Below are 144,179 nucleotides of genomic sequence, written 5' to 3'. Positions count from 1 at the left end.
GACTCCATAATGTTTCATCATTAGATGCTACAGTCCTCCTTTCAGACTCCATAATGTTTCATCATTAGATGCTACAGTCCTCCTTTAAGACTCCATAATGTTTCATCATTAGGTGCTACAGTCCTCCTTTAAGTCTCCATGTTTAGAATGTGTCTGGAAGCGCTACTCTATTCTACTCTCATCCTTTCAGTTTTAATAATATTTAATAATAATAATGTTATAATAGGTAATAACTAACTTTAATAACTAGTTAATACCTGCCTGGTGCTCCAACAAAATATTTCTTTACCCCCCCTAACAATACCGCTACAGAATTAGCATAGTAGGCCATGTAATTTAAGGTAATCTGAAATATCTAGGACTAACTTATTCCTTGCAACCCATTCTGAAACTCACTGCAGCTCTTTGTAAGTGTTAGGGGGGTTGACTGGGACAGGCAATGTAACATCCATCATATTTTGAGAAAATGTTTTTGTAAAACATGCACCTTACATCAGATCATCTTGAAACTTTCTCTCTGAAGCGAACTTTCATCAAGGTTTTATATGGTCTATTGGTTTCTCTCTAAAGCTAACTTTCATCAAGGTTTTATATGGTCTATTGGTTTCTCTCTAAAGCTAACTTTCATTAAGGTTTTATATGGTCTATTGGTTTCTCTCTTTTCATTGGCAGAATCCTTTTTCAGTGTTTTGATATTCATAACATCCATATCCACCAGTCTATCTTCCTGTCAACTAACAGAACTCTGCTGGTTGTCCTGGTAACAGATACCAGTGGGCAGATCTATTATATTTGTTCAAACTAAACTACAGCACTTACTTTGATGAGTCAAATCTGATCCTTTCTTCTCTTCTCCTCCTCTCACAGTTCCACTCAGCCCCGTTGTTTTCCTGCAGTCCACCAGCAGCACACACAACCTCTTCATACCCAGCAGTAACGTGATACCAGGAGAGGCACGACACATGGACTCCGGGAGGGTGGAAGGGCTAGCGTTGTCCTGGTAACCATAAAGAGGGGACACAGACACGTATCATTATGGATGCTGATGTCACTGTTGTCATAAAGTGCTCTACAGAAACCCAGCCCAAGCCGATAAAGCAAGCTGTATGCTAGACCAGACCAAGCTGTACCATCTGGTGTTCTGATCTGGAGAGACTCTTCTCTGCCTCGTCAGCATCAGGATGTTGTTGAGGCTCCGCAGAGGATCCACGATAGTCATGTGTCTCTCCTGTGTGAATGAGAACATCAAACAGATGGTAAACTTATGATCTTCTATTGCAATCACAGAGACTTACAAGAGGCATGAATATGTCTAAAAAGAGCCTAAAATGGCCACTTTCATCTTGATTTCCTAAAAAAATATTTGTGATGCAAATGTAAAAGGGTTGTTCCACAAAATGGGTGCCTTTTTTATATTTTAAGTAGAACATATGCACCAATATTGAATTTTAAAAGCCTGTTATATTAGATGAGGAGAACTTTAATGTAGACCACACGGAGAATTCAATACATCTAATTGAAATGTCCCAAAAATATATGAACCAATGGCAGATCGACCCTTTAACAATTCCTACAGTACTGAACAACATATTCAAGTGTAGAACTTCAGTAGAATGCCCCTTAAAAACCCCACATTAGTTCAACAACGGCATAGTCCCTGTTTTTAAGACAGTACTCACTGGTGTTAATCGGATCTTCTGTCTCCTCCTCTTTCACTCCCAAAACGTCTTCCTTCTTCACCTTTATTGAGACAGCATCCTCTTCCTCTCTAAAAGGTTCGTTCTCTTCTTTCACTATAACAACCTCCTCTTCCTCCTTTTTCATTCTGAAAGATTCTTTCTCCAAACAGCAGACCCCCTCTTCATTAGCAAGGGAGGAGTAGTTCAGTGAGCTCATGGTCAGGGATGTTAGCTAGCCTGCATTAGCGACTAGCCTAGTGCTAACCTCAGTATCAATCTTTAACAAGTTTGCAAATTGAACAAGCACATTAGGTTAAAGTTAACCAGTAGATACGTCAACCGAAATTTGTTTAAAACACTGAGATTAGCTAATGTACATTAACATGGTCTAAAGAATCAATCTTTCAGTTTTATGTTGTCTAGCAAGCTATCGAGGTGGTTGTAAGAGTTGGCGCCTTGTTGTTCCTGAAGAAGCGTCCCGTCCAGTCCATTATACGTCACGCAAGAAGCATCACCTGAAAGACGCACATCGCCATCTGCTGGCTGGAGTCGGTAACGCAGTTTGGAAACAATAGTTTTGTATTGGAAAGAACGTCATAACAATTTAACAATAAGCTGATATATTTTCTCTTACGTCTTACAAATAATATGTTCCTGTACACAGACGTAGAAGCTTAATATGAATATGTAGATTATGAATAAATACATCTATGAATAGGTAGTGTGTTAATATACATTTTCTCTGTTCATTTTCACAATCGTTTTTATCTACATGTGACCATACTATTCCCTTAAAGCCACGCTCTATAAGATACAAATCATCCTGTAAACAACAGAACAAATGCATCACATGCAAATAGCACTTGATTATCTGTAGTGCTTTACACTGGGTAGACAAAACATTAAGAACACCTGCTCCTTCCATGACTTAGAAAGACTAGCTGAATCCAGGCTAAAGCTATGATCCCTTATTGATGTCACTAGTTAAATCCACCTCAGTCAGTGTAGATGAAGGGGCGAGACAGGTTAAATAAGGAATTTTAATCAGTGAGACATGAGACATGGATTGTGCATGTGTGCCATTCAGAGGGTAAATGGGGAAGACAAAATATTTAAGTTACTTTGAACGGGGTATGGTAGTAGGTGAAAGGCGCATCGGTTTGTGTCAAGAACTGCAACGCTGCTGGGTTTTTCAGCTCAACAGTTCCCATGTGTACCAAGAATGGTCCACCATCCAAACAGTGGCGGTCAGTGCCGTTTAAGATGAGGCAGGACGATTTGTTTTTTCATGAGCATGGCCTTATTTCTATTACAGCATATTGGATGACTGTCATTCATATTCCATTCACCTTGTTCAATGTAACAGTGGTAGGTTTAGGCTACAACATGATACTACCTAGCCTATGCCTACACCTAGCAACCTAGCCTATGAATGAAAGTTTAGAATGTTGGTTCACACAGGTCGAGAGAAAATGTTGAGGTCACTGACAGTGACACATTCAATATCGCCTTGCACACTCTCGCCTGCATCTAGCTGAAATAGAGGTTCTATTGGACAAATTCACATATGTTTATCCTGGTTGTGTTCTGTTTAAGAAACGTTTGTCAACAGAATCGGCTGAATGAATACGCCCCTGATCATGCATAAACACAGTTCACTTTCATTACAGACACGTTGAATTCCTTCTTGCACCTATGTGCTCTCCTCTTATCACCTTCTCCCTTTGTTTCTGTACTTCAATTGCACAACACAACACAACACATTCCCTCAGAAGAGACTAATTGAGTCTCTTCTGAGGGAAAAGGAGGAGGTTCCTAGTCCATATTAGGACGCTTTTTCTCTCCAAATGTTTGGTATGATCAGTGTACATATGTAAAGAAAATATTGCACGACCAAAAGCACAATTCTATTTTTGTACAAATGAGACAAGAGTACGAACATATATGTGTTCTCTCAAGAACTTTAAGTAGCCTATATTTGATGTGATAGATTCCTTTCGAGACAGGTTTGTGTCACGGATCTGGGGAAGTGGACCAAAGCATTTCTGCAGCATTGAAGGTCCCCATCATTCTTAAAAGGAAGAAGTTGAAACCACCAAGACTCTTCCTACTGCTGGTTGGCCGACCAAACTGAACAATCGCAGGAGAAGGGCCTTGGTCAGGGAGGTGACCAAGAACCCAATGGTCACTCTGACAGAGCTCCTCTGTGGAGATGGGAGAACCTTCCAGAAGGACAACTATCTCTGCATCACTCCACCAAGCAGGACTTTATGGTAGAATTGCAAGATGAAAGCTACTCCTCAGTAAAAGGCACATGAAAGCCAGCTTGGAGTTTACCCAAAGGCACCCAAAGGACTCTCAGACCATGAGTAACAAAATTATCTGGTCTGATGAAACCAAGATTTAACTCTTTGGCCTGAATGCCAAGGGTCACGTCTGGAGGAAACCTGGCACCATTCCTACGGTGAAGCATGGTGGTGGCAGCAACATGCTGTGGGGATATTTTTCAGTGGCATGGACTGGACTGGGAGACTCATCAGGATCAAGGGAAAGATGAACGGAGCAAAATACAGAGAGACCATTTTGAAAACTTGCTCCAGAGCAATCAGGACCTCAGACTGGGGCAAAGGTTCACCTTCCAATAGGACAACGACCCTAAGTACACAGCCAAGACAACGCAGAAGTGGCTTTGGGAGATGTCTCTGAATGTTCTTGAGTGGCCCAACCAGAGCCCGGATTTGAACCCGATCTAACATCTCTGGAGAGACCTGAAAATAGCTTTGTAGCGATGCTCCCCATCCAACCTGACAGAGCTTGAGAGGATCTGCAGAGAAGAATGGGAGAAACATGAGGCTCCTGCTGCCCTCAAGGGCACATTGACAGATTTTTCACCTAGTCGTCTCTGGGATTCAAACCAGGGATCTTTCAGTTACTGGCCCAACACCATTAACCGCTAGGCTACCTGCAGCAGGAGTCCCATGTTGACAGGAGAGCCCACCTTTATTTCTCCCTCATTATGAACATTCATATTGGTCAACAGTCCTACTGTGTGTATTGAACATTGATATTGGACTGTAGCAGCGAGCTAACTGGTTACTGATCAACCTATTGTGTGTATTGAACATTCATATTGGACAGCCTTACCTATAGAGTAGCACCACCACCCATCAGCCCATTCTCTTCTTGATGTCAAAGCTGCAGTGTATTGTTGCTATAGGAGTTTTTGATGAATAATAATTCAAATTGTGAAAATAGAAGTGTACAATTTATATATATATTTTTAATCAACTTTAAAATACTGTTTGAGTCTATGCAGATGTATAATCTGAATAGGAAAATACATTATCAATAACTAGTTTACATCAACATACCGAGCCACAATCTGTAAAATGTGACCATACTATTCATTTAAAGCCCCTCTGTCAGATATAAATCATAAGAGTGGGAAACCAACTGACATGGAAACAATGGAGCAAATGTATCAATGTATCAAATGTATTATGACATCATATAGAACTACTCAGACATTCCAAATCAGGCTTCATCCATATCATGAAGGTGGATATTGATCCAACCATTTCCAAAGTAATGACCAGGCTGATGGAAACAGGATATGCTTTTACAATTTTATAAATGAAGACAGAGAATTTGTTGGTTTGTTTTACATGGTGGGTCTTTTTGTGTCAGTAAACATGAATGAGTGAGAAAAGGCAGTGGAAACTCCTTTATTTATATAATAACCATCATATCGAAGTTAACGTGGAGTCATGAGATGATATGTTGATTGGTCCTCCCACTATGACTTGGGAAACCATGCAGTTTATTAGGCTACAGATGAAATAAGTTATGAACTTCACAGGGTGGTGAAACTACATGTGATGAGCTTGATGCTCCTTTCCAATACATTTTGATGGTCTTATTCTGGTGACATGATGATCGATGCTTGGTTGTCATTTGACAAATAAAATAATATCTCTCTTATCCATAATAATCTCATCATGTAGGTAGCCTACCAACACTGTACAGTTGTGGCCAAAAGTTTGGAGAATGACACAAATATACATTTTCACAAAGTCTGCTGCCTCAGTTTGTATGATGGCTATTTGCATATACTCCAGAATGTTATGAAGAGTGATCAGATGAATTGCAAATAATTGCAAAGTCCCTCTTTGCCATGCAATGAACTGAATCCCCAAAAAACATTTCCACTGCATTTCAGCCCTGCCACAAAAGGACCAGCTGACATCATGTCAGTGATTCTCTCGTTAACACAGGTGTGAGTGAGTTGACGAGGACAAGGCTGGAGATCACTCTGTCATGCTGATTGAGTTCGAATAACAGACTGGAAGCTTCAAAAGGAGGGTGGTGCTTGGAATCATTGTTCTTCCTCTGTCAACCATGGTTACCTGCAAGGAAACACGTGCTGTCATCATTACTTTGCACAAAAAGGGCTTCACAGGCAAGGATTTTGCTGCCAGTAAGATTGCAACTAAATCAACTGTTGTGTCTTTGGCTATGCCAGATTAAGTGATATGACATGCTATTCTATACTGTAGAGTTTATGTCATCTTATCATTGATGAGAATGTCTCAGATAACAACCGAACTGACATCATATTCATTAAGTACCACCACATATGTTCAACTGGTCGGATTACCAGAATATGGTTAATTTCCCCCCACCTTCTGATGTTCCCAGAATCTCTATGTTAACCAAGGGATTTACAAATGTCACATCAGTAGGGTAGAGAGAGGAAAAGGGGGGGGGGGGTATTTATGACTGTCATAAACCTACCCCCAGGCCAGCGTCGTGACACAACCATATATCGGATCATCAAGAACTTCAAGGAGAGTGGTTCAATTGTTGTGAAGAAGGCTTCAGGGCGCCCAAGAAAGTCCAGCAAGCGCCAGGACCGTCTCCTAAAGTTGATTCAGCTGCGGGATCGGGGCACCACCAGTACAGAGCTTGCTCAGGAATGGTAGCAGGCAGGTGTGAGGGCATCTGCTCGTACAGTGATGCAAAGACTTTTGGAGGATGGCCTGGTGTCAAGAAGGGCAGCAAAGAAGCAACTTCTCTCCAGGAAAAACATCAGGGACAGACTGATATTCTGCAAAAGGTACAGGGATTGGACTACTGAGAACTGGGATAAAGTCATTTTCTCTGATGAATCCTCTTTCCGATTGTTTGGGGCATCCGGAAAAAAGCTTGTCCGGAGAAGACAAGGTGAGTGCTACCATCAGTCTTGTGTCATGCCAACAGTAAAGCATCCTGAGACCATTCATGTGTGAGTTGCTTCTCAGCCAAGGGAGTGGGCTCACTCACAGTTTTGCCTAAGAACACAGCCATGAATAAAGAATGGTACCAACACATCCTCCAAGAGCAACATCTCCCAACCATCCAGGAACAGTTTGGTGACGAACAATGCCTTTTCTAGCATGATGGAGCACCTTGCCATAAGGCAAAAGTGATAACTAAGTGGCTCGGGGAACAAAACATTGATATTTTGGGTCCATGGCCAGGAAACTGAGAGAGGGGCCCAAGCCCACCCAAGCTATTTTATTAAAATATAAAAAACAGAAATACCTTATTTACATAACAGTAATTATTCAGACCCCTTGCTATGAGACTGTCAGAGCAAAAACCAAGCCATGAGGTCGAAGGAATTGTCCGTAGAACTTCGAGACAGGATTACGTTGAGGCACAAATCTTGGGAAGGGTACCAAAACACTTCTGCAGCATTAAAGGACCCCAAGAACACACTGTGGTGAAGAAGGTGCAACAGAGCCTCTTCAACATCAGGAGGCACCTAAAACCCTCACACAGTTTTACAGATGCACAATGAAATGACCCCAAGAACACACTGTGGTGAAGAAGGTGCAACAGAGCCTCTTCAACATCAGGCTTGTCACCTAAAACCCTCACACAGTTTTACAGATGCACAATGAAAGCCATAGGAAGTTGGTTGCAATTTCAGTTTAATCCACCAGAAAAGACAGAACATTCTGGTTACTAATTGATAAAAATAATAATAATAATAAAACCCCCATTATTTATATTTCTACTTTGCACATTATTCCACTGCAAATCTACCATTCCAATGGTTTACTTGCTATATTGTATTTACTTCGCCACCAAGGCCTTTTTTGCCTTTACCTTCCTTACCTCACCTCATTTGCTCACATTGTATATAGACTTATTATTCTCCTGTATTATTGACTGTATGTTTGTTTTACTCCATGTGTAACTCTGTGTTGTTGTATGTGTGGAACTGCTTTGCTTTATCTTGGACAGGTCGCAATTGTAAATGAGAACTTGCCTACCTTGTTAAATAAAGGTGAAAAAATTTTATAATAATTAAAGACCAAAATTGGTTAAAGAAAATTATGAACCTCTGCAGATCTAGCTACGAAGAGACAGAATCATTTGATCATTTTAGATAATTTGTTTTGGTACTGTCCATATGTAGCTTGTTTTTGGTCGCAGGTGAAGGAATGGCAACATTTACCTGGAGCTAACTCTGCAGACAGCACTACTGGGGGATTTGAAAAGTCATAGTCAATTGAACAATAATATAATAATACTTTCAGCAAACATGTTTATTTTTAATTTACTATCTGCAGCAACTATGAGAATATAAAGGTCAAGAACTTTTGTGAAACAGCACAGTTAAAAATATATGGCAAATAGAAATCAAATGGGGTGGTCTTCAGAGATAGATGGGAGAGGTTTAGGGTAACTGAAGGATAGGACTGGATGGTCTTCAGAGATAGATGGGAGAGGTTTAGGGTAACTGAAGGATAGGACTGGATGGTCTTCAGAGATAGATGGGAGAGGTTTAGGGTAACTGAAGGATAGGACTGGATGGTCTTCAGAGATAGATGGGAGAGGTTTAGGGTAACTGAAGGATATGACTGGATGGTCTTCAGAGATAGATGGGAGAGGTTTAGGGTAACTGAAGGATAGGACTGGATGGTCTTCAGAGATAGATGGGAGAGGTTTAGGGTAACTGAAGGATATGACTGGATGGTCTTCAGAGATAGATGGGAGAGGTTTAAGGTAACTGAAGGATAGGACTGGATGGTCTTCAGAGATAGATGGGAGAGGTTTAGGGTAACTGAAGGATAGGACTGGATGGTCTTCAGAGATAGATGGGAGAGGTTTAGGGTAACTGAAGGATAGGATTAAAAACAAACTAAATATAACTATTGTATAACACATTGTCTGTAAAATGTACATGGTACGTATAAGCTGGACATAGAAGCCTGAAAGTTGTTGTGCTATCGTTTCCTCCAATTAGGGAAGGGGTGATAGGGTTAGTGGAAAACAAAGGAAAATATATGTTTATACATACAGTGCCTTTAGAAAGTATTACAAATGTATATGTATTTTTAAACAGAAATAACTTATTTACATAAGTATTCAGACCCTTTGCTATGAGAATCGAAATTGAGCTCAGGTGCATCTTGATTCCATTGATCATCCTTGAGATGTTTCTAGAACTTCATTGGAGTCCACCTGTGGTAAATTCAGTTGATTGGACATGATTTGGAAAGGCACACACCTGTCTATATAAGGTCCCATAATTTACAGCGCAAGTCAGAGCAAAAACCAAGCCATGAAGTGGAAGGAATTGTCCGTAGAGCGCCGGCACAGATATGGGGAAGGGAGACAACAACAAAAAATATGCCGCATTGAAGTTCCCAAAGAACACAGTGGCTACCATCGTTCTTAAAAGGAAAAGTTTGGAACCACCAAGGCTCTTCCTAGAGCTGGCCGCCTGGCCAAACTGCGCAATCAGGGGAGAAGGGCCTTGGTCTGGGAGGTTACCAAGAACTTGATGGTCACTCTGACAGAGATCTAGGGTTCCTCTGTGGAGATGGGAGACACCAACACTCGCCTAAATAGCCCATATGCCACCATAGGAAGTGTTATGTGTTGTTCGCGAATGAGCCTTTGTCAATTTAGCTCAGAGTATGCCACACTATTCTATCTGTCACCTTTTTTAAATGGATTTTTTTCACCTTTATTTAACCAGGTAGGCTAGTTGAGAACAAGTTCTCATTTACAACTGCGACCTGGCCAAGATAAAGCATAGCAGTGTGAACAGACAACACAGAGTTACACATGGAGTAAACAATTAACAAGTCAATAACACAGTAGAAAAAAAAGAGAGTCTATATACATACCTAATCCTGCCTAATAGGCAGGCCAATCCTGGAGGAAAGTATTGGCTGTAAGAAGTAAGAACATAACATCTGGTTATTTTTAAATGACTTCTTATGACATTGCTTGCCAGACTGAACATTGTAGTTCATATTTTCCAGTCTGCGTTACCCACTCCAGTCAGCAGATGGCGATATGAATTTTTCAGGTGATGCTTCTTACGTGACGTATAATCTAGTGGACGGGACAGGAGGCTTCTTCAACCGCGACAAAAGGCTTCTGATTTAACCACGCTGTGCTTTGCTAGCAAACCTAAAACCGAAACATTGGAGCTCTTTAGACCAATCTTCTGTATATTACTCTTAGTGTTTTCAACATAATTCTGTTTACATATCTACTGGTTCATTTAAACGTAATTTGCTTGTTAAATTAGCAAATGTGTTACATTGATACTGCACTAGGCTAATCTCCCGGAGCATAAACTCACTCATCTAGACGGAGAAAGAAACTGGTGAAAGGAGGCAAAGAAGCTTGAAGAATGAATAAGGAGGCTATCACATTGAAACAAGAGGATGATATTACAGTGAAAGAGGAATATGGGAACGAGGTTGTCAAAGTGGAAAAAGAGGTAGAAGCTTTCAGAATCAAAAAGGAGGAAGATGCCGTAAAATTGAAAGAGGAGGAAGACCCTTTTGGAGTAAAAGAGGAGGATATCTCAATAAAAGAGGAAGACGTTTTGGGAGTGAAAAATGAGACTGAAGATCCGATTACCACCAGTGAGTACTGTCTTAAAAACGGGCACAAACTATGCAGTTGTTTTTAAAGGGGCATTATACTGAAGTTCTACACTTGAATATGTTGTTCAGTACTGTAGGAGTTGTTTATTAAGGGGCAATCTGCCATTGCTACATGTATTTGGAACTTAAAAAATGGATTTATTGAATTCTCTATGTGGTCTATATTAAAGTGCACTTATTCTAGTATAGCCGGGTTTTAAAATATAGTATACACTGCATTTCTACTTAAAATATCAAGTGGATGCAAAATGCACCCATTTTGTGGAACGGCCCTTTTACATTTGCATCACAGTGGTGGGAAAAGTAGCCAAGTAAAAGTGAGCCACACAGTAAAATACTACTTGAGTAAAAGTTAAAATATACTGAAGTATCAAAAGTATATAAATCATTTCAAATTCCTTATATTAAGCAAACCAGATGGTGCCATTTTCTTGTTTGTTTTTATTTTATTGACGGATAGCCAGGGACACACTCCAACTCTCTGACAATCTACAATTGAAACGTGTGTTTAGTGAGTCCGCCAGATCAGAGCCAGTAATGATTACCAGGGATGTTCTCTTGATTAGTGAGTGAATTGGACCATTTTCCTGTCCTGCTAAGCCTTCGAAATGTAATGAGTACTTTTTGGTGTCAGGGAAATGTATGGAGTAAAAAGTACATTTTTTTTACATATGTAGTGAAGTAAAAGTACAATTAGTCAAAAATAGTAAAGTACAGATTCCCCGGAAAGCTACTTAAATAGTACTTTAAAGTATTTTTTACTGAAGTACTTTACACCACTGATCACAAATATATAAAAAACACAATTAAAGTGGATATGTATTCATTCCTCCTGTAAGACTCTATTGTGATTGCAATAGAAGTTGATAAGTTTACCATATTTTTGATGTTCTCATTCACACAGGAGACAGACATGACTATTGTGGATCCTCTGGGGAGCCTCAACAACATCCTGATGCTGACGAAGTAGAGAAGAGTCTCCCCAGATCAGAACACCAGATGGTACAGCTTGGTTTGGTCTTGCGTACAGCTTGCTCTCAGGGTCTGGTCTGGGCTTCTGTAAAGCACTTTTTCAACAGTGACATCAGCTTCCATAATTATATGTGTCTGTGTCCCCTCTTTATGATTACCAGGACAACTCTAGCCCTTCCTCCCTCCCGGAGCCCCTATGTCATGCCTCTCCCGGTAGCACCTTACTGCTGGGTAGGAAGAGGTTGTCTGTGCTGCTGGTGGACTGCAGGAAAACAACGGGGCTGAGTGGAACTGTGAGAGGAGGAGAAGAGATGAAAGGATCAGATTTGACTCATCAAAGTAAGTGCTGTAGTTTAGTTTGAACAAATATAATAGATCTTCCCACTGGTATCTGTTACCAGGACAACCAGCAGAGTTCTGTTAGTTGACATGAAGATGGACTAGTATCTTTTACCAGTGGGGCTGTCCCCAACTAATAAAAATCTTGTTTGACTAAGCCACCTGTTCTTTTCACCAATCAATTGGTGCAAATTTTAAACCTGTATTTCTATATATACACTACCGTTGAAAAGTTTGGGGTCACTTAGAAATGTCCTTGTTTTTGAAAGAAAATCATTTTTTTGGTCCATTAAAATAACATTGACAATCAAAGCCACAAGTGCTGATGCTCCAGATACTCAACTGGTCTACAGGAGGCCAGTTTTATTGCTTCTTTAATCAGAACAACAGTTTTCAGCTGTGCTAAAATAATTGCAAAAACGTTTTCTAATGTTCGATTCGCATTTTAAAATGATAAACTTGGATTAGCTAACACAACGTGCCATTGGAACACAGGACTGATGGTTGCTGATAATGGGCCTCTGTAGATAATAATGGGCTTCTATGTAGATAATAATGGGCCTCTGTGTAGATAATAATGGGCCTCTGTAGATAATAATGGGCCTCTATGTAGATAATAATGGGCCTCTATGTAGATAATAATGGGCCTCTGTAGATAATAATGGGCTTCTATGTAGATAATAATGGGCCTCTGTGTAGATAATAATGGGCCTCTGTAGATAATAATGGGCCTCTATGTAGATAATAATGGGCCTCTATGTAGATAATAATGGGCCTCTATATAGATCATAATGGGCCTCTGTAGATAATAATGGGCCTCTATATAGATCATAATGGGCCTCTGTAGATAATAATGGGCCTCTATGTAGATATTAATGGGCCTCTATGTAGATAATCAGCCATTTTCCGCTACAACATTAGCAATGTCTACACTGTATTTATGATAAATTTAATGTTATTTTAATTGACAAAAGGACATGTATATCCTAACACGATCCGTGTTGTAAACAGTATTCTGCATGAATTCCGACTCTTTCAACTTGCAACAAAACAATTTTTTGAAATCAAATTTTTTTAGCAATCAAACATAGCTTAACACGGTCAAGTTCAGTTTCTGTGCAATCCTCAGACACTCTAGAAGGCAACCAAACATGTTTCATGATTCTACATTACGTATTGGCTATACAAGACCTGAATTAGCCCATGAAGGTTCTTGAACCAATGACCACCTATCGTTTTGAAACCTAGCTAGATAGCCAATGAGCTGGGATTTCCAGCAGTATGTGAACGCCGTTTGTAGGACAAACAGCCATCATGCTAGAGCTGTGCACAACAGAGTTCATTCTCTGGTGAAAGGAAACCAGATGCACGGTAGTTTACGTTTCACAGCAGTTCGTTCTCTTCTATAGACTTCTCAAGTCTGAAAAAGTTAAACATGGTTACTAAGAGTGGAAAAGTTAAATCTCAGTCCAAGTATAATCATTTTGATGATATTATTGCAGAAATTGACCAACAGAGTGACACAGAAGGAATGGATGAGGACTCTGCGAGTGACCAGAGTTTTGAGTAAGTAAAACAAGTTTTTACTTCTCATGCTAATGCAGTTGTTTAAATGGTTGCATATTTATTTATATATACATACACACACACACACACACACACACACACACACATACAGTCAAAGTTTACACACACTTAGTTTGGAGTCCTTAAAACTCGTTTTTCAACCACTCCACAAATTTCTTGTTAACCTCTCTGGTACAAGTGCGTCCCACCTCGACAACAGCCAGTGTAATTGCAGGGCGCCAGATTAAAAACAACAGAAATCCCATAATTAAAGTTCCTCAAACATACAAGTATTATACACCACTTTAAATCCAGCCATATTGTCCTGTTTCAAATAGGCTTTACGGCGAAAGCACGCCAAACAATTGTTAGGTCAGCCCCTAGCCACAGAACCATACAGCCATTTTCCAACCAAGGAGAGGTGTCACAAAAGTCAGAAATAGCGATTAAAATTAATCACTTACCTCTGATCATCTGGTGTCACTCCCAGGTCTCCATGTTAAACAATAAATGTTTGTTTTGTTCGATAATGTCCCTCTTTATGACCAAAAAAAACCCTTTTTGTTCGCACGTTTAGTCCAGTAATCCGAATGCACAAGGTGCTGGCACAAAGTCCAGACCAATTTTTTTTTAAAGTAAAAATAAAGTTTGTAGAAACATGTCAAACTGTAGTATGATCTAAAATAAGGACGCGCGACAACGAGGTTCTAGCTCCAGCCTGTTTATTAACCTAACCCTCGCATGTCCTACATAGGTACGGCTACCCCCAAGGGACATCCTACTACATCTTCCCCTCTCCCATGAACAAGAACTCAACATGCATAATCACTGAAGCATAACTGAAATGCAATTTGGAAACCAGTATTATTCTCTAACATGCTAATTCCCATCCTGAAACCGTATGAAAGCATTCAATCACACAGTATGAACATTAACTTAGGTACAGTCTCTTTTTGCTGGGTATGTTCCCCAGCAGTATGTTTTCTCCACGTAACATAGTCTTTCAGCCACTGGTGGCTTCACATCCCTTTCTGGGTGCGCTTTTGGCTCTGAGCATTCTCTCTCCTTCACCCTCTTTTTGTGCATTTTCTGTGGCCTCAGTCTGTGTGGCTGGTAGATCTGGAAGAGCTCTGAGGTGTGCTTTGTTCCTTCGTACCTCTTCTGAGCCTGTGTCCACCACATAGGAGCGTGGGGCATCCGCTTTCCTTAGCACTATTGCTGGTGTCTTTGAGTTTGTAATCCACACACGTTGACCTTCGGTCAGCTCTGGCCTCTCCTTAGCACGGTGTCTCCGATTTAAAGTCTCCAGTTTGCGTTTGTTTCAGCCGTTTGTCCCTCTCAGCGAAGGCCTTCCTGTTAGGCCATCGGGGTTTAAGCTGAGCCAGCGAGAAAGGCCAATGACCACTGATCGTCTTGAAATCTAGCTGGGTAGATAGCCAATGAGCTCAGGTAAACGACAACATGTGATGGTTCTATCCAGGAAGACTATCGTTTGTGGGAAACTCAAGCGTATAGACACAACCATTCGCCATTGAAAACTCTACGAGGCCACGCTGGTTACGTGCAGCATTTCAGAGAAGAATTATGGCAAGTAAATCTTTAAAATCAAAGACAAAGTATACAGATCTACACGATATCATTGACGAGATTGATAGAGATAGTGAGAGTGAATTACTACAAGATGAGTCAGACCAGACAGTGACTATTCTTTTCACTCTAAATGGAGAAGATTCTGTGTTGGATTGGTGAGTAACGTTGTTTGAAATGAATAATATTAAATATTATTCATTTGAGTTGTTTGAGATATATATATATATATATATATTTTTTTTTTGCCATATATAAAAATATGACTAGGACATGAAATATAAAGTACACATATGTATAAAGTAAACATTGCTCTACATTGTGGGTGTATCTGTGTGTCTGTATATATTACATATATTTTTACATGTCCATTCCATGTTTAGATAAAATACAACACCTCACCTTAGTGGATGTTTACTTACTCTATATATAATCTGTGTCTTTATTTCACAGTCCCAGCGATTCTGATTGGGAGCCCATACTGCCAAGGTGCAAATCCCCCACTGAAGCTGGTCCATCCGCCCGGCCATCAAGAGGTGTGGAGCCGGTGACAAAGAAGCGGAGGAAGGGAAGTGTGGAACCTGCTGGCAGTGCGGAGGAGGGTCGTTGGCACTCTGTGCTGGAGGAGGATGTGGCCCCACCGCCTCCAATTTTCAGACCAAAGAGGCCACCAGGTCCTCAGCTGGCCATGACCTCTAAGTACAGCCCCATGCAACTTTTTCAGCTGTTTTTCACCTCGGCAGTTGTTGATTCCCTGGTGTTGAACACTAATAAGTACGGAGCTAAGAAGCAGGAAGGCAAGAAAGAGACATGGAAGCCCATTTCCAGGTCAGATCTTTTTTGTTTCATGTCTATGGTCATGTACATGGGTGTTGTGAAGCTAAAAACCCTGAAGGACTACTGGAAAACTGCTCCCCTCTATCAACTGCCTTTCCCATCCACTGTCATATCATGCAAAAGGTTTCTGACAATCTCAGGGGCGCTTCATATCAGTGACCCAGAAGTTGATAAGGACAACGAGACGAAACGAGGCACGGCAAGGTTTGATAAGCTCTGCAAAATTAAACCTCTCTACCTCGACATCATTGAGGCCTGCAAAACCTATTTTCAGCCTGCCCAGAACCTTTCCATAGATGAGAGGATGGTAGCCTCAAAGGCCAGAAATGGCCTAAAACACTACATGCATAACAAACCGACTAAATGGGGTTACAAACTGTTTGTTTTGGCCGATTCTGCGTGTGCATACACATGCAATTTTTTTATCTATGAGGGGAAGAACAGTTGTGCGACCGGTAAGAGACTTAGCTATGACTCCGTTATGCAGTTATTAGATTTTCAGCTGCTAGGGAAGGGCTACAAACTGTTTGTGAATAACTTTTACACAAGCCCTACCCTGTTCACAGACCTGAGGAAGCTGGAGATGTGGGCCTGTGGCACCATTCAGACCAACAGAGTGGGCTTTCCGAAAACCAGGGTGAACGACATGCCTAAGCAGGCTGAGCGGGGTACCATGAGATGGATCCGTGAAGATGGCCTGCTGTTTGTGAAGTGGATGGACACCAGAGAGGTGGCACTGTGCTCCACTATCCACAAGTCCTTCAGTGGTGATCACGTCGTCAGGCGTGTGAAGGACGCTACAGGGGCATGGACCACCAAAAATGTCCCCATTCCTGCAGCCATCAAGGACTACAACAAGAGCATGGGAGGTGTGGACCTGTCAGATGCGCTGATAGGATACTACAATGTTCTCCACAAGACAATGAAATGGTACAAGACATTTTTCTATCATTTCATTGACATTGCTGTGGTGAATGCCTTCATCCTCCAGAAGGAAATGGCTAAGAGCTGTGGACAGCCCCCCATCTCACAGCTAGCCTTCAGAGAGCTGCTCATCCAGGAGCTTGCTAGCTACAGCAAGTCCACTGTAGCACCTTCTGTCCCCTCTACGTCTGTCCCCTCTGCTCCAACTAGTTGTGTTCACCTGCCCAGATTCATCTCTGCAGACATGAATATGCCTCGGGGCAAAAAGGGGACAGTCGGGAGACGTTATTGTTTTCTGTGTCACATGAAATGCCCCATTATCTGCACCAGCTGTTCAGTAACCCTCTGCTTTACAGCAGAAAGAGACTGCTATTGGGCATGGCATCAGAAGAACAATATTGTGTAGAGGACTGAGGGTCTTCACAATATTGTACATTATACATTGAATGTGCGTAAATAGTTACCCTTGTTATTTGACATTTTTTCAAATGTTCATATTTTTTGGGGAGGGGGGGGGAAATATGTTAGAATGGCATTCAAGTGTTTTGTATATAGTAATTTACTTCAAAATGTATCACTGTACCAATTCGGCCCCTTGGGTACATTTGGGCAACATGTGTGGGACACCTAGGTGACTATATACTCAATGTCATGTAGCTCACTCATTCCTGAAGATATCTTTCTGAAACTTTTTTCAAATACTGTTGCCATCTTATGTTCTCCATTCAAACCACCCCCAGCATCCTATCTGTGTGTTTGGATGTTCTTGTTTCAGTTGAAAGATGATGCAGCAACAATAAAAACAGAAAACGTATGTTTATTTCCTTGTATTTTCTTCTACCAGATCTATGGTGTTATATTCTCCTGCATTCAATTCACATTTACACAAACTTCAGAGTGTTTTCTTTCAAATGGTACCAAGAATATGCATATCCTTGCTTCTGGGCCAGAGCTACAGGCAGTTAGATTAGGGTATGTCTTCAGGTGGAAATTGCACAAAGTAACCCGAAGAGGTTTTTAATAAGGTAAGGTAGGTTGAAAGGTTGGTCAGTTGGTTGGTAGGGTCTGTCAGTTGGTTGGTAGGGTCGGTCAGTTGGTTGGTAGGGTCGGTCAGTTGGTTGGTAGGGTCTGTCAGTTGGTTGGTAGGGTCGGTCAGTTGGTTGGTAGGGTCGGTCAGTTGGTTGGTAGGGTCTGTCAGTTGGTTGGTAGGGTCTGTCAGTTGGTTGGTAGGGTCTGTCAGTTGGTTGGTAGGGTCTGTCAGTTGGTTGGTAGGGTCTGTCAGTTGGTTGGTTGGTAGGGTCTGTCAGCTGGTTGGTTGGTAGGGTCTGTCAGTTGGTTGGTAGGGTCTGTCAGCTGGTTGGTTGGTAGGGTCTGTCAGCTGGTTGGTTGGTAGGGTCTGTCAGCTGGTTGGTTGGTAGGGTCTGTCAGTTGGTTGGTAGGGTCTGTCAGCTGGTTGGTAGGGTCTGTCTGTCTGTCAGTTGGTTGGTAGGGTCTGTCTGTCAGTTGGTTGGTAGGGTCGGTCAGTTGGTTGGTAGGGTCGGTCAGTTGGTTGGTAGGGTCTGTCAGCTGGTTGGTAGGGTCTGTCAGCTGACAGACAGAGAATATACATAATAATGTGTGGTAAAGGAAAGACTGAGTAAGAAAGTGATCAGAGTAACCATAGCAACAGAGGACATGGTGTCAGCAGCAGCTCTCTAGAAAACCTCAAATGTTGCATCACTTCCGGTGGGCCTCAGAGAGACACATCTAGATGGCCTCAAATCTTCTCTTGGACAGATGTAAATGAGCTGTTGGCTAAATCTGGTGCTACGCATCACTTCTGAGACTTCTGACACCATTGAAATCAGTAGACATGAAAATTACCAGCACTCGGACTCTGTCCTGCACCAGGAGAGTCTAATGGAGGACAATCTAGAGAGAGAAAGATTTGTCCATTGCATAAATAGTTGCAATTGATTTTCTCCAGCATTACAGCATTTAATTTCACAGCACATTAGTTGTAATGTCTGAGATGAGAGATTCATCATACCTGCTCTTGATGAAGAGTGACCACTGATATCTCCAGATGTCAGGATGTTGTAGAGACGTTTGTGAGGGTTGTGGAGGTGTTTGGGGATGTTGTGAGGTTTGTGAGGGTTGTGGAGGTGTTTGGGGATGTTGTGAGGTTTGTGAGGGTTGTGGAGGTGTTTGGGGATGTTGTAGAGAGGTTTGGGAGGGTTGTGAAGGTGTTTGTTGGGGATGTTGTAGAGAGGTTTGGGAGGGTTGTGAAGGTGTTTGTGGATGTTGTAGAGAGGTTTGGGAGGGTTGTGAAGGTGTTTGTTGGGGATGTTGTAGAGAGGTTTGGGAGGGTTGTGAAGGTGTTTGTTGGGGATGTTGTAGAGAGGTTTGGGAGGGTTGTGAAAGTGTGTTCTCTATGTTGATCATCGGAGCTCATTTGAAGGTAACCTATACACACACATGGAAGTACGGAGGTAGTTTTGTGCCCCCAAAATAAGGGGTTAAATATATGTAAAACAATATAAAATATTACCTGAGCTTTCTTATATTGCCTAGATATAGGACAGACACTTCAAAACCGTATTACTTAAAACAAATATATGTATTTTTTTCCAGTTATTAAATGTGTTTTTCAATGCATTTCTATGGGCAATATTAGTAAAGCCCAAATTCAATATTTGATTTAAATATATCTATATAAATATATATTCAGTACCAGTCAGAAGTTTGGACACACCAACTCATTGTAGGGTTTTTCTTTATTTTAACTTTTCTCTACATTACCAAGAGTGCAAAGCTGTCATCAAGGCAAAGGGTGGCTACTTTGAAGACTCAAACATACAATATATTTAGATTTGTTTAACACTTTTTTGTTTTCTACATGATTCTATATATGTTATTTCATAGTTTTGATGTCTTCACTATTATTCTACAAAGCAGAAAAAAGTAAAAAAATAATGAAAATCTCTGGAATGAGTAGGTGTGTCCAAACTTTTGACTGGTACTGTATATACATATAAATAAATAAATTAAATATTGAATTTGGGCTTTACTAATATTGCCCATAGAAATGCATTGAAAACACGTTTATAACTGGATTTTTCTTTTTTTTAAGGACTAAGGTTTTGAAGTGTCCAAACTTTTGACTGGTATTACATATATATATATATATATATATATATATATATATATATATATATATATATATATATATATATATATATGTAATACCAGTCAAAAGTTTGGACACTTCAAAACCTTAGTCCTTAAAAAAAAGAAAAATCCAGTTATAAACCAGTTATATATATATATATCCAGTTATATATATATATATTTATACCTAAAGGGGTCCTAGAATTAAACATCAAACAGCTAAATAATCCACAGTATGGCCCTCTTAAAACAATTCCAACCAATAAAATACAGCTACATTTGGAGAGGACAGCATTCGGAAATCCAGATTTTGTTACGTTACAGCCTTATTCTAAAATGGATTCAATTAAGTTTTTCCGTCATCACAATAACCCATAATGACATCACTATACCCCATAATGACATCACAATAACCCATAATGACATCACTATACCCCATAATGACATCACAATAACCCATAATGACATCACAATAACCCATAATGACATCACTATACCCCATAATGACATCACAATAACCCATAATGACATCACAATAACCCATAATGACAAAGCAAAAACATGTTTTTAGGAATTTGAACTGAAATACTACATTTACATAAGTATTCAGAACCTTTACTCTGTACTTTGTTGAAGCACCTTTGGCAGTGATTACAGCCTCAAGTCTTCTTGGGTATGACAACACAAGCTTGGCACACCTGTATTTGGGTAGCTTCTCCCATTCTTCTCTGCAGATCCTCTCAAACTCTGTCAGGTTGGATTGGGAATGTTGCTGCACAGCTATTTTCAGGTCTCTCCAGAGATGTTCGGTCAGGTTTAAGTCCGGGCTCTGGCTGGGCCACTCAAGGACATTCAGAGACTTGTTCTGAAGTCACTCCTGTGTTATCTTGGCTGTGTGCTTAGGGTCGTTGTCCTGTTGGAAGGTGAACCTTTGCCCCAGTTTGAGGTCCTGAGATCTCTGAAGCAGGTTTTCATCAAGGATCTCTCTGTACTTTTCTCTGTTCATCTTTGCCTGCGTTGTGATCTGAGGACCCATGCCAAACCTTTTCAGTCTCCTGAGGGGGAATAGGGTTTGTCGTGCCCTCTTTATATAGCCAAATTATTTTTCACTCAGGAAGCTCCGGTAAACAGTGGTTGTTGTGCACTGTTGCCACCACCAGGCCTGGAGTCCATTTTGACTTTGTTGATAGCGAGCCGTGTTAGCTAGCTGTCCGGCTAAAGACGTAGCAGCTAGCTGGCTACTGATCAACCTATTGTGTGTATTGAACATTTGTATTAGACTGGACAGCTAGCTAACTAGCTACCGATCAACCTATTGTGTGTATTGAACATTCATATTGAACAGCCTTACCTATAGAGTAGCACCACCACCCATCAGCCCATTCTCTTCTTGAAGTCAAAGCCACAGTGTATTGTTGCTATAGGAGTTTATGATTAATAATCCTATTCATTTCAAGCCACACTAAGATGTCACCATACTTTTCATTTAAGATATACATCATCAGAGTGGGCCTCCAATTTAAATGTAAACAATGGAGCAAATGCATCACATGTGAACATCACTTGATTATCAGAGGGGTGTATTATGACATCATATAGAACTACTCAGACATTCCAAATCAGGCTTCATCCATATCATGAAGGTGGATATTGATCCAACCATTTCCAAAGTAATGACCGGGCTGATGGAAACAGGATATGCCTGTATACTTTTCTAAATACCGACAGACGATTTGTTACTTCGTTTGACATGGTGGGGTCTTTTTGTGTCAGTAAAAATGTATAAACGAGAAATGGCGCAAATATTGATTTAATAACGATCATATCTTAGTTAACTTGGAGTCACGCGATGATATATTGTGTGGTCCTCCCACTACGATTTGGGAACCCATGCATTTATTAGGCTACAGATTAAATAAATGATGAACTTCACAGGGTGGTGAAAGTGCATGTGTTGAGCTTGATGCTCCTTTCCAATACATTTTGAGGGTCTTCTTCTGGTGACATGATGATGATTGATGCTTGGTTGCCATTTGACAAATAAAATAATGTCGCTCTCATCCATAATAATCTCATCGTGTCGGTAGCCTACCAACACTGTATCTTTGAGCTGTTGGCTACAGTGCACGGGACAAGAGGACTTTTGCTATATAACTCAACGGTTTTTCAAAACCCTCAGTAGAGTTGAAAATGCGATGGAAACCCATTTAACTTGCATTTTTCATTCAGTACATGGGAATTCAGCAGGAAAACATTTTTTCCGTGCATTACGTCATCACGCAAATACTTTTTTGATGCAAACATTTCCGGTGGGAAAATGCGTATATTGTTTCATGCAGATTTGAGAATATTCACATGAAAATCTGTCTACATGGAAATTTAGCTACGAAGGTGGATATTGATCCAACACCTGCCGCTTATTCAAACCGTCCCACTGGGCACAGACATCAGTTCAACATCTAGTTTCTATTTACATTTCTTTGAGTCCTCAACTAAAGTGAATTCAACATGAAATCAACACAAAATGTCCACCGTCATTGGATTTAGGTTGCAAGTTGTGTGAAACACAAAATATCACCAGTCACTGGATTTAGGTTGCCAGTTGGGTGAAACACAAAATATCACCAGTCACTGGATTTAGGTTGCCAGTTGGGTGAAACACTAAATGTCACCAGTAACTGGTTACCAGTTGTTTGAAAATTAATAAAAAAATACCTTATGTAGATGGATTTTTACAAATCCGTTTTCCACATTGATCAAACATCACATGGATTTGTTTTGTTCAAATCAAATCAAATGTTATTGGTCACATACACATGGTTAGCAGATGTTATTGGTCACATACACATGGTTAGCAGATGTTATTGGTCACATACACATGGTTAGCAGATGTTATTGGTCACATGCACATGGTTAGCAGATGTTATTGGTCACATACACATGGTTAGCAGATGTTATTGGTCACATACACATGGTTAGCAGATGTTATTGGTCACATACACATGGTTAGCAGATGTTATTGGTCACATACACATGGTTAGCAGATGTTATTGGTCACATACACATGGTTAGCAGATGTTATTGGTCACATACACATGGTTAGCAGATGTTATTGGTCACATACACATGGTTAGCAGATGTTATTGGTCACATACACATGGTTAGCAGATGTTATTGTGAGTGTAGTGAAATGCTTATGTTTCTAAGTCCAACAGTACAGCAGTATCAAACAGATAATATCTAACAAATACCACAACTAAACCTAATACACATAATCCAGTAAAGGAATGGGAAATATAGAAGTATAAAACATGGATGAGCAGAAACACAGCAGCTAAGATGCAATATATAGTGAAGAATAGATAGTGAAGGATACATTATTTACAGTTGAAGCTAAAGATTACATACACTTAGGTTGGAGTCATTAAAACTCATTTTCAACCACTCCACACATTTCTTGTTAACAAACTATAGTTTTGGCAAGTCGGTTAGGACATCTGTGTTAATTACACAAGTCATTTTTCCAACAATTGTTTACAGACAGATTATTACACAATCCCAGTGGGTCAGAAGTTTACATACACTAAATTGACTGTGCCTTTAAACAGCCTTGGAAAATTCCAGAAAATTATGTCATAGCTTTCGTAGCTTCTGATAGGCTAATTGACATCATTTGAGTCAATTGGAAGAGCACCTGTGTATGTATTTCAAGACCTACCTTGAAACTCAGTGCCTCTTTACTTGATATCATGGGAAAATAAATACAAATCTGCCAAGATCTCAGAAAAAAATGGTAGACCTCCACAAGTCTGGTTCATCCTTGGGAGTGATTTCCAAACGCCTGAAGGCGTCCTCTGGTCTGATGAAACAAAAATAGAACTGTTTGGACATAATGACCATCGTTATGTTTGGAGGAAAAAGGGGGATGCTTGCAAGCCGAAGAACACCATCCCCACCGTGAAGCACACAGGTGGCAGCATCACGTTGTGGGGGTGCTTCGCTGCAGGAAGGATTGGGGCACTTCACAAAATAAATGGCATCATGGGAGAGGAAAAGTACGTGAATATATTGAAGCAACATCTCAAGACATCAGTCAGGAAGTTGAAGCTTGGTCGAAAATGGGTCTTCTTAATGGACAATGACGCCAAGCATACTTCCAAAGTTGTGGCAAAATGGCTTAAGGACAACAAAGTCCAGGTATTGGAGTGGGCATCACCACGCCCTGACCTTAATGCTATAGAAAACAGATCATTTTACCCTTTTAAAAATAGTTATAGGGGGAGGTCTGTCTTTGAAAGGGTCATTGTAATATTTAAGATGTCCCCTTTACTGATGACCTAAACCTACAAGTCAGGGGGTCTGAATACTTTCCAAAGAAACTGTAAGTGATTGAGGAGAGAGCATAATTGCTATATTCTAATTAAAATCATTGACCCATAAGGGACCACATGACCAAAGCAATGCGTGACCCATGCAGAATTAAAACTATATTCATCTTAATGAGAAATATAATGTAATAAACAAATGTTTGCATAACCAAAGACATGAAAACGGGTGGGAACATTGTATTTAGCTAGGATTTCATAAGGCCAGGAAGGTCATTGAGAATAACTATAGACAATAGTTAATGTTGCTAGTTTAGGGATGAAGATAGTGAAGGTTCATCAATATTAAGGATGTTTTTTAATTTGACGTGGAAACAACGTTTATTCAACCAGTGGGAGGCTTGTAAAAGCCCACAGGAAAGTGGAATGAGGAACTCTTTATTGAGACAATCATGAAACAGCAATCTGTGGGTGAGTTGTAGTGGATATTATAATATAAGGATCTGCTGGAGTCCAAGTCAAACCAAGATTCTTTATTTCTGAGCTCAGAGAGAACAACAGAGTTTGGTATTTGGTATTTTACTAGGATCCCCATTAGCTGTTGCAAAAGCAGCAGCTACCCCTCCTGCGGTCAACACAAAACATGACACAATTGTCATGTCTCTCGTCGGTGGGCATGGACCAAAGCGCAGCGTGGGAAGTAAAAAAAAAAGGGAAGGAAAAAGGCTGCCTAAGTATGATTCACAATTAGAGACAACGATAGACAGCTGTCCCTGATTGAGAACCATACCCGGCCAAAACAAAGAAATACAAAAACACAGAAAAAGGAACATAGAATGCCCACCCGAGTCACACCCTGGCCTAACCAAAATAGAGAATAAAAGCTTCTCTATGGCCAAGGCGTGACAGACGCTCTGTTCTGGGCCAGCTGCAGCTTTACTAGGTCTTTCCGTGCAGCACTGGACCACACGACTGGACAATAATCAAGATTAGACAAAACTAGAGCCTGCAGAACTTGCTTTGTGGAGAGTAGTGTCAAAAAAGCAGAGCATCTCTTTATTATGGCTAGACCTCTCCCCAGCTTTACAACCATTGAATCTATATGTTTTGACCATGACAGTTTACAATCTAAGGTAATGCCAAGTAATTTAGTATCCTCAACTTGTTCAACAGCCACACAATTCATTACCAGATTCAGCTGAGGTCTAGAACTTGAGGAATGATTTGTACCAAATACAATGCTCTTAGTTTTAGAGATGTTCAGGGCCAGTTTATTACTGGCCACGCATTCCAAAACAGACTGCAACTCTTTGTTCAGGTTTTCAGTGACTTCATTAGCTGTGGTTGCTGGTGCTTATATAGTTGAATCATCAGCATACATGGACACACATGCTTTTTTTAATGCCAGTGGCAGGCCATTGGTAAAAATAGAAAAGAGTAGAGGGCCTAGAGAGCTGCCCTGTGGTACATCACACTTCATATGTTTGACATTAGAGAAGCTTCCATTAAAAACCCTCTGAGTTCTATTAGATAGATAGCTCTGAATCCACATTATGGCAGAGGTTGAAAAGCCATAGCACAAATATTCTTAAACAACAGGTTATGGTCAATAATATCAAAGGCTGCACTGACATCTAACAATAGAGCTCCCACAATCTTCTCGTTATCAATTTCTCTCAACCAATCATCAGTCATTTGTGTCAGTGCAGTACATGTTGAGTGCCCTTCTCTATAAGCATGCTGAAAGTCTGTTGTTCATTTGTTTAAAGAAATATAGCATTGTATTTAAACTAAACTTGCTCTGCTTTCATTTCATGATGTTTTTTTTACCCCATCATTCTTTATATCATTGATTTGGCTTCATAATAAAGTTGATTATTTTTGTTGAGTTTGGTCACATCATTTCTCAATTTGCAGTATGTAAGCCAGCCAGACTTATTAGCCGCTCCTTTAGCCCCAACTCTTTCAAACATACAGTTTTTAAATTCCTCATCAATCCATGGAGCCTTAACAGTTCTAACAGTCAGTTTCTTAACAGGTACAACATGTTAATCAATAATTGGAAGAAGCAATTTCATCTGGTAAAAACGGATCAACACATTATAAGGCAACAATATAAGACAACGGGAGCACTGTGTATGTTATCTGATGAATTGTAAGAAAAATGAGATGTGAAAAAAAAGTGAAATATCAATATACATGCAAAGAGAAGTAATTTCTCTCTCCTGTGTAGATTCTCTAATGATGTTTAAGTGATTGTTATGAGTAATATGTTTTCCTAAAATCTAACCTTCTGTAAAGCCTTCTCCTCTGTGTCATGCTCTTTCAGGCTTCCTAAATGGGCAAAAGCTTTGCATCCTGGGAGGAGTGGTAATGCATCTCCCCTGTGTGTATTATCTTGTGTTGTTTCAGGGTCCCTAACTGGTTAAAACACTTGCCACACTGGGAGCAGGCTTCTCCCCTGTGTGTATTCTCTCGTGCTGTTTCACAGCCCCTAACTGGTTAAAACACTTGCCACAGTGGGAGCAGTGGTAAGGCTTCTCTCCTGTATGTATTCTTTCGTGTTTTTTAAGATCCCCTGCCCCGTTGAAACACTTGCCACACTGGGAGCAGTGGTAAGGCTTCTCCCCTGTGTGTATTCTCTCGTGCTGTTTCAGATACCTTGCCGAGACGAAAAACTTTCCACACTGGGAGCATTGGTAAGGCTTTTCCCCTGTGTGTATTCTCTCGTGCTGTTTCAGATTCCATGCCCAGGTGAAACACTTTCCACACTGGGAGCAGTGGTAAGGCTTCTCCCCTGTGTGCATTCTCTCGTGTCTTTTCAGATTCCCCAAATCATTAAAACCCTTTCCACACTGGGAGCAGTGGTAAGGCTTCTCCCCTGTGTGTATGCTCACGTGTCGTTTCAGCTTCCCCAAATCTTTACAACCCTTTCCACACTGGGAGCAGTGGTAAGGCTTCTGCCCTTTGTGTATTCTCTCATGTCGTTTCAGATTCCCCAAATCATTAAAACCCTTTCCACACTGGGAGCAGTGGTAAGGCTTCTCCCCTGTGTGTATTCTCTCGTGTCGTTTCAGCTTCCCCAAATCGTTAACACCCTTTCCACACTGGGAACAGTGGTAAGGCTTCTCCCCTGTGTGTATTCTCTCATGTCGTTTAAGCTCACTTAACTTGTTCCAACCCTTTCCACAGTGGGAACACTGGTGTCTTCTTGCTGGTTTGGAAGTCCATGGCTTTGGTTCCTCTGAGTCTGGTTTTTCTCCTGCCAAAGAAAGTGTTTTTTAAAATAGAGACCCGAATGAAACCTCCACATGATAAAACAGCCTTGCTACGAGGGTAAATCCTAATCAGATCCCTCAATAACCTAAGGCCAGTTTTAACAATCTTAAGTGTGATTTTAAAACAAATGTTGTAGAGTTTCCTGGTAATTACTGACAATGTTTACACTACTTATTTATTCATTCTGTTTTCGTCAGAACACAAAAAACTAAACAGTTCTAGGACACTCAAGACACAGACGTCACTGGATTCCAATCGAGCAGGTAGTTCTAAATATATAACTTTAATAGCTGTATGATACAGAATGCAACCTACAGTCGTGGCCAAAAGTTTTGTGAATGAAAAATATTAATTTGCACAAAGTTTGCTGCTTCAGTGTCTTAAGATATTTTTGTCAGATGTTACTATGGAATGCTGAAGTGTAATTACAAGCATTTCAAGTGTCAAAAGCTTTTATTTACAATGACATGATGTTGATGAGGTATCAATATTTAGTAACTACAATAAACAAATGATAAAACGCAACATGTGAAGTGTTGGATGTTTAATGAGCTGAGAAAAAAAAGATTGCAGAATTGTTTACACCCCTGTTAGTTAACATTTATTCTCTGCCAAGATAATCCATCAACCTGACAGGTGTGGCATGTCAAGCTGATTAAACAGCATGATCATTACACAGGTGCACCTTGTGCTGGGGAGAATAAAAGGCCACACTAAAATGTGCAGTTTTGTCACACAACACAATGCCACAGGTGTCTCAAGTTGAGGGAGTATGCAATTGGCATGCTGACTGCAGGAATATCCACTAGAGCGGTTACCAGATAATTGAATGTTCAATTCTCTACCAAAAGCCACCTCACAACTTCATTTTAGAGAATTTGGCAGTACATCAAACTGGCCTCACAACTACAGACCACATATAACGACGCCAGCCCAGGATCTCCACAGCATCTGAGACCAGCCACCCGAGTAGTATTTATATTTGTAATGAAACCCTTTTGTGGGGAAAAACGAATTCTGATTGGCTGGGCCTGGCTCCGCAATGGGTGGGCTTATGCCCTCCAGGGCCCACCAATGGCTGCACCCCTCAGTCATGTAAAGTCCATAGATTAGGGCCTAATTTATTTATTTACAATGACTGACTTATATGAACTGTAAATCGTTGAAATTGCTGTTTATATTTTGGTTCAGTATACATACAGACACAGTGCATTCGTTAAGTATTCAGACCCCTTCACCTTTTCCATATTTTGTTACATTTCAGCATTATTCTAAAATTGATTAAATTGTTTCCCCCCTCGCCAATCTAAACTCAGCAAAAAAAAGAAATGTCCTCTCACTGTCAACTGCGTTTACTTTCAGCAAACTTAAGATGTGTAAATATTTGTTGGAACATAAGATTCAACAACATACATAAACTGAACAAGTTCTACAGAAATGTGACTAACTGAAATGGAATAATGTGTCAAAATAATAATGTGTCAAAATCAAAAGTAACAGTCAGTATCTACCTGAGTGAACTGGGGCGGCAGGGTAGCCTAGTGGTTAGAGAGTTGGACTAGTAACCGAAAGGTTGCAAGTTCATATCCCCGAGCTCACAAGGTACAAATCTGTCGTTCTGCCCCTGAACAGGCAGTTAACCCACTGGCCGTCATTGAAAATAAGAATTTGTTCTTAACTGACTTGCCTAGTTAAATAAAGGTAAAATTAAAATAAATAAAAAATCTGGTGTGGCCACCAGCTGCATTAAGTACTGCAGTGCATCTCCTCCTCATGGACTGCACCAGATTTGGCAGAACTTGCAGTGAGATGCAACCTTCCGGTCTTGCAGGAAATCACACACAGAACGAGCAGTATGGCTGGTGGCATTGTCATGAGCCTGCAGGAAGGGTACCCTGTAACGCACAGCGTTGAGAGTGCCTGCAATGACAACAACCTCTGATGATGATGCTGTGACACCGCCCCAGACCATGACTGCCCCTCCAAATCGATCCCGCTCCAGAGTACAGGCCTCCGTGTAATGCTCATTTCTTTGACGATAAACACGAATCCGACCATCACCCCTGGAGACAAAACCGTGACTTTTTGTGACGGTGGGTTTGTGCCCAGAGGCGATGTTGTTGCCAGTGATGTCTGGTGAGGACCTGCCTTACAACAGGCCTGCAAGCCCTCAGTCCAGCCTCTCTCAGCCTATTGAGGACAGTCTGAGCACTGATGGAGGGATAGTGCGTTCCTGGTGTAACTTGGGCAGTTGTTGTTGCCATCCTGTACCTGTTCCGCAGGTGTGATGGTCGGATGTCCCGATCCTGTGCAGGTGTTGTTACACGTGGTCTGCCACTGCGAGGACGATAAGCTGTCCGTCCTGTCTCACTGTAGCGCTGTCTTAGGCGTCTCACAGTACAGACATTGCAATTTATTTCCCTGGCCACATCTGCAGTCCTCATGCCTCCTTGCAGCATGCCTAAGGCACATTCACACGGTTGAGCAGGGACCCTGGGCATCTTTCTTTTGGTGTTTCCAGATTCAATAGAAAGGCCTCTTTAGTGTCCTAAGTTTTCATAACTGGGGGTGTAAAGCCATACATTTTTTTTCAGCAGCAGACTATGATCGATAATGTCAAAAGCCGCACTGAAGTCTAACAAAACAGCCCAAACAATATTTTTATCATCATCAATTTCTCTCAGCCATCATCAGTCATTTTTAAGTGCTGTGTTTATTGAATGCCCTTCCCTATAAGCCTGATCACAGCTTTCCTCAGTATTAGTTAATTAATTAACAGTGTCTAGAGTTTAGTTTGCCTGTTCAACAGTCTTGTAAAGATAGGGGGGTTGACTGGGACAGGCAATGTAACGTCCATAATGTTTTAAGGATAAGTTTTTGTAAAACAAGCACCTTACATTGGATCATCTTGAAATTTTCTCTCTAAAGCTAACTTTCATCAAGGTTTTATATGGTCTATTGGTTTCTCTCTTTTCATTGGCAGAATCCTTTTTCAGTGTTATGATATTCATAACATCCATATCCATCAGCCTATCTTCCTGTCAACTAACAGAACTCTGCTGGTTGTCCTGGTAACAGATACCAGTGGGCAGATCTATTGTATTTGTTCAAACTAAACTACAGCACTTACTTTGATGAGTCAAATCTGATCCTTTCATCTCTTCTCCTCCTCTCACAGTTCCACTCAGCCCTGTTGTTTTCCTGCAGTCCACCAGCAGCACAGACAACCTCTTCATACCCAGCAGTAAGGTGCTACCCAGAGAGGCACGACACAGGGTGGAAGGGCTAGCGTTGTCCTAGTAACCATAAAGAGGGTACACAGATGCAGATCATTATGGATGCTGATGTCACTGTTGTCATAAAGTGTTTTACAGAAACCCAGCCCAAGCCGATAAAGCAAGCTGTATGCTAGACCAGACCAAGCTGTACCATCTGGTGTTCTGATCTGGAGAGTCTCTTCTCTGCCTCGTCAGCATCAGGATGTTGTTGAGGCTCCGCAGAGGATCCACCATAGTCATGTCTCTCTCCTGTGTGAATGAGAACATCAAACAGATGGTAAACTTATGATCTTCTATTGCAATCACAGAGTCTTACAAGAGGCATGAATATGTCTAAAAAGAGCCTAAAATGGCCACTTTCATCTTGATTTCCTAAAAAAATATTTGTGATGCAAATGTAAAAGGGTTGTTCCACAAAATGGGTGCCTTTTTTATATTTTAAGTAGAACATACGCAGCAATATTGAATTTTAAGACTGTTATACTAGATGAGGGGAACTTTAATGTCAACCACGTGGAGAATTCAATACATCTAATTGAAAAGTCCCAAAAGTATATGAACCAATGGCAGATCGACCATTTAACAATTCCTACAGTAAGAATGCCCATTAAAAACCCCACATTAGTTCAACAACTGCATAGTTTGTGTCCCTGTTTTTAAGACAGTACTCACTGGTGTCAATCGGATCTTCTGTCTCCTCCTTTTTCACTCTCAAAACGTCTTCCTCCTTCACGTTTATTAAGATAGCATCCTCTTCCTCTCTAAAAGGTTCTTTCTCTTCTTTCACTATAACAGCCTCCTCTTCCTCCTTTTTCATTCTGAAAGATTCTTTCTCCGTACAGCAGACCTCTTCATTAGCAAGGGAGGAGTAGTTCAGTGAGCTCATGGTCAGGGATGTTAGCTAGCTAGCATTAGCGACTAGCCTAGTGCTAACCTCAGTATCAATCTTTAACAAGTTTGCAAATTGAACAAGCACATTAGGTTAAAGTTAACCAGTAGATACGTCAACCGAAATTTGTTTAAAACACTGAGATTAGCTAATGTACAATAACATGGTCTAAAGAATCAATCTTTTAGTTTTATGTTGTCTAGCAAGCTACCGAGGTGGTTGAAAGAGTTGGCGCCTTGTTGTTCCTGAAGAAGCGTCCCGTCCAGTCCATTATACGTCATCAAGAAGCATCACCTGAAAGACGCACATCGCCATCTACTGGCTGGAGTGGGTAACGCAGTTTGGAAACAATAGGTACTACACTTTTTGTGATGGAAAGAACGTCATAATAATTTAACAATAAGCAGATATATTTTCTCTTATGTCTTACAAATAATACTTTCCTGTACACAGACGTAGAAGCTTAAAATGAATATGTGGATGATGAATAAATACTTCTACGAATAGGTAGTGTTTTAAAAAACATTTGAATTAATACTCTGTTCATTTTTCACATTCGTTTTTATTAGATGTGACCATACTTTTCCCTTAAAGCCACGCTCTATACGATACAAATCATACTGTAAACAATAGACCAAATGCATCACATGCAACAGAATCGTCTGAATGAATTCACCCCTGATGATGCGTAAACACAGTTCACTTTCACAACTGCCACGTTGTATTTCCTCTCACATCAATTTGCTCACCTTTTCCCTTCGCTTGTGGACGTCAATGCACAACACATCAGCTGTAGGTGACCAGGAGTTAAAACCTTTCCAAACCAAACCATTTCATATCTGCTACAAACAGCCTACATCGTTGTCACCATATTAGCTAAAGTCAACACAGCTAATATAAGTAACTTGTTAGTAAACCTGCTACAATCATGACAGAGCTCCTCTGTGGAGATGCTACATGTTTCATCGTTAGATGCTACAGTCCTTCAACAATGGATGTCATATGAATCTTTACCACTTGGATCTGTAATAGGAGTAGTATTTTTCCTCGACTTACCTGTGTCCCCGCACATTGACTCCGGTTCCGGTACCTCCTGTATATAGCCTCCACACTGACTCTGTTCCGGTACCTCCTGTATATACCCTCCACATTGACTATTTTCCGGTACCTCCTGTATATACCCTCCACATTGACTCTGTTCCGGTACCTCCTGTATATAGCCTCCACATTGACTCTGTACTGGTACCTCCTGTATTTAGCCTCCACATTGACTCTGTACCGGTAATACCTGTATATAGCCTCCACATTGACTCTGTACCGGTAATACCTGTATATGGCCTCCACATTGACTCTGTACCGGTAATACCTGTATATGGCCTCCACATTGACTCTGTACTGGTAATACCTTGTATACAGCCTCCACATTGACTCTGTACCGGTAATACCTGTATATGGCCTCCACATTGACTCTGTACCGGTAATACCTGTATATATCCTCCACATTGACTCTGTACTGGTAATACCTGTCTACAGCCTCCACATTGACTCTGTACTGGTAATACCTGTATACAGCCTCCACATTGACTCTGTACCAGTAATACCTGTATATGGCCTCCACATTGACTCTGTACTGGTAATACCTGTCTACAGCCTCCACATTGACTCTGTACTGGTACCTCCTGTATATAGCCTCCACATTGACTCTGTACTGGTAATACCTGTCTACAGCCTCCACATTGACTCTGTACTGGTACCTCCTGTATATAGCCTCCACATTGACTCTGTACCGGTAATACCTGTCTACAGCCTCCACATTGACTCTGTACCGGTAATACCTGTCTACAGCCTCCACATTGACTCTGTACTGGTAATACCTGTCTACAGCCTCGCTACTGTTATTTTCCTGCTGCTCTTTAATATTAATTATTTGTATTTTTATACATAACACTTATTTTTCTTAAAACTGCATTGTTGGTTAATTAAGGGCTTGTAAGTAAGTATTTCACTGTAAGCATTTCACTTGTATTTTGATTTCATTCATACATTTCTTACATTCATTTATTAATATGGAAAATATAAATATTGAAAATATAAATGTTTAGTTTTTTATATATATTGTTGAATATAATATACTTTAAGGGTATATTAGTTCCAGGATCTCTGCTAGTGTTAAAGTTATGGGCCATTTAATACAGATACATTAGCATAGTAGGACACGAAACTTAAGGTTACCTAACATAACCCCTGTTCTATGATATTATAAGCCTCGTTAGGGGCGGAGTCTAGGGAGATCCAATCAAACAATATCTGTCAAGCAACAGCTAATAGCAGACGACTCCACTTCCTATATAAGGGACATAGTCGCTCCCATCTTCACATCTAAGTACATGTTTGTCTTCCATGTGTGAAAGGTAACCTGGTGAATATCATAGAACCAGGGTTCTGTTAGGTAACCTGTTGAATATCATAGAACCAGGGTTCTGTTAGGTAACCTGGTGAATATCATAGAACCAGGGTTGTGTTAGGTAACCTGGTGAATATCATAGAACCAGGGTTATGTAAGGTAACCTGGTGAATATCATAGAACCAGGGTTCTGTTAGGTAACCTGGTGAATATCATAGAATCAGGGTTCTGTTAGGTAACCTGGTGAATATCATAGAATCAGGGTTCTGTTAGGTAACCTGGTGAATATCATAGAATCAGGGTTCTGTTAGGTAACCTGGTGAATATTATAGAACCAGGGTTCTGTTAGGTAACCTGGTGAATATCATAGAATCAGGGTTCTGTTAGGTAACCTGGTGAATATCATAGAATCAGGGTTCTGTTAGGTAACCTGGTGAATATCATAGAATCAGGGTTCTGTTAGGTACCCTGGTGAATATCATAGAATCAGGGTTCTGTTAGGTAACCTGGTGAAAATCATAGAATCAGGGTTCTGTTAGGTAACCTGGTGAATATCATAGAATCAGGGTTCTGTTAGGTAACCTGGTGAATATTATAGAACCAGGGTTCTGTTAGGTAACCTGGTGAATATCATAGAATCAGGGTTCTGTTAGGTAACCTGGTGAATATTATAGAACCAGGGTTCTGTTAGGTAACCTGGTGAATATCATAGAACCAGGGTTCTGTTAGGTAACCTGGTGAATATCATAGAATCAGGGTTCTGTTGGGAAACCTGGTGAATATCATAGAATCAGGGTTCTGTTAGGTAACCTGGTGAATATCATAGAACCAGGATTCTGTTAGGTAACCTGGTGAATATTATAGAACCAGGGTTCTGTTAGGTAACCTGGTGAATATCATAGAATCAGGGTTCTGTTAGGTAACCTGGTAAATATCATAGAATCAGGGTTATGTTAGGTAACCTGGTGAATATCATAGAACCAGGATTCTGTTAGGTAACCTGGTGAATATCATAGAATCAGGGTTCTGTTAGGTAACCTGGTGAATATCATAGAATCAGGGTTATGTTAGGTAACCTGGTGAATATCATAGAATCAGGGTTCTGTTAGGTAACCTGGTGAATATCATAGAATCAGGGTTCTGTTAGGTAACCTGGTGAATATCATAGAATCAGGGTTCTGTTAGGTAACCTGGTGAATATTATAGAACCAGGGTTCTGTTAGGTAACCTGGTGAATATTATAGAACCAGGGTTCTGTTAGGTAACCTGGTGAATATCATAGAATCAGGGTTCTGTTAGGTAACCTGGTGAATATTATAGAACCAGGGTTCTGTTAGGTAACCTGGTGAATATCATAGAATCAGGGTTATGTTAGGTAACCTGGTGAATATCATAGAACCAGGGTTCTGTTAGGTAACCTGGTGAATATTATAGAACCAGGGTTCTGTTAGGTAACCTGGTGAATATCATAGAATCAGGGTTCTGTTAGGTAACCTGGTGAATATCATAGAATCAGGGTTATGTTAGGTAACCTGGTGAATATCATAGAATCAGGGTTATGTTAGGTAACCTGGTGAATATCATAGAACCAGGGTTCTGTTAGGTAACCTGGTGAATATTATAGAACCAGGGTTATGTTAGGTAACCTGGTGAATATCATAGAACCAGGGTTCTGTTAGGTAACCTGGTGAATATTATAGAAACAGGGTTCTGTTAGGTAACCTGGTGAATATCATAGAATCAGGGTTCTGTTAGGTAACCTGGTGAATATCATAGAACCAGGGTTCTGTTAGGTAACCTGGTGAATATCATAGAATCAGGGTTCTGTTAGGTAACCTGGTGAATATCACAGAATCAGGGTTATGTTAGGTAACCTGGTGAATATCATAGAACCAGGGTTCTGTTAGGTAACCTGGTGAATATCATAGAATCAGGGTTATGTTAGGTAACCTGGTGAATATCATAGAACCAGGGTTCTGTTAGGTAACCTGGTGAATATCATAGAACCAGGGTTCTGTTAGGTAACCTGGTGAATATCATAGAATCAGGGTTCTGTTAGGTAACCTGGTGAATATCATAGAATCAGGGTTCTGTTAGGTAACCTGGTGAATATCATAGAATCAGGGTTCTGTTAGGTAACCTGGTGAATATTATAGAACCAGGGTTCTGTTAGGTAACCTGGTGAATATCATAGAATCAGGGTTCTGTTAGGTAACCTGGTGAATATCATAGAACCAGGTTCTGTTAGGTAACCTGGTGAATATCATAGAATCAGGGTTATGTTAGGTAACCTGGTGAATATCATAGAACCAGGGTTCTGTTAGGTAACCTGGTGAATATCATAGAATCAGGGTTCTGTTAGGTAACCTGGTGAATATCATAGAATCAGGGTTCTGTTAGGTAACCTGGTAAATATCATAGAATCAGGGTTCTGTTAGGTAACCTGGTAAAAATCATAGAATCAGGGTTCTGTTAGGTAACCTGGTGAATATCATAGAATCAGGGTTCTGTTAGGTAACCTGGTGAATATCACAGAATCAGGGTTATGTTAGGTAACCTGGTGAATATCATAGAACCAGGGTTCTGTTAGGTAACCTGGTAAAAATCATAGAATCAGGGTTCTGTTAGGTAACCTGGTAAAAATCATAGAATCAGGGTTCTGTTAGGTAACCTGGTGAATATCATAGAATCAGGGTTCTGTTAGGTAACCTGGTAAATATCATAGAATCAGGGTTCTGTTAGGTAACCTGGTAAAAATCATAGAATCAGGGTTCTGTTAGGTAACCTGGTGAATATCATAGAATCAGGGTTCTGTTAGGTAACCTGGTGAATATCACAGAATCAGGGTTATGTTAGGTAACCTGGTGAATATCATAGAACCAGGGTTCTGTTAGGTAACCTGGTGAATATCATAGAATCAGGGTTATGTTAGGTAACCTGGTGAATATCATAGAACCAGGGTTCTGTTAGGTAACCTGGTGAATATCATAGAACCAGGGTTCTGTTAGGTAACCTGGTGAATATCATAGAATCAGGGTTCTGTTAGGTAACCTGGTGAATATCATAGAATCAGGGTTCTGTTAGGTAACCTGGTGAATATCATAGAATCAGGGTTCTGTTAGGTAACCTGGTGAATATTATAGAACCAGGGTTCTGTTAGGTAACCTGGTGAATATCATAGAATCAGGGTTCTGTTAGGTAACCTGGTGAATATCATAGAACCAGGTTCTGTTAGGTAACCTGGTGAATATCATAGAATCAGGGTTATGTTAGGTAACCTGGTGAATATCATAGAACCAGGGTTCTGTTAGGTAACCTGGTGAATATCATAGAATCAGGGTTCTGTTAGGTAACCTGGTGAATATCATAGAATCAGGGTTCTGTTAGGTAACCTGGTAAATATCATAGAATCAGGGTTCTGTTAGGTAACCTGGTAAAAATCATAGAATCAGGGTTCTGTTAGGTAACCTGGTGAATATCATAGAATCAGGGTTCTGTTAGGTAACCTGGTAAATATCATAGAATCAGGGTTCTGTTAGGTAACCTGGTGAATATCATAGAATCAGGGTTCTGTTAGGTAACCTGGTAAATATCATAGAATCAGGGTTCTGTTAGGTAACCTGGTGAATATCATAGAATCAGGGTTCTGTTAGGTAACCTGGTAAATATCATAGAACCAGGGTTCTGTTAGGTAACCTGGTAAATATCATAGAATCAGGGTTCTGTTAGGTAACCTGGTGAATATCATAGAATCAGGGTTATGTTAGGTAACCTGGTAAATATCATAGAATCAGGGTTCTGTTAGGTAACCTGGCGAATATCATAGAACCTTTCCCAAGTAAAAATGAATTGAAACGCCTGGGGGACATATACAAAAATATATGATTTTGTAATTAATAAAGTTTAAATTAATTCTATATTTATTTCAATTCATTATACTGGACATTTCAATTTATATACAAAATCAGTCAGTGGGACTGAAATATTACCAGAGCTCAAGAATGACCCAAATACTGTTAGAATAGAAATGGTTTTCTCTGTCTGTTATTTTTTCACATCTAAATGTGGCCATACAACTCCCTTAAAGTGAAGGTAACTAAATGTAACCACATGTAACATATGGATCTGCATTAGTATAGCATCACAAGTCCCAATGCAAAGTTACACCTCTCTTTTCTATTTTTCCAGTACATAAAACCGATCAGAATTCCAAAGAATGCCGAAGTCATGTCAGAATAGTTTTTTTTACAGGCTGTGAAGTAATATGGAGGACCCGGCTAGCCAGCCTATCCCCTACAATGTCAACTCTGACAGAAATATCTTCAAATAGATCACTTCAACTGAAACCAAATCGTGTGCACTCATGACTAGTGGTTGTCTGTCATAGTTGAAGTGTACCTATGATGACGCAATTTTGTTCGAGCTGTATGTCGCAATTTTGTTTCTGGTGTCCTTTGACAGCTCTTTGGTCTTGGCCATAGTGGAGTTTGGAGTGTGACTGTTTGAGGTTGTGGACAGGTGTCTTTAATACTGATAACAAGTTCAAACAGGTGCCATTAATACAGGTAACGAGTGGAGGACAGAGGAGCCTCTTAAAGACGAAGTTACAGGTCTGTGAGAGACAGAAATCTTGCTTGTTTGTAGGTGACCAAATACTTATTTTCCACCATAATTTGCAAATAAATTCATAAAAAATCCTACAATGTAATTTTCTGGATTTTTTCCCTCATTTTGTCTGTAATAGTTGAAGTGTACCTATGATGTAAATTACAGGCCTCTCTCATCTTTTTAAGTGGGAGAACTTGTACAATTGTACAAATGTACAATACACTCCGTTTGACTCTCCTGCGCCTGACTTCCCTGCCACCTATACACATATTTCTGACAGAATCTCTGACCACTATATATGAAGTCAGCAGGAGAGGACACTACGCTCATGGAGGTGGAGGAACGCGTTCGGGAACAAGCGGAGGAGATTGACTGTTTAAGCTCTGTCATGGATCGCATTGTCCAGAATATGGATCGCTGGGAGTGACAGGGAGTTTCTCCAGCGCCACCACCACCACAACCGGAATCTCCCTTGAACGATTTTTCCTCTCCGGAACCGAAGATCCATTTAGCCCTACCCACGGGATACAACGGAGATACTGCCGGCTGCCAGGGTTTCCTCCTTAAGCTGAACTTGTATCTGGCCACGGCCTCCCCAGTACCATCTGACCGTGAGAAGAGTTACGCCCTCGTCTCATGCCTCACCGGGAAAGCCCTGGAATGGGCCAGCGCTGTGTGTAGAAGGGAGGATGCGGCGTTGGACCATTTTGAGGAGTTCACCCGCCAATTCCGGATAGTATTCGACCATCCACCTGAAGGCAAAGCAGCGGGTGAGCTCCTCTATCATCTGAGGCAGGAGACGAGGAGTGCACAGGAGTTTGCTTTGGAGTTTAGGACCTTGGCTGCCGGCGCTGGATGGAGCGACAGGGCCCTGATCGACCATTACCGTTGTAGTCTACGCGAGGACGTCCGTCGGGAGCTGGCCTGTAGAGACACCACCCTCACCTTCGACCAGCTGGTGGACATGTCCATCAAGCTGGACAACATGCTGGCTACTCGTGGACGTCTAGATCGGGGTCTGGTTGTTCCATCCTCCCGCACCCTCTCTCCCGAACCTATGGAATTGGGAGGGATGGTGCGCAGGGAGACCGGAGGGGGTTCCCGCTGGAGCACCATTCATGGTCGCAGAGGGCACACTGCTGGCCGGTGCCGGGTTGCTTCCTCTGGGAATAGAGAAGGCAGGCAGGGCATTCTGGCATCACCCCAGGTGAGTAGGAACCATTCTCATCCAGAGCCCTCTGTTACACTAATGTTAGTCTCGGTCTCTTTTCCTGATTTTTCCCTGCATTCCCAGTATAAGGCGCTAGTAGATTCAGGTGCGGCTGGGAATTGTATTAATAAAAGTTTAGCTCATAGTTTAGGGATCCCTATTGTTCCTGTGGATATGCCTTTCCCTATTCATGCCTTAGATAGTCGACCATTAGGGTCAGGGTTTATCAGGGAGGTAACCACACCTTTGTGTATGATAACGCAGGAGGGTCACAAGGAGAAGATTAGTCTTTTCCTTATTGATTCTCCTGCGTATTCTGTGGTGCTAGGCCTACCCTGGTTAGCTTGCCATAACCCCACTGTTTCTTGGCCACAGAGGGCTCTCACGGGGTGGTCGCGAGAGTGCTCAGGTAGGTGTTTAGGGGTTTCCGTTGGTGCTACTACGGTGGAAAGTCCAGACCAGGTCTCCACCGTGCGCATTCCCCCCGAATATGCCGATTTGGCTCTCGCCTTCTGTAAAAAGAAGGCGACTCAATTACCACCCCATCGACGGGGGGATTGTGCGATAGATCTCCTGGTAGACGCTGCATATCCCAAGAGTCACGTGTATCCCCTGTCGCAAGCGGAAACGGAGGCTATGGAGACATGTGTCTCTGAATCCCTGCATCACCTAGGGCATCGGATTTCCACTTCAGGAGTGGAGATGGAGAGCGACCGCATTACAGCCGTGCGTAATTGGCCGACTCCAACCACGGTAAAGGAGGTGCAGCGTTTTTTGGAGTTTGCCAATTACTACCGGAGGTTTATCCGGGGTTTTGGTCAGGTGGCTGCTCCCATTACCTCACTGCTAAAGGGGGGCCCGGTGCGCTTGCAGTGGTCGGCTGAGGCGAACAGGGCTTTTGGGCACCTGAAGACTCTGTTTACCTCGGTGCCTGTGTTGGCTCATCCGGATCCCTCTTTGCCATTCATAGTGGAGGTGGACGCATCCGAAGCTGGGATAGGAGCAGTGCTCTCTCAGCGTTCGGGTACGCCACTGAAGCTTCGCCCCTGTGCTTTCTTTTCGAAGAAGCTCAGCCCGGCGGAGCGAAACTAAGATGTGGGGAACCGAGAGCTGTTAGCTGTCGTAGAAGCCTTGAAGGTGTGGAGGCATTGGCTTGAGGGGGCTAAACACCCTTTTCTCATCTGGACTGACCACCGCAATCTGGAGTACATCCGGCAGGCAAAGAGATTGAATCCTCGCCAGGCAAGGTGGGCCATGTTTTTCACTCGTTTTGTGTTTACTCTTTCTTAGAGACCAGGCTCCCAGAACGTTAAGGCAGACGCATTGTCTCGGCTGTATGACACAGAGGAGCGATCCATGGATCCCACTCCCATAATCCCAGCTTCGTGTCTGGTGGCGCCTGTAGTGTGGGAGCTGGACGCGGACATTGAGCGGGCGTCACGTGCAGAGCCCTCTCACCCTGAGTGTTCAGCTGGTCGTCTGTACGTTCCGTCTGCTGTCCGCGACCAATTGATCTATTGGGCTCACACGTCACCCTCCTCTGGTCATCCTGGGATATGTCGGACGATGCGCTGTCTTGATGGGAGGTACTGGTGGCCCACTTTAGCTAAGGACGTGAGGATTTATGTTTCTTCCTGCTCGGTGTGCGCCCAGTGCAAGGCTCCTAGACACCTGCCCAGAGGTAAGCTACAACCTCGACCAGTTCCTCAACGGCCGTGGTTGCACCTGTCGGTGGATTTTTTGACTGATCTTCCACCTTCACAGGGTTACACCACGATCCTGGTCGTTGTGGATCGGTTTTGCCCGGTCTCCCTACGGCCTTACAAACTGCAGAGGCCCTGTTTACACACGTTTTCCGGCACTATGGGGTGCCTGAGGATATAGTGTCTGATCGGGGTCCTCAGTTCACATCAAGGGTCTGGAAGGCGTTCATGAAGCGTCTGGGGATCTCGGTTAGTCTTACCTCAGGTTTTCACCCCGAGAGTAATGGGCAGGTGGAGAGAGTTAACCAGGATGTGGGTAGGTTTCTGCGGTCTTAATGCCAGGATCGGCCGGGGGAGAGGGCGAAGTTCGGCAAGTTGGGCAGAGATGGCTCAGAACTCGCTACGTCACTCCTCCACTAACCTTACTCCTTTTCAATGTGTATTAGGGTATCAGCCGGTTCTGGCTCCTTGGCATCAGAGCCAGACCGAGGCCCCTGCGGTGGACAATTGGTTTCGGCGCGCTGAGGAAACCTGGGAGGCAGCCCACATCCACCTTCAGCGTGCCATAAGGCGCCAGAAAATTGGCGCAGACCGTCGCCGCAGTGAGGCCCCAGTGTTCGCACCAGGGGACAGGGTCTGGCTCTCGACCCGAAACCTACCCCCCCGCCTGCTCTGCCGGAAGCTGGGAAACCTGCCCCTCCGCCTGCTCTGCCGGAAGCTGGGTCCGCGGTTTGTGGGGCCGTTTAAAGTCCTGAGGAGAGTGAACGAGGTATGTTATAGGTTACAACTGCCCACTAATTACCGTATTAACCCCTCGTTCCATGTGTCTCTCCTCAGGCCGGTGGTGGCTGGCCCGCTCCAGGAGGCTGAAGTGCGTGATGTTCCTCCGCCTCCTCTAGACATCGAGGAGGTCCCGGCGTACTCTGTTCGATCCATTTTGGATTCGAGACGTCGGGCGAGGGGCCTTCAGTACCTCGTGGACTGGGAGGGTTACGGGCCGGAGGAGAGATGCTGGGTTCCGGTGGAGGACGTGTTAGATTCTTCCATGTTATCAGAATTCCACCGTCTCCATCCGGATCGCCCTGCACCTCGCCCTCCGGGTCGTTCCCGAGGCCGGTGTCGACACGCTGCTAGAGCCGCGCGTCGGGGGGGGGGGGGGGGTACTGTCACGACTTCTACCGAAGTCGTTGCCTCTCCTTGTTCGGGCGGTGCTCGGCGTTCGACGTCACCGGTCTTCTAGCCATCATTGATCAATTTTTCATTTTCCATTTTTCAGTTGTCTTGTCTTCCCACACACCTGTTTTCAATCCCATTCATTACCTGTTGTGTATTTAACCCTCTGTTTCCCCTCATGTCTTTGTCAGATTGTTTATTGTCAGTGTAGTGTTTTTTTTTTGTATAGGTGCGCGACGGGTCTTCGTACCCATATTTGTTTATATTCATGTTTCTATTTAGTGTTATGGAGCATGTTACTTGGACATTATTAAAAGACTCCATTTTACACTCCGTTTGACTCTCCTGCGCCTGACTTCCCTGCCACCTATACACATATTTCTGACAGCAATTTCCAAACGCCTGAAGGTGTCCTCTGGTCTGATGAAACAAAAATAGAACTGTTTGGCCATAATGACCATCGTTATGATCGGAGGAAAAAGGGGGATGCTTGCAAGCCGAAGAACACCATCCCCACCGTGAAGCACACAGGTGGCAGCATCACGTTGTGGGGGTGCTTCGCTGCAGGAAGGACTGGGGCACTTCACAAAATAGATGGCATCATGGGTGAGGAAAATTATGTGAATATATTGAAGCAACATCTCAAGACATCAGTCAGTTAAAGCTTGGTCGCAAATGGGTCTTTCAAATGGACAATGATGCCAAGCATACTTCCAAAGTTGTGGCAAAATGGCTTAAGGACAACAAAGTCAAGGTATTGGAGTGGGCATCACAACGCCCTGACCTTAATGCTATAGAAAACAGATCATTTTTACCCTTTTAAAAATAGTTATAGGGGGAGGTCCGGGGGATGTCTGTCTTTGAAAGGGTCATTGTAATATTTAAGATGTCCCCTTTACTGATGACCTAAACCTAAAAGTCAAGGGGTCTGAATACTTTCCAAAGAAACTGTAAGTGATTGAGGAGAGAGCATAATTGCTATATTCTAATTAAAATCATTGACCCATAAGGGACCACACGACCAAAGCAAAGCGTGACCCATGCAGAATTAAAACTATATTCATCTTAATGAGAAATATAATCTAATAAACAAATGTTTGCATAACCAAAGACATGAAAACTGGTGGGAACATTGTATTTAGCTAGGATTTCATAAGGCCAGGAATGTCATTGAGAATAACAATAGACAATAGTTAATGTTGCTAGTTTAGGGATGAAGATAGTGAAGGTTCATCAATGTTAAGCATGTTTTTTTTAATTTGACGTGGAAACAATGTTTATTCAACCAGTGGGAGGCTTGTAAAAGCCCACAGGAAAGTGGAATGAGGAACTCTTCATTGAGACAATCATGAAACAGCAATCTGTGGGTGAGTTGTAGTGGATATTATAATATAAGGATCTGCTGGAGTCCAAGTCAAACCAAGATTCTTTATTTCTGAGCTCAGAGAGAACAACAGAGTTTGGTATTTGGTATTTTACTAGGATCCCCATTAGCTGTTGCAAAAGCAGCAGCTACCCCTCCTGCGGTCAACACAAAACATGACACATAATTGTCACGTCTCTCGTTGGAAGGCATGGACCAAAGCGCAGAGTGGTAAGTGTTCATGGTTTTTATTTAATCAAAAAACATTAGAACAAAATAACAAAGAGAAGAATGAACAGTTCTGTAAGACAAATCAACTATACAGAAAACAACTACCCAAAAAACACAGGTGGAAAAAGGCTGCCTAAGTATGATTCACAATTAGAGACAACGATAGACAGCTGCCTCCGATTGGGAACCACACTCCGCCAAAAACAAAGAAATAGAAAACATAGAAATAAAGAAACTGGAATTCCCACCTGAGTCACACCCCGGCCTAACCCAAATAGAGAATAAAAACCTCTATGGCGTGACAATAATATAGAACATCAATAGACAAGAACAGCTCAAGGACAGAACTACATACATTTTGTAAAAGGCGCACGTAGCCTACATATCAATGCATATACACAAACTACCTAGGTCAAATAGGGGAGAGGTGTTGCTTTATCTGTTTTTTTTAAACCAGGTTTGCTATTTATTTGAGCAACATGAGATGGAAGGAAGTTCCATGCAATAAGGGCCCTATATAATACTGTACGCTTTCTTGAATTTGTTCTGGAATCTTGTGAACTGTGAAAAGACCCCCGGTGGCATGTCTGGTGGGATAAGTGTGTCAGAGATGTGTGTCATTTGACTTGTAAGAACTTTGATGATATCTGTACATTACAGGAACACCTGTGATGACAAAAGTACAATGATTCATGTTTTGCTTTAGCTTGAGATAAAGAATCAGTGGTAGACACCTTGCAAGTGCATGAAAAGGTCAACTGTACAAAGTCAGATGTCTGTGTGTTGAAATTATATTTTAGGTAACAGATGGATAAAGGGAACTAAGAGTTCCTGTTGATACTATGTTCCAGTCTTACTTACAGTCTTACATGACTAGGTAGTGGATTAATTTGGCTTCCCTCCAGGCCTGAAAACAAAGACTTTCCTCTAGGCTCATGTTAAAAATATGACAGATAGGAGTGGCTATAGAGTCAGCTACTGTCCTCAGTAGCTTTCCATCTAAGTTGTCAATGCCAGGAGGTTTGTCATTATTGATCGATACCAATTGTTCCACCTCTCCCACACTAACTTCACAACATTCAATACTTGGACTGCTTTTCTTTCATGATGTTTTATTACATCATTCTTTATATCATTGATCTTGGCTTCTTAATAAAGTAGGTTATTTTTGTTGAGTTTGGTCACATAATTTCTCAATTTGCAGTATGTAAGCCAGCCAGACTTATTAGCCACTCCTTTTGCCCCAACTCTTTCAAACATACAGTTTTTAAATTCTTCATCAATCCATGGAGCCTTAACAGTTCTAACAGTCAGTTTCTTAACAGGTACATGTTTATCAATAATTGGAAGAAGCAATTTCATATGGTAAAAACAGGTAAACACATTATAAGGCAATAATATAAGACAGCGGGAACACTGTGTATGTTCTCTGATGAATTGTAAGAAAAATGAAATGTGAAATATCAATATACACGCTAAGAGAAGTAATTTCTCTCTCCTGTGTGGATTCTCTAATGACGTTTAAGTGATTGTTATGAGTAATATGTTTTCCCAAAGTCTAACCTTCTGTAAAGCCTTCTCCTCTGTGTCTCATGTTCTTTCAGGCTTCCTAAATGGGCAAAAGCTTTGCACCCTGGGAGGAGTGGTAATGCATCTCACCTCTGTGTATTCTCTCGTGTTGTTTCAGGCTCCCTGACCGGTTAAAACACTTGCCACACTGGGAGCAGTGGTAAGGCTTCTCCCCTGTGTGTATTCTTTCATGTTTTTTCAGATCCCCTGACTGGCTGAAACACTTGCCACACTGGGAGCAGTAGAAAGGCTTCTCCCCTGTGTGTATTCTTTCATGTTTTTTCAGATCCCCTGACTGGGTGAAACACTTGCCACACTGGGAGCAGTGGTAAGGCTTCTCCCCTGTGTGTCTTCTCTCATGGTTTTTCAGATCCCCTGACTGGCTGAAACGCTTGCCACACTGGGAGCAGTAGAAAGGCTTCTCCCCTGTGTGTATTCTATCATGTTTTTTCAGATCCCTTGACTGGCTGAAACGCTTGCCACACTGGGAGCAGTAGAAAGGCTTCTCCCCTGTGTGTATTCTTTCATGTTTTTTCAGATCCCTTGACTGGCTGAAACGCTTGCCACACTGGGAGCAGTAGAAAGGCTTCTCCCCTGTGTGTATTCTTTCGTGGTCTTTCAGATGCCCTGACTGGTTAAAACACTTGCCACACTGGGAGCAGTGGTATGGCTTCTCCCCCGTGTGTACTAGCCCGTGTTGTTTCAGGGTCCCTAACCGCTTAAAACGCTTGCCACAGTCGGAGCAGTGGTAAGGCTTCTCCCCTGTGTGTACTAGCCCATGTTTTTTCAGGGTCCCTAACTGGTTAAAACACTTGCCACAGTGGGAGCAGTAGAAAGGCTTCTCCCCTGTGTGTATTCTATCATGTTTTTTCAGATCCCTTGACTGGCTGAAATGCTTGCCACATTGGGAGCAGTGGTATGGCTTCTCCCCTGTGTGTACTAGCCCGTGCCGTTTCAGGTTCCCTAACCGCTTAAAACACTTGCCACAGTAAGAGCACTGGTGTCTTCTTGCTGGTTTGGACATCCCTGGCTCTGGTTCCTCTGAGTCTGGTCTTTCTCCTGCCAAAGACAGTGTTTAAAAGAAAAATAGAGACCGAAAGAAACCTCCACATGATAAAACGGCCTTGCTCCGAGAGTAAATCCTAATCAGATCCCTCAATAACCTAAGGCCAGTTTTAACAATCTTAGTGTGATTTTAAAACAAATGTTGTAAAGTTTCCTGGTAATTACTGATAATGTTTACACTACTTATTTATTCATTCTGTTTTCGTCAGAACACAAAAAACGAAACAGTTCTAGAACACTCAAGACACAGACGTCACTGGATTCCAAATCGAGCAGGTAGTTCTAAATATATAACTTTAATAGCTGTATGATACAGAATGCGACCTACAGTCGTGGCCAAAAGTTTTGAGAATGAAAAATATTAATTTCCACAAAGTTTGCTGCTTCAGTGTCTTTAGACATTTTTTGTCAGATGTTACTATGGAATGCTGAAGTATAAATTACAAGCATTTCATAAGTGTCAAAGGCTTTTATTTACAATGACATGAAGTTGATGAGGTGTCAATATTTGCAGTGTTGACCCTTCTTTTTCAAGACCTCTGCAATCCGCCCTGGCATGCTGTCAATTAACTTCTGGGCCACATCCTGACTGATGGCAGCCCATTCTTGCATAATCAATGCTTGGATTTTGTCAGAATTTGTGGGTTTTTGTTTGTCCACCCGCCTCTTGATGATTGACCACAAGTTCTCAATTGGATTAAGGTCTGGGGAGTTTCCTGGCCATGGACCCAAAATATTTATGTTTTGTTACCCAAGCCACTTAATTATCACTTTTGCCTTATGGCAAGGTGCTCCATCATGCTGGAAAAGGCATTGTTCGTCACCAAACTGTACCTGGATGGTTGGGAGAAGTTGCTCTTCGAGGATGTGTTGGTACCATTCTTTATTCATGGCTGTGTTCTTAGGCAACATTGTGAGTGAGCCCACACCCTTGGCTGAGAAGCAACCCCACACATGAATGGTCTCAGCACAGGACTGACGGTTGCGCTCACCTTGTCTTCTCCGGACAAGCTTTTTTCCGGATGCCCCAAACAATCGGAAAGGGGATTCATCAGGGGAAATTACTTTACCCCAGTCCTCAGCAGTCCAATCCCTGTAACTTTTGCAGAATATCAGTCTGTCCCTGATGTTTTTCCTGGAGGGAAGTGGCTTCTTTGCTGTCCTTCTTGACACCAAAAGTCTTCGCTTCACTGTGCGTGCAGATGCACTCACACCTGCCTGCTGCCATTACTGAGCAAGCTCTGTACTGTTGGTGCCCCGATCCCGCAGCTGAATCAACTTTAGGAGACGGTCCTGGCACTTGCTAGAGTTTCTTGGGTGCCCTGAAGCCTTCTTCACAACAATTGAACCGCTCTCCTTGAAGTTCTTGATGATCCGATAAATGGTTGATTTAGGTGCAATCTTACTGGCAGCTATATCCTTGCCTGTGAAGCCCTTTTTATCCGTGGGTGACATATGAAGAACAATGATTCCAAGCACCACCCTCCTTTTGAAGCTTCCAGTTTTGGGGGGGGGGGGGGTTCAGTTCAATTGCATGGAAAAGAGGGACTTTGCAATTAATTGCAATTCATCTGAACACTCTTCATAACATTCTGGAGTATATGCAAATTGCCATCATACAAACTGAGGCAGCAGATTTGGTGAAATTAACATTTGTGTCATTCTCAAAACTTTTGGCCACGACTATACACACTTCCTTAAACATAACAGTAAATAAGTCATTTTAAGTGGAAGTCCAAAACTTGTTTTTACGTCTAAACCACCTGACAGGTGTGGCATATCAAGGAGCTGATTGAACAGCTTGATTATTACACAGGTGCACCTTGTGCCGGGGAAAATAAAAGGCCACTCTAAAATGTGCAGTTTTGTCACAATGCCACAGATGTCTCAGAGGGAGCGTGCAATTGGCTGACTGCAGGAATGTGCATTTTTATATTTTTGTTGGAGACAGACACAAAGCGTCGATAGGGTGGACACAGAGAAATTACAAGATTGTATTAATACTGTTTAGCCATCGAATAGCTTTGATGGGTACTCTCTCATCTGTGTCTATGGGACTGAGTTGGGCCTCTGGAGCTTGAGCTGACAATTGAATCATGACTTACTGATAAAAACCTACAGCCGGGTTGGGGGGTTAAAACAACATCAGGTGCAGATGACCACAGGATGAACCCAGGATGGCTTGTGATGCCCTCCAATCAGCATGGGAGGGGTGGAACCAGCCCTGACTAAGCATTTATAAGAGCTCTGTTTTTTATTCAAGGTTAATGTTCTCGGCAACACACTCAAGAGTGTGGGGTCAACAGCTTAATTATTGCAATAATTAATCAATATTAAATAAAAAATGATTGTTTGAAGAAATTAAAGTCTCTCTCAGTATACATGAATTTCCATGACAACGCCCGCTGCGTCAATTTCTTTTATTTAGACAGTCAAAATGTACAAAATTTGTGAACATCACAAGTGTCATGATATTTTGTGCAAAGATTTTGTACATTTTGACTATCACGAATGTCCTTGAAAGTTTGTGTAAAGTAAAAATAATTTGAGTAGATGTTGCTAAAAAATATAAAACAACATGTGAAGTGTTGGTCCCATGTTTCATGAAATAAAAGACCCCAGAATTTTTCCATAAGCAAAGAAGCTTATTTCTCAAAAATTTTGTGCACAAATTTGTTTACATTCCTGTTAGTGAACATTTCTCCTTTGCCAAGATAATTAATCCACCTGACAGGTGTGGCATGTAAATGTAAAGTCCATAGATTAGGGCCTAATTTATTCCTTTACAATGACTGACTAAAATTAACTGTAAATCGTTGAAATTGTTGTTTATATTTTGGTTCAGTATACACACACAGTGCATTCATTAAGGATCCAGACCCCTTCAACTTTTCCAAATTTTGTTACATTTCAGCATTATTCTAAAAATCTTAGTTTTTTCCCCCTCGTCAATCTAAACTCAGCAAAAAAAAGAAACATCCTCTCACTGTCAACTGCGTTTATTTTCAGCAAACTTAAGATCGATCCAACGGGTCCCAGACGTGCTCAATTGGATTGAGATCCTGGCTCTTTGCTGGCCATGGCAGAACACTGACATTCCGGTCTTGCAGGAAATCACACACAGAATGAGCAGTTTGGCTGGTGGCATTGTCATGCTGGAGGGTCATGTCAGGATGAGCCTGCAGGAAGGGTACCACGTGAGGGAGGAGGATGTCTTCCCTGTAACACACAGCGTTGAAATTGCCTGCAATGACAACAAGTTCAGTCTGATGATGCTGTGACACACCACCCCAGACCATGACTGCCCCTTCACCTCCAAATCGATCCCGCTCCAGAGTACAGGCCTCGTGTAATGCTCATTCCTTAGACGATAAACGCGAATCCGACCACCACCCCTGGAGACAAAACCGTGACTTGTCAGTGACTTGTCAGTGAAGAGCACTTTTTGCCAGTCTTGTCTGGTCCAGTGACGGTGGGTTTGTGCCCAGAGGCGACGTTGTTGCCGGTGATGTCTGGTGATGACCTGCCTTTACAAGCCCTCAGTCCAGCCTCTCTCAGCCTATTGCAGACAGTCTGAGAACTGATGGAGTGATTGTGCGTTCCTGGTGTAACTTGGGCAGTTGTTGCCATCCTGTACCTGTCCCGCAGGTGTGATGTTCGGTTGTACCGATCCGGGGCAGGTGTTATTACACTTGGTCTGGCACTGCGAGGACGATAAGCTGTCCATTCTGTCTCCCTGTAGCGCTGTCTTAGGCGTCTCACAGTACGGACATTGTAATTTATTGCCCTGGCCACATCTGCAGTCCTCATGCCTTCTTGCAGCATGCCTAAGGCACATTCATGCAGATGAGCAGGGACCCTGAGCATCTTTCTTTTGGTGTTTCCAGATTCAGTAGAAAGGCCACTTTAGAGTCCTAAGTTTTCATAACTGTAACCTTAATTGCCTACCGTCTGCAAGCTGTTTGTGTCTTAACGACCGTTCCACAGGTGCATGTTCATTAATTGTTTATGGTTCATTGAACAAGCACGGGAAACAGCGTTTAAACCTGTTAGGGATAGGGGACAGCATTTAAACCTGTTAGGGATAGGGGACAGCATTTTCACTTTGGATGAATTGCGTGCCCATAGTGAACTGCATCCTACTCTGTCCTAGATGCTAATATATGCATATTTTTATTACTATTGGATAGAAAACACTCTGACGTTCCTAAAACTGTTTGAATTATGTCTGTGAATATAACAGAACTCATAGGGCAGACAAACTTCCAAACAGGAAGTTGAAATTCTGGGGCTGGTCGAAATTCAAGTCATCGCCTATTCACATCCAAACAAGATATGGATCTGTTCGCACTTCCTACGCCTTCCACTAGATGTCAACAGTCAGTAGAACATGGAATGAAGCCTCTCGTGTGATGTGGGACTTGATGGAAGGGGAATGAGTCAGTGGTCTGTCAGAATGCCCGTTCCTGGTTGCGCACATGACTGTTGATATCGACAGCGTTCCATTACTCTGCAGACAAAAACGAATGCTCCGGTTGGAACGTTATTGGATATATATGAAAATAACATCCTGAAGATTGATTCTCTACATAGTTTGACCTGTTCATTGGACCAGCACCAGCTTTTGGATATGTGAACTAACCGTGCTAGCAAAAGTAGCTAATTGGACACTAGTAATGGACATTATGGAACAAAACAATGATTCATTGTGGAACTCGGACTCCTTGCACTGCATTCTGATGAAAGATCATCAAAGGTAAGGGAATATTTATGATGTAATTTCGTATTTCTGTTGACTCCAACATGGCGGAGAAATATATTTACTTCTGAGCATCGTCTCAGATTATTGAATGGTATGCTTTTTTCGTAACGTTTAAAAGAAATCTGACACAGCGGTTGCATTAAGAACCAGTGTATCTTTAATTATATGTAAAACATGCATCTTTCGTCAAAGTTTATGATGAGTATTTCTGTTATCTGGCGTAGCTCTCTGTAATTACGCTGGATATTTTGGAGGCATTTCTGAACATGGCGTCAATGTAAACCGAGATTTGTGGATATAAATATGCACATTATCGAACAAAACATTAATGTATTGAGTGTCATCTGATGAAGATTATCAAAGGTTAGTGATTAAACCCTTTACAATGAAGATCAGTGATGTTATTTGGAATTTTACGAATAATCTTCGAAAGACAAGGTTCTGAAAAAGATCCGTAATATTTTTTTGCTGAGTTTATTTTGTATATGTTTTATGAGTTGAAAGATGTTTTTTTTCTCAGACATAAATAAACAACTCCAGGTGAAAAGACAAAGGCCATAGCTGTAATAAAATAACAAATTAACTGGCAAAGCAGCAGAGCGAGGCCCGCATCCAGCAACGCCACGAGACACGTTTTGCAGCTGTTTCAGTACAGCACTACAAGGAGAGAGAGGGGGAGAGCAGCTGTTTCAGTACAGCACTACAGGGAGAGAGAGGGAGAGAGAGGGAGAGCAGCTGTTTCAGTACAGCACTACAGGGAGAGAGAATCCACGGGAAAAAATCATTTTTGAATTTTTCATCTGAACTTTCGCCTGGACTTGCCCGCGCCTCGTGAGTTTGGATTTCTTTACCAAACACATTAACAAAAGGAGGTATTTGGACATAAATGATGGCCTTCATCAAACAAACAAAAATGTTTTTATTGTTTAACTGGGATTCCTGGGAGTGCATTCTGATGAAGATCAAAGGTAAGTGAATATTTATAACGCTATTTCTGTCTCCACAACATGGCGGGTATCTGCATGGCTTGTTGTTGTGTCTGAGCGCCATACTCAGATTATTGCATGGTTTGCTTTTTCCGTAAAGCTTTTTTGAAATCTGACACAGCGGTTGCATTAAGGAGAAGTATATCTATAATTCTGTGCATAATACTTGTATATTTTATTAAAGTTAATATGAGTATTTCTGTAAATTGATGTGGCTCTCTGAAAATTTGCCGGATGTTTTCTAGGCACAACATAACTGACCATAAAGCTCCAATGTAAACTGAGATTTTTGGATATAAATATGAACTTTTTTGAACAAAACATACATGTATTGTGTAACATGAAGTCCTATGAGTGCCATCTGATGAAGATCATCAAAGGTTAGTGATTAATTTTATCTCTATTTTTGCTTTTTGTGACTCCTCTCTTTGGCTGGAAAATGGCTGTGTGTGTTTTTGTGAAGAGGCTCTGACCTAACATAATTATATGGTGTGGTTTCGCTGTAAAGCTTTTTTGAAATCGGACATGATGGGGAGACTAACAACAGGCTAAGCTTTAATTTGGTGTATTGCACTTGTGAATGCATGAAAGTTACATATTTCTAAAAAATATTTTTGCATTTCGCCCTCTGCCGTTTCAGCGGAATGTTAGCCATAAGAAGTTAAGACTGCATAATGTTTCATCATTAGATGCTACAGTCCTCCTTTAAGACTCCATAATGTTTCATCATTAGATGCTACAGTTCTCCTTTAAGACTCCATAATGTTTAGAATGTGTCTGGAAGCGCTACTCTATTCTACTCTCATCCTTTCAGTTTTAATAATATTTAATAATAATTTCGTTATAATAGGTAATAACTAACTTTAATAACTAGGGTCAATACCTGCCTGGCGCTCCAACAAAATATTGATTTACCCCTCTCTAACAATACGCTACAGAATTAGCATAGTAGGCCATGTAATTTAAGGTAATTTGAAATATTTAGGACTAACTTATTCCTTGACACCCATTCTGAAACTCACTGCAGCTCTTTGTAAGTGTTGCTGTCATTTCAGTTTCCGTGGTAGCTGACGTGTACTGTGTTGAGTCATCCGCATACAGACACACACTGGCTTTACTCAAATGTCGTTGGCATGTCGTTGGTAAAGATGGAAAAAAGTCAGGTCATCATTTTTAAGGAAAGGTTTTTGTAAAACAAGCAGCTTACATTGGATCATCTTGAAACTCTCTCTCTAAAGCTAACTTTCATCAAGGTTTTATATGGTCTATTGGTTCCTCTCTAAGGCAAAATTTCATCAAGGTTTTATATGGTCTATTGGTGTCTCTCTAAATCTAACTTTTATCAAGGTTTTATATGGTCTATTGGTTTCTCTCTAAATCTAACTTTTATCAAGGTTTTATATGGTCTATTGGTTCCTCTCTAAATCTAACTTTCATCAAGGTTTTATATGGTCTATTGGTTCCTCTCTTTTCATTGGTAGAATCCTTTTCAGTGTTATGATATTCATAACATCCATATCCACCAGTCTATCTTCCTGTCAACTAACAGTACTCTGCTGGTTGTGCTGGTAACAGATACCAGGCCATCTTCCTGTCAACTAACAGAACTCTGCTGGTTGTCCTGGCAACAGATACCAGCCTATCTTCTTGTCAACTAACAGAACTCTGCTGGTTGTCCTGGTAACAGATACCAGTGGGCAGATCTATTAAATTTGTTCAAACTGAACTACAGCACTTACTTTGATGAGTCAAATCTGATCCTTTCTTCTCTTCTCCTCCTCTCACAGTTCCACTCAGCCCCGTTGTTTTCTTGCAGTCCACCAGCAGCACAGACAACCTCTTCATACCCAGCAGTAAGGCGCTACTGGGAGAGGCACGACATGGGGACTCCAGGAGGGAGGAAGGGCTAGCGTTTTCCTGGTAACCATAAAGAGGGGACACAGACACATATCATTATGGATGCTGATGCCAGTGTTGTCATGTAGTGCTTTACAGAAATCCAGCCTAGACCCAGAGAGAGCAAGCTGTATGCTAGACCAGACCAAGCTGTATGCTAGACCAGACCAAGCTGTACCATCTGGTGTTCTGATCTGGAGAGACTCTTCTCTGCCTCGTCAGCAGGATCAGGATGTTGTTGATGCTCCCCAGAGGATCCACGATAGTCACGTCTCTCTCCTGTGTGAACGAGAACAGCAAACAGACGGTAAACTTATGACCGTCTATTACAATCAAGAGGCATGAATATGTCAAAAATGGCCACTTCCATCATGATTTTGTAAAATATTGTTTGTGTTGCAAATGTAAAGGGTCATTTCCACAAAATGGGTGCCTTTACATCCCTTTGATATTTTAAGTAGATTTTAAAAGCCTGTTATATTAGATGAGGTGAACTTTAATGTAGACCACATGGAGAATGAGAATTCAATACATCGAAGTCCCAAAAACATATGACCAATGGCAGATTGTCCCTTAAACAATTCCCACAGTACTGAACAACATATTCAAGTGTTGAACTGAAGTAGAATGCCCCTTTAAAACAATACATTATTTCAAGAACTACATAGTGTCCCTGTTTTTAAGACAGTACTCACTGGTGGTAGTCTGATCTTCAGCCTCCTCCGCTTTCACTCCCAAAACGTCTTCCTCCTTTTTTATTGAGATAGCCTCCTCTTCCTCCTTTACTCTAAAAGGTTCTTCCTCTTCTTTCACTAAATTCTCTTCTTTCAATGTTATGGCATCTTCCTCGTTTTTGATTCTGAAAGCTTCTACCTTCTCCACTTCCACTTTGACAACCTCTTTCCCATCTTCCTCTTTCACTGTAATATCATCCTCTTCTTCTTTCAATGCGATAGCGTCCTCTTCCTCCCTTTTCATCCTGAAAGCTTCTTCCTCTCCTTTCACCAGAGCTTCTTTCTCGGTCGAGCTTTGTGAGCTCATGCTCCGGTCGATTAGCCTAATGCAGTATCAATTTAGTAACACATTTGCTAATTTAACGAGCAAATTACGTTAACATGAACTAGTAGATGGGTAAACATAATTATATTCAAAACACTAAGAGTAATATACACACGATTGGCCTAAAGAGCTTCAAAGACTCAACTTTATGTTCGCTAGCAAAGCAACACGTTGGTTGAATCAGAAGCCTTTTGTCGCTGTTGAAGAAGCCTCCAGTTCCGTCCACTAGATTATACGTCACGCAAGCAGCATCACCTGAAAGACTCATATCGCTCTCTGCTGACTGGAGTGGATAACGCAGATTAGAAAACAATGTCAAAACAAGTAATTTTAAAACAACCTGATGTTATGGAATTAGGTTCAATAAAACGGATTAGATAGAGATGTTATATATAGATAGAGATGTTATAGAGCCATAAATATTCTATACATTTTCTCTCATTACTGGATTATCTAGGGATAGTGTAGAGTAACAGCTGTTTCTTGAAGTGACCTTTAACCTCCCTGCTCCTCAATACTTCTTCCACTGGATCAAAGCTTCAGCCAAGTAGGAAACATGATAGTGGCAACACATGGAGTTGGGTTGATATAGTCATGGTAGGATACATGATAGAGACAACACATGGAGTAGGGTTGATATAGTCATGGTAGGATACATGATAGAGACAACACATGGAGTAGGGTTGATATAGTCATGGTAGGATACATGATAGAGACAACACATGGAGTAGGGTTGGATATAGTCAGGGTAGGATACAATGAGCGGCAAGATGTTCTTTGTCCGGGGGATGTCTCAGTCTTTGAAAGGGTCATTGTACTCTTTAACTATGCTTCCTTTACTGATGACCTAAACAGATCACTTTTGACCTTTAAAAAATAGTTGTCAGCTATCCAGATATAATGGTCAAGAGGTCGTGAACCTAGAGGGGCCCTTGAACACATGTTATGTTTAGGTACATATGTTTTCGGTTTATGAAGGAATAAATGATTGAGAGGATATAGAGCACAAAATAAAAGATAACTGTATTCTTGAATGATGTGCCCTTCACTAATGACTTAAACAGATAATTTTACCCCATGAATAACCTTTTACTGCAGGGGGCTAATTCAGGGGCCTTCAATGCTGCAGAAATGTTTTGGTACCCTTCCCCAGATCTGTGCCTCAACACAATCCTGTCTCGGAGCTCTATGGACAATTCCTTCCACCTCATGGCTTGGTTCTTGCTCTGACATGCTCTGTCAACTGTGGGACCTTATATAGACAGGTGTGTGCCTTTCCAAATCATGTCCAATCAATTGAATTTACAACAGGTGGACTCCAATTAAATTGTAGAAACATCTCAAGGATGATCAATAGAAACAGGATGCACCTGAGCTCAATTTCGAGTCTCATTCAGCAAAGGGTCTGAATACTTATGTAAATCATTTTGTGTTTAATACATTTGCAAAACATTTATAAAAAAGCTTGTTTCCGCTTTGTCATTATGGGGTATTGTGATGTCATTATGGGGTATTGTGATGTCATTATGGGGTATTGTGATGTCATTATGGGGTATTGTGATGTCATTATGGGGTATTTTGTGTAGATTGTTGAGGAAATTGTTTTATTTAAACCATTTTAGAATAACACTGTAACGTAACAAAATTTGAAAAAAGTCAAGGGTTCTGAATACTTTCCAAAGAAACTGTAAGTGATTGAAAAGAGAGCATCATTGCTATATTCTAATTAAAATCATTGACCCATCGTAACGGCATTCATAGGAGGAAGGTGAGGACCAAGGTGCAGCGTGGTACATGTTCATATTATTTATTTGAAACTGAACGCTAAAATGCAAAACAACAAAGAGAACAACTGAAACAGTTCTGTCAGGTGCAGATACACAAAAACAGAAAGCAACAACCCACAACTAACAGTGGGAAAACAGGCTACCTAAGTATGGTTCTCAATCAGAGACAACGAAACAGAGACAGCTGTCCCTGATTGAGAACCATACCCGGCCAAAACATAGAAATACAAAACCTAGACATGCAAACATAGAATGCCCACCCACATCACACCCTGAACAAACAAAACAAAACAATCTACGGTCAGAGCGTGACACCCATAAGAGAACACATGACCAAAGCAAGGCATGACCCATATAGAATTAAATCAACATTATTCTTAATGAGAAATATAATCTAGTAAACAAATGTTTGCATAACCAAAGAAATGAAAACTGGTGCGAACATTGTATTTAGCTAGGATTTCATAAGGCCAGGAATGTAATTGAGAATAACTATAGACAATAGTTAATGTTGCTAGTTTAGGGATGAAGATAGTGAAGGTTCATCAATGTTAAAGATGTTTTTTAATTTGACGTGGAAACAACATTTATTCAACCAGCGGGAGGCTTGTAAATGACCCCAGGAAAGTAAAACAAAGAAGTCTTCATTGAGACAATGATGAAACAGCAATCCGTGGAAGAGTTGATGTGGATATTATAAAATAAGGATCTGCTGGAGTCCAAGTCAAACCAAGATTCTTTATTTCTGAGCTCAGAGAGAATAACAGAGTTTGGTATTTTATTAGGATCCCCATTAGATGTTGTAAAAGCAGCAGCTACTCTTCCTGGGGTCCACACAGAACATGACACATAATACAGCACATCAATAGACAAGAACAGCTCAAGGACAGAACTACATACATTTTGTAAAAGGCACACGTAGCCTACATATCAATGCATACACACAAACTTATATGGTATTAAAGTTAAGGGACATCAGCCTGGGCGGGGTGATCCTCAGTAGGGGATAAAAAGGGAAAACATCATCTTTTGAACTGAGTGTCTTGCTTGCAAATTGCTGTAAGTGTAAACTCCGGGTTGCAATCCTTATTAAACAAACTAACCTCTGATTAAAGAAGTTTTCCTGTGGTCTCTTCTGTGCACATAGGGCAGAATTCCCTTACAGACTATGCAAACAATTTGGGATATTCAACACATTCATGTTTCTTATAAAAAGAAGTGATACAGTCAGTCTCTCCTCAACTCTTAGCTCTTATAAAAAATAGAGAATAAAAGCTTCTCTATGGCCAGGGCGTGACAGCCGCTCTGTTCTGGGCCAGCTGCAGCTTAACTAGGTCTTTCCTTGCAGCACTGGACCACACGACTGGACAATAATTAAGATTAGACAAAACTAGAGCCTGCAGAACTTGCTTTTTGGAGTGTGGTGTCAAAATAGAAGAGCATCTCTTTATTACAGATAGACCTCTCCCCATCTTTACAACCATTGAATCTATATGTTTTGACCATGACAGTTACAATCTAAGGTTATGCCAAGTAATTTAGTCTCCTCAACTTGTTCAACAGCCACACAATTCATTACCAGATTCAGCTGAGGTCTAGAACTTGAGGAATGATTTGTACTAAATACAATGCTCTTAGTTTTAGAGATGTTCAGGACCAGTTTATTACTGGCCACGCATTCCAAAACAGACTGCAACTCTTTGTTAAGGGTTTCAGTGACTTCATTAGCTGTGGTTGCTGGTGCTTATATAGTTGAATCATCAGCATACATGGACACACATGCTTTGTTTAATGCCAGTGGCAGGCCATTGGTAAAAATAGAAAAGAGTAGAGGGCCTAGAGAGCTGCCCTGCGGTACATCACACTTCATATGTTTGACATTAGAGAAGCTTCCATTAAAAACCCTCTGAGTTCTAGTAGATAGATTGCCATAATGTGGATTCAGAGCTGAGGCTGAAAAGCCATAGCACAGACATTCTTAAACAACAGGTTATGATCAATAATATCAAAGGCTGCACTGAAATCTAACAATAGAGCTCCCACAATCTTCTTCTTATCAATTTCTCTCAACCAGTCATCAGTCATTTGTGTCAGTGCAGTACATGTTGAGTGCCCTTCTCTATAAGCATGCTGAAAGTCTGTTGTTCATTTGTTTACAGTTAAATAGCATTGTACACTGCTCAAAAAAATAAAGGGAACACTTAAACAACACAATGTAACTCCAAGTCAATCACACTTCTGTCAAACTGTCCACTTAGGAAGCAACACTGATTGACAATAAATTTCACATGCTGTTGTGCAAATGCAATAGACAACAGGTGGAAATTATAGGCATTTAGCAAGACACCCCCAATAAAGGAGTGGTTCTGCAGGTGGGGACCACAGACCACTTCTCAGTTCCTATGCTTCCTGGCTGATGTTTTGGTCACTTTTGAATGCTGGCGGTGCTTTCACTCTAGTGGTAGCATGAGACGGAGTCTACAACTCACACAAGTTTTCAGATAGTGCAGCTCATCCAGGATGGCACATCAATGCGAGCTGTGGCAAGAAGGTTTGCTGTGTCTGTCAGCGTAGTGTCCAGAGCATGGAGGCGCTACCAGAAGACAGGCAGGTACATCAGGAGACGTGAAGGAGACCGTAGGAGGGCAACGACCCACCAGCAGGACCGCTACCTCCGCCTTTGTGCAAGGAGGAGCAGGAGGAGCGCTGACAGAGTCCTGCAAAATGACCTCCAGCAGGCCACAAATGTGCATGTGTCTGCTCAAATGGTCAGAAACAGACTCCATGAGGATGGTATGAGGGCCCGACGTCCACAGGTGGGGGTTGTGCTTACAGCCCAACACCGTGCAGGACGTTTGGCATTTGCCAGAGAACACCAAGATTGGCAAATTCGCCACTGGCGCCCTGTGCTCTTCACGGATGAAAGCAGGTTCACACTGAGCACATGTGACAGACGTGACAGTCTGGAGACGCCGTGGAGAACTATCTGCTGCCTGCAACATCCTCCAGCATGACCGGTTTTGCGGGGGGTCAGTCATGGTGTGGGGTGGCATTTCTTTGGGGGGCCGCACAGCCCTCCATGTGCTCGCCAGAGGTAGCCTGACTGCCATTAGGTACCGAGATAAGATCCTCAGACCCCTTGTGAGACCATATGCTGGTGTGGTTGGCCCTGGGTTTCTCCTAATGCAAGACAATGTGGCTGGAGTGTGTCAGCAGGTCCTGCAAGAGGAAGGCATTGATGCTATGGACTGGCACGCCCGTTCCCCAGACCTGAATCCAATTGAGCACATCTGGGACATCATGTCTCGCTCCCATCCACCAACGCCACGCTGCACCACAGACTGTCCAGAAGTTGGCGGATGCTTTAGTCCAGGTCTGGGAGGAGATCCCTCAGGAGACCATCCGCCACCTCATCAGGAGCATTCCCAGGTGTTGTAGGGAGGTCATACAGGCACGTGGAGGCCACACACACTACTGAGCTTCATTTTGACTTGTTTTAAGGATATTACATCAAAGTTGGACAGCCTGTAGTGTGGTTTTCCACTTTAATTTTGAGTGTGACTCCAAATCCAGACCTCCATGGGTTGATAAATTTGATTTCCATTGATAATGTAAAGAAAAAATTATTTAATAAGAATATTTCATTGATTCTGATCTAGGATGTGTTATTTTAGTGTTCCCTTTATATTTTTGAGCAGTGTATTTGGTAAAAAAACATTTTTCCCAACAGTTTGTTAAGAGCTGGCTTAGAACCTGTAAAGGCCGCTTTACCACTCTTGGGTAGTGGATTAATTTGGCTTCCCTCCAGGCAAGAGAACAAAGACTTTCCTCTCGGCTCATATTAAAAATATGTCAGATAGGAGTGGTTATAGTCAGCTACTGTCCTCAGTAGTTTCCATCTAAGTTGTCAATGCCAGGAGGTTTGTCATTATTGATCGATAACAATTGTTCCACCTCTCCCACACTAACTTTACAACATTCAATACTTGCACTGCTTTTCCTTCATGATGTTTTTTTCCATCATTCTTTATATCATTGATCTTGGCTTCATATTAAAGTTTATTATTTTTGTTGAGTTTGGTCACATAATTTCTCAATTTGCAGTACATAAAACAGCCAGCCAGATGTGCAGCCAGACTTATTAGCCACTCCTTTTGCCCCAACTCTTTCAAACATACAGTTTTTAAATTCCTCATCAATCCATGGAGCCTTAACAGTTCTAACAGTCAGTTTCTTAACAGGTACATGTTTATCAATAATTGGAAGAAGCAATTTCATCTGGTAAAAACAGGGAAATACATTATGAGGCAACAATATAAGACAATGGGAGCACTGTGTATGTTCTCTGATGAATTGTAAGAAAAATTAGATGTGAAATATCAATATACATGCTAAGAGAAGTAATTTCTCTCTCCTGTGTGGATTCTCTAATGATGTTTAAGTGATTGTTATGAGTAATATCTTTTCCCAAAATCTAACCTTTTGTAAGCATTCCCCTCTGTCTCATGTTCTTTCAGGCTTCCTAAATGGGCAAAAGCATGGCACCCTGGGAGCAGGGGTAAGGCCTTTCTCCTGTATGTATTCTTTCGTGTATTTTCAGATCCCCTGCCCCGTTGAAACACTTGCCACAGTGGGAGCAGTGGTAAGGCCTCTCTCCTGTATGTATTCTTTCGTGTATTTTCAGATCCCCTGCCCCGTTGAAACACTTGCCACACTGGGAGCAGCGGTAAGGCTTCTCCCCTGTGTGTATTCTTTCGTGTTTTTTCAGATCCCCTGACCAGGTGAACAACTTGCCACACTGGGAGCAGTGGTAAGGCTTCTCCCCTGTGTGTATTCTCTCGTGCGGTTTCAGGGCCCCTAACTGGGTAAAACACTTTCCACAGTGGGAGCAGTGGTAAGGCCTCTCTCCTGTATGTATTCTTTCGTGTTTTTTCAAATCCCCTGCCCAGTTGAAACACTTCCCACACTGGGAGCAGTGGTAAGGCTTCTCCCCTGTGTGAATGTTCTCGTGAGCTTTCAGGTGTCCTTTCCGGTTAAACGTCTTTCCACACTGGGAGCAGTGGTAAGGCTTCTCCCCTGTGTGCATTCTCTCATGTCGTTTAAGCTCACTTAAGTGGTTACAACCCTTTCCACAGTGGGAACACTGGTGTCTTCTTGCTGGTTTGGACGTCCCTGGCTCTGGTTCCTCTGAGTCTGTTTTTTCTCCTGCCAAAGACAGTGTTTTTTAAAATAGAGACCCAAATGAAACCTCCACATGATAAAACGGCCTTGCTACGAGGATAAATCCAAATCAGATCCCTCAATAACCTAAGGCCAGTTTTAACAATCTTAGTGTGATTTTAAAACAAATGTAGAGTTTCCTGGTAATTACTGATAATGTTTACACTACTTATTTATTCATTCTGTTTTCGTCAGAACACAAAAAACTAAACAGTTCTAGGACACTCAAGACACAGACGTCACTGGATTCAAATCGAGCAGGTAGTTCTAAATATATAACTTTCATAGCTGTATGATACAGAATGCGACCTACAGTCGTGGCCAAAAGTTTTGAGAATGAAAAATATTAATTTCCACAAAGTTTGCTGCTTCAGTGTCGTTAGATATTTTAGTCAGATGTTACTATGGAATACTGAAGTATAATTACAAGCATTTCATAAGTGTCAAAGGCTTTTATTTACAATTACATGAAGTTGATGAGGTGTCAATATTTACAGTGTTGACCCTTCTTTTTCAAGACCTCTGCAATCTGCCCTGGCATGCTGTCAATTAACTTCTGGGCCACATCCTGACTGACGGCAGCCCATTCTTGCATAATCAATGCTTGGATTTTGTCAGAATTTGTGGGTTTTTGTTTGTCCACCCGCCTCTTGATGATTGACCACAAGTTCTCAATGGGATTAAGGTCTGGGGAGTTTCCTGGCCATGGACCCAAAATATAGATGTTTTGTTACCCAAGCCACCATTCTTTATTCATGGCTGTGTTCTTAGGCAACATTGTGAGTGAGCCCACACCCTTGGCTGAGAAGCAACCCCACACATGAATGGTTTCAGGATGCTTTACTGTTGGCATGACACAGGACTGATGGTTGCGCTCTCCTTGTCTTCTCCGGGCAAGCTTTTTTCCGGATGCCCCAAACAATCGGAAAGGGAAAATGGGGGGGGGGGGGGGGGGGGGGGATCAGTTCAAAGAGGGACTTCATCTGAACACTCTTCATAACATTCTGGAGTATATGCAAATTGCCATCATACAAACTGAGGCAGCAGATTTGGTGAAAATTAACATTCGTGTTATTCTCAAAACTTTTGGCCACGACTGTACACACTTCCTTAAACATATAATAAGTAAATAAGTAATTAAGTGGAAGTCCAAAACTTGATTTTAAGTTGAAGACACAAAGCACATCAGTAAAATCTCCCCGTTGTTGAAAGGGTTCAACACCTGCTGTTTAAATGGCCCAATTTCTTTTTTAGAAGGTCACAGATTTTCAACATTTTGACTATCACTGATGTCATATTTTGTGTAAAGTAAAAAATAAGGTGAAATATTTGGAAAGATGTTCCTAAAACTGATAGTAACTACAATAAACAAATTATAAATGCAACATGTAAAGTGTTGGATGTTTCATGAGCTGAAACAAAAGACTGCAGAATGTTTTACATCCCTGTTAGTTAACACATATTTTCTGCCAAGATAATCCATCCTCCTGACAGGTGCGGCATATCAAGAAGCTGATTGAACAGCTTGATTATTACACAGGTGCACCTTGTGCCGGGGAAAATAAAAGGACACTAAAATGTGCAGTTTTGTCACACAACAATGCCACAGATGTCTCAGAGGGAGCGCGCAACTGGCTGACTGCAGGAATGTCCATTTTCATATTTTTGTTACATTGGAGAAAGACACAAAGCACATCAGTAACATTTCCCCGTTGTCGATAGGGTGGACACTGAGAAAAATTACAAGATTGTATTAATACTGTTTAGCCATCGAATAGCTTTTATGGGTACTCTCTCATCTGTGTCTATGGGACTGAGTTGGGCCTCTGGAGCTTGAGCTGACAATTGATTCATTACTTACTGATAAAAACCTAAAGCCGGGTTGGGGGGTTAAAACAACACCAGGTGCAGATGACCACAGGATGAACCCAGGATGGCTTGTGATGCCCCCCAATCAGCATGGGAGGGGTGGAACCAGCCCTGACTAAGCATTTATAAGAGCTCTGGTTTTCATTCAAGGTTATGTTCTCGGCAACACACTCAAGAGTGTGGGGTCAACAGCTTAATTATTGCAATAATTAATCAATATTAAATAAAAATGATTGTTTGAAGAAATTACAAAGTCTCTCTCAGTATCCACAACAACGCTGCGTCAATTTATTTTATTTAGACAGTCAAAATGTACAAAATTTGTGAACATCACAAGTGTCATGATATTTTGTGCAAAGATTTTGTACATTTTGACTATCACGAATGTCCTTGATATTTTGTGTAAAGTAAAAATAATTTTGGGGTAGATGTTGCCAAAAAATATAAAACAACATGTGAAGTGTTGGTCCCATGTTTCATGAAATAAAAGACCCCAGAATTTTTCCATAAGCTCAGCTTATTTCTCAAAAATATTGTGCACAAATTTGTTTACATTCCTGTTAGTGAACATTTCTCCTTTGCCAAGATAATTAATCCACCTGACAGGTGTGGCATGTAAATGTAAAGTCCATAGATTAGGGCCTAATTTATTCCTTTACAATGACTGACTAAAATTAACTGTAAATCGTTGAAATTGTTGTTTATATTTTGGTTCAGTATACACACAGACACAGTGCATTCGTTAAGGATCCAGACCCCTTCAACTTTTCCATATTTTGTTACATTTCAGCATTATTCTAAAAATCGTAGTTTTTTCCCCCTCGTCAATCTAAACTCATAAAAAAAAAGAAACATCCTCTCACTGTCAACTGCGTTTATTTTCAGCAAACTTAAGATCGATCCAACAGGTCCCAGACGTGCTCAATTGGATTGAGATCCGGGCTCTTCGCTGGCCATGGCAGAACACTGACATTCCACTCTTGCAGGAAATCACACACAGAATGAGCAGTTTGGCTGGTGGCATTGTCATGCTGGAGGGTCATGTCAGGATGAGCCTGCAGGAAGGGTCCCACGTGAGGGAGGAGGATGTCTTCCCTGTAACACACAGCGTTGAGATTGCCTGCAATGACAACAAGTTCAGTCTGATGATGCTGTGACACACCACCCCAAACCATGACTGCCCCTTCACCTCCAAATCGATCCCGCTCCAGAGTACAGGCCTCGGTGTAATGCTCATTCCTTAGACGATAAACGCGAATCCGACCATCACCCCTGGAGACAAAACCGTGACTTGTCAGTGACTTGTCGGTGAAGAGCACTTTTTGCCAGTCTTGTCTGGTCCAGTGACGGTGGGTTTGTGCCCAGAGGCGACGTTGTTGCCGGTGATGTCTGGTGATGACCTGCCTTTACAAGCCCTCAGTCCAGCCTCTCTCAGCCTATTGCAGACAGTCTGAGAACTGATGGAGTGATTGTGCGTTCCTGGTGTAACTTGGGCAGTTGTTGCCATCCTGTACCTGTCCCGCAGGTGTGATGTTCGGTTGTACCGATCCGGGGCAGGTGTTATTACACTTGGTCTGGCACTGCGAGGACGATAAGCTGTCCATTCTGTATCCCTGTAGCGCTGTCTTAGGCGTCTCACAGTACGGACATTGTAATTTATTGCCCTGGCCACATCTGCAGTCCTCATGCCTTCTTGCAGCATGCCTAAGGCACGTTCATGCAGATGAGCAGGTACCCTGAGCATCTTTCTTTTGGTGTTTCCAGATTCAGTAGAAAGGCCTCTTTAGAGTCCTAAGTTTTCATAACTGTAACCTTAATTGCCTACCGTCTGCAAGCTGTTTGTGTCTTAACGACCGTTCCACAGGTGCATGTTCATTAATTGTTTATGGTTCATTGAACAAGCACGGGAAACAGCGTTTAAACCTGTTAGGGATAGGGGACAGCATTTAAACCTGTTAGGGATAGGGGACAGCATTTTCACTTTGGATGAATTGCGTGCCCATAGTGAACTGCATCCTACTCTGTCCTAGATGCTAATATATGCATATTATTATTACTATTGGATAGAAAACACTCTGACGTTCCTAAAACTGTTTGAATTATGTCTGTGAATATAACAGAACTCATAGGGCAGACAAACTTCCAAACAGGAAGTTGAAATTCTGGGGCTGGTCGAAATTCAAGTCATCGCCTATTCACATCCAAACAAGATATGGATCTGTTCGCACTTCCTACGCCTTCCACTAGATGTCAACAGTCAGTAGAACATGGAATGAAGCCTCTCGTGTGATATGGGACTTGATGGAAGGGGAATGAGTCAGTGGTCTGTCAGAATGCCCGTTCCTGGTTGCGCACATGACTGTTGATATCGACAGCGTTCCATTACTCTGCAGACAAAAACGAATGCTCCGGTTGGAACGTTATTGGATATATATGATAATAACATCCTGAAGATTGATTCTCTACATAGTTTGACCTGTTCATTGGACCAGCACCAGCTTTTGGATATGTGAACTAACCGTGCTAGCAAAAGTAGCTAATTGGACACTAGTAATGGACATTATGGAACAAAACAATGATTTATTGTGGAACTAGGATTCCTTGCACTGCATTCTGATGAAAGATCATCAAAGGTAAGGGAATATTTATGATGTAATTTCGTATTTCTGTTGACTCCAACATGGCGGAGAAATATATTTACTTCTGAGCGCCGTCTCAGATTATTGAATGGTATGCTTTTTTCGTAACGTTTAAAATCTGACACAGCGGTTGCATTAAGAACCAGTGTATCTTTAATTATATGTAAAACATGCATCTTTCGTCAAAGTTTATGATGAGTATTTATGTTATCTGGCGTAGCTCTCTGTATTTACTCTGGATATTTTGGAGGCATTTCTGAACATGGCGTCAATGTAAACCGAGATTTGTGGATATAAATATGCATATTATTGAACAAAACATTAATGTATTGAGTGTCATCTGATGAAGATTATCAAAGGTTAGTGATTAAACCCTTTACAATGAAGATCAGTGATGTTATTTGGAATTTTACGAATAATCTTTGAAAGACAAGGTCCTGAAAAAGATCCGTACATTTTTTTGCTGAGTTTATTTTGTATATGTTGAAAAGTGTTTTTTTTCTCAAACATAAATAAACAACTCCAGGTGAAAGACAATAAAATAACAAATTAACTGGCAAAGCAGCAGAGCGAGGCCCGCATCCAGCAACGTCACGAGTCACGTTTTTGCAGCCGTTTCAGTACAGCACTACAGGGAGAGAGGGGGAGAGCAGCCGTTTCAGTACAGCACTACAGGGAGAGAGAGGGGGAGCAGATGTTTCAGTACAGCACTACAGGGAGAGAGAGGGAAAAATCCACGGGACTAGTTTCAATGTATGGAATCACCTAGGAGTTTCTGGATTTTGGGTAAACTTCTCCTTTAAAGCATCAGACTCCATAGTAATTCATCATTAGATGCTACAGTCCTCCTTTAAGACTCCATAATGTTTCATCATTAGATGCTACAGTCCTACTTTAACCTGTTTGGGATAGGGGGCAGCATTTTCACGTTCAGATGAAAAGCGTGCCCAGAGTAAACTTCCTGCTACTCAGGCCAAGAAGCTAATATATGCATATTACTATGCATATTGGAAAGAAATACTCGGAAGTTTCTAAAACTGTTTGAATGATGTCTGTGAGTATAACAGAACTCTTATGGCAAAAACCTGAGAAAAATCCAACCAGGAAGTGGGAAATCTGAGGTTTTTCAACTCATTGCCTATTGAATATACATTGTCTTTGGGGTCATATTGCACGTCCTACGGCGTCCACTAGATGTCAACAGTCTTTAGAATGTTGTTTGAGGCTTCTACTGAGAAGGAGGGGGGAATGAGAGCTGTTTCAACCAGAGGTCTGCCAGAGTAGCATGAGCTGATCACTCGCTTACACGTGAGAGCGACCTGCATTGCAATTCTAAAGACAAAGGATTCTCTGGTTGGAACATTGTTGAAGATTTATGTTCACAACATCCTAAAGATAGATTCTACACATCGTTTGACATTTTTCTACGAATTGTAATATATCTTTTTGAATTTTTCATCTGAACTTTCGCCTGGACTTGCCCGCGCCTCGTGAGTTTGGATTTTTTTACCAAACACATTAACAAAAGGAGGTATTTGGACATAAATGATGGCCTTCATCAAACAAACAAAAATGTTTTATTGTGGAACTGGGATTCCTGGGAGTGCATTCTGATGAAGATCAAAGGTAAGTGAATATTTATAACGCTATTTCTGTCTCCACAACATGGCGGGTATCTGCATGGCTTGTTGTTGTGTCTGAGCGCCATACTCAGATTATTGCATGGTTTGCTTTTTCCGTAAAGCTTTTTTGAAATCTGACACAGCGGTTGCATTAAGGAGAAGTATATCTATAATTCTGTGCATAATACTTGTATATTTTATTAAAGTTAATATGAGTATTTCTGTAAATTGATGTGGCTCTGAAAATTTGCCGGATGTTTTCTAGGCACAACATAACTGACCATAAAGCTCCAATGTAAACTGAGATTTTTGGATATAAATATGAACTTTTTTGAACAAAACATACATGTATTGTGTAACATGAAGTCCTATGAGTGCCATCTGATGAAGATCATCAAAGGTTAGTGATTAATTTTATCTCTATTTTTGCTTTTTGTGACTCCTCTCTTTGGCTGGAAAATGGCTGTGTGTGTTTTTGTGACGAGGCTCTGACCTAACATAATTATATGGTGTGGTTTCGCTGTAAAGCATATCGGACATGATGGGGAGATTAACAACAGGCTAAGCTTTAATTTGGTGTATGGCACTTGTGAATGCATGAAAGTTACATATTTCTAAAAAATATTTTTGAATTTCGCCCTCTGCCGTTTCAGCGGAATGTTAGCCATAAGAAGTTAAGACTGCATAATGTTTCATCATTAGATGCTACAGTCCTCCTTTAAGACTCCATAATGTTTCATCATTAGATGCTACAGTCCTCCTTTAAGGCTCCATAATGTTTCATCATTAGATGGTACAGTCCTCCTTTAAGACTCCATAATGTTTCATCATTAGATGCTACAGTCCTCCTTTAAGACTCCATAATGTTTCATCATTAGATGCTACAGTCCTCCTTTAAGACTCCATAATGTTTCATCATTAGATGCTACAGTCCTCCTTTAAGACTCCATAATGTTTCATCATTAGATGCTACAGTCCTCCTTTAAGACTCCATAATGTTTCATCATTAGATGCTACAGTCCTCCTTTAAGACTCCATAATGTTTCATCATTAGATGCTACAGTCCTCCTTTAAGACTCCATCATGTTTCATCATTAGATGGTACAGTCCTCCTTTAAGACTCCATAATGTTTCATCATTAGATGCTACAGTCCTCCTTTAAGACTCCATAATCTTTCATCATTAGATGGTACAGTCCTCCTTTAAGACTCCATAATGTTTCATCATTAGATGCTACAGTCCTCCTTTAAGACTCCATAATGTTTCATCATTAGATGCTACAGTCCTCCTTTAAGACTCCATAATGTTTCATCATTAGATGCTACAGTCCTCCTTTAAGACTCCATGTTTAGAATGTGTCTGGAAGCGCTACTCTATTCTACTCTCATCCGTTCAGTTTTAATAATATTTAATAATAATACTAATAATAATTTCGTTCGGTTTTAATAATAATAATAATAATAATAATAATAATAATAATGTTATAACAGGTAATAACTAACTTTAATAACTAGAGTTAATACCTGCCTGGCGCCCCAACAAAATATTTCTTTACCCCCCTCTAACAATACCGCTACAGAATTAGCATAGTAGACCATGTAATTTAAGGTAATCTGAAATATTTAGGACTAACTTATTCCTTGCCACCCATTCTGAAACTCACTGCAGCTCTTTGTTAAGTGTTGCTGTCATTTCAGTTTCCGTGGTAGCTGACGTGTACAGTGTTGAGTCATCCGCATACAGACACACTGGCTTTACTCAAATGTCGTTGGCATGTCGTTGGCATGTCGTTGGTAAAGATTGAAAAAAGTCAGGTCATCATTTTTAAGGAAAAGTTTTTGTAAAACAAGCAGCTTACATTGGATCATCTTGAAACTTTCTCTCTAAAGCTAACTTTCATCAAGGTTTTATATGGTCTATTGGTTCCTCTCTAAAGCTAACTTTTATCAGGGTTTTATATGGTCTATTGGTTCCTCTCTAAAGCTAACTTTTATCAAGGTTTTATATGGTCTATTGGTTTCTCTCTTTTCATTGGTAGAATCCTTTTCAGTGTTATGATATTCATAACATCCATATCCACCAGTCTATCTTCCTGTCAACTAACAGAACTCCACTGGTTGTCCTGGTAACAGATACCAGGCCATCTTCCTGTCAACTAACATAACTCTGCTGGTTGTCCTGGCAACAGATACCAGTGGGCAGATGTATTTTATTTGTTCAAACTGAACTACAGCACTTACTTTGATGAGTTAAATCTGATCCTTTCATCTCTTCTCCACCTCTCACAGTTACACTCAGCCCCGTTGTTTTCCTGCAGTCCACCAGCAGCACAGACAACCTCTTCATACCCAGCAGTAAGGTGCTACCGGGAGAGGTACGACACGGGGACTCCGGGAGGGAGGAAGGGCTAGCGTTGTCCTGGTAACCATAAAGAGGGGACACAGACACATATCATTATGGATGCTGATGCCACTTGTCATGAAGTGCTTTACAGAAATCCAGCCCAGACCCCGATAGACCAAGCTGTATGCTAGACCAGCCCAAGCTGTACCATCTGGTGTTCTGATCTGGAGAGACTCTTCTCTGCCTCGTCAGCAGGATCAGGATGTTGTTGATGCTCCCCAGAGGATCCACGATAGTCACGTCTCTCTCCTGTGTGAACGAGAACAGCAAACAGACGGTAAACTTATGACCGTCTATTACAATCAAGAGGCATGAATATGTCTAAAATGGCCACTTCCATCATGATTTTGTAAAATATTGTTTGTGTTGCAAATGTAAAGGGTCATTTCCACAAAATGGGTGCCTTTACATCCCTTTGATATTTTAAGTAGATTTTAAAAGCCTGTTATATTAGATGAGGTGAACTTTAATGTAGACCACATGGAGAATGAGAATTCAATACATCGAAGTCCCAAAAACATATGACCAATGGCAGATTGTCCCTTAAACAATTCCCACAGTACTGAACAACATATTCAAGTGTTGAACTGAAGTAGAATGCCCCTTTAAAACAATACATTATTTCAAGAACTACATAGTGTCCCTGTTTTTAAGACAGTACTCACTGGTGGTAGTCTGATCTTCAGCCTCCTCCGCTTTCACTCCCAAAACGTCTTCCTCCTTTTTTATTGAGATAGCCTCCTCTTCCTCCTTTACTCTAAAAGGTTCTTCCTCTTCTTTCACTACATTCTCTTCTTTCAATGTTATGGCATCTTCCTCGTTTTTGATTCTGAAAGCTTCTACCTTCTCCACTTCCACTTTGACAACCTCTTTCCCATCTTCCTCTTTCACTGTAATATCATCCTCTTCTTCTTTCAATGTGATAGCGTCCTCTTCCTCCCTTTTCATCCTGAAAGCTTCTTCCTCTCCTTTCACCAGAGCTTCTTTCTCGGTCCAGCTTTGTGAGCTCATGCTCCGGTCGATTAGCCTAATGCAGTATCAATTTAGTAACACATTTGCTAATTTAACGAGCAAATGACGTTAAAATGAACTAGTAGATGGGTAAACATAATTATATTCAAAACACTAAGAGTAATATACACAAGATTGGTCTACAGAGCTTCAAAAACTCAACTTTATGTTCGCTAGCAAAGCAACACGTTCGTTGAATCAGAAGCCCTTTGTCGCTGTTGAAGAAGTCTCCAGTTCCGTCCACTAGATTATACGTCACGCAAGAAGCATCACCTGAAAGACTCATATCGCTCTCTGCTGACTGGAGTGGGTAACGCAGTTTGGAAAAATATTAATAACAATGTTTATTCTGGCAAGCCATGTCATGCGAAGAAATTTAAAAAGAAACAGATGTTATGTTTTCTCTTACTTCTTACAGGCAATACTTTACTCCAGGGCTGACCTGCCCGTTAGACAGGATTAGGTAACAGATTAAAGAGTATTCGATTTTTGTCATTGTTATTCTGAACCCACTGCCTGCAAGCCATTGTTAAATTAGCCTCAGTGATTTGTATTTTCCTTCAACTTTCTGAAGAGGAAACAGCCAGTTATAGAGCCATAAATATTCTATACATTTTCTCTCATTACTGTATTATCTAGGGATAGTGTAGAGTAACAGCTGTATCCTGAAGTGACCTTTAACCTCCCTGCTCCTCAATACTTCTTCCACTGGATCAAAGCTTCAGCCAAGTAGGATACATGATAGTGGCAACACATGGAGGTGGGTTGGATATAGTCGTGGTAGGATACAATGAGCAGCAAGATGTTCTTTACCATTCGGCCATCAGATTTGCCACCAATGCTGCTTATAGGACACATCACTGCACTCTATACTCCTCTGTAAACTGGTCATCTCTGTATACCAGCCGCAAGACCCACTGGTTTAATGCTTATTTATAAAACCCTCTTAGGCCTCACTCACCCCTATCTAAGATAACTACTGCAGCCCTCATCCTCCACATACAACACCCATTCTGCCAGTCACATTCTGTTAAAGGTGGGGACCTTTAACAGCACACACATCCCTGGGTCGCTCCTCTTTTCAGTTCGCTGCAGCTAGCGATGGGAACAAGCTGCAGGAAACCCTCAAACTGGACAATTTTATCTCCATCTCTTCATTCAAGGACTCAATCATGTATTTAATATTACATAGTAAACTTTAACAATTGTAATATGTATGTTTGAATGACTGTACTAAATTTCTCTCTCTCTTTCTCTCTCCCTCTTTCTCTCCCCTTGGATGGGAATGTTAAGGGTTAAGAAGTTGTGAATCTAGGGGGCCCTTGCACACAGGGGAACTACATGGACACAAAATAATTAACAACCTGGCCCCCCAGGTGTCTTTGAAAACATCTGTTTCACTAACGACCTAAACAGATCATTTAAAAAAAATAGTTATAGGGGGGGGGGGGATGTTCGGGGGATGTCTCAGTCTTTGAAAGGGTCATTGTACTCTTTAACTATGCTTCCTTTACTGATGACCTAAACAGATCACTTTTGACCTTTAAAAAATAGTTGTCAGCTATCCAGATATAATGGTCAAGAGGTCGTGAACCTAGAGGGGCCCTTGAACACATGTTGTGTTTAGGTACATATGTTTTCGGTTTATGAAGGAATAAATGATTGAGAGGATATAGACCACAAAATAAAAGATAACTGTATTCTTTAACGATGTGCCCTTTACTAATGACTTAAACAGATCATTTTACCCCATGAATGGGTCTACATCAGGGGCCTTCAATGCTGCAGAAATGTTTTGGTACCCTTCCCCAGATCTGTGCCTCAACACAATCCTGTCTCGGAGCACTATGGACAATTCCTTCCACCTCATGGCTAGGTTCTTGCTCTGACGTGCACTGTCAACTGTGGAACCTTATATAGACACGTGTGTGCCTTTCCAAATCATGTCCAATCAATTGAATTTACCACAGGTGGACTCCAATTAAATTATAGAAACATCTCAAGGATGATCAATGGAAACAGGATGCACCTGAGCTCAATTTCGAGTCTCATTCAGCAAAGGGTCTGAATACTTAGGTAAATAATTTTGTGTTTAATACATTTGCAAAACATTTATAAAAAAGCTTGTTTCCGCTTTGTCATTATGGGGTATTGTGATGTCATTATGGGGTATTGTGATGTCATTATGGGGTATTGTGATGTCATTATGGGGTATTTTGTGTAGATTGTTGAGGAAATTGTTTTATTTAATCCATTTTAGAATAAGACTGTAACGTAACAAAATTTGAAAAAAGTCAAGGGGTCTGAATACTTTCCAAAGAAACTGTAAGTGATTGAGAAGAGAGCATCATTGCTATATTCTAATTAACATCATTGACCCATCGTAACGGCGTTCATAGGAGGAAGGTGAGGACCAAGGTGCAGCGTGGTACATGTTCATATTATTTATTTGAAACTGAACACTAAAATGCAAAACAACAAAGAGAACAACTGAAACAGTTCTGTCAGGTGCAGATACACAAAAACAGAAAGCAACAACCCACAACTAACAGTGGGAAAACAGGCTACCTAAGTATGGTTCTCAATCAGAGACAACGAAACAGAGACAGCTGTCCCTGATTGAGAACCATACCCGGCCAAAACATAGAAATACAAAACCTAGACATGCAAACATAGAATGCCCACCCACATCACACCCTGAACAAACAAAACAAAACAATCTACGGGCGTGACACCCATAAGAGAACACATGACCAAAGCAAGGCGTGACCCATATAGAATTAAAACAACATTATTCTTAATGAGAAATATAATCTAGTAAACAAATGTTTGCAAAACCAAAGACATGAAAACGGGTGGGAACATTGTATTTAGCTAGGATTTCATAAGGCCAGGAATGTCATTGAGACATCAGTTAATGTTGCTAGTTTAGGGATGACGATAGTGAAGGTTCATCAATGTTAAAGATGTTTTTTAATTTGACGTGGAAACAATGTTTATTCAACCAACCAAACCACACTGATTGACAATAAATTTCACATGCTGTTGTGCAATAGAATAGACAACAGGTGGAAATTAAAGGCATTTAGCAAGACACCCCCAATAAAGGAGTGGTTCTGCAGGTGGGGACCACAGACCACTTCTCAGTTCCTATGCTTCCTGGTTGATGTTTTGGTCACTTTTGAATGCTGGCGGTGCTTTCACTCTAGTGGTAGCATGAGACGGAGTCTACAACTCACACAAGTTTTCAGATAGTGCAGCTCATCCAGGATGGAACATCGATGCGAGCTGTGGCAAGAAGGTTTGCTGTGTCTGTCAGCGTAGTGTCCAGAGCATGGAGGCGCTACCAGAAGACAGGCAGGTACATCAGGAGACGTGGAGGAGACCTTAGGAGGGCAACAATCCAGCAGCAGGACCGCTACCTCCGCCTTTGTGCAAGGAGGAGCAGGAGGAGCGCTGCCAGAGCCCTGCAAAATGACCTCCAGCAGGCCACAAATGTGCATGTGTCTGCTCAAATGGTCAGAAACAGACTCCATGAGGGTGGTATGAGGGCCCGACGTCCACAGGTGGGGGTTGTGCTTACAGCCCAACACCGTGCAGGACGTTTGGCATTTGCCAGAGAACACCAAGATTGGCAAATTCGCCATTGGCGCCCTGTGCTCTTCACAGATGAAAGCAGGTTCACACTGAGCACATGTGACAGACGTGACAGTCTGGAGACGCTGTGGAGAACTATCTGCTGCCTGCAACATCCTCCAGCATGACCGGTTTTGCGGGGGGGTCAGTCATGGTGTGGGGTGGCATTTCTTTGGGGGGCCGCACAGCCATTAGGTACCGAGATGAGATCCTCAGACCCCTTGTGAGACCATATGCTGGTGTGGTTGGCCCTGGGTTTCTCCTAATGCAAGACAATGCTAGACCTCATCTGGCTGGAGTGTGTCAGCAGGTCCTGCAAGAGGAAGGCATTGATGCTATGGACTGGCCCGCCCGTTCCCCAGACCTGAATCCAATTGAGCACATCTGGGACATCATGTCTCGCTCCATCCACCAACGCCACGTTGCACTACAGCCCGTCCAGGAGTTGGCGGATACTTTAGTCCAGGTCTGGGAGGACATCCCTCAGGAGACCATCCGCTACCTCATCAGGAGCATGCCCAGGCATTGTAGGGAGGTCATACAGGCACGCGGAGGCCACACACACTACTGAGCCTCATTTTGACTTGTTTTAAGGACATTACATCAAAGTTGGACAGCCTGTAGTGTGGTTTTCCACTTTAATTTTGAGTGTGACACCAAATCCAGACCTCCATGGGTTGATAAATTTGATTTCCATTGATCATTTTTGTGTGATTTTGTTGTCAGCGCATTCAACTATGGAAAGAAAAAAGTATTTAATAAGAATATTTCATTCATTCTGATCTAGGATGTGTTATTTTAGTGTTCCCTTTATTTTTTTGAGCAGTGTATTTGGTAAAACACAATTTTTCCCAACAGTTTGTTAAGAGCTGGCTTAGAACCTGTAAAGGCCGCTTTACCACTCTTGGGTAGTGGAATTAGTTTGGCTTCCCTCCAGGCCTGAGGACAAATACTTCCCTCTAGGCTCAGATTAAAAATATGACAGATAGGAGTGGCTATAGAGTCAGCTACTGTCCTCAGTAGCTTTCCATCTAAGTTGTCAATGCCAGGAGGTTTGTCATTATTGATCGATACCAATTGTTCCACCTCTCCCACACTAACTTTACAACATTCAAACTTGGACTGCTTTTCTTTCATTATGTTTTTTTCCATCATTCATTATATCATTGATCTTGGCTTCTTAATAAGTTGATTATTTTTGTTGAGTTTGGTCACATCATTTCTCAATTTGCATTATGTAAGCCAGCCAGCCAGATGTGCAGCCAGACTTATTAGCCACTCCTTTTGCCCCATCTCTTTCAAACATACAGTTTTTAAATTCCTCATCAATCCATGGAACAGTTCTAACAGTCCCTTTCTTAACATGTACATGTTTATCAATAATTGGAAGAAGCAATTTCATCTGGTAAAAACAGGTAAACACATAAGTCAACAATATAAGACAACGGGAGCACTGTGTTTGTTCTCTGATGAATTGTAAGAAAAATGAGAAGTGCAATATCAATATACATGCTAAGAGAAGTAATTTCTCTCTCCTGTGTGGATTCTCAAAAGACATTTAACTGTGTGTATTAGCTCATGAACGTTCAGGTGCCCTAACTGGTTGAAACACTTTCCACACAGGGAGCAATGGTAAGGCATCTCCTGTGTGTATTCTCTCATGCCGTTTCAGGTTCCCTAAATAATTAAAACACTTGCCACACTGGGAGCAGTGGTAAGGCTTCTCCCATGTGTGTATTCTCTCATGCCGTTTCAGGTTCCCGAACTGATTAAAACACTTGCCACACTGGGAGCAGTGGTAAGGCTTCTCCCTTTTGTGATTTATTTTGTGAATTCTCTCATGCCGTTTCAGCTTCACTGACCGGTTGAAACACTTTCCACACTGGGAGCAGTGAAAAGGCTTCTCCGTGTGTATTCTCTCATGCTGTTTCAGGTTCCCTGACTGATTAAAACACTTGCCACACTGAGAGCAGTGATAAGGCTTCTCCTCTGTGTGTATTCTCTCATGTTGTTGCAGGTTCCCTAACCGCTCAAAACACTTTCCACACTGGGAGCAGTGGTAAGGCTTCTCCCCTGTGTGAATTCTCTCATGCCGTTTCAGGTTCCCTAACTGGTTAAAACACTTGCCACACTGGGAGCAGTGGTAAGGCTTCTCCCCTGTGTGTATTCTCTCATGTAGTTTCAGGTTCCCTAACTGGTTAAAACACTTGCCACACTGGGAGCAGTGATAAGGCTTCTCCTCTGTGTGCATTTTTTCATGTTGTTTCAGGTTCCATAACCGGTTACAACCCTTTCCACAGTAGGAGCACTGGTGTCGTCTTGCGGGTTTGGACGTCCCTGGCTCTGGTTCCACTGAGTCTGGTCTTTCTCCTGCCAAAGACAGTTTATTTTTTTTAAATAGATACACGAATGATACACCTTTTCCAAATTTTGTTACATTTCAGCATTATTCTAAAATTGATTAAATTGTTTTTCCCCCTCGCCAATCTAAACTCAGCAAACAAAGAAACGTCCTCTCACTGTCAACTGCGTTTATTTTCAGCAAACTTAAGATGTGTAAATATTTGTTGGAACATAACAAGATTCCAAACTGAACAAGTTCCACAGACATGTGACGAACTGAAATGGAATAATGTGTCCCTGAACAAAGGGGGGGGGGGGGGTTAAGTACTACAGTGCATCTACTCATGAACTGCACCAGATTTGACAGTAGTTGCAGTGAGATGCTACCCCACTCTTCCACCAAGGCACCTGCAAGTTCCCGGACATTTCTGGGGAGAATGGGCCTAGCCCTCACCCTCCGATCCAACAAGTCCCAGACGTGCTCAATGGGATTGCGATCCGGGCTCTCCGCTGGCCATGGCAGAAAACTGACATTCTGGTCTTGCAGGAAATCACGCACAGAATGAGCAGTATGGCTGGTGGCATTGTCATGCTGGAGGGTCATGTCAGGATGAGCCTGCAGGAAGGGTACCACATGAGGGAGGAGGATGTCTTCCCTGTAACGCACAGCGTGGAGATTGCCTGCAATGACAACAAGCTCAGTCTGATGATGCTGTGACACACCGCACCAGACCACGACGGCCCCTCCACCTCCAAATCGATCCCGCTCCAGAGGACAGGCTTCGGTGTAATGCTCATTCCTTCGACGATAAACGCGAATCCGACCATCACCCCTGAAGACAAAACCGCAACTTGTCAGTGAAGACCACTTTTTGCCAGTCCTGTCTGGTCCAGTGACAGTGGGTTTGTGCCCAGAGGCGACGTTGTTGCCAGTGATGTCTAGTGAGGACCTGCCTTACAATAGGCATACAAGCCCTCAGTCCAGCCTCTCTCTGCCTATTGCAGACAGTCTGAGCACTGATGGAGGGATTGTGCGTTCCTGGTGTAACTTTGGCAGTTGTTGTTGCCATCCTGTACCTGTCCCGCAGGTGTGATGTTCGGATGTACCGATCCTGTGCAGGTGTTGTTACACGTGGTCTGCCACTGCGAGGATGATAAGCTGTCCGTCCTGTCTCCCTGTAGCGCTGGGCGTCTCACAGTACGGACAGTGCAATTTATTGCCCTGGCCACATCTGCAGTAGTCCTCATGCCTCCTTGCAGCATGCCTAAGACACTTTCACACAGATGAGCAGGGACCCTGGGCATTTTTCTTTTGGTGTTTCCAGATTCGGTAGAAAGGCCTCATTGGAGTCCTAAGTTTTCATAACTGTAACCTTAATTGCCAACCGTCTGAAAGCTGTTGGTGTCTTAACAACCGTTCCACAGGTGCATGTTCATTAATTGTTTATGGTTAATTGAACAAGCATGGGAAACAGTGTTTAAACCCTGAGATTTTTGGATATAAATATGAACTTTATCGAACAAAACATACATGTATTGTGTAACATGAAGTCCTATGAGTGCCATCTGATGAAGATCAAAGGTTAGTGATTAATTTTCTCTATTTCCGCTTCTTGTGACTCCTCTCTTTGGTTGGAAAATGACTGTGTGTTTTTGAGGCTCTGACCTAACATAATTATATGGTGTGCTTTCGCTGTAACGCTCTTTTGAAATCAGAAACGATGGGTAGATTAACAAGAAGTTAAGCTTTAATTTAGTGTATTTTACTTGTGAATGTATGAAAGTTACATATTTCAAAAAAATATTTTGAATTTCGCGCTCTGCCTTTTCAGAGGAATGTTGTCGAGGGGTTCCGCTAGCCATAAGAAGTTTTAAGACTCCATGTTTCATTAGATGCTACAGTCCTCCTTTAAGACTCCATAATGTTCATCATTAGATGCTACAGTCCTCCTTTAAGACTCCATAATGTTTCATCATTAGATGCTACAGTCCTCCTTTAAGACTCCATAATGTTTCATCATTAGATGCTACAGTCCTCCTTTAAGACTCCATCATGTTTTCCTGTTCAACAGTCTTGTAAAGATAGGGGGGCCATGTTCTGTTATAATCTCTACACGGCACAGCCAGAAGAGGACTGGCCACCCCACATAGCCTGGTTCCTCTCTAGGTTTCTTCCTAGGTTTTGGCCTTTCTATGAAGTTTTTCCTAGCCACCGTGCTTCTACACCTGCATTGCTTGCTGTTTGGGGTTTTAGGCTGGGTTTCTGTACAGCACTTTGAGATAACAGCTGATGTACGAAGGGCTAAATAAATAATATAATAATAATAATAATATATAAATACATTTGATTTGATTACTTACGTAAATAAGCTTTCTATTTTTTTTTAATACATTTGAAAAATGTCTAAAAGCCTTTTATCGCTTCATCATTATGGGTTATTGTGTGTAGATGGATTAAATGAAACATTTCCTCATCAATTTTAGAATAAGATGTAACATAACAAAATGTGCAAAAAGTCACGGGGTCTGAATACTTTCCAAAGGCATTGGAAGTGATTGAGGAGAGAGCATCATTACTATATTCTGATTACAATCATTGACCCATAAGGGACCACATGACCAAAGGCATTGGAAGTGATTGAGGAGAGAGCATCATTACTATATTCTAATTAAAATCATTGACCCATAAGGGACCACATGACCAAAGGCATTGGAAGTGATTGAGGAGAGAGCATCATTACTATATTCTGATTAAAATCATTGACCCATAAGGGACCACATGACCAAAGGCATTGGAAGTGATTGAGGAGAGAGCATCATTACTATATTCTAATTAAAATCATTGACCCATAAGAGAACACCTGACCAAAGCAATGCGTGACCCATACAGAATTAAAACTATATTCATCTTAATGAGAAATATAATCTAATAAACAAATGTTTGCATAACCAAAGACATGAAAACGGGTGGGAACATTGTATTTAGCTAGGATTTCATAAGGCCAGGAAGGTCATTGAGAATAACAATAGACAATAGTTAATGTTGCTAGTTTAGGGATGAAGATAGTGCAGGTTGATGAATGTTAAAGATGTGTTCACAGTGTGGATGTTGACAGAGGGGGATTAGAACCCCAAAGTAATAGTGGTACAAAATATCATAAAGGTCATTTAACATTCTGGTTTCGGGGGTAATAACTTTATGGAAACCACTATTCACACTGTGTACAGACATAGAAAACTGGTTAACATTCTGGTTTAGGGGGTAATAACTTTATGGAAACCACTAATCACACTGGGTACAGACATAGAAAACTGGTTAACATTCTGGTTTAGGGGGTAATAACTTTATGGAAACCACTATTCACACTGGGTACAGACATAGAAAACTGGTTAACATTCTGGTTTAGGGGGTAATAACTTTATGGAAACCACTATTCACACTGGGTACAGACATAGAAAACTGGTTAACATTCTGGTTTCAGGGGTAATAACTTTATGGAAACCACTATTCACACTGGGTACAGACATAGAAAACTGGTTAACATTCTGGTTTAGGGGGTAATAACTTTATGGAAACCACTATTCACACTGGGTACAGACATAGAAAACTGGTTAACATTCTGGTTTAGGGGGTAATAACTTTATGGAAACCACTATTCACACTGGGTACAGACATAGAAAACTGGTTAACATTCTGGTTTAGGGGGTAATAACTTTATGGAAACCACTATTCACACTGGGTACAGACATAGAAAACTGGTTAACATTCTGGTTTAGGGGGTAATAACTTCATGGAAACCACTAATCACACTGGGTACAGACATAGAAAACTGGTTAACATTCTGGTTTAGGGGGTAATAACTTCATGGAAACCACTATTGACACTGGGTACAGACATAGAAAACTGGTTAACATTCTGGTTTAGGGGGTAATAACTTTATGGAAACCACTATTCACACTGGGTACAGACATAGAAAACTGGTTAACATTCTGGTTTAGGGGGTAATAACTTTATGGAAACCACTATTCACACTGGGTACAGACATAGAAAACTGGTTAACATTCTGGTTTAGGGGGTAATAACTTTATGGAAACCACTATTCACACTGGGTACAGACATAGAAAACTGGTTAACATTCTGGTTTAGGGGGTAATAACTTTATGGAAACCACTATTCACACTGTGTACAGACATAGAAAACTGGTTAACATTCTGGTTTAGGGGGTAATAACTTCATGGAAACCACTATTCACACTGTGTACAGACATAGAAAACTGGTTAACATTCTGGTTTAGGGGGTAATAACTTTATGGAAACCACTATTCACACTGGGTACAGACATAGAAAACTGGTTAACATTCTGGTTTCGGGGGTAATAACTTCATGGAAACCACTATTCACACTGGGTACAGACATAGAAAACTGGTTAACATTCTGGTTTAGGGGGTAATAACTTTATGGAAACCACTATTCACACTGGGTACAGACATAGAAAACTGGTTAACATTCTGGTTTAGAGGGTAATAACTTCATGGAAACCACTAATCACACTGTGTACAGACATAGAAAACTGGTTAACATTCTGGTTTAGGGGGTAATAACTTCATGGAAACCACTATTCACACTGGGTACAGACATAGAAAACTGGTTAACATTCTGGTTTAGGGGGTAATAACTTCATGGAAACCACTATTCACACTGGGTACAGACATAGAAAACTGGTTAACATTCTGGTTTAGGGGGTAATAACTTTATGGAAACCACTAATCACACTGGGTACAGACATAGAAAACTGGTTAACATTCTGGTTTAGGGGGTAATAACTTCATGGAAACCACTAATCACACTGGGTACAGACATAGAAAACCATCACATCAAGGAGGTGTAACAGGGATGAATCTGTTAATTGAAATGCATTCCAGTTGACTTCCTCATGAAGCTGGTTGAGAGAATGCCAAGAGCGTGCAAAGCTGTCATCAAGGCAAAGGGTGGCTATTTTGAAGAATCTCAAATATATTTAGATTTATTTAACACTTTTTTTTGGTTACTACATGATTCCATATGTGTTATAACATAGTTTTGATATCTTCACTATTATTCTGCAATGCAGAAAATAGTAAAATTAAAGAAAAACCCTTGAATGAGTAGGTATTCTAAAAACTTTTGACCGGTAGTGTAGAATAAACTATCTGTAGATCAGATGTTAATGAAGCAATACAGACCACATTGAAGTGTCTTGAGTATTGTTTGCCTGTTCTAAAGTCTTGTAAAGATAGGAGGTTGACTGGGACAGGCAATGTAACATCCATCATGTTTTGAGAAAATGTTTTTGTAAAACATGCAACTTACATCGGATCATCTTGAAACGTTCTCTCTAAAGCTAACTTTCATCAAGGTTTTATATGGTCTATTGGTTTCTCTCTAAAGCTAACTTTCATCAAGGATTTATATGGTCTATTGGTTTCTCTCTAAAGCTAACTTTCATCAAGGATTTATATGGTCTATTGGTTTCTCTCTAAAGCTAACTTTCATCAAGGATTTATATGGTCTATTGGTTTCTCTCTAAAGCTAACTTTCATCAAGGATTTATATGGTCTATTGGTTTCTCTCTTTTCATTGGCAGAATCCATTTTCAGTGCTCTGATATTCATAACATCCATATCCACCAGTCTACCTTCCTGACAACTAACAGAACTCTACTGGTTGTCCTGGTAACAGATACCAGTCTACCTTCCTGACAACTAACAGAACTCTGCTGGTTGTCCTGGTAACAGATACCAGTGGGCAGATCTATTTTATTTGTTCAAACTACAGCACTTACTTTGATGAGTTAAATCTGATCCTTTCTTCTCTTCTCCACCTCTCACAGTTCCACTCAGCCCCGTTGTTTTCCTGCAGTCCACCAGCAGCACAGACAACCTCTTCATACCCAGCAGTAAGGCGCTACTGGGAGAGGTACGACACGGGGACTCCGGGAGGGAGGAAGGGCTAGCGTTGTCCTGGTAACCATAAAGAGGGGACACAGACACATATAATTATGGATGCTGATGCCACTGTTGTCATGAAGTGCTTTACAGAAATCCAGCCCAGACCCCGATAGAGCAAGCTGTATGCTAGACCAGACCAAGCTGTACCATCTGGTGTTCTGATCTGGAGAGACTCTTCTCTGCCTCGTCAGCATCAGGATGTTGTTGAGGCTCCGCAGAGGATCCACCATAGTCATGTCTCTCTCCTGTGTGAACAAGAACATCAAACAGACAGTGAACTTATGGCCGTATATTAAAATCTTAGACGAGGTATTAATCTCTCTAAACAGGGCCTAAAATGCAAATGTTAAAGGGTTGTTCCACGAAATGGGTGCCTTTTGATGAGATGCAATTTAATGTAGACCACGTGGATAATTTAATAAATCTAATTTAAAAGACCCCAAAATATATGTACCAAAGGCAGATTGACCCTTTAAGAATTTATAAAGTACTGAACAACATATTCAAGTGTAGAACTTCAGTAGAATGCCCCTTAATGCCCGTTTAAGACAGTACTCACTGGTGTTAATCTGATATTCTGTCTCCTCCTCTTTCACTCTCAAAACGTCTTCCTTCTTCACCTCTACTGCAATAGCATCCTCTTCCTCTCTATAAGGTTCTTCCACTGTTTCCTCAATAACATCATCTTCTTCTTTCACGACAATGTTCAGTCCCAAAGCTTCATTCTGCATACAGCAGACCTCCTCTTCTTTAGCAGGGGAGGAGTAGTTTAGTGAACTCATGGTCCGGGATGTTAGAATTAGCGACTAGCCTAGTGCTTGTAAGGTAGCATTAGCGGCTTGGCTCAGTATCAGTGTTTAATTAACAACTTTGCAAATTGAACATGCAAATTACGTTAAAGTTAACCAGTTGATAAATCAAATGAACTGCGTTTACAACACTGAGATTAGCTAATGTACATTAACATGGTCTAAAGTGTCAATCTTTCAGTTTCATGTTTGCTAGCAAGCTATCGAAGTCGTTGAAAGAGTTGGCGCCTTGTTGTTCCTGAAGAAGCGTCCCGTCCAGTAAATTATACGTCACGCAAGAAGCATCACCTGAAAGACGCTCATCGCCATCTGCTGACTGGAGTGGGTAACGCAGTTTGGAAACAATAGTTACTACAATTTTTTTTATTGGATAGAGCATCATAATCATTTAACATATACAACAATAAGCTGATATATTTTCTCTTACGTCTTACAAATAATACGTTCCTGTACACAGAAGTAGAAGCTTAATGCATTTGTAAATGATGAATAAATACTTCCATGAATAGGTTGTGTTTTAATACACATTTGCTCTGTTCATTTTTCACATTCGTCTTTATCTAGATGTGACGGTACTAATCCCTTAAAGCTACGCTCTATAAGATACACATCATCCTGTAAACCACTTTTTCTCCATCCCGCAAACACCGCTGATTAATCAAACTGCATTCTAAACTGAAGATCATGATTAAGTGATTATTGGAGTCTGGTGTGTTAGCTGGGGCTGGGGCAAAACTGTGACTCTAATCAGGCCCTCGAGGTCTGGAATTTCCCAACCCCGCTGGAAACAATAGAGCAAATGCAGCACATGCAAATAGCACTTGATTATCTGTAGTGCTTTACACGGAGTCTACAAAACATTAAGAACACCTGCTCCTTCCATGACAAACTGACTAGGTGAATCCAGGCTAAAGCTATGATCCCTTATTGATGTCACAAGTTAAATCCACTTCAATCAGTGAAGATGAAGGGGAGGAGATGGCTGAAATAAGGATTTTAAAGCCTTGAGACAAATGAGACATGGATTGTGCATGTGTGCCATTCAGAGGGGGAATGGGGAAGACAAAATAGTTAACCTGTAAGGGATGATGCGAATTTTCACAGCTTTTCACAACTTTTTGTTAAAAATCGCGCAACATTTCAACGTCCTGCTACTCATGCCAGGAATATAGTATATGCATATGATAAGTATGTGTGAGCCTTTGAACAGGGTATGGTAGTTGGTCTCAGGCGCAGGTTTGTGTCAAGAACTGCAATGCTGCTGGGTTTTTCCAGCTTCCCATGTGATTTGTTTTCTCATGAGCATGGCCTTATTTCTATTACAGCATATTGGATGACTGTCATTCATATTCCATTCACCCTGTTCAATGTAACAGCAAAAGGTTTAGGCTACTATATGATACTAGAATTTTCCCTATACCCATCATGAGATTTCTACAACCTAGCCTATGAATGGAAGTTTAGAACGTAGGTGCACACAGGTCGAGATACATTTTTTAGGTGACAGACAGTGACACATGGACAGACAGTCGTGAAGACATCACCAACTAATTACCATGGTCCAAACACACCAAGACAGTCGTGAAGAGGGCACGACAACAACTTTTCCACCTCAGGAGAGTGAAAAGATTTGGCATGGGTCTCCAGATCCTCAAAACGTTCTACAGCTGCACCATCGAGAGCATCGGTTGCATCACCGCCTGGTATGGCAACTGCTCGGCATCTGACCGTAATGCACTACAGAGGGTTGTGAACATCACTGGGGTCAAGCTTCCTGCAATCCTGGACCTATATAAAGAAAGCCCAACAAATTGTCAGATACTCCAGTCACCCAAGTCATAGACTGTTTTCTCTGCTCCCGCACGTCAAGCGGTACCGGAGCGCCAAGTCTAGAACCAAAAGGCTCCTTAACAGCTTCTACCCCCAAGCCATAAGACTGCTGAACAATTAATTAAATGGCCACCTGGACTATTTACATTGACCCCTCCATTTTGTTTTGTACACTGCTGCTACTCGCTGTTTATTATCTATGAAATGTCACTTCACCCCTACCTACATGTACAAACTACCTCGACTAATTTGTACCCCCGCACACTGACTCGGTACCAGTACCCCCTGTATATAGCCTCCACATTGACTTGGTACCAGTACCTCCTGTATATAGCCTCCACATTAACTCTGTACTGGTACCCCCTGTATATAGCCTCCACACTGACTCGGTACCAGTAGCCCCTGTATATAGCCTCCACATTGACTTGGTACCAGTACCCCCTGTATATAGCCTTGTTATTGTTATTTTATTGTGTTACTTTTTATTATTTTTTACTTTAGTTCATTTGCTCAAATGTTCTTAACTCTTCTTGAACTCTACTGTTAGTTAAAGGGCTTGTAAGTAAACATTTCACTGTAAGGTCTACACTTGTTGTATTCGGCGCATGTGACAAATAAAGTTTGATTTTATTTGACAAATTCAGGCATGTTTATCCCGTTTTTTTCTGTTTAAGAAACCTTTGTCAACAGATGTCTCTGAATGTTCTTGAGTGGCCCAGCCAGAGCCCGGATTTGAACCCGATGGAACATCTCTGGAGAGACCTGAAAATAGCTTTGTAGCGACGCTCCCCATCCAACCAGACAGAGCTTGAGAGGATCTGCAGAGAAGAATGGGAGAAACATGAGGCTCCTGCTGCCCTCAAGGGCACATTGACAGATTTTTCACCTAGTCCTCTCTGGGATTCAAACCAGGGATCTTTCAGTTACTGGCCCAACACCATTAACCACTAGGCTACCTGCAGCAGGAGTCCCATGTTGACAGGAGAGCCCATCTTTATTTCTCCCTCATTATGAACATTCATATTGGTCAACAGTCCTACTGTGTGTATTGAACATTGATATTGGACTGTAGCAGCTAGCTGGCTACTGATCAACCTATTGTGTGTATTGAACATTTGTATTAGACTGGACAGCTAGCTAACTAGCTACCGATCAACCTATTGTGTGTATTGAACATTCATATTGGACAGCCTTACCTATAGAGTAGCACCACCACCCATCAGCCCATTCTCTTCTTGATGTCAAAGCCGCAGTGTATTGTTGCTATAGGAGTTTATGATTAATAATCCTATTTACTTCAAGCCCCACTAAGATGTCACCATACTATTCCTTTAAAGCCTTCACCTTTATTTAACCAGGTAGGCAAGTTGAGAACAAGTTCTCATTTACAATTGCGACCTGGCCAAGATAAAGCAAAGCAGTCCGACACATACAATGACACAGAGTTACACATGGAGTAAAACAAACATACAGTCAATAATACAGTATAAACAAGTCTATATACGATGTGAACAAATGAGGTGAGATAAGGGAGGTAAAGGCAAAAAAAAGGCCATGGTGGCAAAGTAAATACAATATAGCAAGTAAAACACTGGAATGGTAGATTTGCAATGGAAGAATGTGCAAAGTAGAAATAAAAATAATGGGGTGCAAACGAGCAAAATAAATAAATCATTTAAATACAGTAGGGAAAGAGGTAGTTGTTTGGGCTAAATTATAGGTGGGCTATGTACAGGTGCAGTGATCTGTGAGCTGCTCTGCCAGTTGGTGCTTAAAGCTAGTGAGGGAGATAAGTGTTTCCAGTTTCAGAGATTTTTGTAGTTCGTTCCAGTCATTGGCAGCAGAGAACTGGAAGGAGAGGCGGCCAAAGAAAGAATAGGTTTTGGGGGTGACTAGAGAGATATACCTGCTGGAGCGTGTGCTACAGGTGAGAGATGCTATGGTGACCAGCGAGCTGAGATAAGGGGGGACTTTACCTAGCAGGGTCTTGTAGATGACATGGAGCCAGTGGGTTTGGCGACGAGTATGAAGCGAGGGCCAGCCAACGAGAGCGTACAGGTCGCAATGGTGGGTAGTATATGGGGCTTTGGTGACAAAACGGATTGCACTGTGATAGACTGCATCCAATTTGTTGAGTAGGGTATTGGAGGCTATTTTGTAAATGACATCGCCAAAGTCGAGGATTGGTAGGATGGTCAGTTTTACAAGGGTATGTTTGGCAGCATGAGTGAAGGATGCTTTGTTGCGAAATAGGAAGCCAATTCTAGATTTAACTTTGGATTGGAGATGTTTGATATGGGTCTGGAAGGAGAGTTTACAGTCTAACCAGACACCTAAGTATTTGTAGTTGTCCACGTATTCTAAGTCAGAGCCGTCCAGAGTAGTGATGTTGGACAGGCGGGCAGGTGCAGGTAGCGATCGGTTGAAGAGCATGCATTTAGTTTTACCTGTATTTAAGAGCAATTGGAGGCCACGGAAGGAGAGTTGTATGGTATTGAAGCTTGCCTGGAGGGTTGTTAACAGTGTCCAAAGAAGGGCCAGATGTATACAGAATGGTGTCGTCTGCGTAGAGGTGGATCAGAGACTAACCAGCAGCAAGAGCGCCCTCATTGATGTATACAGAGAAGAGAGTCGGTCCAAGAATTGAACCCTGTGGCACCCCCATAGAGACTGCCAGAGGTCCGGACAGCAGACCCTCCGATTTGACACACTGAACTCTATCAGAGAAATAAATAAATCATCAGAGTGGGAAACCAACTGACATGGAAACAATGGAGCAAATGTATCACTATCAGAGTGTATTATGACATCATATAGAACTACTCAACCATTCTAAACCAGGCTTCATCCATATCTTGAAGGTGGATATTGATCCAACCATTTCCAAAGTAATGACCGGGCTGATGGAAACAGGATATGCCTTTACAATTTTATAAATGCAAATAGACAATTTGTAAGTTCGTTTTACATGGTGGGATCATTTTGTGTCAGTAAACATTTATGAGCGAGAAATGGTGGTGGAAACTCCTTCGTGCGCAAATATTTATATAATAACCATCAGATCTTAGTTAACTTGGAGTCACGTGATGATATGTTGTGTGGTCCTCCCACTATGACTTGGAAACCCATGCAGTTTATTAGGCTACAGATGAAATAAATGATGAACTTCACAGGGTGGTGAAACTACATGTGATGAGCTTGATGCTCCTTTCCAATACATTTTGAGGGTCTTATTCTGGTGACATGATGATTGACACTTGGTTTCCTGTTGACAAATAAAATAATATCTCTCTCTCATCCATAATAATCTCATCATGTAGGTAGCCTACCAACACTGTATCTGTGAGCTGCTGGCTACAGTGCACGTTGCCATGTTTCTTCATATAACACAACAGCTTTTTTAAAACCATCAGTAGAGTTGAACAATGTGATGGAAACCCATTTAACTTGTATTTTTCATTCGATACATGGGAATTCAACAGCAAAAGTCCCCCCCCCCCCCCCCTTTGTTCAGGGACACATTCATACAAATATTTACACATTAAGTTTATTTAAAATAAACGCAGTTGACAGTGAGAGGACGTTTCTTTTTTGTCAACAATGGAACTAATGCATCACATCCAAATATCACTTGATTATCTGTAGTGCTGGAGGAATGACACACCCAGATAAACACAAAGAGTTTAAAAAAGGACCGTTTAAACACATGGAATCTGATCTACTCTATATTCAAACTGACAGACTCCATATTCACTTCATGTTTTCTAATAAAAACATACAAATATATGTTTAAGAATACTTTGTACAATTCAATTTCATCTGGTTTCAACAGGTAAACACATTGTCAGTCAACAATATAAGACAACGGGAGCACTGTGTATGTTCTCTGATGAAGTCAATGTTAAGTGAAATATCAATATTCACACTAGAAGTAATTATTCTCCTGTGTGGATTCTCACATGACGTTTAAGTGACCGTGATGAGTAATATGTCTTCCCACAGTCTGAGCATTTGCAAGGGTTCTCCCCTGTGTGCAGTCTCATGTGTTCTTTCAGCTTTCCTGAATGGTTAAAACGCTTTCCGCAGTGGGAGCAGCGGTAAGGCTTCTCCCCTGTGTGTATTCGCTTATGAGCGTTCAGGTTTCCTGACTCTCTAAAACTTTTTCCACAATGGGAGCAGTGGTAAGGCTTCTCCCCTGTGTGTATTCGCTCGTGAGATTTCATGTTTCCTAACTTGTTAAAACTCTTTCCACACTGGGCGCAATGGTGTGGCTTCGCTCCTGTGTGTATCCTCTCATGTCTTTTCAGGCTTCCTAATCTGGTAAACCTAGTTCCACACTGGGAGCAGTGGTAAGGCTTCTCCCCTGTGTGTATTCGCTCATGAGCTTTCAGGCTTCCTAACTGGTTAAAACTCTTTCCACACTGGGAGCAGAGGTGTCGTCTTGCTGGTTTGGACATCTTTGGTTCCTTGAAGATTGGTGTTCCTCCTGCCAAAGACAGTGGTTATTTAAAGAGAGACGTAAATTGAAATAATTGATAATCATAACAATGAGCAATCCATCAGATGGGTTTACACCCATTCCCCCTCTAATCAGTGGACCTTCCCCCACGGAAAGATTGATCACTGACCTCAGCAACAATGCAAATCCTAACTATGCCGAGGGGCTGGAAATGTTAGATTTTGATGCCATAAGCGAGAAAAATGCAGACATTGGGACAGACGCTCTCCAAAATAGACCATCAGGCAGAGGTTTGTCGTTTTTCAACGCATCCCCTATTGAAGATACAGTGGGATATTGGTCATCTTGCACTTCCTAATGCTTCCACTAGATGTCAACAGTCTTTAGAACCTTGTTTGATGCTTCTACTGTGAAGGGGGCCGAATGAGAGGGGGATGAGTCAGAGGACTGCCAGGAGCCATGATCTGACAATGCGCGTTCATGTGAGAGTTAGCTTGCATTCCATTGCATTTCTACAGACAAAGGAATTCTCTGGTTGGAACATTATTGAAGATTTATGTTAAAAACATCCTAAAGATTGATTTTATACTTCGTTTGACATGTTTCTACGGACTGTAACGGAACTTTTTGACTTTGTCTGCTCGTGCGTCATGAATTTGGATTACAGGGCTGAACGCGCTAACAAAAGGAGGAATTTGGACATAAATTATAAACTTTATCGAACAAATCAAACATTTATTGTGGAACTGGGATTCCTTGGAGTGCATTCTGATGAAGAACATCAAAGATTAGTGAATATTTATAATGCCGTTTCTGACTAATGTTGACTGCGCAACATGGTGGATATTTCTTTGGCTGGTTTAGGCTCTGAGCTCCGTACTCAGATTATTGCATGGTATGCTTTTTCCGTAAAGTTTTTTTAAAATATGACACAGCGGTTGCATTTAGGAGAAGTTTACCTAAAGTTCCATGTATAACACTTGTATCTTTTATCAATGTTTATTATGAGTATTTCTGTAAATTGTAAAATTTGACATAAATATGCACTTTATCGAACAAAACATACATGTATTGTGTAACATGAAGTCCTATGAGTGTCATCTGATGAAGATCAAAGGTTAGTGATTCATTCTCTCTCTATTTCTTCTTTTTGTGTTTTTATGTGACTTGGCGGTGACCTAACGTAATCATTTGGTGTGCTTTCACTGTAAAGCATTTTTGAAATCGGACACTGTGATGGGATTAACAACAAGATTACCTTTAAAATGGTATAAGAGACTTGTATGTTTGAGGAATTTTAATTATGAGATTTCTGTTGCTTGAATTTGGCGCCCTGCACTTTCACTGGCTGTTGTCATATCACGTTTTGATGTGGATATAGATACTTTCGTACCCGTTTCCTCCAGCATCTTCTTCCTTTGCTATTCTTCTGGGATTGATTTGGACTTTTCGCACCTAAGCACGTTCATCTCTAGGAGACACAACGCATCTCCTTCCAGAGCGAAATGACAGCTGCGTGGTCCCATGGTGTTTATACTTGCGTACTATTGTTTGTACAGATGAACGTGGTACCTTCAGGCGTTTGGAAATTGCTCCCAAGGATGAACCAGACTTGTGGAGGTCTTCCATTTCTTTCTGAGGTCTTGGCTGATTTCTTTTCATTTTCTCCTGGTGTCAAGTTTGAAGGTAGGCCTTAAAATACATCCACAGGTACACCTCCAATTGACACAAATTATGTCAATTAGCCTATCAGAAGCTTCTAAAGCCATGACATAATTTTCTGGAAATTTCCAAGCTGTTTATAGAGTATGTAAACTTCTGTAAACAAATGTTGGAAAAATTACTTGTGTCATGCACAAAGTAGATGTCCTACCCGACTTTCCAAAACTATAGCTGGTTAACAAGAAATTAGTGGAGTGGTTGAAAAACTAGTTTTAATGACTCCAACCTAAGTGTATGTAAACGAGTTTTAATGACTCCAACCTAAATGTATGTAAACGAGTTTTAATGACTCCAACCTAAGTGTATGTAAACGAGTTTTAATGACTCCAACCTAAGTGTATGTAAACGAGTTTTAATGACTCCAACCTAAGTGTATGTAAACGAGTTTTAATGACTCCAACCTAAGTGTATGTAAACGAGTTTTAATGACTCCAACCTAAGTGTATGTAAACTAGTTTTAATGACTCCAACCTAAGTGTATGTAAACTCGTTTTAATGACTCCAACCTAAGTGTATGTAAACGAGTTTTAATGACTCCAACCTAAGTGTATGTAAACAAGTTAATGACTCCAACCTAAGTGTATGCAAACTAGTTTTAATGACTCCAACCTAAGTGTATGTAAACTAGTTTTAATGACTCCAACCTAAGGGTATGTAAACTAGTTTTAATGACTCCAACAAGATTACCTTTAAAATGGTATAAGAGACTTGTATGTTTGAGGAATTTTAATTATGAGATTTCTGTTGCTTGAATTTGGCGCCCTGCACTTTCACTGGCTGTTGTCATATCACGTTTTGATGTGGATATAGATACTTTTGTACCCGTTTCCTCCAGCATCTTCTTCCTTTGCTATTCTTCTGGGATTGATTTGGACTTTTCGCACCTAAGCACGTTCATCTCTAGGAGACACAACGCATCTCCTTCCAGAGCGAAATGACAGCTGCGTGGTCCCATGGTGTTTATACTTGCGTACTATTGTTTGTACAGATGAACGTGGTACCTTCAGGCGTTTGGAAATTGCTCCCAAGGATGAACCAGACTTGTGGAGGTCTTCCATTTCTTTCTGAGGTCTTGGCTGATTTCTTTTCATTTTCTCCTGGTGTCAAGTTTGAAGGTAGGCCTTGAAATACATCCACAGGTACACCTCCAATTGACACAAATTATGTCAATTAGCCAATCAGAAGCTTCTAAAGCCATGACATAATTTTCTGGAAATTTCCAAGCTGTTTATAGAGTATGTAAACTTCTGTAAACAAATGTTGGAAAAATTACTTGTGTCATGCACAAAGTAGATGTCCTACCCGACTTTCCAAAACTATAGCTGGTTAACAAGAAATTAGTGGAGTGGTTGAAAAACTAGTTTTAATGACTCCAACCTAAGTGTATGTAAACGAGTTTTAATGACTCCAACCTAAGTGTATGTAAACGAGTTTTAATGACTCCAACCTAAGTGTATGTAAACGAGTTTTAATGACTCCAACCTAAGTGTATGTAAACGAGTTTTAATGACTCCAACCTAAGTGTATGTAAACGAGTTTTAATGACTCCAACCTAAGTGTATGTAAACTCGTTTTAATGACTCCAACCTAAGTGTATGTAAACTAGTTTTAATGACTCCAACCTAAGTGTATGTAAACTCGTTTTAATGACTCCAACCTAAGTGTATGTAAACGAGTTTTAATGACTCCAACCTAAGTGTATGTAAACAAGTTAATGACTCCAACCTAAGTGTATGCAAACTAGTTTTAATGACTCCAACCTAAGTGTATGTAAACTAGTTTTAATGACTCCAACCTAAGTGTATGTAAACTAGTTTTAATGACTCCAACAAGATTACCTTTAAAATGGTATAAGAGACTTGTATGTTTGAGGAATTTTAATTATGAGATTTCTGTTGCTTGAATTTGGCGCCCTGCACTTTCACTGGCTGTTGTCATATCACGTTTTGATGTGGATATAGATACTTTTGTACCCGTTTCCTCCAGCATCTTCTTCCTTTGCTATTCTTCTGGGATTGATTTGGACTTTTCGCACCTAAGCACGTTCATCTCTAGGAGACACAACGCATCTCCTTCCAGAGCGAAATGACAGCTGCGTGGTCCCATGGTGTTTATACTTGCGTACTATTGTTTGTACAGATGAACGTGGTACCTTCAGGCGTTTGGAAATTGCTCCCAAGGATGAACCAGACTTGTGGAGGTCTTCCATTTCTTTCTGAGGTCTTGGCTGATTTCTTTTCATTTTCTCCTGGTGTCAAGTTTGAAGGTAGGCCTTGAAATACATCCACAGGTACACCTCCAATTGACACAAATTATGTCAATTAGCCTATCAGAAGCTTCTAAAGCCATGACATAATTTTCTGGAAATTTCCAAGCTGTTTATAGAGTATGTAAACTTCTGTAAACAAATGTTGGAAAAACTACTTGTGTCATGCACAAAGTAGATGTCCTACCCGACTTTCCAAAACTATAGCTGGTTAACAAGAAATTAGTGGAGTGGTTGAAAAACTAGTTTTAATGACTCCAACCTAAGTGTATGTAAACGAGTTTTAATGACTCCAACCTAAGTGTATGTAAACGAGTTTTAATGACTCCAACCTAAGTGTATGTAAACGAGTTTTAATGACTCCAACCTAAGTGTATGTAAACAAGTTTTAATGACTCCAACCTAAGTGTAGGTAAACGAGTTTTAATGACTCCAACCTAAGTGTATGTAAACGAGTTTTAATGACTCCAACCTAAGTGTATGTAAACGAGTTTTAATGACTCCAACCTAAGTGTATGTAAACTAGTTTTAATGACTCCAACCTAAGTGTATGTAAACAAGTTTTAATGACTCCAACCTAAGTGTATGTAAACTAGTTTTAATGACTCCAACCTAAGTGTATGTAAACTCGTTTTAATGACTCCAACCTAAGTGTATGTAAACGAGTTTTAATGACTCCAACCTAAGTGTATGTAAACAAGTTAATGACTCCAACCTAAGTGTATGCAAACTAGTTTTAATGACTCCAACCTAAGTGTATGTAAACTAGTTTTAATGACTCCAACCTAAGTGTATGCAAACTAGTTTTAATGACTCCAACCTAAGTGTATGTAAACTCGTTTTAATGACTCCAACCTAAGTGTATGTAAACTAGTTTTAATGACTCCAACCTAAGTGTATGCAAACTAGTTTTAATGACTCCAACATAAGTGTATGTAAATGTCCGACTTCAACTGTATACACGCAGTGTCTTCGGAAAGTATTCAGACCCCTTGACTGTTTTCTAAAACTGATTAAATGTTATTTTTTTTAGCTCATTAAAATGTACAAAATATACCCCGTAATGACAAAGCAAAAACAGGATTTTAGATTGTTGTTTTTTTTACAAATTAAAAACTGAAATATCACATTTACAAAAGAATTCAGAACATTTACTCAGTACTTTGTTGAAACACCTTTGGCAGTGATTACAGCCTTGAGCCTTCTTGGGTATGACACTACAAGTTTGGCACACCTGTACTTGGGGAGTTTCTCTCATTCTCTGCAGATCCTCTCAAGCTCTGTCAGGATGGATGTTGCGCATTGCTGCACAGCTATTTTCAGGTCTCTCCAGAGATGTTTGATCAGGTTCAAGTCCGGGCTCTGGTTGGGCCACTCAAGGACATTCTGAGACTTGTCCCGAAGCCACTTCTGCGTTGTCCCGTTGGAAGGTGAACCTTTGCCCCAGTCTGAGGTCCTGAGTGCTTTGGAGCAGGTTTTCATCAATTATCTCTCTGTAATTTGCTCTGTTTATCTTTCCCTCGATCTTACTAGTCTCCCAGTCCCTGCCGCTGAAAAATATCCCCACACCATGATGCTGCCACCACCACACTTCACTGTAGGGATGGTGCCAGGTTTCTTCCAGACCTGACACTTGGCATTCAGGCCAAATAGTTCAATCTTGGTTTCATCAGCTCAGAGAATCTTGTTTCTCATGGTCTGAGAGTCCTTTAGGTGCCTTTTGGCAAACTCCAAGCAGGCTTTCATGTGCCTTTTACTGTTCTCTGTACCTTGTTCTGTTCATCTTTCCCTCAGTCCTAACAAGTCTCCCTGGTGCAAAACATCCTGATGCCAAGTTTCCACCAGACGTGATGCTTGGAATTCAGCTCAAGGACATTCTGAGACTTGGAGTTTGGAGTTTTCCAAGAGTTTTCCAAGCGGGCTGTCAGGTGCCTTATACTGAGGAGTGGCTTCCATCTGGCCACTCTACCAGTGCTGCAGAGTTGGTTGTCCTTCTGGAAGGTTATCCCATCTCCACAGAGGAACTCTGGAGCTCTGTCAGTGACCATCGGGTTCTTGGTCACCTCCCTAACCAAGGCCCTTCTCCACCGATTGTTCAGTTTGGCCAGGCAGCCAGCTTTTGGTAGAGTCTTGGTGGTTCCACACTTCTTCCTTTTAAGAATGATCGAGGACCTTGTGTTTTTTGGGACCTTCATGCTACCTTAACATGCTGCAGAAATGTGTTGGTACACTTCCCCCGTTCTGTGCCGTCACTCAATCCTGTCTCAAGGACAACTCCTTTGACCTCAGGGCTTGGTTTTTGCTCTGACATCCAAATCACGTGCAATCAATTTAATTTGCCACAGGTGTACTCCAATCAGGTCGTAGAAACATCTCAAAGATGATCAACGGTAACAGCATGCACCTCAGCTCCATTCCGAGTCTCATAGCAAAGGGTTTGAATACTTATGTAAATAAGCTATATTTTTTTTAAATTTGCAAACAGGTCTGAAAACCTGTTTTCGCTTTGTCGTTAAGGGGCATTGTGTGTAGATTGAATCAGGCTGTAACGTAACTAAATATGGAAAAGTCAAGGGGTCTGAATACTTTCCGAATATAGTGTATATAATAATGTATATAGCCATGTTATACAGTATGAATAGGCTTGTTCAGTGACATGTCATGAATTCACTATGACATCATCATATTTACATACATTTTACAGGTTGAAAAGTGTTTTTTTTCTCAGACCTCAATAAACAACTCCAGGTGAAAGACAAAGGCCATAGCTGTAATAAAATAACAAATTAACTGGCAAAGCAGCAGTGCGAGGCCCGCATCCAGCAACGTCACTAGTCACGTTTTGCAGCTGTTTCAGTACAACACTACAGGGAGAGAGAGGGAGAGCAGCTGTTTCAGTACAGCACTACAGGGAGAGAGAGGGGGAGCAGCTGTTTCAGTACAGCACTACAGGGAGAGAGAGAGGGAGAGCAGCTGTTTCAGTACAGCACTACAGGGAGAGAGAGGGAGAGCAGCTGTTTCAGTACAGCACTACAGGGAGAGAGAGACGGAGAGCAGCTGTTTCAGTACAGCACTACAGGGAGAGAGAGACGGAGAGCAGCTGTTTCAGTACAGCACTACAGGGAGAGAGAGGGGGAGAGCAGCTGTTTCAGTACAGCACTACAGGGAGAGAGAGGGAGAGCAGCTGTTTCAGTACAGCACTACAGGGAGAGAGAGGGGGTGCAGCTGTTTCAGTACAGCACTACAGGGAGAGAGAGGGAGAGCAGCTGTTTCAGTACAGCACTACAGGGAGAGAGAGGGAGAGCAGCTGTTTCAGTACAGCACTACAGAGAGAGAGGGAGAGCAGCTGTTTCAGTACAGCACTACAGGGAGAGAGAGAGGGGGAGAGCAGCTGTTTCAGTACAGCACTACAGGGAGAGAGAGGGGGAGAGCAGCCGTTTCAGTACAGCACTACAGGGAGAGAGAGGGGGAGCAGCTGTTTCAGTACAGCACTACAGGGAGAGAGAGGGAGAGCAGCTGTTTCAGTACAGCACTACAGGGAGAGAGAGGGAGAGCAGCTGTTTCAGTACAGCACTACAGGGAGAGAGAGGGAGAGCAGCTGTTTCAGTACAGCACTACAGGGAGAGAGAGGGAGAGCAGCTGTTTCAGTACAGCACTACAGGGAGAGAGAGGGGGAGCAGCTGTTTCAGTACAGCACTACAGGGAGAGAGAGGGAGAGCAGCTGTTTCAGTACAGCACTACAGGGAGAGAGAGGGAGAGCAGCTGTTTCAGTACAGCACTACAGGGAGAGAGAGGGAGAGCAGCTGTTTCAGTACAGCACTACAGGGAGAGAGAGGGAGAGCAGCTGTTTCAGTACAGCACTACAGGGAGAGAGAGGGAGAGCAGCTGTTTCAGTACAGCACTACAGGGAGAGAGAGGGAGAGCAGCTGTTTCAGTACAGCACTACAGGGAGAGAGAGGGAGAGCAGCTGTTTCAGTACAACACTACAGGGAGAGAGAGGGAGAGAGCAGCTGTTTCAGTACAGCACTACAGGGAGAGAGAGGGAGAGCAGCTGTTTCAGTACAGCACTACAGGGAGAGAGAGGGAGAGAGCAGCTGTTTCAGTACAGCACTACAGGGAGAGAGAGGGGGAGAGCAGCTGTTTCAGTACAGCACTACAGGGAGAGAGAGGGAGAGGGAAAAAATCCACTGGACTAGTTTCAATGTATGGAATCACTTAGGAGTTTCTGGATGTTGGGTAAACTTCTCCTTTGAAGCATCATTGAGAAATAATGAATTTAAGTTGGAACATTTGTAGACTAAGAGGTTATTAAGAATGTTGGGCCAGTAACAGAAAGGTCTCCGGTTCAAATCCCCACGCCCGCAATATAGAAAAAAAATCTGCTGTTCTGAACTTGAGCAAGGCAGTTAACCCCCAACAACAACTGCTCCCCGGGCTGATGACGTGGACGTTGATTAACCAGCCCCCACACCTCTCTGATTCAGAGGGGTTGTGTTCAATGCGGAAGACATTTAGGATGAATGGATTCACTGACTAGATATCCCCTTTCCTTCCATCGCAGTCCTCCTTTAAGACTCCATAATGTTTCATCATTAGATGCTACAGTCCTCCTTTAAGACTCCATAATGTTTCATCATTAGATGCTACAGTCCTCCTTTCAGACACCATAATGTTTCATCATTAGATGCTACAGGCCTCCTTTAAGACTCCATAATGTTTCATCATTAGATGCTACAGTCCTCCTTTAAGACTCCATAATGTTTCATCATTAGATGTTACAGTCCTCCTTTAAGACTCCATAATGTTTCATCATTAGATGCTACAGTCCTCCTTTAAGACTCCATAATGTTTCATCATTAGGTGCTACAGGCCTCCTTTAAGAGAGATCTTTGATGAAAAAGCAGCAGGTTCTGCTTTGGAGCAGGTTATCAGAGTTCTGAGTAGAGGGTCTGAATACTTAAGTAAATGTAATATTTCAGTTTTGTATTTTTTTTAAATGAATTAGCAAAAATATCAACCTTTTTCTTGTTGTCGCTTTGTCAGTAATGTGTTCTTTGTCAGTAATGTGTTCTTTGTCAGTAATGTGTTCTTTGTCAGTAATGTGTTCTTTGTCAGTAATGTGTTCTTTGTCAGTAATGTGTTCTTTGTCAGTAATGTGTTCTTTGTCAGTAATGTGTTCTTTGTCAGTAATGTGTTCTTTGTCAGTAATGTGTTCTTTGTCAGTAATGTGTTCTTTGTCAGTAATGTGTTCTTTGTCAGTAATGTGTTCTTTGTCAGTAATGTGTTCTTTGTCAGTAATGTGTTCTTTGTCAGTAATGTGTTCTTTGTCAGTATGGGGTATTGTGTTTTTAGAATAAGGTTGTAACCTAACAAAACGAGGAAAAAGTCAAGGGGTCTGAATACTGTCCGGAGGCACTGTACTCTCCGATGCCAAGTCTAGGATCATCCCTCAGAGGTCCCCACTGTACTCTCCGATGCCAAGTCTAGGATCATCCCTCAGAGGTCCCCACTGTACTCTCCGATGCCAAGTCTAGGATCATCCCTCTACTCAACGTATGTGTAGTGATGTCCAGTCAGTAGAACCTCATGAAGGTTCATCACCACAACATGCATCATTACAGATCTCTTGAACAGAGATGCCTTTAAACAATGTATATGTTGTAGCCAGACCTCTGGTGGATTGAGCCATCAAGCCCTCTGGAGGTGTCAGATCCTTGCTAATATAGAACCTCATGAAGGTACGGGGGTGGAACTCATGATACGGATGTAATGGCTAAAGTAAAGCGGTTTTAAACAAGATAAATCTCATTTCTATTCTTTCCAGCGGCTCCAACAGCGGCAATGGCCTCAAGCACAAGATAAAAATCCCTAGGATGGGACTAGCTGTTTGGGTACCGGGAGTAGGTGACCCTTCATAAAACAACAGATCAGGGGGTTCCACTGTATCGTTGTTGCAGCCTAAATGGCAGACAGATACACCTTTAGAGTTGAAAAGGCTTTCCTTCCTCAAAAAGCAGAGTAGCTCTGAAACAGAGCAACAAAGGGACTGATTTGTTTCTGATCTCAGCATCTGTTAAATACACAGACCCCTTATTGTGCTGTAGTGAGTGTTGTGGCTCTAGCACTCTGAATAGAGTTCATTATCAAGGAGGACGGTTACGTGTGTTGAGAAATAGAGGATCACTAGTTTGAGTCCAGTATGGGGACAGTGGAGGAAACTAAACTGTTAGCAGCACACTGATGTCGGTTACATATTAAATCAATAAAGTGAGTCATTTCCAAATGAAACTATGTTCTTTAAGGTCTATATAGTATATATATATTAAACCATGTTCTTTAAGGTCTATATAGTATATATATATTAAACCATGTTCTGTTAAGGTCTATATAGTATATATATTAAACCATGTTCTGTTAAGGTCTATATAGTATATATATTAAACCATGTTCTGTTAAGGTCTATATAGTATATATATTAAACCATGTTCTGTTAAGGTCTATATAGTATATATATTAAACCATGTTCTGTTAAGGTCTATATAGTATATATATATTAAACCATGTTCTGTTAAGGTCTATATAGTATATATATTAAACCATGTTCTTTAAGGTCTATATAGTATATATATATTAAACCATGTTCTTTAAGGTCTATATAGTATATATATATTAAACCATGTTCTGTTAAGGTCTATATAGTATATATATATTAAACCATGTTCTTTAAGGTCTATATAGTATATATATTAAACCATGTTCTGTTAAGGTCTATATAGTATATATATTAAACCATGTTCTTTAAGGTCTATATAGTATATATATATTAAACCATGTTCTGTTAAGGTCTGTATAGTATATATATATATATATATTAAACCATGTTCTTTAAGGTCTATATAGTATATATATTAAACCATGTTCTGTTAAGGTCTATATAGTATATATATTAAACCATGTTCTTTAAGGTCTATATAGTATATATATATTAAACCATGTTCTGTTAAGGTCTGTATAGTATATATATATATATATATTAAACCATGTTCTTTAAGGTCTATATAGTATATATATTAAACCATGTTCTGTTAAGGTCTATATAGTATATATATTAAACCATGTTCTTTAAGGTCTATATAGTATATATATTAAACCATGTTCTGTTAAGGTCTATATATATATATATATTAAACCATGTTCTGTTAAGGTCTATATAGTATATATATTAAACCATGTTCTTTAAGGTCTATATAGTATATATATTAAACCATGTTCTTTAAGGTCTATATAGTATATATATTAAACCATGTTCTTTAAGGTCTATATAGTATATATATTAAACCATGTTCTTTAAGGTCTATATAGTATATATATATATTAAACCATGTTCTTTAAGGTCTATATAGTATATATATTAAACCATGTTCTTTAAGGTCTATATAGTTTATATATATTAAACCATGTTCTTTAAGGTCTATATAGTATATATATATATATTAAACCATGTTCTTTAAGGTCTATATAGTATATATATATATATTAAACCATGTTCTGTTAAGGTCTATATAGTATATATATATTAAACCATGTTCTGTTAAGGTCTATATAGTATATATATATTAAACCATGTTCTTTAAGGTCTATATAGTATATATATATATTAAACCATGTTCTTTAAGGTCTATATAGTATATATATATTAAACCATGTTCTGTTAAGGTCTGCCACCCCAAAACTAACAGAACTCTGCTGGTTGTCCTGGTAACAGATACCAGATCTATTACATTTGTTCAAACTAAACTACAGCACTTACTTTGATGAGTCAAATCTGATCCTTTCTTCTCTTCTCCTCCTCTCACAGTTCCACTCAGCCCCGTTGTTTTCCTGCAGTCCACCAGCAGCACAGACAACCTCTTCATACCCAGCAGTAAGGTGCTACCGGGAGAGGTACGACACGGGGACTCCGGGAGGGAGGAAGGGCTAGCGTTGTCCTGGTAACCATAAAGAGGGGACACAGACACATATCATTATGGATGCTGATGTCACCGCTGTCATGAAGTGCTTTACTGAAGCCCAGACCCAGATAGAGCAAGCTGTATGCTAGACCAGACCAAGCTGTACCATCTGGTGTTCTGATCTGGAGAGACTCTTCTCTGCCTCGTCAGCATCAGGATGTTGTTGAGGCGCCCCAGAGGATCCATAATAGTCATGTCTCTCTCCTGTGTGAACAAGAACATCAAACAGATGTCTTAGACGAGGCATTAATATCTCTAAACAGGGCCTAAAATGCAAATGTTAAAGGGTTGTTCCACGAAATGGGTGCCTGTTGCGTCCCTTTGATATTTTAAGTATAAATTATGCTCCAATATTGCATTTTAAAAGCCTGTTATATTAGATGAGATGCACTTTAAATGTAGACCACGTGGATAATTTAATAAATCTAATTTAAAAGACCCCAAAATATATGTACCAAAGGCAGATTGACCCTTTAAGAATTCCTACAGTACTGAACAACATATTCAAGTGTAGAACTTAAGTAGAATGCCCCTTAATGCCCGTTTAAGACAGTACTCACTGGTGTTAATCTGATATTCTGTCTCCTCCTCTTTCACTCTCAAAACGTCTTCCTTCTTCACCTCTACTGCGATAGCATCCTCTTCCTCTCTATAAGGTTCTTCCACTGTTTCCTCAATAACATCATCTTCTTCTTTCACGACAATGTTCAGTCCCAAAGCTTCATTCTGCATACAGCAGGCCTCCTCTTCTTTAGCAGGGGAGGAGTAGTTTAGTGAGCTCATGGTCCGGGATGTTAGAATTAGCGACTAGCCTAGTGCTAGTAAGGTAGCATTAGCGGCTAGGCTCAGTATCAATGTTTAACAACTCTGCAAATTGAACAAGCAAATTACGTTAAAGTTAACCAGTTGATACGTCAAATGAACTGCGTTTACAACACTGAGATTAGCTAATGTACATTAACATGGTCTAAAGCGTCAATATTTCAGTTTTAGGTTGGCTAGCAAGCTATCGAAGTGGTTGAAAGAGTTGACGCTTTGTTGTTCCTGAAGAAGCGTCCCGTCCAGTCCATTACACGTCACGCAAGAAGCATCACCTGAAAGACGCCCATCGCCATCTGCTGGCTGGAGTGGGTAACGCAGTTTGGAAACAATGGTTACTACACTTCTGTATTGGAAAGAACGTTATAATAATTTAACAATAAGCTGATATAATTTCTCTTACGTCTTACAAATAATACGTTTCTGTACACAGACGTAGCAGCTCAATATGAATATGTAGATGATGAATAAATACTTCCATGAATAGGTAGTGTGTTAATACACATTTTCTCTTAATTTTTCACATTCGTTTTTATCTACATGTGACCATACTATTCCCTTAAAGCCACGCTCTATAAAATACAAATAATCCTGTAAACAACAGAACAAATGCATCACATGCAAATAGAACGTGATAATCTGTGGTGCTTTACACTGAGTCTACAAAACATTAAGAACACCTGCTCCTTCCATGACATAAACTGACCAGGTGAATCCAGGCTAAAGCTATGATCCCTTATTGATGCCACTATATAAATCCACTTCAGTCAGTGTAGATGAAGGGGAGGAGATGGCTTAAATGAGGATTTTTAAGCCTTGAGACATATGAGACATGGATTGTGTATGTGTGCCATTCAGAGGGTGAATGGGGAAGACAAAATAGTTAAGAGCCTTTGAACAGGGTATGGTAGTTGGTCCCAGGCGCAGGTTTGTGTCAAGAACTGCAACGCTGCTGGGTTTTTCCAGCTTCCCATGTGATTTGTTTTCTCATGAGCATGGCCTTATTTCTATTACAGCATATTGGATGACTTTCATTCATATTCCATTCACCCTGTTCAATGTAACAGCAACAGGTTTAGGCTACTATATGATACTAGAATTTTCCCTATACCCATCATAAGATTGCTACAACCTAGCCTATGAATGGAAGTTTAGAATGTACAGTGCCTTGCGAAAGTATTCGGCCCCCTTGAACTTTTGCGACCTTTTGCCACATTTCAGGCTTCAAACATAAAGATATAAAACTGTATTTTTTTTGTGAAGAATCAACAACAAGTGGGACTCAATCATGAAGTGGAACGACATTTATTGGATATTTCAAACTTTTTTAACAAATCAAAAACTGAAAAAATTGGGCGTGCAAAATTATTAAGCCTGCACGAAACACAGACCTTATCTGAAGTGGATCAAGACATTCTCCATGGAAGACATGAACAGAGGTGGTTTAAGCCTGAATGAAACACAGACCTTATCTGAAGTGGATCAAGACATTCTCCATGGAAGACATGAACAGAGGTGGTTTAAGCCTGAACGAAACACAGACCTTATCTGAAGTAGATCAAGACATTCTCCATGGAAGACATGGACGGTAAAATAACGAAGGAACCCCTTTCAAGTTAGATAAAGGTGAAATAAATAAATAAAGTTCAGCCGCAAGTTATTACAGGAATTATAACGCGTCAACTATTTCTCTCTAAACCATATACCTTTGACTATTACGAGCCTGCTGCTGCCTACCACCCCTCAGTCAGACTGCTCTATCAAATATCAAATCACAGACTTAACTATAATAAAGACACCCGAAATACGAGCCTTAGGTCAAATCCGTAAACTATCACCTCGAAATCAAAACGTTTATTCCGTTCCGTGTTTTATCTGACGGGTGGCATCCATAATACTGGCAAATTAGTTTGCAAAGAGCCAGGCGGCCCAAACTGTTGCATATATCCTGACTCTGCGTGCACTGAACGCAAGAGAAGTGACACAATTTAACCTGGTTAATATTGCCTGCTAACCTGGATTTCTATTAGCTAAATATGCAGTTTTAAAAATATATACTTGCATATTGATTTTAAGAAAGGAATTGATGTTTATGGTTAAGTACACATTGGAGCAACGACAGTCGTTGATTGATTGTTTTTTATAAGATAAGTTTAATGCTAGCAAGCAACTTACCTTGGCTTCCTGTCGTGGAAGATTCAGAATTTGTTGGTAACATATGTAAGATGTTTTATATTCATCAAATGTGTGTAAGTTACTTCTCATCAGAATGGTATTTTTGTATAATACTGTGGCGAGGTTGCAGTTATCTGTTCTATGTCAAGACTAAGTTGCATGGGCCGCTGAGAGGGGAGAGGTCAAAGTGTCATCATGTGTAAACATATCTTTTACTCCCTACCTTTCCCAGTGGGGAAAGGAGGGTGGCAGTGTCTGGAATCATTCTATGCTCCCTCTAATGTTGTTTCTATCTTAACCTATAGCCTCATTCTCCTCTCCGTGAGCTTGTCCAGGATTGGTTGTATTTAGAATTGGTTGTATCTAAATGACAATTTGATATATGCCTGTTGATATGGAGGGTTGGTTTATGGTTCTGGGGTTTGAGTAAGGAGACAAAGCTGAACGATTTATTATGTCTATGCTGTCTTATCCTGTGTGTGTGTCTTTACTATAAAGGACCTCATTTACAATGTGGAAGGGGCTCTCAGAGAATTCATGGTTAGACACTGAATCGATCTGAGAGTCACAGGGTTGTGATAGAGCTCATATAATTAAAGATGGACTTTTATAACTAACTCTGACTTGTGTTGTGGTTTGCTCCCATGATTTGGTAAATAGAGGAAATTTCCACGACACTCCTCGTGGAGTGCAATGTCATCAGGTAGTTAGAGTGATGGACTAGTTAACTGTAAGGTTGCAAGATTGGATCCCCCGAGCTGCCCCTGAACGAGGCAGAACGTTCCTAGGCCGTCATTGAAAATAAAAATGCGTTCGTATCTGACTTGCCTAGTTAAATAAAGGTGTAAATAAAAAAAGAATAATAATAAAAAAATTGGCGCCCAAAAATGCAGATTTCCGATTGTTATGAAAACTTGAAATCGGCCCTAATTAATCGTCCATTCCGATTAATCGGTCGACCTCTAATTAACATTTTCCATTACAGAGTCTGAACATTTTCATTTCATTAAATCATAAGTGGACCAACAACACAAATGTCAACAATGGAACAAATGCATCACATCCAAATATCACTTGATTATCTGTAGTGCTGGAGGAAAGACACCCAGATAAACACACACAAAGAGTTTAAGAAATGATCATTTAAACACATGGAATCTGATCTACTCTATATTCAAACTGACATAATGTCACGAGAATCTTTATCCCAACCATCACTTTAGCTTTGACCAATTCACAGAGGTTTGTAAGAAAAGGTTAAAAGGTTAATGAATAATTAGACAAAGCCCCCAGTCTGCAACAGGTTCGTTCTTTATTCAGAGAACATTCTGAAAATCCTACAAGCACATAGCCTTTCATACCTCACATTTGGTCATACCATCTACCATACCCCTTAAGAATGCCCCTCTTCTCTAACGCTGTCAATGCTATTTACAAGTCTACTCCAACACATTACATTTGGTCATACCATCTACCATACCCCTTATGAATGCCCCTCTTCTCTAACGCTGTCAATGCTATTTACAAGTCTACTCCAACACATTACATTTGGTCATACCATCTACCATACCCCTTATGAATGCCCCTCTTCTCTAAAGCTGTCAATGCTATTTACAAGTCTACACCAACACATTACATTACATTATCATATTATATATTATATTATAACATTATCATATTCTCCGTAACATGTTACATAATCGTCTGCAAGCCTAACAGTTTCTCCCCTCCCTGGGTGGGGAGACCTCCTTCCTGTTATCAGTTTCACAGTTGTCTGCAAGACTAACAGTTTCTCCCCTCCCTGGGTGGGGAGACCTCCTTCCTGTTATCAGTTTCACAGTTGTCTGCAAGCCTAACAGTTTCTCCCCTCCCTGGGTGGGGAGACTTCCTTCCTGTTATCAGTTTCACAGTTGTCTGCAAGACTAACAGTTTCTCCCCTCCCTGGGTGGGGAGACCTCCTTCCTGTTATCAGTTTCACAGTTGTCTGCAAGCCTAACAGTTTCTCCCCTCCCTGGGTGGGGAGACCTCCTTCCTGTTATCAGTTTCACAGTTGTCACAAGTTGTCTGTTGACAGTTCCTCTTTTCGTTGAATGTCTCACTTAAATGGCTAAATAGTAAAGTCTTGTCCTATGCATATTAGAGAATTATAGTCTTGTAATTCTAATACATTTCCTTTCAGGGTGGAATATTTTAGTCATTACCATAAACATATAAATTCCTTTATCACATACTCAATAATCGATTCATGTATATGTTTGTTTGAGTATACTTTGTACCATTTAATTTCATAACAACAAGTAAACACATTCTCAGTCAACGATATACAACCATGGGAGCACCGTGTATGTTCTCTGATGAATTTTAAGTCAATGTGATGTAAAATATCAATATACACGCTAGGAGAAGTAATTATTCTCTCCTGTGTGGATTCGCACATGATGTTTAAGTGACTGTGATGTGTAACATGTCTTCCCACAGTCTGAGCATTTGTAAGGCTTCTCCCCTGTGTGCAGTCTCATGTGTTCTTTCAGGCTTCTTAAATGGGTAAACCGCTTTGCACACTGGGCGCATTGGTAAGGCTTCTCCCATGTGTGCAGTCTCATGTGTTCTGCCAGGCCTCCAAATTGGATAAAACGCGTTGCACACTGGGAGCAGTGGTAAGGCTTCTCCCCTGTGTGTATTCGCGCATGAGCTTTCAGGCTAAAACGCTTTCCACACTGGGAGCAGCGGTAAGGCTTCTCCCCTGTGTGTATTCGCTCATGAGCTTTGAGGGTGTCTATCCGCTTAAAACTCTTTCCACACTGGGAGCAATGGTGTGGCTTTTCTCCTGTGTACACCCTCTCATGTCTTTTCAAGCTAACTAACTGGCTAAATCTCATCCCACAATGGGAGCAGAGGTGACGTTTTGCTATTTTGGAGTAAGGCTTCTCCCCAGTGTGTGTCCTCTCATGTCTTTTCAGGCTTCCGAACTTGGTAAAACTATTTCCAATCTGGGAGCAGAGGTGTCGTCTTGCTGGTTTGGACGGCTTTGGTTCCTCCAAGATTGGTTTTCCTCCTGCCAAAGACAGTGTTGATTTTAAGAGAGACCAGAATGAAATCTCCCCATGATAAAACTGCCTTGCTGTGAGGTTTAATACAAATCAAATCCCTCAACCTGAGGCCAGTTTTCAAACATTTAATTATTTAAAACAATATTTGTGTGATTCTAAAACAAATGTTGTAGAGCTTCCTGGTAATTACTGATATGTTTACATTACTTATTCTTTCTGTTTTATAAGTCAGAACACAAAAAACTAGAATGTTCTAGATCACTCAAGACAGACATCGCTGGATTGCAGGCCCATGCCTTGTCTATTGCTGTTTAGGTTAGTTATTATTGTCTTATTTCACTGTAGAGCCCCCAGCCCTGCCCAACATGCCTTAGATAGCCCTTTTGTCCCACCCCCCACACATGCAGTGACCTTACCTGGGTTAACTGGTGCCTCTAGAGACTAAGCATCTCTCATCGTCACTCAATGCCTAGGTTTACCTCCACTGTACTCACATCCTACCATACCCTTGTCTGTACATTATGCTTTGAATCTATTCTTCAACGCCAAAGAAATCTGCTCCCTTTACTCTGTTCTGAACGCACTAGACAACCAGTTCTTATAGCCTTTAGCCGTACTCTTATTCTACTCCTCCTCTGGTGATGTAGAGGTTAACCCCTGCAGCCCCCAGCACCACTCCCATTCCCCAGGACCTGCAGCCCCCAGCACCACTCCCATTCCCCAGGTCCTGCAGTCCCCAGCACCACTCCCATTCCCCAGGCCCTGCAAGCCCCAGCACCACTCCCATTCCCCAGGCCCTGCAGCCCCCAGCACCACTCCCATTCCCCAGGCGCTCTCATTTGTTGACTTCTGTAACTGTAAAAGCCTTGGTTTTATGAATGTTAACATCAGAAGCCTCCTCCCTAAGTTTGTTTTATTCACTGCTTTAGCACACTCCGCCAAGCCTGATGTCCTAGACGTGTCTGAATTCTGGTTTAGGAAGACCACCAAAAATCATGACATTTTCATCCCCAACTACAACATTTTCTGACAAGATAGAACTGCCAAAGGGGGCGGAATTGCAATCTACTGCAGAGATAGCCTGCAGAGTTCTGTCACACTATCCAGGTCTGTACCCAAACAATTTGAGCTTCTACTTCTAAAAATCCACTTTTTCAGAAACAAGTCTCTCACCGTTGCCGCTTGTTATAGACCCCCCTCAACCCCCAGCTGTGCCCTGGACACCATATGTGAATTGATTGCCCCAGATCTATCTTCAGAGTTCGTACTGTTAGGTGACAAAAACTGGGATATGCTTAACACCTCGGCCGCCCTACAATCTAAGCTAGATGCCCTCAATCTCACACAAATTATCAAGGAATTTACCAGGTACAACCCTAAATCCATAACCATGGGCACCCTCATAGATATCATCCTGACCAACCTGCCCTCTAAATACACCTCTGCTGCCTTCAACCAGGATCTCAGCGATCACTGCCTTATTGCCTGCGTCTGTGGTCAAACGACCACCCCTCATCACTGTCAAGCGCTCCCTAAAACACTTCAGCAAGCAGGCCTTTCTAATCGACCTGGCCCAGATATCCTGGTAGGATATTTACCTCATCCTTATCCCGTCAGTAGAGGATGCCTGGTTGCTCTTTAAAAAGTAATTTATTTCCTCACCATCTTAAATAAGCATGCCCCATTCAAAAAATGTAGAACTAATTACTGATATAGTCCTTGGTTCACCCCAGACTTGACTGCCCTTGAACAGAAGAAAAACATCCTGTGGCGTTCTGCATTAGCATTGAATAGCCAGCGATATGCAACTTTTCAGGGAAGTCAGGAACCAATATACACAGTCAGCTAGGAAAGCTAAGGGCTAACTTTTTCAAACAGAAATTTGCATCGTGTAGCACTAATTCCAAAATGCGCTACCCAGGCGGAGAAAAATCCTGGATCATTGTTACTCTAACTTCCACGACGCATACTAAGCCCCATCCTCCTTTCGGCAAATCTGACCACGACTCCATTTTGTTGCTCCCAGCCTATAGACAGAAACTAAAACAGGATACGCCCGTGCTCATGTCTGTTCAACGCTGGTCTGACCAATCTGACCACAACTCCATTTTGTTGCTCCCAGCCTATAGACAGAAACAAGACCAGGATGTCTTGCTCCCAGGCAGACTAAAAAACTTTTTTGTCCGCTTTGAGGACAATACAGTGCCACTGACATGGCCTGCAACCAAAACATGCGGCCTCTCCTTCACTGCAGCCGAGGTGAGTAAAACATTTAAACGTGTTAACCCTCGCAAGGCTGCAGGCCCAGACGGCATCCCCAGCCGCGCCCTCAGAGCATGCGCAGACCAGCTGGCTGGTGTGTTTACGGACATATTCAATCAATCCCTATCCCAGTCTGCTGTTCCCACATGCTTCAAGAGGGCCACCATTGTTCCTGTTCCCAAGAAAGCTAAGGTAACTGAGCTAAACGTCTACCGCCCCCCCGTAGCACTCACTTCCGTCATCATGAAGTGCTTTGAGAGACTAGTCAAGGACCATATCACCTCCACCCTACCTTACACCCTAGACCCACTCCAATTTGCTTACCGCCGCAATAGGTGCACAGACGACGCAATCTCAACCACACTGCACACTGCCCTAACCATCTGGACAAGAGGAATACCTATGTAAGAATGCTGTTCATCGACTACAGCTCAGCATTTAACACCATAGTACCCTCCAAACTCGTCATTAAGCTCGATACCCTGGGTCTCGACCCCGCCCTGTGCAACTGGGTCCTGGACTTCCTGATAGGCCGCCCCCAGGTGGTGAGGGTAGGTAACAACATCTCCACCCCACTGATCCTCAACACTGGGGCCCCACAATGGTGCGTTCTCAGCCGCATTTTTCTACAGCTGGCCATGCTTTCCACCTGGCTACCCCTACCCGAGAAACAGCTCTGCACCCCCTGCAGCTACTATCCCTACCCGGTAAAGAGCTCTGCACCCCCTGCAGCAACTACCCCTACCCGGTAAAGAGCTCTGCACCCCCTGCAGCAACTACCCCTACCCGAGAAACAGCTCTGCACCCACTGCAGCTACTACCACTACCCGAGTAACTGCACCCACTGCAGCTACTACCACTACCCGAGTAACAGCTCTGCACCCCCTGCAGCTACTACCCCTACCCGAGAAACAGCTCTGCACCCCCTGCAGCTACTACCCCTACCCGAGAAACAGCTCTGCACCCCCTGCAGCTACTACCCCTACCCGAGAAACGGCTCTGCACCCCCTGCAGCTACTACCCCTACCCGAGAAACAGCTCTGCACCCCCTGCAGCTACTCCCCCTACCCGAGAAACAGCTCTGCACCCCCTGCAGCAACTTAGTTAAGCCTATTTATTTCCTTACCTTCCTAATCTTACTATATTTGAACATGTTGTACACATGTACTTTTCTATTGTGTTACTGACTGTACCTTTGTTTATCCCATGTGTAACTGTGTTGTTGTTTTTGTAGCACTGCTTTGCTTTATCTTGGTCCCAGTTGTAAATGAGAACTTGGATAAATAAAGGTGAAAAAAAGGCATTATTTATTTATTTAGAAGTTCACTTTTTTTTTTTTTTTACATGAGCTTAGCATATGTGGGAACTCCTTCAAGACTGGTTGTCCTGGTAACAGATAGAGGGCGGATCTATTTTCATTTGTTCAAACTAAACTACAGCACTTACTTTGATGTGTCAAATCTGATCCTTTCTTCTCTGCTCCTCCTCTCACAGTTCCACTCAGCCCCGTTGTTTTCCTGCAGTCCACCAGCAGCACAGACAACCTCTTCATACCCAGCAGTAAGGTGCTACCGGGAGAGGCACGATACAGGGACTCCGGGGGGGAGGAAGGGCTAGCGTTGTCCTGGTAACCATAAAGAGGGGACACATACACATATCATTATGGATGCTGATGTCACTATTGCCATAAAGTGCCTTACAGAAACCCAGACCCAGATAGAGCAAGCTGTATGCTAGACCAGACTAAGCTGTATGCTAGACCAGACCAAGCTGTATGCTAGACCAGACCAAGCTGTACCATCTGGTGTTCTGATCTGGAGAGACTCTTCTCTGCCTCGTCAGCATCAGGATGTTGTCGAGGCTCCCCAGAGGATCCATAATAGTCATGTCTCTCTCCTGTGTGAACTAGAACATCAAACAGGTGGTAAACTTATGATCTACTATTACAATCACAGAGCCTGAAAAAACGGCTGATTTTATAAAATATTGTTTGTGATGCAAATGTAAAAGGATCGTTCGATGAATTGGGTGAATTTTGCGTCCCATTGATCTTTGATATTCTAAGTATAAATGATGCACCAATATTGACTTTTAAAAGCCTGTTATATTAGATGAAGATCACTTTAATATAGACCACATGGATAATTCCATTAATCTAATATAAAAGTAACAAAAATATACGTACCAATGACGGATTGCACCTTTAACAATTGATTCACATTTAAAAGTCTCAAAAATATATGTTCCAATGGCAATTAAACCTACAGTCCTACAGTACTGAACAACATATTCAAGTGTTGAACTTCAGTATAATGCCCCTTTAAAACCACACGTGTTTTTAAGACAGAACTCACTGGTGTTAATCGGATCTTCTGTCTCCTCCTCTTTCACTCCCAAAACGACTTCCTCCTTCACCTTTATTGAGACAGCATCTTCTTCCTCTCATTCCCCTATAACATCCTCCTCTTTCATCCTGACAGCTTCTACCACCTCTTCCACTCTGGCAGCCTCTATCCCCTCTTCCACTCTGGCAGCCTCTATCCCCTCTTCCACTCTGGCTGTCTCCATCCCCTCTTCCACTCTGGCAGCCTCCATCCCCTCTTCCACTCTGGCAGCCTCCATCCCCTCTTCCTCTTTCACTACAATAGGTTCTTTCTCATCTTTCACTGTAATACCATCCTCCTCTTCCTCCTTTTTCATTCTGAAAGCTTCTTCCTCTCCTTTCACTGTAACAGCCTCCTCTTCTTCTTCTTTTATGACAATGTTCAGCTCTAGAGCTTCTTTCTCCGTCCAGCAGACCTCCTCTTCTTTAGCAGGGGAATTGTAGTTTAGTGAGCTCATGGTCCGGGATGTTAGCTAGTTAGTTAGCATTAGCGACTAGACTAGTGCTAACCTCAGTATCAATCTTTAAAGTTTGCAAATTGAACAAGCACATTAGGTTAAAGTTCACCAGTAGATACGTCAACAGAATTTTGTTTAAAACACTGAGATTAGCTAATGTACATTAACATGGTCTAAAGAATCAATCTTACAGTTTTATGTTGGCTAGCAGGCTACCGAGGTCGTTGAAAGAGTTGGCGCCTTGTTGTTCCAGTCCATTATACGTCACGCAAGAAGCATCACCTGAAAGACGCTCATCGCCATCTGTTGACTGGAGTGGGTAACGCAGTTTGGAAACAATCGTTACAACACTTTTTGTGTTGGAAAGAACATCATAATAATTTAACAATAAGTTGATATATTTTCTATTCCATCTTACAAATAATACTTTCCTGTACACAGAAGTAGAAGCTTAATATGAACATGTATATTGATTGAATTTAATAGACAATTTGTAAAACACATACATAAGGTTGCTCCAGCTGGTGACGCCTCCACATACAATTTAAGAAAATCATGAAGGATAACACAATCATGCTTAACAGATATATATATATATATACACAAGACAATCACAATATAATAAACAACAGACACCAAAAAAGCAGACCACATGCCATACCGGGCATTTCCCTCTCCCCTCCACCTACTTTAGGTGGGACGGCAGGGTAGCCTAGTGGTTAGAGCTTTGGACTAGTAACCGAAAGGTTGCAAGTTCAAATCCCTGAGCTGACATCCCCTTTGTCTTTCTCAACCACATTTTTGAATCATCTGCATATAGGAAAAGGTCACATGTACAGGTAGATTTCAGATCATTTATATACAATAGAAATAAAAGTGGACCCAGTATACTCCCTTGGGGAACCCCGCAGTTCCAGATTTTGGGTTTAGACAGGGTCCCATCCACATTCCACCATCTGTTTTCTTCCTTGCAGGTAAGGGCTGACCCCATTTCACTGCTAAGTTGTTAAAGCCAATCCAAACTTCCCAATGCTGCCCCCAAGCCCTAAGAAGTTAAAGCCCATGGCTCTTAGTTTGATGAACAGAATCTCAAGATCCACTTTATCGAACGCCTTTTGAAGATCTAACATAACCGTACCACAAAATGTTCCTCCGTCTACTTCCTTCCTTATGCCCTCAGTCAGATATAGTAGGCGGGTGTCAGGTGGAATGGGATTTCCTGAAGCCAAATTGGAGCTCATATAATAGGTAATGTAAGGAAATAGAACTGTCAATCTGCTTGAACATAATCTTTTTCCGTGACCTTCGATAAAGCACACGGGATTGAGAGTTAGGCCGATAGTTTCCATGATCTAACGTATTCTCTTTTTTTTATATATATAAAAGGAATGACCCTTGCAGGTTTTAGTTCACTGGGGAAATACCCCTAGTTCAAATAGACAGATTCACCTTCGATAAAGCACACGGGATTGAGAGTTAGGCCGATAGTTTCCATGATCTAACGTATTCTCTTTTTTTTATATATATAAAAGGAATGACCCTTGCAGGTTTTAGTTCACTGGGGGAAATACCCCTAGTTCAAAGAGACGGAGTCACAATGTGAGTTACACATGATAATACCGCAGCATCCTTTAGAAAATCTGGCAGGAATCTTGTCAAGGCCCGTTGCTATGGAACGGTCAAGTTCTTTCAGCCACTCCAGCACAGTTCACTAAAAAGACACCTTTTCAAATGAAAAAAAAAATCTACTTGAATACCCTGCTGTGAGTAAAACTGCTGGACATGACCCTCCCCCCCCCCCCCCCCCCCCATAGCAACCTGATTGACAAGGTAACTTGCTAACTATTGTGTTAGCTATAGATGTAAAATGATGGCGTCGACGGAGATGATTAGTTCTTAATTAAACAACTCTGCGGTATTTTGTTTGTTTTTGTACTATTTGTTTTACGTTATTTGCTCAGGAATTGTTTTGTTTCATTACATACAGCCGGGAAGGCTAATGGATATTTGGCTTGACACCTAAAACCCTCACAAAACCTTTACAGATGCACAATTGAGAGCATCCTGTCGGGCTGTACCACTGCCCACAACTACAAAGCTCTCCAGAGGGTGGTGCGATCTGCCCAACGCATTATCGGGGGGGGCAAACTTCTCGACCTCCAACAGCACCTGATGCCATAGGAAGGCCAAAAATAACATCAACCACCCGAGCCACTGTCTGTTCACCCCGCTATCATCCAGAAGGCGAGGTCAGCACAGGTGCATCAAAGCTGGGACCGAGAGACTGAAAAACAGCTTATATCTCAAGGCCTTCAGACTGTTAAACAGCTTATATCTCAAGGCCATCAGACTGTTAAACAGCCATCACTAGCACATTAGAGGCTGCTGCCTAATGGCATAGACCAGAAATCACTGGCCACTTTAAGGAATGGAACACTAGTCACTTTAATAGTGTTTACATATCTTGCATTACTCATCTCATATGTACATACTGTATTCTATACTATTCCACTGTAACTTAGTCCGTTCCGCTCTGACGTCGCTCGTCCATATACGTATTCAGTCTTAATTCATTCCTACTTAGATGTGTGTGTATTGGTTATATGTTGCGTAATCTGTTAGATATTACTGCACTGTCCAAGCTAGAAGAACAAGCATATCGCTGCACCCGCAAAAAACATCTGCTAACCACGTATATGTGACCAATACAATTTGATTTTGGTAAAATTACAGACACTACCATCTTCTACTACTTCTAACAAATGGTAAAATTACAGACACTACCATCTTACACTACTTCTAACAAATGTGTCAAATATGGCTATTGGATCTTCCCAGACTCTTATCATCGGATGGGCCCCAGCCATCAATCTGCAAGTTTCTTTTGATCTGTGGAAGCTTGCAAGTTGATTAGTGACAATAGATTCATAAAGTATTTGCTTGTTCGTTTGATGAAAATATAATTGAAACTTAAAAGTGAAAATGATTTTGTTTAGAATTTATTTCCTGTTGGGAAGTTTACCTTATAGGACCATTCAGGACACTACTATGATACACATCCCTATGATATCCTATGATACTGTGATACACATCCCTGTGATATCCTATGATACTATGATATACATCCCTGTGATATCCTATGATATCCTATGATTCCCTATGATACACACCCCTATGATATCCTATGATACTGTGATACACATCCCTATGATTCCCTATGATACACATCCCTATGATTCCCTATGATATCCTATGATACTGTGATACACATCCCTGTGATATCCTATGATATCCTATGATACTGTGATACACATCCCTGTGATATCCTATGATATCCTATGATACTGTGATACACATCCCTATGATTCCCTATGATACACATCCCTATGATTCCCTATGATATCCTATGATACTGTGATACACATCCCTGTGATATCCTATGATATCCTATGATACTGTGATACACATCCCTGTGATATCCTATGATATCCTATGATTCCCTATGATACACATCCCTATGATTCCCTATGATATCCTATGATACTGTGATACACATCCCTATGATTCCCTATGATACTGTGATACACATCCCTATGATTCCCTATGATATCCTATGATACTGTGATACACATCCCTATGGGCCAGTGCTTAATTATCCCCAAAATCAGTCTGAGAAGTTTATTTACATAAGAATACATGCAGTAGAGAAAACACTGGAAAGTCAATACCTAACACACATTTCCCGAGTCTCTGCAGCCTACTCTCCACCACGTATCAGGCTTGCACCTCTCCGATGTCCCACTGTTCAGAGGCATATATATGTCCTACTGTTCAGCAGCCTAAATCTGTCATCTTTCCTACTGTTCAGTAGCCTACATCCTGATCTCCTGTGTGTTTTATCTCATGTGTTCTCATGTTACCTAACTGATCAAAACGATTTCCACACTGGGAGGAGTGGTAAGGCTTCTCCCCTGTGTGTGTATTCTCTCATGTGTTTTCAAGTTCAATAACTGGGTAAAACTCTTTCCACACTGGGAGCAGTGGTACAGCTTTTCTGCTGTGTGTATTCTCTCATGCCGTTTCAGGTCCCCTAACTGGTTAAAACCCCTTCCACACTGGGAGCAGCGATAAGCCTTCTCTCCTGTGTGTATTCTCTCATGCCGTTTCAGGTCCCCTAACTGGTTAAAACCCTTTCCACACTGGGAGCAGTGGTAAGATTTATCTCCTGTGTGTATTCTCTCATGTCGTTTCAGGTCCCCTAACTGGTTACAACCCTTTCCACACTGAGAGCAGTGATAAGGCTTCTCTACTGTGTGTGATCTCTCGTGTTTTTTAAGGTAGCTTTTCTGATTAAAACTCTTTCCACACTGGGAGCAGTGGTAAGGCTTCTCCCCTGTGTGTAATTGCGCGTGTGTTTTCAGGTTACAAAAGTGGATAAAACGTTTTCCACACTGAGAGCAGTGGTAAGGCTTCTCCCCTGTATGTATTATCTCATGTGTTTTCAGGTTACGTAAGTGGGTAAAACTCTTTCCACACTGGGAGCAGTGGTACAGCTTTTCTGCTGCGTGTATTCTCTCATGTCGTTTCAGGTCACCTAAGTGGTTACAACCCTTTCCACACTGGGAGCAATAGTACAGATTTTCTCCTGTGTGTATTTTTTCATGTCGTTTCAGGTCACCTAGGTGGTTACAAGCCTTTCCACACTGGGAGCAGTGGTACAGCTTTTCTCCTGTGTGTATTCTCTCATGTCGTTTCAGGTCACCTAACTGGTTACAACCCTTCCCACACTGGGAGCAGTGGTAAGGCTTTTCTCCTGTGTGTACTCTCTCGTGTTTTTTCAGGTAGCTTTTCTGGTTAAAACTCTTTCCACACTGGGAGCAGCAGTAAGGCTTATCACCTGTGTGTACTTGCTCATGTGTTTTCAGGTTATTTAAGTGGGCAAAATTCTTTCCACACTGGGAGCAATGGTAAGGCTTCTCCCCTGTGTGTATTCTCTCATGTGTTTTCAGGTTACGTAAGTGGGTAAAACTCCTTCCACACTGGGAGCAGCAGTACAGCTTTTCTCCTGTGTGTATTCTCTCATGTGTTTTCAGATTACACAAGTAGGTAAAACTCTTTCCACACTGGGGGCAGTGGTAAGGCCTCTCCTCTGTGTGTATTCTCTCGTGTTTTTTCAGGTAGCTTTTCTGGTTAAAACCCTTTCCACACTGGGAGCAGTCGTAAGGCTTCTTCCCTGTGTGTATTCTCTTATGTTGGATCAGGTGTCCTTTCTGGTTAAAACTCTTTCCACACTGGGAGCAGTGGTAAGGCTTCTCCCCGGTGTGTATTATCTCGTGTTGTTTCAGGTCCCATAACCGGTTACAACCCTTTCCACAGTAGGAGCACTGGTGTCTTCTTGCTGGTTTGGACGTCCCTGGCTCTGGTTCCTCTGAGTCTGGTCTTTCTCCTGCCAAAGATAGTGTGTTTTTTAAAAATAGAGACCTGAATGAAACCTCCACATGATAAAACGGCCTTGCTACGAGAGTAAATCCTAATCAGATCCCTCAATAACCTAAGGCCAGTTTTAACAATCTTGGTGTGACATTAAAACAAATGTTGTAGAGTTTCCTAGTAATTACTGATAATGTTTACATGACATATTTTATTCATTCTGTTTTACAAGTCAGAACACAAAAAACGAAACAGTTCTATGACACAGACGTCGCTGGATTCCAATCAGCAGGTGGTTCTAAATATATAACTTTCATAGCTGTATGATACAGAATGTGACCTACACACTTCCTTAAACATAAAATAACTAAAGAAGTAATTTTGTGTGGAAGTGCAAAACTTGTTTTTATGTCGAAGACAGAAAGCACATCAGTAACATCTCCCCGTTGTTGAAAGGGTTCGGCACGCTATGTAATGTTTTCTATCTTGACTATCACTGATGTCATGACATTTTGGCTAAAGTAAAAAATAATAAGGTGAAACATTTTGGGTAGATGTTCCTAAAACTGATAGTAACTATAACTAAGTTTATATACAGCCATATTATAAACTGATAGTAACTATATATAGTAAGTTTATATATAGCCATATTATAAAGTCTGAAAGGGCTTGGTCAGTCACATGAATTCACTATGACATCATCATATGTTCCTAAAACTGATAGAAACTACACCGAACAAAAATATAAACGCAACATGTAAAGTGTTGGTCCCATGTTTCATGAGCTGAAATAAAAGATCCCTGAAATGTTCCATACAAAAAGCTTATTTCTCACATAATTGTACACAAATTTTACATTCCTGTTACTGAACATTTATTCTCTGCCAAGATAATCCATCCACCTGACAGGTGTGGCATATCAAGAAGCTGATGAAACAGCATTATCATTACACAAGAATAAGGTGAAATATTTGGAAAGATGTTCCTAAAACTGATAGAAACTACACTGAACAAAAACGCAACATGTAAAGTGAGGCAATCGAGGCAAAGGGTGGCTAATTTTAAGAATCTCAAATTATAAAATATATTTATTTGTTTAACATTTTTTTGGGTTACTACATGATTCCATTTTGTGTTATTTCATAGTTGATGTCTTCATTATTATTCTACAATGTAGAAAAGAGTACAAATAAAACACCTGGAATGAGTTGGTGTGCCCAAACTTTTGACTGGTACTGTAAATTCCTCTACGATAAGCTGCCTCCAACGTCGTTTTAGAGAATTTGCCAGTACTTCCAACCGGCCTCGCGACCACACCCACCCAGGACCTCCACATCAGGCTTCTTCGCCTGCGGGAGACTGAGACCAGCCACCTGGACAGCTGATGAAACGGAGTAGAACGTCTCTCTGTCATAAAGCCATTTTGTGGGGAAAAACTTATTCTGATTGGCTGGGCCTGGCTCGTCAGTGGGTGTGGCTACGCCCTCCCAGGCCCCCCCATTGCTACGCCCCTGCCCAGTCACGTGAAGTCTATAGATCAGGGCCTAATTCTGATTGGCTGTGCCTGGCTCCCCAGTGGGTGGGCCTATGCCCAGTCATGTGAAGTCCATAGATCAGGGCCTAATGAATGTATTGGCATTGGCTGACGTATATGATCTGTAAATCGTTGAAATGGTTGTGTTTATATTTTGTTCAGTCATATTTATATACAGCCATGTTCTCACCACTGTATAGCCATATTATAAAGGATGAATATATATATATATATATATATATAGCCATATTATAAAGTATGAAAGGCTTGTTCATTTACATGTCATTTACATGTCATGAATTCACTATGACAATATATTTGTATACGTTTTATTAGACTTTTATGATGTAATAGATCATATGGGTTGAGTAGTGTTTTATGATGTAATAGATCATATGGGTTAGTGTTTTATGATGTAATAGATCATATGGGTTGAGTTGTGTTTTATTATGTAATAGATCATATGGGTTGAGTAGTGTTTTATTATGTAATAGACCATATGGGTTAGTGTTTTATTATGTAATAGATCATATGGGTTGAGTAGTGTTTTATGATGTAATGGATCATATGGGTTGAGTAGTGTTTTATTATGTAATAGATCATATGGGTTAGTGTTTTATTATGTAATAGATCATATGGGTTGAGTAGTGTTTTATTATGTAATAGATCATATGGGTTAGTGTTTTATTATGTAATAGATCATATGGGTTAGTGTTTTATGATGTAATAGATCATATGGGTTGAGTAGTGTTTTATTATGTAATAGACCATATGGGTTAGTGTTTTATTATGTAATAGATCATATGGGTTGAGTAGTGTTTTATGATGTAATGGATCATATGGGTTGAGTAGTGTTTTATGATGTAATAGATCATATGGGTTGAGTAGTGTTTTATTATGTAATAGATCATATGGGTTGAGTAGACTTTTATGATGTAATAGATCATATGGGTTGAGTAGTGTTTTATGATGTAATAGATCATATGGGTTGAGTAGTGTTTTATTATGTAATAGATCATATGGGTTAGTGTTTTATTATGTAATAGATCATATGGGTTGAGTAGTGTTTTATTATGTAATAGATCATATGGGTTGAGTAGACTTTTATGATGTAATAGATCATATGGGTTGAGTAGTGTTTTATGATGTAATAGATCATATGGGTTGAGTAGTGTTTTATTATGTAATAGATCATATGGGTTAGTGTTTTATTATGTAATAGACCATATGGGTTGAAAAGTGTTTTATTATGTAATAGATCATATGGGTTAGTGTTTTATTATGTAATAGATCATATGGGTTAGTGTTTTATTATGTAATAGACCATATGGGTTGAAAAGTGTTTTATTATGTAATAGATCATATGGGTTAGTGTTTTATTATGTAATAGACCATATGGGTTGAAAAGTGTTTTATTATGTAATAGATCATATGGGTTGAGTAGTGTTTTATTATGTAATAGATCATATGGGTTAGTGTTTTATTATGTAATAGACCATATGGGTTGAAAAGTGTTTTATTATGTAATAGATCATATGGGTTAGTGTTTTATGATGTAATAGATCATATGGGTTGAGTAGTGTTTTATTATGTAATAGATCATATGGGTTAGTGTTTTATTATGTAATAGACCATATGGGTTGAAAAGTGTTTTATTATGTAATAGATCATATGGGTTGAGTAGTGTTTTATTATGTAATAGATCATATGGGTTAGTGTTTTATGATGTAATAGATCATATGGGTTGAGTAGTGTTTTATTATGTAATAGATCATATGGGTTGAAAAGTGTTTTATTATGTAATAGATCATATGGGTTGAGTAGTGTTTTATTATGTAATAGATCATATGGGTTAGTGTTTTATTATGTAATAGACCATATGGGTTGAAAAGTGTTTTATTATGTAATAGATCATATGGGTTAGTGTTTTATGATGTAATAGATCATATGGGTTGAGTAGTGTTTTATTATGTAATAGATCATATGGGTTAGTGTTTTATTATGTAATAGACCATATGGGTTGAAAAGTGTTTTATTATGTAATAGATCATATGGGTTGAGTAGTGTTTTATTATGTAATAGATCATATGGGTTAGTGTTTTATTATGTAATAGATCATATGGGTTGAGTAGTGTTTTATTATGTAATAGATCATATGGGTTAGTGTTTTATTATGTAATAGATCATATGGGTTGAAAAGTGTTTTATTATGTAATAGATCATATGTGAAGAATGGCGCTGAAGTTTTACGATCCCGCAACCAATTATTCGATTGCGTATGTTTCTTCGCGTTATTTGTAACTTATTTTGTACATAATGTTTCTGCCACTGTGTCTTATAACCGAAAACATCTACGAGATCTCAGGACAGCGATTACTCACCCCGTACTGGAGAAATACTTTTTCTTCAATGAGTCGGATGGGAAGGATTTACTTCAGACGCCCGACAAGGCCCTCATTCTCGTCAATCGCAGGAGAAAGAGACGGAGGTCCGGGTGCCTTGTAAGGATCCGTCGCCGAGAGGGCAATCTACCTTTACCATCGGTTCTATTAGCCAATGTACAATCAATCCATAATAAAAGACGAAGTACGATCACGTATATCCTACCAACGGGACATTAAAAACTGTTTCACCGAGTCATCATATCACAACCAGCCATTGTTGGGAGTCCCATAGGGCGACGCAGAATTGGCCCAGCGTCATCCGATGTATGCCGTCATTGTAAATAAGAATTTGATCTTAACTTTTTATTGCTGCAGGGGCAGTATTAAGTAGCTTGGATGAAAAGGTGCCCATTGTAAATGGCCAGCTCCTCAGTCTCAGTTGCTAATATATGCATATTATTATTAGTGTTGGATAGAAAACACTCTGAAGTTTCTAAAACCTTTAGAATTATGTCTGTGAGTAAAACAGAACTTATATTGCAGGCAAAAACCTGAGAAATTCCACTTACCGTTTGCATTTTTTCTGGGGGTGGCAGATTTTCAACCAAGCTCTCATTGAAATTACAGCGAGATATGGACGAGTTTTCACTTCCTACGCCTTCCACTAGATGTCAACAGTCAATAGAACTTTGTCTGATGACTCTAATGTGAAGGGGGGTCGAATGACACAGGAAATAGTCACCACTGCCACGAGTTGACCATGCTTTCACCATGCGCGTTCACATGGGAAGTACCTGCGTTCCACCGGTTATCTGAAGTCATTCTAATTCTCCGGTTGGAATGTTATTCAAGATATATGTAAACAACATTCTAAAGATTGACTCAGTACATCGTTTGACATGTTTCTACTGACTGTTACGGAACTTTTGGACATTTCGTCACGTTATAGCGGACGCGCTTTGCGACTTTGAAATTGTTTACCAAACGCGCTAACCAAAGTAGCGAATTGGACATAAATAAGGGACATTTTCAAACAAATCAAGCATTTATTGTGGACCTGGGATTCCTAGGACTGCATTCTGATGAAGTTCATCAAAGGTAAGGAAACATTTATCATGTATGTTCTGGTTTCTGTTGACTTCAACATGGCGGCTAATTTGGCTACTGTTCTGAGCTCCGTCTCAGATTATTGCATGGGTTGCTTTTTTGTTATGTTTAAAAAAAAAATCTGACACAGCGGTTGAATTAAGGAGAGGTATATCTATAATTCCATGTGTATAACTTGTATTATCGTCTCCATTTATGATGAGTATATCTGTTGAAAAGATGTGGCTCTCTGCAAAATCACTGGATGTTTCTGGAACTAGTGAATGTAACGCGCCAATGTAACCTCAGATTGTTTTATATAAAGATGAACTTTATCAAACAAAACATACATGTATTGTGTCACATGAAGTCCTATGAGTGTCATCTGATGAAGATAATTCAAGGTTAGTGATTCATTTTATCTCTATTTCTGCTTTTTGTGACTGCTATATTTCGCTGGAAAATGGCTGTGCTTATTGTGGTTTGGTGGAGACCTAACATAATCGTTTGTAGTGCTTTCGCTGAAAAGCCTATTTGAAATCGGACACTTTGGTGGTATTAACAACAAGATTAACTTTAAAATTATATAAAACACATGTATGTTTTATGGAATTGTAATTATGAGATTTCTGTGGTTTGAATTTGGCTCCCTCTATTTTCACCGGTAGCGGGATTGCAGCCATAACAAGTTAACTGACTTTCCTAGTTAAATAAAGGTTAAATAAAAATATGGCCATAAGCAAACAGGAAAACACTCATCCAGAGGCGGCGCTCCTAGTGGCCGGGGACTTTAATGCAGGAAACTCTAATCCGTTTTACCTCATTTCTACCAGCATGTAAAATATGCAACCAGAGGTAAAAAAAAAAACTCTAGACCACCTTTACATACTAAAGGTCGACCGATAAATTAGGGCCGATTTCAAGTTCATAACAATCAGTAATCGGCCTTTTTGGATACTGATTATGGCCGATTACATTGCAATCTACGAGGAAACTGCGTGGCAGGCTGAACACCTGTTACGGCAGGCTGACTTCCTGTTACGGCAGGCTGACTTCCTGTTACGGCAGGCTGACTTCCTGTTACGAGGGTGCAGCGTCAAAAAGACCTCGAGGCTGCACGGAGCCACGGTAAGTTGCTAGCTAGCATTAAACGTATCTTAAAGAAACCAATCAATCTTCACATAATCACTAGTTAACGTACACATGGTGAATGATATTACTAGGTTAACTAGCTTGTCCTGCGTTGCATATAATCAATGCAGTGCCTGTTCATTTATCACAGACTTATCACAGACTTGATTACACACAGGTGGATTGTATTTATCATCATTAGTCATTTAGGTCAACATTGGATCATTCAGAGATCCTCACTGAACTTCTGGAGAGAGTTTGCTGCACTGAAAGTAAAGGGGCTGAATAATTTTGCACGCCCAATTTTTCAGTTTTTGATTTGTTAAAAAAGTTTGAAATATCCAATAAATGTCGTTCCACTTCATGATTGTGTCCCACTTGTTGTTGATTCTTCACAAAAAAATACAGTTTTATATCTTTATGTTTGAAGCCTGAAATGTGGCAAAAGGTCGCAAAGTTCAAGGGGGCCGAATACTTTCGCAAGGCACTGTATATAAATATGTCGATTAATCGTATCGGCTTTTTTTGGTCTCCAATAAATCGGAGTTGAAAAATCATAAATCGGTCGACCTCTCGTCCCCACAGTGACTGTACGTACATACCCCAACCAGAAGTCATGGATTACAGGCAACATCCCCACTGAGATAAAGGGTAGAGCTGCCGCTTTCAAGGAGCGGGACTCTAATCCGGGAAGCTTATCAGAAATCCCGCTATGCCCTCCAACGAACCATCAAACAGGCAAAGAGTCAATACAGGACTAAGATCGAATCGTACTACACCGGCTACGAGGTTCGTCGGATATATGCAGGGTTTGTAAACTATACAAAGAGAAGCACAGCCATGAGCTGCCCAGTGACACGAGCCTACCAGATGAGCTAAATTACTTCTATGCTTGCCTCGAGGCAAGTAACACTGAAGCATGCATGAGAGCATCAGCTGTTCCGGGTCAACATTCCCAAGGCAGCAGGGCCAGATGGATTCCCCGGCGTGTACTCCAAGCATGCGCTGACCAACTAGCAAGTGTCTTCACTGACATTTTCAACTTGTCCCTGACCGAGTCTGTAATACCAACATGTTTCAAGCAGACGGCAGGGTAGCCTAGTGGTTAGAGCGTTGGACTAGTAACCGGAAGGTTGCAAGTTCAAATCCCCGAGCTGACAAGGTCTGTCGCTCTGCCCCTGAACAGGCAGTTAACCCAATGGCCGTCATTGAAAATAAGATTTTGTTCTTAACTGACTTGCCTAGTTAAATAAAGGTAAAATAAAGATAGTTAGTGTTCATGAACACAGGAACTAAGGTAACCTACCTAAATTACTACCGACCCGTAGCACTCACGTCTGTAGCCATGAAGTGCTTTGAAAGGCTGGTCATGGCTCACATCAACACCATTATCCCAGTAACCCAAGACCCACTCCAATTTTCAAACCGCCCCAACAGATCCACAGATGATGCCATCTCTATTGCACTCCTCACTAATGTGAGAATGCTGTTCATTGACTACAGCTCAGCGTTCAACACCATTGTGCCTCAAAGCTCATCACTGAGCTAAGGACCCTGGGACTAAACACCCCCCTCTGCAACTGGATCCTGGACTTCCTGACGGGCCGCCCCCAGGTGGTAAGAGTAGGTAACAACACATTAGCCACGCTGATCCTCAACACGGGGGCCACTCAGGGGTGTGTACTCCCTGTTCACTCATGACTGCACGGCCAGGCACGACTCCAACACCATCATTAAGTTAGCCGATGACAACAGTGGTAGGCCTGATCACTGACAACGATGAGACAGCCTATAGGGAGGAGGTCAGAGACTTGGTCGTGTAGTGCCAGGACAACAACCGTGAGTGATCGTGATCAAGACAAAAGTAGATGATTGTGGACTACAGGAAAAGGAGGACCGAGCCCCCACTCTCATCGACGGGCTGCAGTGGAAGAGGTTGAGAGCTTCAAGTTCCTTGAGGTCCACATCACCAACAAACTAATATGGTCCAGACACAAAGAAAGTTGTGAAGGGCACGACAAAGCCTATTCCCCCTCAGGAGACTGAAAAGATTTGGCATGGGTCCATCAGATCCTCAAAAGGTTCAACAACTGCACCATCGAGAGATTGACTGACTGGTTGCATCTGGTATGGCAACTGCTTGACCTCCGACCGCAAGGAACTACAGAGGGTAGTTGAGTACAGCCCAGTACATCACTGGGGCCAAGCAATCTGCTATCCAGGATCCCTATACAAGGTGGTGTCAGAGGAAGGCCCTAAAAAATTGTCAAAGACTTCAGCCACCCGAGTCAAAGACTGTTCTCTCTTTTACTGCACGGCAAGCGGTACCACAGCGCCAAGTCTAGGTCCAAAAGGCTTTTTCCCCGGTTGTGTAAACAACAGTAATTGAGTGATGGTGGGCAGCGTTCATATATATTCAGTGGGAAAGTCAACCTGAACATGTGGAGGTCAGAACGTGCCGTAAACTCCACAGCTTGAAACGTCACAGACGTTGTATCGCTCCATCGGTTCATTGGCAAGGAGAGCGGTCACATGTGTTGAGAAGCAGAGGATCACTAGTTTGAGCCCAGTATGGGGACAGTGGAGGAAACTAAACTGTAAGCAACACACTGATGTCAAAAATTTTAGTAATTTCCAAATGAAACCATGTTCTTTAAGGTCTATATAGTGTATATATTAAACCATGTTCTTTAAGGTCTATATAGTATATATATATATATTAAACCATGTTCTGTTAAGGTCTATATAGTATATATATTAAACCATGTTCTGTTAAGGTCTATATAGTATATATATTAAACCATGTTCTGTTAAGGTCTATATAGTATATATATTAAACCATGTTCTTTAAGGTCTATATAGTATATATATATTAAACCATGTTCTGTTAAGGTCTATATAGTATATATATATTAAACCATGTTCTGTTAAGGTCTATATAGTATATATATATATTAAACCATGTTCTTTAAGGTCTATATATATATATATATTAAACCATGTTTGTCCATTAGAGACGGAGGCCAAGACGAAAAAAAGAAGCTTGTTTTAAAATATATATTTGACGGAGGCCAAGTCTCACAAAAAATGCTTTTCATTTATAAATATTTCAAGGCTTACAGAGTTGGTTTTAAACTATATATTTGTTGTAGATCAGATGTTAATGAAGCAATACAGACCACATTGAAGTGTCTTGAGTTTAGTTTGTGTGTTCTAGAGTCTTGTAAAGATAGGGGGGGTTGACTGGGACAGGCAATGTAACATCTATAATGTTTTTATCGTCATGATTTAAGGAAACATGTTTGTAAAACAAGCACCTTACTTCGGATCATCTTGAAACTTTCTCTCTAAAGCTAACTTTTATCAAGGTTTTATATTGTCTATTGGTTTCCCTCTAAAGCTAACTTTCATCAAGGTTTTATATTGTCTATTGGTTTCCCTCTAAAGCTAACTTTCATCAAGGTTTTATATGGTCTATTGGTTTCTCTCTAAATCTAACTTTCATCAAGGTTTTATATGGTCTATTGGTTTCCCTCTAAAGCTAACTTTTATCAAGGTTTTATATGGTCTATTGGTTTCTCTCTAAATCTAACTTTCATCAAGGTTTTATATTGTCTATTGGTTTCCCTCTAAAGCTAACTTTCATCAAGGTTTTATATGGTCTATTGGTTTCCCTCTAAAGCTAACTTTCATCAAGGTTTTATATGGTCTATTGGTTTCTCTCTTTTTATTGGCAGAATCCTTTTTCAGTGTTATGATATCCATAACATCCATTTCCACTAGTCTATCTTCCTGTCAACTAACAGCACTCTGCTGGTTGTCCTGGTAACAGATACCAGTGGGCAGATCTATTGTATTTGTTCAAACTAAACTACAGCACTTACTTTGATGTGTCAAATCTGATCCTTTCTTCTCTTCTCCTCCTCTCACAGTTCCACTCAGCCCCATTGTTTTCCTGCAGTCCACCAGCAGCACAGACAACCTCTTCATACCCAGCAGTAAGGTGCTACTGGGAGAGGCATGACATGGGGACTCTGGGAGGGAGGAAGGGCTAGCGTTGTCCTGGTAACCATAAAGAGGGGACACAGACACATGTCATTATAGATGCTGATGTCACGGTTGTCATAAAGTGCTTTACAGAAACCCAGCCCAGACCCCGATAGAGCAAGCTGTATGCTAGACCAGACCAAGCTGTATGCTAGACCAGACCAAGCTGTACCATCTGGTGTTCTGATCTGGAGAGACTCTTCTCTGCCTCGTCAGCATCAGGATGTTGTTGAGGCTCCGCAGAGGATCCACCATAGTCATGTCTCTCTCCTATGTGAATGAGAACATCAAACAGATGGTAAACTTATGATCTTCTATTGCAATCACAGAGTCTTACAAGAGGCATGAATATGTCTAAAAAGGCCTAAACAACATATTCAAGTGTAGAACTTCAGTAGAATGCCCTTTGAAAACAACACATTAGTTCAAGAACTGCATAGTTTGTGCCCCTGTGTTTAAGAGAGTACTCACTGGTGTTAATCGGGTATTCAGTCTCCTCCTCTTTCACTCCCAAAACGTTTTCTTCCTCCTGTTTTATTGAGATAGCCTCCTCTTCCTCTTTTGCTCTAAAAGGGTCTTCCTCTTCTTTCTCTACATTCTCTTCTTTCAATGTTATGGCATCTTCCTCCTCTTTGATTCTGAAAGCTTCTACCTCCTCCTCCTCCACGCTGACAACCTCTTTCCCATCTTCCTCTTTCACTGTAATATCATCCTCTTCTTCTTTCAATGTGATAGCTTCCTCTTCCTCCTTTTTCATCCTGAAAGCTTCTTCCTCTCCTTTCATCAGAGCTTCTTTCTCCTTCAAGTTTAGTGAGCTCATGCCAGTTCGCAGTTGTAAAAGAGAACTTGTTCTCAACTAGTCTACCTGGTTAAATAAAGGTGAAATAAATAAAAAATAAAAAATGCTCCGGGAGATTAGCCTAGTGCAGAACCAATGTAACACATTTGCTAATTTAACAAGCAAATTGCGTTTAAATGAACGAGTAGATAGGTAAACAGAATGATGTTCTAAACACTAAGATTAATATACACAAGATTGGTCTAAAGATCTTAAACGTTTCAGTTTTATGTTTGCTAGCAAACCACCGCGATGGCTGAATCAGAAAGCCTTTTGTCGCTGTTGAAGAAGCCTACTGTTCCGTCCACTAGATTATACGTCACGCAAGAAGCGTCACCTGAAAGACTCACATCGCCGCCTGCTGACTGGAGTGGGTAACGCAGACTGGGGGAAAAAAATCCATTACAACGTCTATTCTGGCAAGCAATGTCATAAGAAGTCATTTAAAAACAACCAGATGTTATGTTTTCTCTTCCTTCCTACAGCCAATACTTTCCTCCAGGCCTGACCTGCCCATTAGACAGGATTAGGTGACAGATTGAAGAGGGTGGCATATTTCAAGCTCAATTGACCAAGGCTCATCGGTAAGAACACATAATAACACCTCACATAATGCTGCCCAAAAATAATGAAAACTTCTCTCACCCAGTGGCATATGGACTATTTAGGTGAGTGTTGGTGTTGCCTCATGAAGTAGTGCCCAGTCTCTGAAGTGCCCTTTTGGGTGGTGGTATAATTTGTATTCATTTTTTGCCATAGTTATTCTGAACCAACTGCTTGCAAGTTATTGTTATCTTCACCCCAAAAATTAAAATATCTAAGATTTGTTTTTCTATTTTTCTCAGACTTCAAAAGTGGTCTCCTGATGTGGTTTAATTATTGTTGAGAACATCTAATGTTGTTGTTTGTCTACTAACAGTGTGATTTTGAGAGCGAAAAACCAGAAAAAACACAGGGACAAATCAGAAACCTTGAAAAAATAAACATAGATATATTAGATATTGTCATGTTGTTTTCATGAGTGTTTGAGATTAGGTCCCTGAATGGTCAAAAACCTCTTCAAATAGAAGTACGTTTATAACACAAAATATCTTACAGGTCGACCCTCTCTCACTCTCTCATCATGTCACAAGCTGACAGCCTCCCAGAGGAAGGGCAATAAAAGGCCCCAGCTCACTCAACTGCCCCTCTCCTCTCCAACAGCCATCAACCCAGAACATCCTGAAGACAGAACATCTAAAAGATAATCTGGGAATCCTTTCTTCCTCAGGGAGTTTTTCAAACGTGAGTTCAATATTCAATGTTTGTTCAGTGCCTTCAGAAAATATTCAGACCCCTTTTGTTCCATTACAGCTTATTCTAAAATGTATTAAATTCTATTTGTTCCTCATCAATCGACACACAATAGCCCAATAATAATTGAATTTACCACAGGTGGACTCCAATCAAGTTGTAGAAACATCTCAAGGGTGATCAATGGGAACAGGATGCGCCTGAGTTCAATCAATTCCGAGGATCAGAGCAAAGGGTCTGAAAACTTATGTAAATAAGATTTATGTTTTTTTGTTTTTAATAAATTTGCTAAAATTTCTAAAAGCCTTTTATCGCTTCATCATTATGTGGTATTGTGATGTCATTATGTGGTATTGTGATGTCATTATAGGGTATTGTGATGTCATTATGGGGTATTGTGATGTCATTATGGGGTATTTTGTGTAGATTGATGAGGAAATTGTTTAATTTAATCCATTTTAGAATAAGATGTAACGTAACAAAAAGTGGAAAAAGTCAAGGGGTCTGAATACTTTCCAAAGAAACTGTAAGTGATTGAGGAGAGAGCATCATTACTATATTCTAATTAAAATCATTGACCCATAAGGGACCACATGACCAAAGGCATTGGAAGTGATTGAGGAGAGAGCATCATTACTATATTCTAATTAAAATCATTGACCCATAAGGGACCACATGACCAAAGGCATTGGAAGTGATTGAGGAGAGAGCATCATTACTATATTCTAATTAAAATCATTGACCCATAAGGGACCACATGACCAAAGGCATTGGAAGTGATTGAGGAGAGAGCATCATTACTATATTCTAATTAAAATCATTGACCCATAAGGGACCACATGACCAAAGGCATTGGAAGTGATTGAGGAGAGAGCATCATTACTATATTCTAATTAAAATCATTGACACATAAGAGACCACATGACCAAAGCCAGGCGTGACCCATGCAGAATTAAAACTATATTCATCTTAATGAGAAATATAATCTAATAAACAAATGTTTGCATAACCAAAGACATGAAAACGGGTGGGAACATTGTATTTAGCTAGGATTTTATAAGGCCAGGAAGGTCATTGAGAATAACTATAGACAATAGTTAATGTTGCTAGTTCAGGGATGAAGATAGTGCAGGTTCATGAATGTTAAAGATGTGTTCACAGTGTGGATGTTGACAGAGGGGGATTAGAACCCCAAAGTAATAGTGGTACAAAATATCATAAAGGTCATTTAACATTCTGGTTTAGGGGGTAATAACTTTATGGAAACCACTATTCACACTGGGTACAGACATAGAAAACTGGTTAACATTCTGGTTTAGGGGGTAATAACTTCATGGAAACCACTATTCACACTGGGTACAGACATAGAAAACTGGTTAACATTCTGGTTTAGGGGGTAATAACTTTATGGAAACCACTATTCACACTGGGTACAGACATAGAAAACTGGTTAACATTCTGGTTTCGGGGGTAATAACTTCATGGAAACCACTATTCACACTGGGTACAGACATAGAAAACTGGTTAACATTCTGGTTTAGGGGGTAATAACTTTATGGAAACCACTATTCACACTGGGTACAGACATAGAAAACTGGTTAACATTCTGGTTTAGGGGGTAATAACTTCATGGAAACCACTATTCACACTGGGTACAGACATAGAAAACTGGTTAACATTCTGGTTTAGGGGGTAATAACTTCATGGAAACCACTATTCACACTGGGTACAGACATAGAAAACTGGTTAACATTCTGGTTTAGGGGGTAATAACTTTATGGAAACCACTATTCACACTGGGTACAGACATAGAAAACTGGTTAACATTCTGGTTTAGGGGGTAATAACTTTATGGAAACCACTATTCACACTGGGTACAGACATAGAAAACTGGTTAACATTCTGGTTTAGGGGGTAATAACTTCATGGAAACCACTAATCACACTGGGTACAGACATAGAAAACTGGTTAACATTCTGGTTTAGGGGGTAATAACTTCATGGAAACCACTATTCACACTGGGTACAGACATAGAAAACTGGTTAACATTCTGGTTTAGGGGGTAATAACTTTATGGAAACCACTATTCACACTGGGTACAGACATAGAAAACTGGTTAACATTCTGGTTTAGGGGGTAATAACTTCATGGAAACCACTATTCACACTGGGTACAGACATAGAAAACTGGTTAACATTCTGGTTTAGGGGGTAATAACTTTATGGAAACCACTAATCACACTGGGTACAGACATAGAAAACTGGTTAACATTCTGGTTTAGGGGGTAATAACTTCATGGAAACCACTATTCACACTGGGTACAGACATAGAAAACTGGTTAACATTCTGGTTTAGGGGGTAATAACTTTATGGAAACCACTAATCACACTGGGTACAGACATAGAAAACTGGTTAACATTCTGGTTTCGGGGGTAATAACTTCATGGAAACCACTATTCACACTGGGTACAGACATAGAAAACTGGTTAACATTCTGGTTTAGGGGGTAATAACTTTATGGAAACCACTATTCACACTGGGTACAGACATAGAAAACTGGTTAACATTCTGGTTTAGGGGGTAATAACTTCATGGAAACCACTAATCACACTGGGTACAGACATAGAAAACTGGTTAACATTCTGGTTTCGGGGGTAATAACTTCATGGAAACCACTATTCACACTGGGTACAGACATAGAAAACTGGTTAACATTCTGGTTTCGGGGGTAATAACTTCATGGAAACCACTATTCACACTGGGTACAGACATAGAAAACTGGTTAACATTCTGGTTTAGGGGGTAATAACTTCATGGAAACCACTAATCACACTGGGTACAGACATAGAAAACTGGTTAACATTCTGGTTTCGGGGGTAATAACTTCATGGAAACCACTATTCACACTGGGTACAGACATAGAAAACTGGTTAACATTCTGGTTTAGGGGGTAATAACTTTATGGAAACCACTATTCACACTGGGTACAGACATAGAAAACTGGTTAACATTCTGGTTTAGGGGGTAATAACTTCATGGAAACCACTATTCACACTGGGTACAGACATAGAAAACTGGTTAACATTCTGGTTTAGGGGGTAATAACTTTATGGAAACCACTAATCACACTGTGTACAGACATAGAAAACTGGTTAACATTCTGGTTTAGGGGGTAATAACTTTATGGAAACCACTATTCACACTGGGTACAGACATAGAAAACTGGTTAACATTCTGGTTTAGGGGGTAATAACTTCATGGAAACCACTAATCACACTGGGTACAGACATAGAAAACTGGTTAACATTCTGGTTTAGGGGGTAATAACTTCATGGAAACCACTATTCACACTGGGTACAGACATAGAAAACTGGTTAACATTCTGGTTTCGGGGGTAATAACTTCATGGAAACCACTATTCACACTGGGTACAGACATAGAAAACTGGTTAACATTCTGGTTTAGGGGGTAATAACTTCATGGAAACCACTAATCACACTGGGTACAGACATAGAAAACTGGTTAACATTCTGGTTTCGGGGGTAATAACTTCATGGAAACCACTATTCACACTGGGTACAGACATAGAAAACTGGTTAACATTCTGGTTTAGGGGGTAATAACTTTATGGAAACCACTATTCACACTGGGTACAGACATAGAAAACTGGTTAACATTCTGGTTTAGGGGGTAATAACTTCATGGAAACCACTATTCACACTGGGTACAGACATAGAAAACTGGTTAACATTCTGGTTTAGGGGGTAATAACTTTATGGAAACCACTAATCACACTGTGTACAGACATAGAAAACTGGTTAACATTCTGGTTTAGGGGGTAATAACTTTATGGAAACCACTATTCACACTGGGTACAGACATAGAAAACTGGTTAACATTCTGGTTTAGGGGGTAATAACTTCATGGAAACCACTAATCACACTGGGTACAGACATAGAAAACTGGTTAACATTCTGGTTTAGGGGGTAATAACTTCATGGAAACCACTATTCACACTGGGTACAGACATAGAAAACTGGTTAACATTCTGGTTTAGGGGGTAATAACTTCATGGAAACCACTATTCACACTGGGTACAGACATAGAAAACTGGTTAACATTCTGGTTTAGGGGGTAATAACTTCATGGAAACCACTATTCACACTGGGTACAGACATAGAAAACTGGTTAACATTCTGGTTTAGGGGGTAATAACTTTATGGAAACCACTATTCACACTGGGTACAGACATAGAAAACTGGTTAACATTCTGGTTTAGGGGGTAATATCTTCATGGAAACCACTATTCACACTGGGTACAGACATAGAAAACTGGTTAACATTCTGGTTTAGGGGGTAATAACTTCATGGAAACCACTATTCACACTGGGTACAGACATAGAAAACTGGTTAACATTCTGGTTTAGGGGGTAATAACTTCATGGAAACCACTAATCACACTGGGTACAGACATAGAAAACTGGTTAACATTCTGGTTTAGGGGGTAATAACTTCATGGAAACCACTATTCACACTGGGTACAGACATAGAAAACTGGTTAACATTCTGGTTTAGGGGGTAATAACTTTATGGAAACCACTATTCACACTGGGTACAGACATAGAAAACTGGTTAACATTCTGGTTTAGGGGGTAATAACTTCATGGAAACCACTATTCACACTGGGTACAGACATAGAAAACTGGTTAACATTCTGGTTTAGGGGGTAATAACTTTATGGAAACCACTAATCACACTGGGTACAGACATAGAAAACTGGTTAACATTCTGGTTTAGGGGGTAATAACTTCATGGAAACCACTATTCACACTGGGTACAGACATAGAAAACTGGTTAACATTCTGGTTTAGGGGGTAATAACTTTATGGAAACCACTATTCACACTGGGTACAGACATAGAAAACTGGTTAACATTCTGGTTTAGGGGGTAATAACTTTATGGAAACCACTATTCACACTGGGTACAGACATAGAAAACTGGTTAACATTCTGGTTTAGGGGGTAATATCTTCATGGAAACCACTATTCACACTGGGTACAGACATAGAAAACTGGTTAACATTCTGGTTTAGGGGGTAATAACTTCATGGAAACCACTATTCACACTGGGTACAGACATAGAAAACTGGTTAACATTCTGGTTTAGGGGGTAATAACTTCATGGAAACCACTAATCACACTGGGTACAGACATAGAAAACTGGTTAACATTCTGGTTTAGGGGGTAATAACTTCATGGAAACCACTATTCACACTGGGTACAGACATAGAAAACTGGTTAACATTCTGGTTTAGGGGGTAATAACTTTATGGAAACCACTATTCACACTGGGTACAGACATAGAAAACTGGTTAACATTCTGGTTTAGGGGGTAATAACTTCATGGAAACCACTATTCACACTGGGTACAGACATAGAAAACTGGTTAACATTCTGGTTTAGGGGGTAATAACTTTATGGAAACCACTAATCACACTGGGTACAGACATAGAAAACTGGTTAACATTCTGGTTTAGGGGGTAATAACTTCATGGAAACCACTATTCACACTGGGTACAGACATAGAAAACGGGTTAACATTCTGGTTTAGGGGGTAATAACTTTATGGAAACCACTAATCACACTGGGTACAGACATAGAAAACTGGTTAACATTCTGGTTTAGGGGGTAATAACTTTATGGAAACCACTATTCACACTGGGTACATACATAGAAAACTGGTTAACATTCTGGTTTAGGGGGTAATAACTTTATGGAAACCACTAATCACACTGGGTACAGACATAGAAAACTGGTTAACATTCTGGTTTAGGGGGTAATAACTTTATGGAAACCACTATTCACACTGGGTACAGACATAGAAAACTGGTTAACATTCTGGTTTAGGGGGTAATAACTTCATGGAAACCACTAATCACACTGGGTACAGACATAGAAAACTGGTTAACATTCTGGTTTAGGGGGTAATAACTTTATGGAAACCACTATTCACACTGTGTACAGACATAGAAAACTGGTTAACATTCTGGTTTAGGGGGTAATAACTTTATGGAAACCACTATTCACACTGGGTACAGACATAGAAAACTGGTTAACATTCTGGTTTAGGGGGTAATAACTTTATGGAAACCACTATTCACACTGGGTACATACATAGAAAACTGGTTAACATTCTGGTTTAGGGGGTAATAACTTTATGGAAACCACTATTCACACTGGGTACAGACATAGAAAACTGGTTAACATTCTGGTTTAGGGGGTAATAACTTCATGGAAACCACTAATCACACTGGGTACAGACATAGAAAACTGGTTAACATTCTGGTTTAGGGGGTAATAACTTCATGGAAACCACTATTCACACTGGGTACAGACATAGAAAACTGGTTAACATTCTGGTTTCGGGGGTAATAACTTCATGGAAACCACTATTCACACTGGGTACAGACATAGAAAACTGGTTAACATTCTGGTTTAGGGGGTAATAACTTTATGGAAACCACTATTCACACTGGGTACAGACATAGAAAACTGGTTAACATTCTGGTTTAGAGGGTAATAACTTTATGGAAACCACTATTCACACTGGGTACAGACATAGAAAACTGGTTAACATTCTGGTTTCGGGGGTAATAACTTCATGGAAACCACTATTCACACTGGGTACAGACATAGAAAACTGGTTAACATTCTGGTTTAGGGGGTAATAACTTTATGGAAACCACTATTCACACTGGGTACAGACATAGAAAACTGGTTAACATTCTGGTTTAGAGGGTAATAACTTTATGGAAACCACTATTCACACTGGGTACAGACATAGAAAACTGGTTAACATTCTGGTTTAGGGGGTAATAACTTTATGGAAACCACTATTCACACTGGGTACAGACATAGAAAACTGGTTAACATTCTGGTTTAGGGGGTAATAACTTTATGGAAACCACTATTCACACTGGGTACAGACATAGAAAACTGGTTAACATTCTGGTTTAGGGGGTAATAACTTTATGGAAACCACTATTCACACTGTGTACAGACATAGAAAACTGGTTAACATTCTGGTTTAGGGGGTAATAACTTTATGGAAACCACTATTCACACTGGGTACATACATAGAAAACTGGTTAACATTCTGGTTTAGGGGGTAATAACTTTATGGAAACCACTAATCACACTGGGTACAGACATAGAAAACTGGTTAACATTCTGGTTTAGGGGGTAATAACTTTATGGAAACCACTATTCACACTGGGTACAGACATAGAAAACTGGTTAACATTCTGGTTTAGGGGGTAATAACTTCATGGAAACCACTATTGACACTGGGTACAGACATAGAAAACTGGTTAACATTCTGGTTTAGGGGGTAATAACTTTATGGAAACCACTATTCACACTGGGTACAGACATAGAAAACTGGTTAACATTCTGGTTTAGGGGGTAATAACTTTATGGAAACCACTATTCACACTGGGTACAGACATAGAAAACTGGTTAACATTCTGGTTTAGGGGGTAATAACTTCATGGAAACCACTAATCACACTGGGTACAGACATAGAAAACTGGTTAACATTCTGGTTTAGGGGGTAATAACTTCATGGAAACCACTAATCACACTGGGTACAGACATAGAAAACTGGTTAACATTCTGGTTTAGGGGGTAATAACTTTGTGGAAACCACTATTCACACTGTGTACAGACATAGAAAACTGGTTAACATTCTGGTTTCGGGGGTAATAACTTTATGGAAACCACTATTCACACTGGGTACAGACATAGAAAACTGGTTAACATTCTGGTTTAGGGGGTAATAACTTTATGGAAACCACTATTCACACTGGGTACAGACATAGAAAACTGGTTAACATTCTGGTTTAGGGGGTAATAACTTCATGGAAACCACTAATCACACTGGGTACAGACATAGAAAACTGGTTAACATTCTGGTTTAGGGGGTAATAACTTTATGGAAACCACTATTCACACTGGGTACAGACATAGAAAACTGGTTAACATTCTGGTTTAGGGGGTAATAACTTTATGGAAACCACTATTCACACTGGGTACAGACATAGAAAACTGGTTAACATTCTGGTTTAGGGGGTAATAACTTTATGGAAACCACTATTCACACTGGGTACAGACATAGAAAACTGGTTAACATTCTGGTTTAGGGGGTAATAACTTCATGGAAACCACTATTCACACTGGGTACAGACATAGAAAACTGGTTAACATTCTGGTTTAGAGGGTAATAACTTTATGGAAACCACTATTCACACTGGGTACAGACATAGAAAACTGGTTAACATTCTGGTTTAGGGGGTAATAACTTCATGGAAACCACTATTCACACTGGGTACAGACATAGAAAACTGGTTAACATTCTGGTTTAGGGGGTAATAACTTTATGGAAACCACTATTCACACTGGGTACAGACATAGAAAACTGGTTAACATTCTGGTTTAGGGGGTAATAACTTTATGGAAACCACTATTCACACTGGGTACAGACATAGAAAACTGGTTAACATTCTGGTTTAGGGGGTAATAACTTTATGGAAACCACTATTCACACTGGGTACAGACATAGAAAACTGGTTAACATTCTGGTTTAGGGGGTAATAACTTCATGGAAACCACTATTCACACTGGGTACAGACATAGAAAACTGGTTAACATTCTGGTTTAGGGGGTAATAACTTTATGGAAACCACTATTCACACTGGGTACAGACATAGAAAACTGGTTAACATTCTGGTTTAGGGGGTAATAACTTTATGGAAACCACTATTCACACTGGGTACAGACATAGAAAACTGGTTAACATTCTGGTTTAGGGGGTAATAACTTTATGGAAACCACTATTCACACTGTGTACAGACATAGAAAACTGGTTAACATTCTGGTTTAGGGGGTAATAACTTTATGGAAACCACTATTCACACTGGGTACAGACATAGAAAACTGGTTAACATTCTGGTTTAGGGGGTAATAACTTTATGGAAACCACTATTCACACTGGGTACAGACATAGAAAACTGGTTAACATTCTGGTTTCGGGGGTAATAACTTTATGGAAACCACTATTCACACTGTGTACAGACATAGAAAACTGGTTAACATTCTGGTTTAGGGGGTAATAACTTCATGGAAACCACTATTGACACTGGGTACAGACATAGAAAACTGGTTAACATTCTGGTTTAGGGGGTAATAACTTTATGGAAACCACTATTCACACTGGGTACAGACATAGAAAACTGGTTAACATTCTGGTTTAGGGGGTAATAACTTTATGGAAACCACTAATCACACTGGGTACAGACATAGAAAACTGGTTAACATTCTGGTTTAGGGGGTAATAACTTTATGGAAACCACTATTCACACTGGGTACAGACATAGAAAACTGGTTAACATTCTGGTTTAGGGGGTAATAACTTTATGGAAACCACTAATCACACTGGGTACAGACATAGAAAACTGGCTAACATTCTGGTTTAGGGGGTAATAACTTTATGGAAACCACTATTCACACTGGGTACAGACATAGAAAACTGGTTAACATTCTGGTTTAGGGGGTAATAACTTTATGGAAACCACTATTCACACTGGGTACAGACATAGAAAACTGGTTAACATTCTGGTTTAGGGGGTAATAACTTTATGGAAACCACTAATCACACTGGGTACAGACATAGAAAACTGGTTAACATTCTGGTTTAGGGGGTAATAACTTCATGGAAACCACTATTCACACTGGGTACAGACATAGAAAACTGGTTAACACTCTGGTTTAGGGGGTAATAACTTTATGGAAACCACTAATCACACTGGGTACAGACATAGAAAACTGGTTAACATTCTGGTTTAGGGGGTAATAACTTTATGGAAACCACTATTCACACTGGGTACAGACATAGAAAACTGGTTAACATTCTGGTTTAGGGGGTAATAACTTTATGGAAACCACTAATCACACTGGGTACAGACATAGAAAACTGGTTAACATTCTGGTTTAGGGGGTAATAACTTTATGGAAACCACTAATCACACTGGGTACAGACATAGAAAACTGGTTAACATTCTGGTTTAGGGGGTAATAACTTCATGGAAACCACTAATCACACTGGGTACAGACATAGAAAACTGGTTAACATTCTGGTTTCGGGGGTAATAACTTTATGGAAACCACTATTCACACTGTGTACAGACATAGAAAACTGGTTAACATTCTGGTTTAGGGGGTAATAACTTTATGGAAACCACTATTCACACTGGGTACAGACATAGAAAACTGGTTAACATTCTGGTTTAGGGGGTAATAACTTTATGGAAACCACTATTCACACTGGGTACAGACATAGAAAACTGGTTAACATTCTGGTTTAGGGGGTAATAACTTCATGGAAACCACTAATCACACTGGGTACAGACATAGAAAACTGGTTAACATTCTGGTTTAGGGGGTAATAACTTTATGGAAACCACTATTCACACTGGGTACAGACATAGAAAACTGGTTAACATTCTGGTTTAGGGGGTAATAACTTTATGGAAACCACTATTCACACTGGGTACAGACATAGAAAACTGGTTAACATTCTGGTTTAGGGGGTAATAACTTCATGGAAACCACTATTCACACTGTGTACAGACATAGAAAACTGGTTAACATTCTGGTTTAGGGGGTAATAACTTTATGGAAACCACTATTCACACTGGGTACAGACATAGAAAACTGGTTAACATTCTGGTTTCGGGGGTAATAACTTTATGGAAACCACTATTCACACTGGGTACAGACATAGAAAACTGGTTAACATTCTGGTTTAGGGGGTAATAACTTCATGGAAACCACTATTCACACTGTGTACAGACATAGAAAACTGGTTAACATTCTGGTTTAGGGGGTAATAACTTTATGGAAACCACTATTCACACTGGGTACAGACATAGAAAACTGGTTAACATTCTGGTTTAGGGGGTAATAACTTCATGGAAACCACTATTGACACTGGGTACAGACATAGAAAACTGGTTAACATTCTGGTTTAGGGGGTAATAACTTTATGGAAACCACTAATCACACTGGGTACAGACATAGAAAACTGGTTAACATTCTGGTTTAGGGGGTAATAACTTTATGGAAACCACTATTCACACTGGGTACAGACATAGAAAACTGGTTAACATTCTGGTTTAGGGGGTAATAACTTTATGGAAACCACTAATCACACTGGGTACAGACATAGAAAACTGGTTAACATTCTGGTTTAGGGGGTAATAACTTCATGGAAACCACTATTCACACTGGGTACAGACATAGAAAACTGGTTAACATTCTGGTTTAGGGGGTAATAACTTCATGGAAACCACTATTCACACTGGGTACAGACATAGAAAACTGGTTAACATTCTGGTTTAGGGGGTAATAACTTTATGGAAACCACTAATCACACTGGGTACAGACATAGAAAACTGGTTAACATTCTGGTTTAGGGGGTAATAACTTTATGGAAACCACTATTCACACTGGGTACAGACATAGAAAACTGGTTAACATTCTGGTTTAGGGGGTAATAACTTTATGGAAACCACTAATCACACTGGGTACAGACATAGAAAACTGGTTAACATTCTGGTTTAGGGGGTAATAACTTCATGGAAACCACTATTCACACTGGGTACAGACATAGAAAACTGGTTAACATTCTGGTTTAGGGGGTAATAACTTCATGGAAACCACTATTCACACTGGGTACAGACATAGAAAACCATCACACCAAGGAGGTGTAACAGGGATGAATGGCTATTCAATATACAACAGT

The 144,179-nt window shown here is 40.9% G+C and overlaps 6 protein-coding genes across 9 annotated transcripts in view; all 6 read right to left on the bottom strand.

Moving 5' to 3' along the window:
- Positions 1-2,038, bottom strand: part of LOC110513811 (uncharacterized) — a 7,546-nt gene extending 5,508 nt beyond the window's left edge. The window contains exons 1-3 of the mRNA XM_090194973.1: positions 1,680-2,038; positions 1,131-1,228; positions 820-997 (exon numbers count right to left, since the gene is read on the bottom strand). Of these exons, the coding sequence (XP_090051099.1) occupies positions 820-997; positions 1,131-1,228; positions 1,680-1,896 (493 nt within the window). The 5' untranslated portion in view covers positions 1,897-2,038. The remainder of the gene's footprint in view (positions 1-819; positions 998-1,130; positions 1,229-1,679) is intronic.
- A 22,819-nt stretch (positions 2,039-24,857) lies between these two features.
- On the bottom strand, positions 24,858-32,054 carry LOC149978681 (uncharacterized). Its single transcript, XM_090194925.1, has 4 exons — positions 31,569-32,054; positions 31,048-31,145; positions 30,749-30,914; positions 24,858-27,601 (listed from the first exon to the last, which is right to left on the bottom strand). Exons 1-4 carry the CDS (start codon positions 31,780-31,782, stop codon positions 26,757-26,759), a joined length of 1,323 nt encoding a protein of 440 aa, XP_090051051.1. The 5' UTR covers positions 31,783-32,054; the 3' UTR covers positions 24,858-26,756.
- A 12,424-nt stretch (positions 32,055-44,478) lies between these two features.
- Positions 44,479-72,592, bottom strand: LOC110513810 (uncharacterized). The gene is made up of 8 exons (XM_090194578.1): positions 72,020-72,592; positions 71,503-71,603; positions 71,192-71,369; positions 62,127-62,806; positions 55,451-55,823; positions 54,934-55,034; positions 54,599-54,776; positions 44,479-47,105 (listed from the first exon to the last, which is right to left on the bottom strand). The coding sequence occupies exons 1-8, from the start codon at positions 72,363-72,365 to the stop codon at positions 46,087-46,089; spliced, it is 2,976 nt and encodes a 991-aa protein (XP_090050704.1). The 5' UTR covers positions 72,366-72,592; the 3' UTR covers positions 44,479-46,086.
- Positions 72,593-74,794: 2,202 nt separating this feature from the next.
- On the bottom strand, positions 74,795-104,511 carry LOC110514701 (uncharacterized). Of its 4 annotated transcripts, none has more exons than XM_090194928.1 (4): positions 103,990-104,475; positions 103,536-103,633; positions 103,228-103,405; positions 74,795-78,371 (listed from the first exon to the last, which is right to left on the bottom strand). In XM_090194928.1, the coding sequence occupies exons 1-4, from the start codon at positions 104,210-104,212 to the stop codon at positions 77,578-77,580; spliced, it is 1,293 nt and encodes a 430-aa protein (XP_090051054.1). In that variant the 5' UTR covers positions 104,213-104,475; the 3' UTR covers positions 74,795-77,577. The 4 variants fall into 4 exon arrangements, with proteins under 4 accessions (XP_090051054.1, XP_090051058.1, XP_090051055.1 ...); XM_090194929.1 differs by lacking the exon at positions 74,795-78,371 and adding an exon at positions 90,502-91,456 and having other exon boundaries at positions 103,990-104,511; XM_090194933.1 differs by lacking the exon at positions 74,795-78,371 and adding an exon at positions 99,053-99,113.
- Positions 104,512-108,819: 4,308 nt separating this feature from the next.
- LOC118947710 (uncharacterized) lies at positions 108,820-114,357 on the bottom strand. Its single transcript, XM_090194577.1, has 3 exons — positions 114,214-114,357; positions 113,290-113,359; positions 108,820-109,544 (listed from the first exon to the last, which is right to left on the bottom strand). Exons 1-3 carry the CDS (start codon positions 114,355-114,357, stop codon positions 108,820-108,822), a joined length of 939 nt encoding a protein of 312 aa, XP_090050703.1.
- Positions 114,358-118,308: 3,951 nt separating this feature from the next.
- On the bottom strand, positions 118,309-131,334 carry LOC118947684 (uncharacterized). Its single transcript, XM_090194972.1, is given in 5 exon segments — positions 118,309-118,554; positions 118,557-120,022; positions 130,026-130,203; positions 130,361-130,458; positions 130,660-131,334. Coding segments are annotated over 5 exon segments (2,205 nt in total). The 5' UTR covers positions 131,009-131,334; the 3' UTR covers positions 118,309-118,440.
- Positions 131,335-144,179: the final 12,845 nt, after the last annotated feature.

This window comes from Oncorhynchus mykiss, chromosome 13, assembly GCF_057628025.1.
Source record: "Oncorhynchus mykiss isolate SJ-2025 chromosome 13, ASM5762802v1, whole genome shotgun sequence".
In the NCBI taxonomy this organism is placed as follows: Eukaryota; Metazoa; Chordata; class Actinopteri; order Salmoniformes; family Salmonidae; genus Oncorhynchus; species Oncorhynchus mykiss.
The sequence above is the reverse complement of the archived record's forward strand: the minus strand, read 5'-3'. Positions and strand labels throughout refer to the sequence as shown.

Coding starts and splice junctions, on each gene's coding strand:
- LOC149978681 (XM_090194925.1), bottom strand. CDS start 31,782: ATGAGCTCACTGAACTACTCCTCCCTTGCTAATGAAGAGGTCTGCTGT. Junction 31,146..31,568: donor AGAAGATCCGATTGACACCA/GTGAGTACTGTC, acceptor TCATTCACACAG/GAGAGAGACATGACTATGGT. Junction 27,602..30,748: donor ATCAGATTTGACTCATCAAA/GTAAGTGCTGTA, acceptor TTTCTTTGGCAG/GAGAAAAACCAGACTCAGAG.
- LOC110514701 (XM_090194928.1), bottom strand. CDS start 104,212: ATGAGCTCACTAAACTACTCCTCCCCTGCTAAAGAAGAGGAGGCCTGC. Junction 103,634..103,989: donor AGAATATCAGATTAACACCA/GTGAGTACTGTC, acceptor TTGTTCACACAG/GAGAGAGACATGACTATTAT. Junction 78,372..103,227: donor ATCAGATTTGACTCATCAAA/GTAAGTGCTGTA, acceptor TGTCTTTGGCAG/GAGAAAGACCAGACTCAGTG.
- LOC110513810 (XM_090194578.1), bottom strand. CDS start 72,365: ATGAGCTCACAAAGCTGGACCGAGAAAGAAGCTCTGGTGAAAGGAGAG. Junction 62,807..71,191: donor ATCAGATTTAACTCATCAAA/GTAAGTGCTGTA, acceptor TGTCTTTGGCAG/GAGAAAAAACAGACTCAGAG. Junction 55,824..62,126: donor GTGCCATGCTTTTGCCCATT/TAGGAAGCCTGA, acceptor TTACTAAATTGA/TACTGCATTAGGCTAATCGA.
- LOC118947710 (XM_090194577.1), bottom strand. CDS start 114,357: ATGGAGGCTGCCAGAGTGGAAGAGGGGATGGAGGCTGCCAGAGTGGAA. Junction 113,360..114,213: donor TGGAAGAGGTGGTAGAAGCT/GTCAGGATGAAA, acceptor TATGGTTACCAG/GACAACGCTAGCCCTTCCTC. Junction 109,545..113,289: donor CGGTAGCACCTTACTGCTGG/GTATGAAGAGGT, acceptor TAAACCTCACAG/CAAGGCAGTTTTATCATGGG.